Source organism: Diadema antillarum, unplaced genomic scaffold (genome assembly GCF_040938485.1).
Source record: "Diadema antillarum isolate AM-2024a unplaced genomic scaffold, OU_Dant_1.0 seq00000080_RagTag, whole genome shotgun sequence".
Taxonomy (NCBI): Eukaryota; Metazoa; Echinodermata; class Echinoidea; order Diadematoida; family Diadematidae; genus Diadema; species Diadema antillarum.
The window spans coordinates 1-117,067 of record NW_027271173.1 but is presented as its reverse complement, the minus strand read 5'-3'; the positions used below and the strand labels follow the sequence as shown (position 1 = coordinate 117,067).

Below are 117,067 nucleotides of genomic sequence, written 5' to 3'. Positions count from 1 at the left end.
AAAAAACTTGGTCCTATGAAAATAGTAGCCCATCTGGGCCAAGTATCAAGACAGAAAATCCACTACAGGGTGTTCAATAAATCATATTTAGTAAAATTGAAGAGTACAGATACAATACATGTAGATAGGTAGACAGGGAAACTGAAAACAATGCTGCCTCAAGCATCGTCTGGAGGTGTAGATATGAAATGAAAAAATAAAGAAAAGAAAAGGAAATTGAATATACCACAAAGAAAGTAGACAGCACAGCAAATGACATGTTCATATTTCAGCCACAGCAATACACGTATGTTATATCAGTTTACAATGTATGATACACTGTATATTCATACTCCCACTGCTCTATGGGTGCGAGTATTGCACAATGCGGTAGGGTAAAGTAAAGACCTACCAGTGCAGTTTCTTCCATCTCCAGCGAGCATATAACCTGCTACACATGAGCAGTTGAATGATCCAATGGTGTTGGCGCAGATTCCGGTCAACTCGTCGCAGGTGTCAATGTTCTCTTCACACTCATTGATGTCTACCAAGCAGAGGGTTCAGAAAATTGGTGCAAACATTTCTTCATGTGAGTTTCACATTTATTTGCTGTGTATTCAACCCGTGTAATTTCACAAGAAATAGGGGAAAGTAAGAACCAAACTATTGGTTGAAATACCAATAAGTTGTATGCTTAATACTCAAGCAGATAATAGCAAGATATGCACTATTTTCCTTTTTCAATACTCTGGCTGTTTTTGTTCTCTTGTTTTATTATTAATCAAAAGAAAAAAAGACTGAAGCAACGCTGTATGATTCAGGGACGGGGATGACAGAAGGGGTTACATTAAGTAATCCTGCACTATGCTCTCGTGCGGGTACCCTGACGGTAACCATGTGCAGATTAATTCTCTGATGAGGCCCATACATCCATTGGAGTTTTAAGCCCCATGTCTTGATTTAAGTACTTCTTCGCAGACTCCTTTGATTTCTGTACACATGGAGATATTTCTGATAACCAATACCCAGATCAAGCACACATAGAGCTGTATCTCTGTTAAACCCCATCCATGTACCACAAAAAAAGTAACACATCAACAGACAAAATAACAAATGTTCTTTAAAGAACCAGGACAACAACACGCCAAAACTGTCTCACAAGACATACCAACACAGTCGCTGGCGTCTCCCATGTTTGGCTCATATCCAGCGTAGCACGTACAGTTGAAACCTCCATCTGTATTGGTGCAGTCGCCATTTTGGCTATCGCAGGGGTAATTGTTGCCTCCACTTCCATCAAAGTCACACTCATTGACGTCTAGGTTTCATTTCAGACCAAAATAAAATCATACATTATGTATCGATGGAAAAATATGCAGAGGCAAGGCTAGAGTAGCAGCGAGCAACAAGTTTGGTCCAACTGGAACACCTACAGTGTACATGTACACACCTGCCTGACATGCTGTATGCGTATTCCAAAACATGAAAGGCATGAGTCATAGATTATTTCAGGAAGAAGTGTTGGGAATTACACTGTCATTACCTGAATTCTGCACCTATTTGTGAGAAACCATTAATTTGATGGCACATATGGTACATATGGTACATACAGTATTGTGTGTACCATGTGCAACCACAACATGCACAGGAGCATCATTAAATGCAGGTCCATTGTTGCCTACAAAAGCAAATAAAAAAAACAACAAAACAAAACAAAAAAATGCTTGAAATCAACATGGCCGGATGTGAGGATAGCTACCACTGATGACGGCATATGACCGTGTAAACATGGCTGTCATCCTATAAGGCACATCCTTTACTTCTTGTTCTGGATGGGGGGGGGGGGGGGGGGGGGGGACTTGTGCCGTATATGTGAGATTTTATGGTATATTGCTGCAGGAGGTAATCAGAGGATTTTTATTAAATATTCTTGTCACACTGACTGCTGGATTTCACTTGCTGCACATGAGATGAACCTAGTGAATGGATGGAGTAAAGGAAAAGTTTAAAGAAGTGGCAGATACGACAATCTGGATAAAATGCATTGTACATGATGTACTTGGCTGTAGAAATATACCTGTCTAGTCAGGTATAATGACATACAACAATAACATGAGGGAAGAACAAGATATTGATACAAAAATGAGCAGAACAAGTCCACCAAAATTTCTCAAGATATAAAAGGTATACAAGTGGTGACAACAACAATTCATTTTTTTTTTCAAGCAGACAAAAGTACCAGCAAACTGAGCAAATCAAAGTGGTTCAATCACATTTCTCATCATAGAGGCTGCTTGCTACAAATGTCTGAATACCTGTTTGATGATCCGAGAGATGGATGAAAAAGATTATGGGATAAATATTTTCATTCATACTTGCATATTAATCTTATTTCCATTGCAGGGCGTAATAACATTTACATAAATTCAAAATGCAATTGTCATGCTTCATGTTGCAATGATGGGATCATCAGAAGCATGCAGGAGGCTTGTTGGAAATGGTCCCCTTCAAATGATCGTTAGTATCTCAACAAAGGCAATCACCACACAAATTCACATGATGAAACAAACATGCCATTTAACCCTTCGATTATGGAGCTGAATTTGCCATAACACACATTTTCCATAGACACCTGCCAGGGTATACTCGGGACTAGTCTTCAACAGGTTTAATAGGTTCTGACTGTCCCAAGATGGAAGCACATCCTTCACGTTCATGGGAGTCCACTTAGAATGACGACAGCTGCATTCAGGTCAGTTCAATTTTTTTTTTTGGATTAAGGTCGTAGTCACTGAGTGAGAAGGTACATACTTGTACGTGTATGTGTAGGTGTATCCTATTACCAAACGATTGTTATTTTAATTTCTCCAAACGGGTAACAGTATGCATTAATTCACCTAAAGATCTCCGGGTAGATAATTGACGTGCTGATGAGTTTAGCTGTAACGGTATTACTTGAAAACTAAGCCACGCACTAAACAAAATCCGTATTTCATATTACCCATCCACAAAAGTCGTCTCTTTTAACCAACTGAAAATGTATTACAAAATATGTATTACCGATCACACGATCTCTGTATGGGGAAATTTATGTATTGTATCTTTAGTCATTAATGTTATTAGTGCAGAGTAAAGAACATCGAAATTTTAGTGATTATGACTAAAATTTGAGGTAAATTTGTACTTTTTGATGCAGTTTAGCAATTTTCTGCACTGGCTTCCCTTGTGAGATAACAGCGCATAGTGCAATGAATGCGTATACGAGTCGTTTTATGGGGTTCCACTGACAATGTATGCATTCAGTAATAGGATACTGTTTGGTAATAGGATACCTGACTACACATTGGTAGTCCCATTCAGCCGTATGCTGAGTCAGTAGCAAGATTTTGCATTATTCTGCTGGTATCTGGAGACATTAGTCACATGTTTATTTCCCTCCATTTGACTTTGGATAATGACATTTGTAGTCTAAGGTCAGTGACCCTTAAACCTGACCTTTGACCTTTCACTTCTATCACTTTATGCAAATGACTGGTCTTCATCAAGTAGCCTCTCTGGGCCCAGCATCAAGAAAAGATATTCACTATTAAAAGGGATTTCAATAAATCACATTAGTAAAATTGAAGAGTATATTTATTAGATAGATGGGTAGGCAGACAAAGTGAAAACAAAGCTGCCTCAAGCATCATCTTGGGGCAAAGACATAACATTTAAAAGAAAAAAGGGAGGGGGGAATTGAATATATCACAAAATAAGCAGAAAGCACAGCGGATGAGATGTTATTACGAGGCCAGGGGAATTCATTACACATGCATGATGCTTGTACAGCCATGACTCAAAGCGCGCATGCTGCACCTTTAACCGGCAGTGCACATAAACACCTACCACCGCAGCTCATCTGATCTGCGCGCAGGGTGTAACCTGGTATGCAAGAGCAGACGAATGATCCGTTGGTATTGGTGCAGACTCCGTTCTCCCAGCCGCACATGTCCCGGTCCTCACACTCATCAACGTCTACCCAGTAGAGGAAGGTTCAGAAAATTGGGGCAAATATTTCTCAATGTAAGTTTCACAGTTGCCGTGAATTCAACCCTTTAAAATCTTGCAAGAAAGACCAAAAAAATATATCAATCTATTGGTAAAATTGCTTATGCTCACTCAAGCAGTAAGGTCAGTACTAGCAAAATATACATTTTTCCCTTTTTTCCATACTCTGGCTGTTTTTGTTTGTTTTCTTGCTTTTATTACAAGGACTGAATAATGCTGTTCATTTCAGTAAATAGTTCAAGAGTGGGGATTTCGGAAGGAGGGCTGGAAGAGGGACGGTGGTTTAAAGAAGATAGGGCCGAGATTAAGTAATCCTGCAATATATGTATGCTCCTGTGCTGGTACCCTGATGGTAACCATGCAAAATCTTTGAGGCCTAAAGCATGAAAATGGCACCGACATCCAATGTTGTATATTTGCCAAGGTGAAAAGATGGTTACCGGTAAGCACCATTTACATGTCTCTTTTTCATTCACATCAATTAATTTTTGGATCAGGTTGTAATTATCGCCATCCCCTCCCCCCCCCCAAAAAAAAAAAAAAAAAAAATAAAAAAAAAAAAATAAAATAAAAACAACTCAACGGAAGAATTCATTAATTTCAATAAATATGCAGTAGCTGCTGCATACTACACTGATTAAAACCATCACTGGCTGTCGGGCAGAAGCTCGGTGGTCCAGTGGATGCTAACGCTTTTCTGGTGATCAAAGGACTGTAGGTTCAAATCCTGCCCGTGTATGTATGCCCATGATTGTTTTATCATGGCTACTACTAAAACACTGATTAATTCAGTGCAAATTTACGTCGATGTATATGTGCAATTTGTCAATCCAGGGAATAATTTTCCTGGTAATGGTATTGCATCGCAATTTGCTTTGCATTTTACATATGACTGCTACACAATTTTTCTTGTGTGTAGCAGGCTGCTTACACAGGACTGTACAGAACTTTGTTGAGAATATTTTCCCATTGATCAAAAAGTGCTAGCCAAACTTGAGAAGTGAAATTACTCCCGGCCTACGAATCAGTTGCAATGCCTTTGTTCAGTTCCTCACATCAGAGGCCCTACAATTTCTTTATCCTATGACATATATGTGGACATTCATGTTACTTCAATCAAGCGTATGTATCTCTCTTATAGATATCACATCCACATACCATTAGAGAAAGCAAACCTGTGTGCAAATCAGGGGCGGTTCCAGGAATTTCGTAAAGGGGGGGGGGGGTGCAAAGAATTTTTTGGTGCTACTTCCGGGTGTCATCTCATTTTTTAAAGATTTCTTTTGTCTAAACAAAAAGATAAAGAGGGGGTGCACACCCGGTGCGTCCCCCACCCCCCCCCCCCCCCCCCCCCCCCCCCACCCACCCCGATCCGCCACTGCAAATGAAAAAGACGAAAAAAAGAAGACAAAAACACACCCATCTTGTCTGGCAACACATACCAATACAAATACTAGTGCCTGCCATGTTTGTTTCATATCCAGCGTTGCAGTCGCAGATGTAACCTCCATCTGAGTAGGTGCAGATGCCCCGTCCGCTATCGCAGGAGTTATCACCGCTGTTAATTCTGTCAAACCCACACTCACTGATGTCTAGGTTTCCATTTCAGATCAAAATAAAATCATACATCATGTATTGAGGAGAAATATGAATAAGTACAGGTGTAGTTTAAATAGCAGTAAACAGTAAATGGTCCAACTGGGACATGTACACACCTCCTTGTCATGCTGCATGTGTATAGAAAGACATAATGTACCATAAAGAAGGAGTCACAAATCATTCCAAGGGGGGAGTGTTGGGTGTTTCATTTTCCTCACCTCAATCCTACATCTACTTAAGTTATAAGAAGCCATTCCTTTGTCATCATCCTTGTATCATATTATTGTTGACAAATACAGTCAAACCTGTCATAGCAACCACCTGTCTATGACAGCCATCTGCTGTATAGGACTACTGAAAGCAATTCTCTCCAAGAAAAAAAAAAGCATGTCAAAGAACTTGTCTATAGTGGCCACTGTCTGTAATGGCCACTTTTTTCATCTCCGTCGGGTGGCCGCTATAGACAGGTTTGACTGTATCAATATGTTTATTACATCATGTACATGTACACATTTCATTCATTATATCCTAGATGTTGAACTGTATATGGGTATCCCACACACATATACATACACTCACACATACAATGTACATAATACTTTAAACACAAATATTAAAAACACCAAGATATAAATGTTTTGACTCTACATCTGGGCAGAATTCTGGTTGCTGAAATCATGGCATCAGAGGAAAAGTCTGATGGAGTGTGTGGTAGTACTAACAAAACCACACATGGGGGTGGGGCATCACCAAATGGAGGTCCCCTTTAAACCCTTCAAAGACAACGACAGCAACAACAACAACAACAACAACAACAACAACAACAACAACAACAACAACAACAACAACAACAACAACAACAACAACAACAACAAAAGTTTGAAGTCAACATGGCGGGACGTGAGGATTGCTACCATTGATGACAGCGTGACCGTGTGAACGCGGCTGTCACACTATGAGGGCACAGTTCCCTCACTTCTTGTCTCCGCTAGATTTCTGGTTCCGGAAAAAAAAAAACTTGTGCTGTAAACGCAAGATTTTATTACGTTATACCGCTGCAGGAGGTAACCAGAGGGTTCCTAATAAATATTCTTGTCGCACAAACTGCTGGATTTGACCTGCTGCACATGAGATGATTATGATGAATAATGGAAGGAGTGGAGGAAAAGGTAAAGAAGCAAATAACTACTGACAGAACTGACAGACTCGGTAAAATACTTGGCTGTAGAAATATACCTATCGGGCATAATGACATACATCACAAATATAAAGATATGGAGATCACAAGGGAAGAACAGGTATTGATACAAAGATCAACTGAATAAATCAACAAAAATTTCTCAAGACGTACAAGTCATACAATTTGTGACAAACAATTTCACACAGACAAAACTAAACTGAGCAAGCAATAGTCACAATAGTTCATTTACATTTCCGATCATAGAGGCTGCTTCCTGAAAATGTGAATGTATCTTTTTGATGACATGCGAGGTGGGAACAAAACAAAACAAAAACATTACAGCAAAAAATGCATGCCACTCAACCCTCTGAGGATGAGGTGATTTTATTGCAACATGCATTTCCCACAGACAACTTCCTTAAATAGTATATTCTGGAATAATCTTTCATGGGTTGATAGGTGATGACTGTCCCAAGATGGAAGCCTGTCCTTAACGTCCACAAGAATCGTACTTGCACAACGACAACTACATTCAAACGATGTCTGTAATGTGGTATTTTTGGATAAACGTCGGAGGCAGTGCCAGATAAACAGAACTGATCTGTTTATCTGGCACAGACAAACCCTTCAGACTCAAACAAAAGTAAATGAATCCTCAAGGGACTGATAAATTTCCAACTTGCAATGATGTCCTGTCTCTTAAACTTTACCTGATGTGCAATTGGTCCCCTCCCAGGTGTCTGGACAGTCACAACTGTAGTAGGGTGAAGTGTTGTGGTCGTTACTGCAGGTCCCTCCGTTTTCGCACACCCCTTGGTTAAATTCGCAGTATTCTGTAAGAAATACAGTGCAATACACGCAAAAAGGCATAAAACCAGGATGTCTTAAAAAGAATAGGGCTTAACAGCACCCAGCTGCCCATGCACCTTCAACTGATTCAGCTGCAGCGCATAATAAAACTAGAAATGTCGCTATGGCGACTGGTACGCCTCCGCCATAATGCATGATTCTCATAATAGGTCTATAGTACATATGGACAACGTGTGATTACATTTTCACAAAATTGGCAAAATATCAAAATGACAAGTTTGTCACAAATGTGTAGAATGTTCACCTTTCTTGACCTAGGTTTAATTGGATGAGTAGGAGAGCATGTATTTGGGGATTTAAGGACTTCAACTTGACTTTGACCCGTTCATAAGTTCATGCATTGTGTACTTTTCAAGGTATGGTATAGAGAAAAAGTGCAATTTCTGTATTGAATAGTAAATTGTTACCATTTTCATCTGGCCTTTGACCCTAAAATTCATAAGATAATCACTGTAAGGCAGAACATGCATAAATATGTAGTAAGTTTCAAGATAACTTGAGCCACTTCGTGGCGGAGGCATAAAAATTGAACTAGAGAAAGACACAAACATTAATTGAGTGCCAATGCTGAATAATTAAAGGAGTGTTCAACACATCATGAGTGGGCGCATACAAGTGTAGTAGGAGGGCTGAATTTTCGTTTGTAGATAGGCTTTTCAGCTCTTCCACATGGGGACAACATTTAAGAGATTTTGCAACTGATTGACAAATTGCCCCACATTGACGTAATTAAGCACTGAATTGATCAGTGTTTTTTGGTAGTAGCCATGATGATAAAAAATCATGGGCGTAGATGCATAAACTTCTCTATGAACTTACTTATATAAGCAGAAGCTTTGTTAGTGACCCAAAAAGGACAAAGTGAGTGAATTTTCTCCTTGCAGTTTGTGTTTTACGAATATGTTGGTGTCATTGCAGTGTTTGCTTTTGTTTGATTTATTCTTCCAATGGAGAGGTACCTCAGTCTCATTACATATACTGCATAAGTCCCACATCATATGAACCCATTACACTTATCGTTGCTGGGGTGACAAGACCTTGTATCTGCAATTTTGGTGAAAATGACTTTTTTGGATGAATAGTCAAATAATGGATTAAGTGATGTCCTGTCCAAATCCCAACTGTCTTACTCCAAAAATGAAGCCACCACAGCATGTCAAAGGAAAGGCTATCCCATTTGCTATAGTGCTTTGGCCTCCATGTTTTTTGGCTCTCCAGAACATTTGACATTTTGTAGATACGAGGTCTTGTTGCCCCAGCGACATTATGCAAATATCTGCTGATTTCAGACTAAATGCACAGGTAACTGATCAAAATAACTGAACAGTATTTTTGATTGACCCCAGCAGAAATCAATAGATTATATATCAAGAACATTCTCTTCACACAGAGCACTCAGCATTCTATAATGAGAATGTTCTATAATAAAGGAATGGTATTTTTTGCAAGTAATGGTAAAACAAGTAATGATAATAAACAGCTTCATCACCATCATCTTCATGATCATCACAACTTACAATGTCTCTGATCCATGGAAAATAAATACATGTATTCCTCTTGCTGCTAGGTGCTTCATTAAAGGGAACCCAAATCCAAAGAGCAATGGGGATTGAGCGAAAGCAGCAACTTTAGTAGAACACGTCAGTGAAAGTTGGAGGAAAATCTGACAATCGATGCAAAAGTTATGAATTTAAAAAGTTTTGGTGTTGAAAGCGGTGGATGAGAAGACTACTAGAAGTTATGATGCATGTGAGTGGACAACAAAATAAAAAAATATAAAGAAAATACAAAGAAAAATTCACTTCTAATTCACTAGCAATTGACTAGCCGCTTTCAGAAAGCAGGGGGAACAATAGCTACCCATAACATACATATGAAGTTGATGGAATTTGCAATTTTCATAAAAAATGAATATTTGTGGTGTTTTCTTTATATTGTCGTCCACTCATACGTCATAACCTCAAGTAGTCACCTCATCCTGCGATTCCAACACCAAATCTTTAAAAATTCATAACTCTTGCATCAATTGTCCGATTTTCCTCAAATTCCCACTCATTTGTTCTACTATTAAATGTTGCTGCTTTCACTCAATCCACATTTCTCTTTGGGTTTGAGTTCCCTTTAACAGTGCAATGGCCTTTGTGACAGTTAATAATGACAAGAATTTTGAAAGGGTATGACCACTCTCGTAGCAGTAGGGTCTCATTATCCCACCTTCAGTGCAGTTCGTGCCGTACCAGCCGTTCACACACGTACAAATTCCTTCACTACACGTTCCCTCATTCTGGCAATTAACACTATCGCAGGGATCTGTCGAAGACGGAGAAAGGAACCAAAAACAGAGCAATGTTAAATCAGGACTGCTTCTCATTAAAAAAAAGAGCAAATAAAATTGGATTGAAACTTCACATTCTTCAAGCAAAATTATGGCTTATCTATGATTAAAGCAAGGGGGCAGGCTGGGAAACAGGAAAGGATAGGTCGGGGATGGAATATAAACTTTGTCAAGGTTCTTCTTACTTCTACAAGGCTGCTTCATCTACACTGTATATGATTTTGCATACAGTAATCTTTTCACAAATTCATGTTTATGGTGCTTGTTTGCATCTGCCTGTACCTTTGTAGTACTGTGCCATATTTCCTTTTTCATTAAATGTTTACAAAGAAAAAAAATATAATAATAGTACCAGTAGTGGAAGTACAATGTAAAAGTAGTATTTAATGATAGTAACAATGATGGTAACAATTATAACATTACTAACAATAATACCTGGTAATAGTAATGCACTGCTTGTAATGCATATTATATGAATATCTCTATGTATGGTGAATACATCTTGCAATGCATATCAAGTAACAAAAAACTCAAATGGCCTGAAATCTCTTTATTTTTTTTTATTTTGGTTAAATTACAGCCATATCATGGATGTTACAGCCTGTCTGATTATGTACAAATTTATTTCAAAAATATGTATATACTTTTTCAGGTTTTTCTTCAAGATATTTTCAGATAGGGCTTCATTAAAGTGGCAGTTAAAAAGCAGTTTCAGTGAATGCAAAGACACTTGTCAGACACTCAAGAGAAAATTTAAGGAAAATCCAAACAGATGATCTGTTTGGAAGTTATACCATCTCAAAAATATCAGTTTAATTCAATGTGCTGCCCTCTTTCGATAGAAAACTCTACAATCCGTAACGGGAGCAGCTCATAATAATCAGACGAATGAGCTTGAATGAGCTTGTCAAACAAAAGTGATATTACAATGCCTTATCTACATTTGCACATATACTACTATCAAAGGTAGTAATGTACCTCTTAAATTTTTCATTGGTTTGTGACAAGAAATGACTTAAAAAATCATATGTTTGATATTAAAGTAGAGTGTTATTGACCAACTGCAACCTATACCTCGAAAACTAAACAGTTTATAATTTCTTTGTGTGTCCATTTCTCCCTCCCTCCCCCCCCCCCAAAAAAAAATATATATAGATATATATTCACCGAGTTTACAGGCTTCTGTGCTATTTCTGATTTCATACAAAGTCACAAAATATCAGGATGAACTTTCCCCTTTTTAACATTATTCCCTAACTTTCTTCTTTAAAGTCATGAGTCAAAGTGATGAACCATCCACTGTTTTGTTTGTCTGATTTCCCTAATAAAACTGACTGCCGCCAACTCCAACGTGGCGTTGAATCGCACTTTGAGACTTGGTCTACCCATCTCATTCCTCACAATTTGTCAGTCACGGTGAGAGTGAGCTGAACGACAATATTGTTTTTCCGACACACAATTAGCCGGAGGACTTGGAACTTGTACCCTCTGAGAATGGCCAGTGCGTACATAATGCCCCAGAGTGGTTTCGCTTATAGAAGGCTATGTATTGCTCAACAGAAACTAAAGAATATTGAGTACCCTAGTTTTCATCAATATAGATCTTTCACGTTTGCGCGTAAATAGCTCTGAAAAAAAAAAAGAACGAAGAATGACAGAGAAGTTTATTTGTCATCCCAGTTTCGGTTTTGATCTCATTGTCAAAAATTTAGTACATAACCAAATGCTTCAAATTAAAATTGAGTTTCTCTATCTGTGAAAACACATACAGACTACATATACTCTCACAGTTTGATAGACTGATGAAGTTATGTTTGAGTCGAGAATTTTCTGGTATGATGTTAAAAATATCAGGCCAGAAAAATTAAGATACAATGTTCTTCTTCACCTTCAACAAACATGTACATAAATCTACACATAAACGGTAGAAATTAATGTTAAAACCGATGAATCTTTTAAACTCAAAGGTAAGCATAATTTAACTCTTGTAGCAAAAAGAGGATTAGGTTGACATAGAAATTTGAAGGTACATGTACACATACATTGCAGAAGAAAAGTATGCATGGCTGCATTGTTTCTTTTGAAAGCACATTCTAAGCAAATTCTATATTAAAAAAAAAATCAAATACTTCTGGAGGCACGCAAAGTTGGTTCACATCCTGTATGAACCGCAAACTTGATAATAACACATCCACACATACACACACTCACACACATACACAGAGAACACTTCACAGCAATTTCATAACATAAAAAGGAAACAAAATTAAATTGAGATTAAAAAGGGTGAATTTCATCAAGAATCCTAATTTACCTCTGTCACATTGTACAAAGGATACATCACAAGAAACATTTCAGCGAAAAACAAGGAATCTTTACATGCATTAGCCAACAAAACTCAATGTCTTGACAAGCATGCCATGGAAACTCTGTGATTCCAATGAAGAAATACAGGCACTATAAACATCACATTTGATTGACATTTGTGTTGCATCATGCATATACCTTGAAAATGCCATACCTGTAGTTCACTTGCAAATGAACAAAGACACTTACATTGCATACTTGTATGACAAAAGCAATCTGCATTATAAAACTCCACAAACACATATACTTTCAATTCATTGTAAGAAATTTCAATGAGCAGCATGTAAGAAAGTATTTTTCTTTTTAATCTCTCAGCATTATGGCTTCATGAAGGATGATTAATTTTTCTTTTCTTGTTTTATGCAAGAGCTTCACGATTGCAAGTATCTTCCGAGCAAAGCAAACATGAATTGGCACAGCATTGCTTGAAGTTATTAGTAGTAGTACACCTTTTTACTTGGAAGTGAAATGCATGTATTTCCAAGTCAATTCCATTTCCAAGTTCATTTGCATGTTATACCACTTTAGTTGCATAGCTTTGCAAAGCTCCTCTGCACACACCATCATCTGGTAATATCTGGCTAGCAAGAAAACAACGCTTTGCATGTCGTCATCCGTGCATCTTGGATTTTAACTCGGGCAGAGAATGTAAAATGTGGTGGGAATGAACTCCTTCAATGCAACCTCAAATTACCCTCCAAACACACACACACGCACACACACACACACCCTCACATACATACATACATACATATATACATACATACATATATACATACATACATATATACATACATACATGTACATTGTACATACATAAATACATACAAAAAAGAGGAGGGAAATATCGCTTACTACAGTAACTGTAGAAACTGTTAAAAGTTGCCAATTGCTTTATAGTAATTTTTTCTTTGAAAACAAAGAAGCCAGAGGCTAAGCTCTGTGCATCATAACTTTTATGCAATTAAAAAAAGAAGAAATAATTGTACATTGTTGCTTTCAGTCAGTATCAAAGCGCTTATGCTTAAATAATAAGAACTATAAGTAAGCCTATGCTTCCAGATGCTGCATAGTAAACGCATTTAGTATTAGTAAAGCAGTTAACGTTCAGCAAGAACAGATTTCTATATACTGGAAGCAACACTGTCACAATTGATCTTTACAAATTGTCACTCTAAGAGGGTCACAGAAAATAATTTTTTTTTTAATGCACATGACGTGATTGAGTGTAGAAAGTGAGACTTTCAAAACTTTGCGGAAGTGGCAACTCATAAAATGAACTTGCAAACATGAGCTAAGTGTTTGAAGGTTAGCACATTGAGATAAAGTGATCTGTCTAGTTCGTTGTACATCAAAATATCACTATTTTACTTATAAAGAGTACTGTAAAAGTGGATATTTTCATGCATTTCGCGCAACCAGATACAAGCGCGAAAATGAAAACATGCATATATTTTTGCTTGCCATGTGTTCCAGTAGTAGACGTCTTGATTTCGCGGAATTAAAAACACACGAAACTCTTCTTACCCGGCCGAGTGCAAAAAAGTCAGTCGTGTGAAAATATCCACTTTTACAGTAGTAGTGGCAAAGGGTGGTCATAATCTCTTGCAAAGCAGTCCCACTTTGTACCAGCTGCAGTCCACTCAATGTAATTGGCATCAACAACAGCAAGACAACATTTGCTTTAGCCCAGCTTTTGACTACCAATACTCCAATCATACGCAGTGGCAATGTTCCTTGACTACCCATGTGTTCTTTTGAACACCTTTGGCAAATTCAAACAATAGTAACAGATGAATCAATGGAATTTGTGAACAAAATATCAAAAATCTGGTCCTTCTTAATAGAACAGCCGTGCCCTGTTTACTTCTAGAATCTTTTTTTGAAGGGTTAATAAAAATAGGATGACATTTTTTATTTGGCACTTGAAGATTTGTATCACAGCATGTTTGATGTTCAATTGTTTATTAGGTTGGAAGCAAAGGGGCATTGAGTTAACTGGTCTCATCTGGAGATGACAAGAATTTGCTTTTATAAAGTCTATATACATTGACAGAAATCTTACCATTTTTATTTCTTTAAAAAGTTAGTGACCTCCCCTTGATGAACCCCATGCCCTCATAGCTTTCATGTTAACCCCTAGTGCAGGTTGTACACCACTTTATCACTGCAAATTATCAGGGTTTATCGCTAGGACTGAATGTATGTATTCCTTCAAATTCTGCGGTTTAATCATTTAGTGGGGCTCTCCTCCAAAATAACTAATTTTAAAGATAGGGTGTCATGTGGATGCATGTCATACTTTGGCAGTTTCAAACTACCAGCTGCTCACAAAAGTCTGAAACTTTGAAGATTACAAACGTCATGTGAATAGAACTATAGAGTATTATCTAGGGTGATGGACAAAAATCAACTCACAATTGATTGATGACCTTGGACTATTTACAAATCAAATTAAATGATGAAAAAAAATGTGAGGGGATTAAATGGGGTGGGTACAGGGAGGGGAGGGGTCTTGTAGTGTGGGGATGGAATAAAGCATTTTGTTAACCTTTTTTTTTCTCGCCATGTCAAAATGTCATTGACTTCGTGTACAAACAGCTTACCAAATAGTAATGGTAAAATTAATCAAGGCACCTACCCACCACAGGAACCGTCTCGGTAGCAATTTCTGTCACCATGTCTGTTACAATTTCCGTCACGCTGTGTGACGGGGGGTCTGTCACAACTACGGTAGGGGTAGACATAGTCTCTTGGGGGTCAGAAGCTACTGCACCATGCAATGGGGAAAAAATTAAATCATGCTCAAGTTTGCAAGCAACAAGCATTATTTTTTTGATTTGTTATGTAAACAGCACATGAAATCATTCAAGCTACAATGAATTAGATGGAAAGCAAATTCAAAGCACAATGAAAAATTAGACAGCTTATATCTCTAAGTAAAGGGTATATGAATGTTAGATGTGTAGCATAAAGGTGTGTGGAATTGTTATATGCATGCAAAATATGGATCTGCATTGATGCAGGAAAAAAATGTTGCATAAGATAGTGCAAGCAGTGACAGTGTTATGAGGGACATTTATGACAGCACAAAGTCGACTTCATCATCAATCATCAACAGAAACATTTACTGTACAGAGACATATATGTATATTTGAAGAAAAACAAAGTAATTAATCAATTGATTAATTAATTAATTACTACAAAATGTGATGGCAGCAAATAGGCTTCACACTGTCCACGTCATCAGAGCTGGCACATATTTTTAGTCTGAAGCTTTCAACTATTTGCTCAAGGAGGCAGCTTCTAGTTTCATTAAAATAACCTCAAAAATGTCAGCAAACACATATCAGTCAAAAGTCACACCTTTTCTTTACCCACAATGCACCACCTCTCATGGCAGAGCATGTATGTACGCAAAAACAAAACAAAACAAAACAAAATAAAACAAAACAAAACAATTATACACAAACAAGCTTGACAACACAGTAAGAGGGAAACAGACATCCAATCATTTAACACGTGTTGTTGAAGCGAACCCATAGCAAACTAAATCAAAAATAAGAAAAATGTACTCAGGTGGAGCCATATTGCTTCAAACATGTATCCACCATAGCCAAGTTTGAATTCATATTTTGATTTGATTCCATCATATCACATTCATACACAGGAACACATAATGCCACATTATGTCATAACTTCAGCATTCAACAAATCAAAGAGCATTTTTTTTTTTTTTTTTTTGCTGTAACAAGAGACTTTGTTCCCAGCAGTTTGAGGAGGAAAATACAAAATGAATGTAAACACATTATATTATCATAAGCTGTATACAATATGTGTGCACAGAACTCTCCAGGTTAACAAATAAGCATATACAAACAAACAAAATACATACTGAATGCAATAAATGCAATTGTTTGTTTCGTATATCACACATGGAAGATTCATACGGGTATGTGACATGTTACTCTGTCTTACCTAAAAAGTGTATTGCATCACACAATTTCAGCCATGCAACATATTTTCCAAATCAGAAAGACTTTGCTCCTCAAGAAAAAAAGCAAAACATTCAAATTGCATTTATACACTACTAAAGTTATTTCAGTCATTTTCAAAGGAGTATATTATCCATGGATTGAGAAGACCTCATATCTCAATTGGTATATTTGAATAAAAATGAGAGTCAGTATTTTTACAATACATTATCATTACTGCAGTCCAACATGATGTTTCTCCATTGTATTTGAAGTCAAAACTGATTTTAGTTTTTTTTTCTATGTTGCAGAAATGAACAAGGTTTGTTTTTGTTTTTTGTTTTTTGTTTGCTTGCTTGTTTGTTTGTTTGTTTGTTTTTTTGCTTGTAAGAAAATTCATGGTTGCTGAGATATGAGGTCTTTTCAGCCCAGGGACAATATTATAACAAAGAGAGATTCCAGACAGGTTTCCCTCTTGCACAGAGCACGGATCCACACATACTCTAGGCCATACACACAATCCCCTTTTTTCTTGAAGTCATTTCAGGGAATATCATAGACAAGATCTTATGTCAAATCCTTCCCAAATATGAATCTTAAATTAACTCATGCATATACAGTGTATATACAGTTGTATGTATGAAATGGACTGGGCAGCTGTTGCCTGTTCCAGTAATCACAAGATATGAATATGTATGACAGCCTTGATATAGAAATTGATTTGATGCAGGATAATGATTAACTTTGTCAATGTATGTGAAAGCTTTGATGTAGTGATGAGATGTACTGCTGTTGATGTATGCTGTTACATATATATTCACATATATACATGTACATATATTTGTTGAAAAAGGAGCACATTTCTCATATTAATGCCATGTTGCCAGGCAACAACATCAATTATGAAAGTAATATGGGAAAGTGGGATCAGCAATAGACGAACAATTTTTATCTGTTCTGTGATATTTCACATCATTAATATTCTTTCTGTTTTCACCATTAAAAAAAAAAATCATCTGATAATGGAGCTTCTTTTAATACTGGAATAAAATACCCTGAAAGTTGTTTTTAAACTTTAAAATCCAAACATTATGCCATATCATCTGCATATATGTAATGGGGGTCTTTGGTATCTTTTTTTTTTTTTTGATAACATTTTACCAAAATCTCCATAGTATATATAAGATTTTCATGTGTGTATTGTTTCCTAGAAAAAAAAGTGAAGATGTTTTACCTCAGACATTTTCACCTCTGACATAAATACCTCTGACATTTTTACCTCTGACATATTCACTCATGACATTTTTACCTCTGACATTTTTTACCTCTGACAATTTTTACTTCTGAAATTTTTACCTCTGTCCTTTTTACCTCTGACATTTTTACCTCTGACACTTTTACCTCTGACATTTTTACCTCTGACATTTTTACTTCTGACTTTTTTACCTCTGACATTATTACACCAAACCATCTCATCAGCTGGTAACAAATCATTGTGTAACAAATGTTTAATGAAAAGATTGCATAATAGCAGAGAATGGGGAAAGCTATTTTACACACAAAAATCACAGCACTCTCTCATTGTGTTTTGAAAGCAAGCAGTAATTAACGTAATTTATCCTTCTTCTGGAAAAAAAAAATCATCAAAAGGTCAATGCACTTTGGCCCGTTCATCGACCATTGGGGAAGAGTGGACAATGTGCAGGAAAACATATTTAACTCTCCAAGAATTAAATTTATTATTTAAACAGAAATGGAAGCATAATGAAAAATAATGAAATAAAAATTGCTGTAGCCTGCATTGTGATTTTCACAGCCTAGTACCGTACTTCTCACACACTATGTCATCAAATACAATAATAATGACAATAACAATAATGTAATAATATATAATGACATCATTATAAACATATTCAAATTGCAGCATTGAGAACTGAAACAAATAAAGCAAAATGCTTATTCTCACTGAAGCAGCAGAAGGTCATAAGTCTCCACAGATTTTCTTTCCAACATACAAAAAATGGTGACAAAATTGACCTGTCAACAGCAGGTTAGATACACTTTGCACCTAATTCAATTCATGCATTCTATGCCTGAATATATCTTATTACAAAATTTTTCATCAGTTGCAGCATTGAAAACTGAAACAAAGGGACAACAGAATGCTCACTGTCACTTCAGCAGCAGAAGGTCATATAAGGCTCCATGGATTATTTTTTTTTAACATTTACTGACACCCATACCACTCTCAACAGACAGTAATCAAGTTAATGTATTCTCTTATATACACCATACTGTCATACTGTGACAGTGGCAATGCAAAAAAAAAAAAACAACAACAAAAAACAAAAAAACAAACAAAAGATATAGTACATAGGAGCAAGAAACAGAATAAAGATTGCATTATTACCCCCATCACTGGCGGTTTCCAATATCAAAGTCGTAAGTATCTCTGTGATATAAGAAGTGTCTGGATAAAAGAGTGGTATTATACAGTTTGGGGTGGCAAAAGGGGAAAAATTGTCTTGCACAATTTAAAGAGTAAGTGAAAAGGACAATGGGCATGCATGACTCTGTGAAAAGTGGAAAAGGGAACATTCCATTTTGGGCTTGAAATGATGCATGGAAAGGTAAGGCATGGAAAGTACGATATGCGAGGATCGTTTGTTATAAAAGAGCTGGGAGCCAGCAGTGACATCTACCAAAAAAAAACCACACAAATAAAAAACCCTGTATGAAAGTTGTCATCACCTTGGCAACAGCCAATCAGTTTTCAGGATTTCTGGCTGTTCCTTAAAATATACCATGGCATTCCATCTTTTTTTTTTTAGTAGCCCTTGTCAGTATAATTTGTTCATGCAAATAGATGGAGTCATGGCACTGCCACTGGAAAGGTATGCATGTGTCTGCATCACAGACACTTTTGGAAGCCAAAATTCACAAAGATAGTTTTTGTCACATTATAATGGTTTAAATTTAGTCCACAGTCAAAAAACAAACAAACAAAAAACAGACAACAACAACAACTAGCATGATATACATGGGAGCATCAGTAGTCCCTATTAAAGAGGAAATCCAGTCCAAATGTAAGTTAGTCTGATTAAAAAGAGTAAAATTTTACAACTTCAATGGTAAGGCTCAGCATTTGACTGAAATTGGATAAAAAAATAAGGAACTTCTGACATTTTGAAGTTTTGCATATTTCTGCAAAAACAGTTCTTGTATACAGTGGATATGAATATGCAAATGAATGAGCCAACCATGACAAATAAGTAAGCACACAATTTTCCATTGATCATGTACAAAGAAAATGAAGAAAATTCAATATTTCTGTCATTGAAGTCTAAAACACAATGTTATTCCTGGTTGAATAACTTCAGAATAGTGATCAAATACCAGGATTTAAGCCTCAGGCATAATTGCATTTGGATGAAAAATGGGAAATTTCACAATTTCATCTACAAACTATACGGCAAGTTGTGAGGGGATGACATATTCACTTTGCCATTTGCATATTCATATTGACCATTTAACAACTGTTTCCTGAAAAATTAGCAAAACTGCAAAATGTAAAAACTTCCTTATTTTTCATCCGCATTGTTACGCCCTACCGTTGAACTTGTACGATTTTACTCTTTCTTATCAGACTAACTCATATTTGGACTGGATTTCCCCTTATAAAGTTACCACTAGATGTCTTTTGGCTTGCATGACAGGTCTGATGTCACAAACACTTATGAAATTTGAAGTTCAATGATCCATGGAGTAGATTAAAATACCTTTGTGAATTGTGACCAAGAGTGTGTAGACACTCTTAAAATGTGTGTGAGTATAGGGTGTGCTACATAACATTCATCCATTCCTAACTAACAATCTATACATTCAAATCCCAGCTAACCACGTGGCTCATATAGTTCAGATGAACTCAACATCATGGTCTGCAAAAAGATGTGAACATTTCTGTGATGTTGATATTGCTTTTCCCACAGCACAACAATGCAGAAATGAATGCCAAATCCTTTGCATGTGAGCAATTATTTTCATATGGAAAAAAAAAATACAGAAAGCATTGATTCTGTGACCACACCCACAATGTGAGGTGAAAAGAAGCACAAAAGTAAAAACTGCCTACCAGGCGTCGTCATCACAGTTGTCTGTAGAGTGGTAGCCACCTCGGTAGTGTCTACTACAAAACAAGTCATGAGAGTGATAGAATTACTACAAGAACTCTATACCCATACATGTAAGCCTATTAGTGGGACTAATGGGAAAGATGTGACAACAAACATAGAGACTACTTGTAACACCATTTCATTGACAGCAGTGAACATAGAAAGGACACAGAGTCATTCATTTAATTAATTCTTTTCATATGTCAGCCTTAACTGATCTCTGCTAGAGTGAAAACTCTTGAGTTTGTATACTGATGAAATAAGCCAGTTCAGGGTTCCAGTTTGAGCATGAGCAGAAAAAGGTCATTCGTTCCAAGAGACAGGTTGGTTTTTGATTTCACTGAGATAAGCATCTGTAATGCTATGATTATTCACGGAATCCTTATAAATGGTGCCTGCCAGTACATCCACCTGACAGCAAGCCTGGTATTTGGCAAAGTTAAAAGAAAAAGTTTTTTAATGTATTCAAAACAGCAAACTGAAATAGATGCTTCCAAAAGTGTTGACTGACGAACCATTATGGTCATTTCATTTACACAGGTTCATTCTTTGTAAAGAACATGAGTTCCATAAATTGCTATGTTGGGCAAGCTGCTGCATTATGTCGCTTTGAATTGAGTGAAGTGCCTTACCAACGGAGAAAAAGGAAAGGTCATTTGCACCCATGTGCACATGAGCTATCTCCGAACTAGCTTATTATGCCGTCTGATCTTTAATGAGTAATTAGGACATATACTATAGTTGCTTATTAATGCATGCTTACTCTGAGATTTAATTTCCCACAAAATCTTGGCTGGCGTAAAAAGAGCAAAACCTGTAAAACCAGAAATATTCGCGGCATGAAATTTTTCGCAAATTGGAACTGAGGGCCCTTTTTGGGGGATGAAATTTTGTGAATTGGCACAGGCATTCAATGCATTCACAGTGCAGGCAAGATCTTTCTCATGCATTAAAACTTTGTGAATCTTGACTACCACGATATTTGTAAAATTAAAATGCATGTGAACATTTCTGGTTTTACAGTAATCATATTCATATGATGCACTTTTGAAACAGTATATTTTGATATAGATATTGTGTGTATAATCATGAAGACATATAACACCATTACTCGTCATGACATATTTTTACTGTCAATATTAACCTTCTGATGACTGTTATTTTACAGTACAACAGAAATTGCAGGCACAACAGTCACATCTGGCAAGGACAGGCTTAACGGTACAGGTGGCAAATGGGCATGGACAGGGGCATGTAAGGAGTACTGTATACACCATATATTTTAATAGCGAGTCCAAATTTTTGTGAATCAGGACTTCCCGACGTTTTCACGAGTGGTTAAATTCGCAATCATGAAGTACAGTTCTGAATGGAGAACTGTATGCGTGCACATCACATTCATTCCATGATCAGAGTCAATATTTTTGTGTGTCTTTAAATTTGCGAATTGCACCTGACTCGCCAAATTTGCAAAAATATAAACCTCACAAAAATATTTGGCGTATACAGTACTTTACAGATGCATGGAGTATGTGATTATGCAATTTAGCAGTCATTTCATGTGATTTCACACATTAATTTCATGGAAAACAGACATGGAAATGATAATTTGAATTGAATGTTTGAACTTTGTACAGCATTCGCCAGCAATAAGGTTTCAGTGCTGTATAAGGTGCATCCCGATTTTGGCAAAGACAAACAAACAAACTGACACGCAGTAGGATTTTATTCCGATGTAAACTTTCATCATTTTTGCGAATTTTGATATTAAAGAAACTTCTTTTGAATTTCTCTATGTTTCTGCATGTTGATAAATATTCTTTGTGTTTGCTTCATTTTGCCTTTTACAGATCAGCAAAGCTCTATATTGTGATTTTGAAGATTGAGTGTGTGTGCCCAAATGTTTATGTATCAAATTTGAGAATAACCTTGTGTGGGAAAAAAATGCATGCGAACATATCACTGCTATGCCAACTTACTGGTTCTCGCTATGCTTTGCATTTAAGATTTTGTTTAATCTCCTCAAAATCGATATGATAACAACAGCAATTAACAGCTGCTGACAGCAGTTATGTTGTCATCTCATTGTGGAGTGTAGCATTGTCTGTATTAACCCATAGAAGACTAATCGTGAATATACTCGGACTGGTGTCTCGGGGAAATGTGTGTTATAGCAAAATCAGCTTGTCCTCAACAGGTGAAGATTAATCTGATAATTCATTAGAGTTTCTCATTGGCATGTTGCATAGTCCCATAAATGGTTATGTGTGTTAGATAAGTTGGTTGGAAAGACTCCTGTGATTTAATTGGTTGTGGTGCTGCACAGACAATAGACTGCATCCCCAATTTACTGCTGTATTTCTGTTAAAAACAGTGCACCCTACTATCGCCAGTGAATACAGTAGTTTTTATGGTGTGTCTTGGATTCACAAAGTTTAAAATCTCCTAAATGCAAAAAAAAAAGAAAAGAAATGAAGTGCTAAACCTGTCCAAAACTTTGAGCCTCGAGTAAGAGTGTATGACTCAGTTCCATTCAGAAAGCATGATAACTGAACAGTCCATATTCAGATTCCTGCATTACATAAACTTCACCCATTCATAACCAAGTAATCTCAAATCAAAATAGAAGAAGATTATTCAACTTTTACTTTTCACTGATCCTCTACCTTGTGTCATGCTGAAATCACTTTTTTTCTCCAGATTTACAAAGTTCTCTAACTTTATTCTCAGGGCGTGTGAGATTTGTTTGATTTAATCATAACTTTCTGATCAAAATTAATTTTTCTTTGTCGTAAATTCTCTTTCATCATTCTCTTGGAATGCAATTAAAAGAAAATGAATAAGTCTTTCTTGTTGAATGGTCAACAAACATACATAAGTATTTGTCACACATGAAATCATGAATTTGAATGTTTGATTATGAAGTAAATGGTACTGATGCTGAGTTCAGATTTATCAAATAGTAAATGCAAATTCCCAAACCTACCAAAACAACTGAAAGAGTTGCCTGTATCAAACCAGATACATGCAACCCATTATTATAAGTTTCTCAGTAAATGCCAGACAGTATGCATGACAGGGTTGTATGCTGTGTGGGAAAAGGGGTGCACAAAACCATTGTAAAAACCATTGCCTACCATCTGTTGTGCCGTCTGTCTCCATCGTTACCATGGTAAAAGAGCCATCGGTAGAGATTGCGTCAAGTCCTGCTACGAGATATTTTTTTTGTGGAGGTGGTAGGTGACAGATGGGTATGCCAAAGCATTGTTTTTAACATGTTTAGCGTTCGATGTTACATTGCATCAGTTGATTTGGAAAAGTAGACAATACAACACAGACATTACATAACACAACAGCACGGCATCACCCACTGCATGATGGGTAATATCTTTATGCCATGTCAGCACGGAATCTTGAATTTGTATGAAGTCAGAACCAGCTGAATGTTGGTACGGCATTAAAGTCATCACATGCTGCTAACTGAGCACCTAGAAAAAAGGACAGTTGCCTTGACCATGTGACTTTATAGGGATGGTATAGTATGGGTTGAGGTAAGGATTCAGCTTTGAACTTTTTCCAACACACTTAGAAACCACTTCATGAAATGTTAAAGAGCATACACTCCTATTAAAAGAGGCATTCAAAGTTTATTTGATGAAAATGGGCTATGAAATGGCTGAGATATCACAAAACAAAGTAAAACAAAGAGATCTTCATAAAAGGTGGGTCCCACCTTTTATTAGGATTGCTCTGTTTTGAATATCTCAGCCATTTCAAAATCAATTTTTATCAAATAAACTTTGAATTCCTCTTTAGAATTGTATACCCTCTTTCATCATCTTTTTTTTTTTCATTATCTCAAATATCATCATCAAAAAAATGTTGGAAACCTACAGCCCCATCTCAACCGAAACTGTACTATCCCTTTAATGTCACCCATGAGATCCTCATCTTCTGCATAGACAGCTCTTTATATCGCATCATGAAAGACCTTCCCGTCCCCCCCCCCCCATGACTCTTCTTGAAATTACAATTAAACAATGAAGACATACAAAGTTGACTCCTTCTGCTACTTAGTACTCATGCATACCGTCGCATCAAAAATACATCATAGACTATCTCCAAACAAAACACAAAAAAAAAAGACCTAAAATTATGCATGTGCGACGAGATAGTCACATGACCAATAAAGAATGGCAGATGAAATGTACAGCAATCACCTGCTCTATGTGATGTGTACTGTATCTCTTCTTCAAGTGTTGCATTTGAAAAGTTTGTTCGCAAAAACCGATAAGTCCATATTTGCCAAATGGAGATATTTGTGATTAAAGGTCAAGAAAGATAAAGAGAATAATAAGAAAATTTTTACTTCTTTTGACCATAACTTCAAAAATGTACCTTAATATGTAGTGACCAATATATCATTTAAAGGGTATTATTTTGTACTTTATGACAGAGACTGTACTTCAAAATCTTCAAAAATGGACTTATCGGTTTTTGCGAACAAACTCTTCATTTGAACTGTCACTTATCTGTTTATACCTTGGATTTTATCACTAGCATCCAGATCAACTTTGCCCTTGGTCTTAATCTCTCATCTTTTTTTTTCTTTTTTTTGGGCATTATGGCCTGTTTTTAATACAAATTGATCTTAAGATTGATCAGAAGATATTGCATAAAAGTTATACTCAATCTGAAAAAAAAAACTGCTAAAAATCAAGCGTAAGTACCTTTAGGAAACAGACTTATGATCAATCTCAATCTTAAGCTCTAGTCACTGAGTTACACAATTGTTAACTCTGTGGTCTTAATCTCTCATCTACAGTATTTGGCATTGCTAGAGCAGTGATTCAGTCATTCCTTACATTGATCTCAGAATAAAAATCAATATTTATACTCATATTGAGATCTTCTTTCTAATTCTGACTAAATCTTTAAAAAAGAAGAATAAAAGTGATGTTCTTCGATATTGCCGTTTTTGTCCTTCTGTGGGATCATCATGAATTTTGCCTCAAGTCACCTCAATATTCTGCTATGCAAATAAGCTGCAAACACTTTGCAACAAATTCAGCCAATGCTCAATAAAACTGACATCACTTTTACGATCCAAGATAATCACTTTTAATCACTTTTATAGTCACTTTCATAATCCATGCTTACCATGAATAGATATGGTTTTGCAAAGTGTAAGCAACTATGGCTCATCCGTTGAGTTGTCTCTTTGGAAATGATTATTATTACCACCGTAATTAACTCGCTTCGTTAATATGGATGGATGTATTGTGAGGACGAGAATGAAACATGCTTCAATCTTAGAGTTACTCAGCCAAGGAATTCGATTTTGCAAGTGTATATGTGACAGACAAAATGGCAGTCAACACTCAGGATTCAATGCTACAGACAGCATTCACACACATGAATGGCATATTTTGACTCGACTGCAATGAACCCTGTCAAATAATTGCATAAAGAATTCAAATTAAGATATATTTCACGAGACACTACAAGATATATATCTTGTGTGTGAAACACTAAAATTTGAAGAAGAAAAAAACCACATACACACACACACACACACACACACACATACACACACATTTTTGGCAGCATTTACATTGATTGTCTCAAAAACTTGCCGAGTAGTTCATACCATACCACAAATACAACATTGTATGAAATGGCAATGGTAGATAACATTAGAAGTTACCATATTTTTTAAAAAACATTCTAAAAATACAGATAAGTAGATTTTTTTTAAAACTAATGTAGCATCATGATATCTTTAAATAGAACAAAGAATTGCAAAATCGTAACGCACAGTTTGGGGGAAAAAAGACAGCTGCTAAGAATGACAAAAGACTCAAGTCAGAATTGTACAACAAAAGACACAGTATGGGGACAGACTAGTGGATAGAGGGCAGGAACTAGGTTTGTAGTATGCAGAAAATTGCGAAAGAAGAAATGGTAGAGAATCTAAAACATTAACAATTTTACACACACCTAAAATCAACAAGGTGCACAATGCAGGACCAGTCACACTTTGCACTCAATCATCAGATAGAAAAACAAGCAAACACAAACGAACACCCGAGGGCTACATCTACATAAGAAGATGGGAGATGGTTTAAGTCATTGTCTTCATGTCACATGCAACACTAACAACAACAAAAAAACGAGCATCTTGTTGTCATGGGAACAGAAACAATATTTGGATGAATGCATGACTTGAAGGAGTCAGGAAAACGTAAGTTTGTGATCTCTCTAACCTGGAGTTGTTGTTGGTGGCTGGGTTGTCACAGCTGTCGTCACCATGGTGGTAGCTGAAGAACCACAAGATTGGATAACAATGAGAGAACAACTCACATTATCAAAGAAGACTACTGTGAAACGAGGAATGTTCACGTGCATTTTAATTTTGCGAATTTCACGAGAGCCAAGATTCGCGAAATTAAAATGCACGCGTAGGCTCTTGTCTACACTATGTGCATTGAATGCCAGAGGCATTTTGTGAAAATTTGATGCCATGAAAAAGGCTATCCGCTCCAATTCGCCAAAATTTCATGTCACTAAAATATCATGCTTTACGGTATAATCTATTCATATAATTTTTAAGAATAAAATCAATTATAAAGTCACCACTATGTGCATTGAATGCCAGAAGCACTTAGTGAAAATTTTATGCCATGAAAAAGGCCATCGGCTCCAATTCGCGAAAATTTCATGTCACTAAAATATCATGCTTCATGGCATAATCTATTCATATAATTTTTTAATTTCAAAAATAAAACCAAATATAAAGTCACCACTTTCCACTGGTGGCAGAGAAACAGCACTGACTAGGCAACTATGCTTACAGTTATACATATATATATACATATATACACACTTGGTGATTCTATCCTTCTATGAAGAGTACTTGATATCCTCAAAGGAAGAGCTTTAGACAGAAGTATTGGAACAAGTTCACTCGGTTGACTGCAGGTTCATCAGTATTTATTGCAACTCTGAGTTTCATGCAACCTCCATGAGGTGCAATCATCAGGCAATGATTAAATACATCCCAGTAATGCATATGGATTGAATTAACGCATTTTTAGCGCGTGATACCGAAACAAAAACAAAACAAAACAAACTATACGCGCCTGACTATAGTGACCAGTGCGTTAAAAATGCGTTAATTCAATCCAAATGCATTTCTGGGATGTATTTAATCATTGCCTGATGATTGCCCCTCATGGAGGTGGCATGAAACTCTGAGTAGCAATAAAATACGGATGAACCTGCTGTCAACCGAGTGAACTTGTTCCAATACTTATATATATATATATATATATATATATATATATATATATAGATATAGATATATATATTGGGGTTTTTTTTTTTTGGGGGGGGGTATCTGTTTTCCAAGCTACATGCAATAAAAAAACACATTTGTTATCAATATGACCATGTGTGTGAGGTCCATTTTAACTTGTTATCTGTCAACATTTTTGATGGCAACAAATTCAAAACTATATACCCCCTTCAAACTTTGTTTGGCGGGGGTATAATTAAGGAAAATTAAACATGATTTCACTTTTCTGGCATAATGAAAAAGCACTTGAAGAACCGCATTCAGAAAGCACGGGGAATAATTACTACCCTTTACATATTATGTTAGCATCAAGTTGATGGAATGTGTAATTTTCATGAAAAATGAATTCTTGTGGAATTCCTTCTATATCTTCTTTATATTGTTGTCCACACATGACGTCATGAACCCTAGTAGTCTCCTCATCCAGCGGTTCCAACACCAAATCTTCATAACTTTTACATAAATTGTCCAATTTTCCTCAAACTTTCACTGATGTGTTCTATGTTGCTGCTTTCACTCAATCCACATTTCTTGTTGGGTTTTGGTTTCCTTTAATAAAAAATTAAACAATGTTTTTTTGCTTTTGTTTGTTTGTTGTTGTTCTTTTAAGGAAAACAGACTGGAGGGTGTTGAGTGATAATTTTCAGGACAAATGAATGGGATATTTGTGAGGCGATATGTGGGTGTGGTTGCAAATATCGAATTGCTAGGAAAAACATGTGAAACTTTAGAATTCTGTGATGCCATATTCTAATATCTGATTTTGATGAAACCATAACCACTTGTTGAATGGCTCTTTCAGGATAATTAGTTCGCTAGTTTCTTACCTGTTGTTGGTCCATCTGTCACTGTGTTATGATGCAATTGAAGAACAAAATAAACACAAGAGAAAGATAAATGCAAGTGAAAGAAGCAAAAGCAAAGCTATAAGCATGAAGAATCTGAATGACACATTGATGTGCATTTGTGTTTGTTTCACTGATAATAAGAGAACTGCAAGCAGACACTGATGTAACTATATGTCATATACTTTTGACTGCAATTTAATGTCAATGACTACAATTTAAAGTTAGTATTGATGAATATTCAAGTTGAGCAGAATGAAAATAATCTTATCAAAATATGACATTGGAAAGATTTTGAATTCTAAAGCTTTCCATCTGGTCATAAAGCAGTGTTATAACTAGTCATCACATATACATATATATGCAACATAAAGGGCATAATAATGACACTATCCACTTACAAATCTCCCAATGAATCAAATATATTAAGTTATTTAAATAAAATAATCAGTTCTTGATATCATTCATAGGTTCTATCTTTTGCATCTGATCACTGTAGTCTTGAAAAACCTTGCAACAATATTTCTTCTTTCTTTTTTTCCTTTTTTTTTTGGGGGGGGGGGGGGGGAAGAGAAGTTGTCACTGCTAAGTTGTTGATTTTTATTTTTAAAGTTATTTGATAGATGATTTTCAGCAGAGAATTCAGATTGATGGGATAGTTGTGAGATCATAATGTGTTTGCAGTTGCAAATATCGGCAGCCAGGAAAAATATGTGAAACTTTAAAACTCTGGTATTCAACATTCAAATTATTTGATTTTGGGGAAAAAAACGTAACCATTCTATCCAAGGATACAAGGTACTTTAATGTCTGTTAACATGAATACAGAAATTTGCCCTCCACTACCATAACAAAAAAAAAAAGAAGAAAAGAACAAAAATTGTACATGTAATAATGTAAAATATAACTGACAAAAACATTGTGCAAATGTTCATGATCTTCCTCTATGTAACAAAGTCCATTTGGACAGAATGTGAAATGGCACTTTTCAGAATAATTAGTTGACTAGTTTCTTACCTGTTGTCTGTCCCGCTGTTACTATGTCACAATGAGTGGAGAAATGAATATAAACAAAAGAGAAATACAAGTTACAAGCAGGAAATAAAAAAAAAAAATAAGCTGTACACAATAAAACTTGAAATATATATATATATATCAGACATATCTCTGGTATATATACTCTTCTCGCAGGAAAACTGAAATAGGGCGGGGGGAGGAGGGAAGCTGCATTTTAATGAGAGAAACAAATGCCACAGTTTACTGAAAATTTGTGGGGAAGATTTTAAAGTTACGACCAATAAGATGCAACCAAACTCCTGGCATGGCAGCCATGGACCCTACTAATTAGCTGTCTCTTTGATGGCTGTTTCACTCTGAAGTAGTTCTTGTAATGTGTAACGCTCAGGACGTGTCACTCAATGAGGCCGTTTGCCATGATTCTGCTCAGTAGTACGCCAATACACTGTCCTCCGAGGAGAGGTACACTGTATCATCAAATTAATATCTTTATATGACCTGCAAGTTCTTTGCTTTTGGTAGTAAAGCAAATGACATCATGTATCATGCCAGAGGTGTTGCAGCCAAAAATGGACAAATCGGTCACCCTACGGAGCAACCAAAGAAAATTTCTCAATCACAATGCCTACTTGTATCATATTGACCTAAGATTTGCCAGCCATTGTCCAATGACATCCACTCAAATCTTCACTAATCTGGTGCTTGTTCGTCAGCTTTGCTATTCTTAACATTCTTCTCTTTAGCTTTTAACATGTAATTCCGAGAGCACAATATCTTAAAAGCAACTTTACGTATATACTTTAAAAAAAGAAAGAAAATCTAATTGAGCTGTAACTGCAAGTGACCGGATCAAAGTCTATCATACATGGAAACCCGCCCACAAGCATATCAGGGCAATTACCTCCCGCACTAAATACTGGTTAGTGATAAGGTTAGAGTAAAGATTAGGGTTAGGGTTAGGGTTAGGGTTAGGGTTAGGGTTAGGGTTAGGGTTAGGGTTAGGGTTAGGGTTAGGGTTAGGGTCAGGGTTAGGGTTAGGATTAGGTTCAGGATTAGGGTTAGGGTAAGGGGAAGGGTCAGGAATAATTGCCTAGGGGGTAATTGCCCTATAGACCCCCACAAGAAGTATCTTGAAATCAAGCTCTACGTCAGAATCTACTGTAGCTATGACATGATTCTAAACAGGCTTCTTCTGTGCATCCTCAATATTGTGTAATTTGTACACTAGGGGGACATTTCATCCCTTTCCCATAGTTGTGACAGCAAAACAACAACAATGAAACAAAAGCATGTCTTGGCACTTGTTATATTATATATTTGCAGAGCTGTATCATTGCTTCCACATATTTCTGTAAGCTCTGTATAATATACTGTATCTATATACTGTAAAACGAGAAATTTTCGCGTGCATTTTAATTTCGCGAATTTCGCGAGCGCCAAAATTCGCGAAATTAAAATGCACGCGAAAGTTTTTGTCTACACTACATGCATTGAACACCAGTGGCAATTCGCGAAAATTTCATGCCACGAAAAGGGCTGTCGGCTCCAATTCGCGAAAATTTCATGCCGCGAATATATCATGTTTTACAGTAATGCACAAGAAATGTTTTTAGCGTGTCAGGACAATTACTCCCGGCCAAATACTGGTTAGTGAAAAAGTTAAAAGTAAAGATAGTAAAGTTTGGGGTTACGGTTAGGTTTAGGGTTAGAGTTTGGGGTTAGGGTTAGGATTAGGTTCAGGATTAGGGTTTATAGGGTCAGGGGAAGGGACGGGGTAATTGTCCAAGGAGTAATCGCCCTAGAAACGTCTTTAGAGGGCAGCATACTGTTACTGAGTTCACCATGACATGTGTGATCCATTGAACTGTGCACACGGTTCAACTATATGGTTCAATGCTGTGATTTCCCTCTTGGGCTTGTGAAATCAAGCAGTAGTCTGCACTATTGTATGATCACTATCTTTACTGGAGGTGGAGATATAATCTAGTCATATGATCCCAGCCACAAGGGCAAAACTATGCATTGATTTGCTGCTCAGAAATCATCTGAAAAGTATTTTATTCATCCATTTCTGTCGTATGCTAGGTGCGAGATTTAGCAGCATTGGGGATGAACACAGTCCTTCTCATGTGTTTTTGTGTAAGTTTTTTTTCTTTCTTTTTTTGACTGAGGCTGTAAGAGAGTGAGCCATTCAACATTCAGGGGCCTGATTTGAAGTGAAAAGTTACTTGCCATTCCTAAAATGTGTGGGTTTTTAAAATCATTTTATCTATCACCAAACATGCTCCAAATCACAACTTGTTGCATTCCTGCTACCGAAACATCCTATCAGGCTGGTCTCCTGCACACAAGGACTGTTTTCTGAGCACAAATTCTGCAGTTACTTCACAGCTACTGTCTGTTCATCACTGCACAGTGAACAAGACACAAGTTTCCCTTCAGGTGCATAGGCCACCATGTGGTCGGCTATACAGCATCATTCCCCTTGCCTTTAATGAAAATGATAAATTATGGCAATTTACGGTACGACTGCACGGCTTGCACGCTTGAAGTACAAAGTTGTAACACTCTATGTCCCCAGTGCAAAGTGGACACAATACATCGAAAGTGAAACTCAATGGCTGCTTCCCCTTCTTCTGTGCATATCCATAACAGCAGTAACTCTTCCTGCTAGTGTATTTATAGTGAAAACTCAGACCTACAATGTCTTCTCATCTTTCAGACATACCTGGATATTCAAAATACTATGCTCTATTGTACTCGAGTTGTAACCCATATCATTCTGTCTTCTTCACGATCTTTTTTTTATTATTCAGCATGTCTGTTCTCGGTTCTTTTTCTCACATATTTCTTGCGTCTTGTGTTTATAGGATTATTGTATTCTTCTTCCTAGAGTTAGCAATTATGACACAGTAATTGCTCAAGATGGCAGTTTCCTGCATTCTTTCATTGAAATCACTGTAATTTATAAAAATCAGGAAAAATCTCCCAAAACATGAATCAGCACCAAATTCTTTCCTTGTTGATAATGGCACATTTATATGTGTTCTGATGCGCTGATGTTCTGATGAAGATGCTAATGCAAAAATTAAATCATATCATACCAAACCAAGGTAAACAGAAAGAATATATCATACATGCAGATTTCATTTGGTACACGCATTATTTTGGAAGAAAAGCATGCAGATCAAATCAAAACAGTAGAAGTTGTAGTCAACTGCAAGCCCAGTTGATATACTGTAGGCCTAAATAACCTCACAAATTATGGACAAAGTTCACCGTGCAAGGCAAGATCCAAACTTATCCATCGCAAAGAGATCACTAACAAAACTGAATTCTCAAGGAGCCCTAACAATCATAGTATCTAGAGCTAAACTATATAAACACTTTCATGTTCTGGTACTACATACATACAAGCAAGCATGGCGTAAGTGCAATACCAACTACGAAGAGAAGTACACGATCTTTGTTATCCTTTCAGCTTCTTTTTTAAAACTTTTTTTCTTCTCCTTCTTCTCTGAAAAACTGTTTTGCTTCCATAGATCTCAAGTATACATGCAGTTTCAGGAAATTTCCAGAAAGTGGTGTTATATATTGCCTTCCTTTCATGACCCAGTTAAAATCATTATATATAGCTTGAACAATGTAAACTTTTTTGTCTCCAGAAATTCATCACACACAAATAATTGTGTCATCACAACAAGTCTGGTCATTTTCTAAAACAAAAGCAACAACACAAAGAGTTCTATTTAGTAGTCCCAAATACCCGAGTCCCTGCAGGCATCATTCTGCTCATGCAGTGTATAGACAACTCTGGGGAATTCGGCTGCCATTACTATACATGTAGGTTTGAAACAGATTTCAATTTTGATGCCTCTCACTCCTACGGTATGTGAGAAAATTTGTAGAATGGAGCAAATTACGACAAAACCACACCAATTCCCCGACGAATTGATTTTTTCATTTTAAATACAAAACACTGTTCTGCCTCTTTGGGTAGAAAAGGCACGGTAAGAATTTTCCAATCAAACTACAGTAGCCAAGGCAAGATGCCATGCAAAATAATAATAATGATAATAATAATAGTAATGATAATAACCAAATATACTCATGATCATAATTATGATAGTGACTACTAACTTTCAAAAAAAGAAAAGAAATCATAGACACTCCAGTCTTGCAGCAAATAACCTACTTTCACTTTTAAAGACGCTGTCACTCTTTCTCTGCGGCACCTCAAACCTGCTGGTATGTAGAGGATTAAAACTTGGCTAATTCTTTCTCTTATCTTTCTCTCTGAATTCCATAGCATACTGCTTTATATGCACATAAAGGACAAAGGACATATGAACTCTATAGCCCACTATCACTAGCTATCATAGGATGCTTCCCACATTCCCTTCAACCAGTTTTCTGAAGACCTTCCTTGAAGATTCTAATAATACTACCTCAAAGAATCCAGAAATGTTGCATGTTTTCTTTTCCATGAATGGAATCATATCCGCTTGATTCTGTATTCCATAAGCCTCCTATGGCATCACATCTATGTATTAGTGGATTATGTGAAATTTCATGAGATATTGAATATTACAAAGGTACATGTATAGTTCATTATTGTGAGTGCATGGTGTTCCATCTTTATGGCTGTGGTAATGATTGCACTGTGTTCTTTCTTCCTACTATGGCGCCCTCTAGAGTTTCTGGAAAGCACAGTGCAGACAATTTTGGACTGTCTATACTGCAGCATCTTGCAACAAACCAAAAATACAACGTTAAAACATAAACTTATAAAGGTAATGTTTACCTTTGGGAACAGTAATTTAAAAAAATTCTGAGTTATCACAGTTGATGCATATGTGTGTAGGTCACTTGTATCACAAAGCATCCTGCCATATAAAAAAATTCTGCCATATAAAAAAATTCTGCAGTGAAGTCTAAAATATAAGGAGATATAATTTTTCTCATTGAACCACAACTATGGACGGTTTAGTCTAGAGACGATCTTATTATAGCTATCGTTCACAGTTTGTATATTTAAAAATACTTAACATAGATTATACTGATTATTCAAACTTTTCACACTGGTTGTTTCTATCTTTAACTCAACATTTAAGAACTATTTTGAAGCACTAAAGCTGAGTTTTTGTTTCATCTGCAAATGGTAAATAATGCCTTTAAGTAGACAAATTCATCAAATCATTTCCTACTATTCATAACTTTTGCAAGCCACACATAAATGGTATATTCTCCCGTGGTCCATTCTATTTTCATATCCCATCCCTTCTAAGATTCTTAAATCCCCATTAGTGAATGGCTTTAATACCTGTTTCTCAATCACCACTTATCTCAAATGCAAATTGAAGTCCTCTGTACAATATTTCTAAGAGAAAGAAGATTCATATTTACCAACCAATAAAAATCAGCATTATTTTTAGTCCACAGGATACACAATTATGATCACAACCAATCACAAAAAAAAGTTCTCTAAATGACAAATAAGTGATGTGATATCCAGTTTGCCATCTGCAGTACAAATCCAACCCATTGTGTTCCCTGCCATCTAAAGCGAAGCTGACATAAAGAATCATCAACTCCACTCTTTGTTGTCAATTTATAAAGAAAAAAAAAAACAGGAACACATCCTCTTTCAATCTGTCAATGGTAACTCGCTTCCTGAGTGGAGTGGAGTAGGGTCGACGTCAGACAGTTGCGGGATGCTGTGATGCCCTCAATCACATTTCCATATGTGAGCATCATAAAGGAAAAACATATCTTTATACACTGAATACGTGTGTTTCTCTTCCCATGGGAATTAAGTGCATTGTACCCCGGCAACAGGGGACAACTTCTTCTGAAGGTGCCACACCTGCACTAAGGACTTGTAGCTGATATTTCTCATACAAATCTAAGTATGCATGAAAGGATGCATGTATGTAATTTACATAAATGTAGTGTACATAAATGAGCATCATACAAGTGTACATGTATATGATGTGTTGTATACTTGTTTATACATACATCTAAATCCATTTATGTACTAAACATGTTGATTATATTAGACTATCTATAAATCTAATATGTATGCATATGAATAAACAATGTATCATACATACATACACATACACATAAATGCATTCATTCATACATACATACATACATATTTTGGTATTTAACTGTACTATGAGAACATCAGATTAAAGGGACATTCCACACGATTTTCATAATTTTACATCATGTAGTACATAAATCGACAACTCCATTTATAGATTTGCGGAATTTATTGTGGTTCTTGAGCAGAGAAACAATACTTTGAAAAACCGTAAACAAATTACACTGAACAAGGATGATGACATAGAAGGTTCACATATTTCAGAAATGTAGCAGCGTAATTCCATTACAATACCGCTTGCTTGCAGGTTCACCTGTGTATAATCTATGCATGCCTTCTTCTTTTGTTCTGCTTCCTTGAGCCCCTACTCATGCATTCTTATGGTGACTCTGCCATGTCCTCATCCTTGTTCATTGCAATTTGTTCTAAATGTTGAAAGTATTCTTATTCTTCATCCCAATTATCACAAATTCTGAAACTCTGTCCTCAGTATAACTAATTTATAGTTGTTCAAATGTAAAAATTTAAAAATCATCCGGAGGTCTCCTTTAACTTAGGAGCTCAGACATACAATACTGCATCTACATCACTTCATGACCAAACAATCTCATCACATACCTGCTAATGTCGCTGCTAGGAGCAGAAGAACTGCACGCAGCTGAGGGTGTTGCCTGATCTGGCCCATTGTATGCGCTCCCGTGTCCCTCTCTGGTGGAAAAAAAAAAGACAAAGCGACTTGAAAAGAAAATTAACACTTACTTTCAATGAATTTATTTCCACCTTGATTTGATTTGATATTCGATTTGATTTATTGGTTTCTGCATTATCATTGTACATGTACATATTGTTGGGAGTGTATTATATACAGTCAACTTTGCTTACGTTGACCTCACATAAGTCAAATAAAACCCCATTAAAGTTGAATATCTTATCCAACTCCTCCTCTCTTCGTATTCTATTGATTTCAATCCCACAAAAGTCAAATTTTCTCTAAGTCGAGCTATTTCTTCACTCCAATTAAGTTTGACTAACATGCGAGGTTGACTGCACATATAGCCGTACATACGTTGTTTACTATGTTGTGTACATATGAAATAATACAGAAGGGCTAAAGCTCAAACGTAGCCTCATTTGCTTGCAGTCCGTATACATGATACATAATATATGCAAAGAAACAAAATAGTGAGAAATTGTGACGTGTGAATGTAATACGTGGTATATAGAACATAAGATAGGGAAGGCATAAAGGACACCTTTGCTCTTGTTTAGCTGCAAAAATGAACCACCTGTACTAGAACAATCACATTTGTTGCATTGATCTTCCCTTTTTTCATTTGAGAAATATGAACACGATATAGAATGAAAAGAAAATGAATTATTGACATGATAGTACTTTGGGGGAAAACAGGGAAAGCATAGTTCATCATGACTTTGCTTGCTTGATGAAAGTTATAGGAAACTACACTGCAAAAAGTCCGGTGTTAAATAGTGAACACCGAGCTGGTGTTAAATTTTCGGTGCTCATTTATGGTGTTAAATTAACACCTCCGGGTGTCATTTCCAAATTTTAAACTGTTTTTTGAAGAGTTTCTTAGTAACTGCACTTCTTGTTGATTTTTAATTTAAACAGGACGATCAAGAATTTTACATTAAAATACTAGATTTTTGAAAAAAATTTGAAAATAAATTTACACCAAAGTAACACCAGCTGGTGTGGTCTCTTATTGAAGCTGGACAGGTGTTAAACCATTGATATTAACACCAACAAATATCAAATCAACACCATGTGGTGTCATTTTTGAATTAACACCAGTACAGTATCAAAATAACACCAGGTACAGTGTCAAATTAACACCACGAAGTGTCAGGTGAACACTTTTCAACACCATCACGGTGCATTTTTAACACCTGTGGGTGTGGTCCTTTATTGAAGTTTGATCGGTGTTAGATTTAATACCCGTGGTGTTAAATCTAACATCGATGTTTTTACAGTGTAGCTCATATATTGAGATGATATTATTGAACATTATTATGACCATTGATGCAAGAGGCAAGATGAAAGAAGTAGAACTTTAAAGGTTTCGGTTAAGTTCAGATTTTCAGAATGGGATAAGAGATCAAGAGTCAAGAGTGGGGGGGGGGGGCATGGAAATTTAAAAAAGTTGTGTGTCCGGTTGATACGGAGAGAACAAAAGTTCACATTTTTAGTTTGGAAATGACATCTCCTGAACCACAAACCGTTCCCATATAAGCTTAATTCAATGTTAATCGACGTTTGGTTTTGAAATAAGTGTACCTGATGATTCACGCTTGCCTAAAATATAAACCGTAACATCATTTGGATTGAAATACAAACACATGCACGCCCACACAATCACTCAATTACACAAACACACACACACATAATGCACACAGGCATGTACATCTAATGAGCTATTTCCCACATCACTTTGGCCACACATTACTATGATACTCATTTTACACTGTGCACATACATTCTCGAACATTATACAGTGTAGGTATTTCAACTGCAATACAGTAGGTTATGAATTCTATCCAAAGGCTTACAATTTATATTCTCTCTCTCTCTCTCTCTCTCCCTCCCTTCAATTTTTCTTTCTTTCTCTCTCTCTCTACTTAAATCTAACTTTCTCTTCCTCCTCCTCATTTTCTTATCTTCATGCCAAAAAGAAATATAAAATGATACAGACCTTTTTTCCCCCCATTATGGCTGCTCACGATAAACAAGTTATATAAAGTGGAGTGTGGTATAAAATAGCACATATTTCACCAAACAGTTGTATAAACTATCAAGCACATTGGAGGGTACTTTAAAATAAAAGTGTCATACTTGAGATTGCAAGAGATAGGACTGAAATGGAAGTGCGAGTTTGCATGCTCCATGCGAGTAGAGTTTTTAATGACTTTGTAGCCGAGTGCGGGATTAACCCATTGAGGACGAGTCCCGAGTATACTCGGGCAAGCGTCTATGGGAATGTGTGTAGTAGCAAAATCAAACCATCCTCAATGGATTACGAAGCACCTTGGGCGGATCATATACCATGTCATTAGTAAACTTAGTTTCACATACTCTGGTTGTGTCACAAAACCCCTCATGAGCACAGCAATAATAAGGACGAGGCAAGAATATGGAGTACTTGCACTTTCAGCATAAAACTCCCCTTGAAAATTTCACTTTCTTGTTGAATGTGAGAGAGAGTGACACAGTATTATAGTACTGTATACGCCGAATATTTGGCGAGGTTTTTATTTTCGCGAATTTCGCGAGTCAGTTGCTATTCGCGAAATTAAAGACACGCGAAAATATTGACTCTGATCCCGATGTGAATGTGACGTATGCCTGTACACTTCTCCGTTCAGTACAGACTCCACAATCGCGAATTTAACCACTCGCGAAATCGTCGGGAATTCGCGATTCGCGAAAATTTAGACTCGCGAAATATATGGCGTATACAGTAATTACTCCTTTTGTGAGCCTCACGGGTACATATAGCAGTTACAAGAACATGCTACGGATAATAATTATAAGAGTTGTTTGAAATTCACCATATACTCATTTGGAACCTACATTTGCATGATATATATTCATTTGAACTCCACTGGAGCCTCAGTATCAGTAGAGGTAAAGTACATAGTACTGTATAAGCTGTTATTTTCGCGAGGGTTTAATTTTTGCGAATTTCGCGAATCACAGTTGGATCGCGAATTTAACAACATGCGAAAATGGCTCCATGCGCTGTGTTAATAGAGCATTAACATAAGCGTCGGCGTCGATTTGCGAAAACAACATCTCGCGAAAATGTCTATGACCTCGTCATTCGCAAAAATATCTGTACGCGAAAATAACAGCTTATACAGTACTACTTGTATACAACACCTAAACAGATTCTTGGTACCCGATTGGTCGATTGCTCATCACGTGACACTGGCTGAAAAGCACCTTCCCCATTACCAATACTTTCGTTGTTGAGCAAGCAATGTTTCTCGAGCAGTTTTGGATAGCGCACACTGATGTTATCCCTATTGTACAGAAAGTCCCATGATAGTCTGTTTAACCCGCTGAGAACTAGTCCCGAGTATACTTGGGCAGGTGTCTATGGGAAATGCGTGTTGTAGCAAAATCAGTCTGTCCTCAATGGGTTAATCAAACTTTTTGAATCATCATACTCATCTGGCGTAACTTTATGGATACTTAAAGCACTCGACCAAGTACTACATTAATAATTTCAATTGATCTCTTCCTCATACAACTGTACCATTCACCTTTTCTGAGAAATGAATGCCATCATTGTGCTGGTTTTATAAAACAAATAGCCAATGGTCTTAACATAATGCAACAAAACACAGATTTTGCATTCTGTGAAAGGGGACAAGTTTTATTCATCTTGGCCTCGCCTCATTGAATATAGAACATTTCACTTTTGTCTCAAGTGAAATCTTGTACCATGGCACTCGTGGCCATTCACTATTTGTTGTATAACTTCAAAATCGTCTTATTACAGTATTTTTTATCCCTATAGCAACTCTAGTGTCACAGTCCATAGGGTGCCACAATCAGCACCACTGGTATCCACAGAACTACGGCTGCGTTTATCTTAAAACTTTCTGAGGCAGAATCACGATCTTAAATGCCTTTGAGGCATTTTTTTTTTTGGGGGGGGTTAGATGAACGCAACTGTGTTTTCAAATGCATTTAGAAACGCCGATTTGAAAAGCCATTCAAAGGGCAGTTTGAAATGCTATTGAGACCACGATCGCCTTTCTGCAAGTAGATAAATGCAATGCCGTTTTGAAATGCGTTTATATCTCAAGGTAAACTCCCAGCTGCTTCCGGTTGTGTTTTCTACCCATTATTTGTGTGTGAATGATGAGGCATGTTTGGTGGTACACAGTTGACCTTTACTTCCCAGGTCGAATGGTGCAAAGCAGCTGTGCAGTGATCACAGTGGAATTGCGATGGTATTATGGTTAGATATTAAATGCTGTGCCCAGAGAATCACGTTTCAAACCATGTTCGCAAACACCATTCTAAACGCATTTTGAAACGTGATTCTCACTCTCAAGTTATATAAATGCAGCCTAAAACTCACTGTTGGACAGGCTATAAATTGGTATTTGCCTGTCCTGTCTGTAATTTGGACAAGGGGGGGGGGGGGGGAATGATATATATATATATATATATATATATATATATATATATATACACACACATGTATATGCATATATATATACATATACATATACATTCATGCCCTACAGTACATAATATAAACGAGGTGGGCAAGGAAGAGACTTTTTGTTTGTGTCTGAAACAAATTTTTTCATGTTTAGCTTGGCACGGGGATGTGAATGTCGAGACATGCCACTCCTCAACAGGATTTTCCTGAAAGAAAACTGTCAATGACTTTCTTATCTAAACTTTTTTAGGCATCACATGCTTGCAAACTCCTCTTGTTCTAAAGCTTGCAAAATTCCCACTACTGGTACCTAATAAAGATGATGATTCAATTTTTTCTTCTAATGTCATATACACAACTGTGTATGAAACATCTGAGATTACTATGCTCACATTCATATAAAACATTCAGGATATTTTTTTTTTATACAAGTCAACGTAATCGCACATTGAAGTGGAGTTTCGCTGTATGAACAGTAGTGTGTAATGAATGCAAATGAACAGTATACAAAGGTGTACATGTGTCATTATTACAAAAAAAAAAAGCTTTCACTGATCTGTTTCCCCAATTTAATCTTTACATCAAAGTTATCATTAACATAGTGTAGACAGTTCTTAAAAGGAGTCAGTTGTTAGATATCAAGGTTCTTTGATTAAGGGCAAGTCCAAGATAACGCGCACGTTACGTATGGGACATTCAGAGACTTTTATGACCTGAAAAATAGTGTTAATGGCCTTTGATCATATTGAACTTCATCATGGTGATTGATATCTAGAAGAAGTATAATCATGTAAAAAATTGAGAAAAATGACCTTGACAATTATATTCTAGAAGAGAAAATATGTGCCGTTACGTATGGGACCAGAAAAATTTTGTTTTTTGGAACATTTTTTTCAACCTCAAAACTCTCTGAAAGTATATCATTCTACAACTTGTAACTCACTGTGATGAAAGTCACAACACTCAAGATTATCACAGGTAAGTTTCATGTCATTAGGCAAAAAGCTCTAATTACAGGTTCTAATTAAAGACAGACATGACGTGTTACGTATGGGACAGTTACGTATGGGACAGTTTGTCCCCCATTCATGTAGTGTGTGAAGAACCATGTTTATGGATAATTTGCATAATTATTGAAGTAAAATCAGTTGAAACTATTCAAATACTGATCCAGATTGTCAAGGAAACAATATTCCCCAAATATTCACTATCATAATCATATTCAATCATATTTTAATATTTTTATGACCAACCTGGGTATGCATGCCCTTTGTCCCCCATTCGTTTAGTGTGTGGAGAACCATGTTTATGGGTATTTTGCAAAATAATTTTGCAAAATACCCATTTAAACAAATTTTTGCATAATTATTGAGGTGGAATCAGTTGAAATTACTCAAATACTGATCCAGATTGACAAGGGAACAATATTCCTCAGATATTTACCATCATAATCACATTCAATCATATATTTTTTATGACCAACCTGAGTATGTATACCCTATTTTTATCAAGATAGTTACTACTGAAAAATTGAATAGTTTAAAGTGTTTACTTGCACTGATGAAGGGCAGTTTGCCATTTAGTTTCAATAAAAAACAACTTGACACAAGAAATATTAAGTTTAATAAATAAGCAATACCTGCTGCGTGGAACCCCTGTGATCGAGTAGATATATGATGTCTGCCTAGCAGTCAGGTCATTGATTCGAGTCACACCTCAGTATGTATACCCATGAATTTTGTTGTGGCTACTACTGAAAACTGAATAAGGACAATTTGTGTATCACTTGCAATATAAAAAAAGATCATTTTACTTTATTTTTCTTCTATATATATATCACAACCATTTCAAATTGGATCTCCATCACATAAACTTTGAATTCCTCTAGTCTTAGGAATTTATGCTCTTAAGTACTGTTATTCATATAATTGGTTTCCAATCATCTCTTTAAATGTTGAAAATTGAATCCCCATTTCTACAAAAAACTATACCATCCCTTTAATGTTGATTTTTCATTGTGTATTTTGCCATTTTCCCCTCCCCCTTTCTGAAAATTGTTCAGTCAAGTTCATGTATTGTTTCAAGTGTCTATAACTCAAAAAGTAGCTACAATGTTGGGATGCTTTCTTCAGGATGATTGACCATTTGTGTACTGAGAGACCTTCCCAGCTAGCTACATGCATTCACATGCAATATGTATGAGGATGTCCCATACGTAACGCATTTATCCCATACGTAACATTATTTCAATGCCTAATAAAAAATATTTCTTTTACTTTTTTTTCCTTTTTTCTCTGGTATTTAATTTCTTTAAACAATAAATTAGAACTTTCCAAAAGGGCATTAAAATAACCTAAGCAATTTCAGAACAAACCTAAAAAAATGACCTCATTTTGTTACGTATGGGACATCCCATGATAGGACACGAGCTAATTTGCATAATCACTTGCATAATCCCTAAATTTTCATACCAAGTTTAACTATGTGATGAACTTCTTATGTCCACATATTAATCAAATATTATTTGCTTTCCTTTGAATTAATATGAATTTTTATAAATGTCCCATACGTAACGCTGTGTTTCACATTTATGCAAATGAAGCCCTTGAAATTTGCATAAATTTACATAATATCATTATTTCCTTCACGGAAATCAAAACTTCAACTCATAAGCTTCAAAATGATACCAAACATGTCAATATTGAGCAAAGATGAAATTTTGCCTTCTGAGGGGACCTTATCTTGGACTTGCCCTTAAATCAATCTAGGTTCGCTGCCTACCGTGGTACATTCTAAAACCACGACTAGTACAGGCCAGCTACATCCAGAATAGAATTGCCCGTCAGCGAAAATGTACACCGAAGCGTATGCTCATCCGTAACGGTCAACCCTAGTTGAGTGTAATTCTACCATGTGTTACGGGGATTACGAGTCAAGTGCAATAACACATGATTGATGTGTACAATGTACATACAATGCTTAGGATTCAGCTGAGCAAACTCCACACAAGGTTTGGGCGGTCGGAAACTGACAGTAAGTTATTTTTAGTGAAAATAGCAAAAAAAAAAGCTATTGAAAAGTGCTTATCCAATAATGGCAAGTCAATGGAGTAAAATGGAGTCAAAAGGGGCCTGAGCTTTCGATCCTAGCAGACTCTTCATCAGAGTCAGAGGAATTTTGCCTCTGACGAAGATTCTGCTAGGATCGAAAGCTCAGGCCCCTTTTCATTCTAAATTATTTTTAATGAGATTTGCAAGGATATGAACTCAAATGTCCTACTAAGTGCAGACAAACGAACAAGTAGTCCACATACAAAACATCAACCATTGATAACCTGTAACCAACGCTGCACACTGGAACTAGTCCGACGGTCCCTGACCAGTAAAAATCACTGTCGGACCAGTAACTTTTTCAAGGAATGGATAAGTAAAATATGGAAAAACTGGGTACCTACTGGTCCAACGGACAGGTCAGACCAGTAGAAAAAATGGGTTAGTGTGCAGCCCTGCTGTGACCCATTGAAAACTAGTCCGAAGTACAACATATATACTCAGGCAGGTGTCTATGGGAAATCTGTGTTACAGCAAAGCATGCAAACTCTGCATATTACATTGAAAAAGAAATCGTAATAGTCAAAAGCACACCTCATTGGAACCCCCTTTTCGATTTAATTCAGTTCAGTTCAATTCAATTTAATTCATCTCGTGCATATCAAAGGCCCTTGGAATTATACATCCGTGTATAAAATATTTTTCAGCGAGGAGTCTTCCTGGTTTGTGTGAAAGAAGCAAAAAGCACCTGATTGGACAGAAGCATGTAACGTGTGGGTGAACAGAGGGTGAGAAATTCAGTCTGCATTCATTCTCATACCACACTTGAAAATGAAACATTCCGAGACACTACGTTACCTTATGTTACAAAGACTCATCATTCAATATGCTGTTTCTTGCTTTCTAAACCAAACTGAAACAGCTGCAACTGAATGTCACGTCCGAAAAGAGACAGCACAAAAGTTGAAACACAAAGAGGGAATGTCCCAGAAATTTTACTTGAGCCTGTCAGTAAGATTGATAGATTTCTTACAAGCCAACACAATCTAGAACGAAAGGAAATGTCGTTGTCATTTGCCATGGATAACATACTAATACTTAAACTCTCTCGAAATAGTATTTCACTCTAGCGTGATACTGACATCGGACATTGCAAATGACCCTTTTCAGTGTCATGTAGGTGCATACTGTAGCAGTGACAGAAAGCACTCACTATCATATACTGTATACGCTGAATATTTCACAAGGTTTTTATTTTTGCAAATTTCCTTAGTCGAGTGCTATTCACGGATTTATAAACACATGAAAATATGAACTCTGACATCGACATGAATGCGACGTGATTGCATACATTCTTCCGTTTGGTACATACTCCACAATCGCGAATTTAACCACTCATGAAATTGTCAGGAAGTCCCGATTCGCAAAATATTTGACTCATATATGGCGTATTCAGCATTGGCCCTTTGTCCCGAATTCATGAAGGTGGTACAATTTTGTCCATGGTTTAAACCAAGGACAAAAACTGTAGTTTTATATGGGGCGCCAAATGTCGCATGGCCTATTTCGAAACGAAATCAGTCACGTTGTTGATGAAATGACCATTTCATTATTGAAATGATCATTTCATCGACGAAATGTTGACAAAATTACTGATTTCGTAACGAAATAGGCCATGCGACACTTGGCACCCCATACGTTTGTCCATGGTTTAAACCATGGACAAACATTGTACCACCTTCGTGAATTCGGGCCTTCGCGTGCTACAGATTTTGGACAGTGTGTATAGCACTAAGGGGTTTTATGCGCCATCCGGTACTCAAGGCTTGCAATGGGTTAAAGCATGAGTGGAACCAGGAAGTGAATACTACTAATGCACAAAATTCCTTCCAGTCTGGGTGGAGTCACTAGAAAATTGCTGTCCTAAGAAACTTAATTTACCTATGACCCCTCTCTGCTTTATATACTTGATCCTATCTACTTTTCCTTTCATTTACTTAAGTGTGTGTGTGTGTGTGTGTTGTGTGTGTGTGTGCATCATAATGTGTTGTGTAGTATGTATGCTGTATGTGCATAATGTGTTGGATTTGTGTGTGCATGTGTAGTGTATGTATGTGTGTTGTGTCTGTGTGTATGTGTGCCTATGTTAAGTATGATGTGTAAATTTTGTCCAAGCTGTGTATGTGTAACATTTTTTGACCCACACACACACACACACACACATTGTACACACACAAGCACACAAAAGGAAGCACACACGTGCGGTACATGTGGAGGTGTGTGCATGCTATAGTTCGAGTGAGTATCCGCATGCATTTGTAGAATTCACTCAACCAGAGAAATAGACCCTAATACCCTTTATAATACCAAGTTTGTACATAAACTTCTGTCCTTCTCCCATTCCCCTAACAATGGTAATTCTGATCACGTCACTCTTTCCACTGTCTCTGGATGTCCTAGCGTCTTGAGATGTGACTGACTTAAAGAGAAACATTCCTCGATCGCCCATATCTATGGATTCAGCAAACGCAGAAAAAAAAAATGGAGAACACAAATAATCTAGAGTTAGAGGTACATTTGACAATCTTTTGAAAAGTTATCAATTTTTGAAGCATTTTGGTTGACTCCTTGCACTGCCCTCTCAGGCTGAGTGAGCTGTATGACAATTCTGTGATGTCACTGTGATGTCACAATGATAGAAGAGGGGGGGGGGGGAAGAAAACATGACAGAGTTTCAAAGAAAGTCTTTCATTTTTTTTTTCTCTGGAAACGCCAAGAGCATTGCATCCAGCTGTCCACAAGGGCACAGAAGTTTTTGTCATATCATGTTTTAATAACAGCTCGAGTGATTGTGTACTTCTTTATCAAAACTAAAAATTTGCAAAATTCTTTTCATGATATCTGCACGCACAATTTTTTTTTGCAATATCTTTTCTACCAATCTATGCTTATACATCATACTGTAAATGCCTAAATTTGGGGGAACATCAATCTGTGTATTTCGCACTACTTTTGATAAGGTATTCACACTTTTATCTGCAGATTTGAATGGGTTGAAAATTGCACAGCGTCAATTCAAGAACCCGCGCATATGTTTTTGAGTCAATATGTCTATTTTTGAGCCAATCAATTGTGCAAAAATATCAATATGTGTACAGTAATGGATAATCTTCTGATGATTGTTGGCCGCTGGGAGCGATGACATTCATAAAAATTTTTGATTAAATCATTTCCTCCTGGAACAGTAATCAAACAGTGGGAAATGTCTTTACATTGATGTGCTCTTCTAACTGACGAAAGAAAATACAGTTCATGAGTTCCTGCATGGAGCAACAACCGGATATACAACACTTCTTTGAAAAAATCCTCAAATGGTACTACAGGTCGTGTGAATGAATAACTTCAATTGCTGACACAAACAATCCTTTAAAAAAAGCTGAAGGACAGACAAATACATCCCCCCCCCCCATTGTTGAAAGGAAGGAAAAACGTAACTTCCCTTTTGCAGAAGCAGCTAACACATGTTTCTGCTTCCTATGTCTACTGTTGCTGAGGGTGGGGTGGGGGCGGTATCACGCAGGCATCGAAAAATAGCAAATGTGCGCTTTGTATTATGTGGTAAAGAGAGGAACATGCCAAGCTAGACTGGTATGGCTTTGGCAGATAACATGCGTTTTTTTTTCTCTCTCTCTTCTGACGGACGAGTCTTATACAGACATGAGCTGACTAACACTAAAGGGGTAGTGATGTCATTACTCCTTAGACTAGTATTAACACAAGTCTATTAGCAAAACCAAATGTACACTAGAAGAAAAAGTGCTTGAAATTCTGTATGTCATATTTTTTTAATGGCATCATTATCTTGGCAATTCAACTATGTCACGATACCATGATGTCATTTCATTATGCTCGATAAAATTGTTGAATACATGACGTGAATGGTGTACAGTCTTTCAGAATACCATTCGTTTTTTTCTTTTCCGTGTAAGCTAAACCAATGACCTTCCACAACAGGAAAACTTCAATTTCTCATATTTAAGTCTAGAAAAAAAAAAATATATATATCATATTTTGAGGTGCTTTAAACAGAATTGGAGGAAGATAACTTGATAAAGTTGTTTTCACAAGATGCTACATGTAAGGGTATAGTAGAGGAAATTATATATTGTTTTGTGCAAAGCTAAGTCTGACTTTAATATTCAGAATAGTGTGTCAGTTATAGCTGTACCCGTAATTCTCATACAAGTTGTATGTTTCAATAGTAACCAAGTTTGATTTGATTTGATTTGATTTGATTTGATTTGATTTAGTCACAAAATGCATATACATACACGACATAAAGACATAATACACAAATATACAAATAGTTCGTGCATGAAATATATGTCATGCAGTTTGTGTGGATCGTCATAAGCTATCAAAAGCTTGACTGGGATGTCCAGTAGATATAACTCACACAAACATATGTACAGAAATAGTAGACAAAAAAAAAAATGTATTAGCCATGCTTGTGGTGATATACTGAATTTGAACATTTCCTTTAATCTCTGTCTACATGTCAGTGAATGTTCGCCTGTTCTTGCACTGAATCCATAGTGTGACAAACTGCCTCATAAAATCCACATAATGAGCAAACATTGAATGGGTCCGAATGTGGACTTGTCCATAAAATTTTATTCTACTTGTGATTGAGGTGGGAACTTCAAAAGATCTGGCCATTAAGATTTCACATATCTATACCCCACCCTAAAAATTTGCTGAACCATTAAGGAATATCTGCATTGGTACTTTTTTTTAGATTTCACCTTCAAATGCTCTTAATTTTTTAATACTGAACCTGCATTCATCTCTATCTCACTTAACCACCATAAACTTCACTGAATGAGAAAATGAATGCATCATTAGAAGCCCTTCAGTAACTTAAAACTGCTGATGATCTATCAACTTCCCTGGAAGATCAGAATGGCTAAAATTTCATCAAAACCAACACCAAATGGAAAATTTGAGAAATGCTGAAGTCTCAAGAGTGTTTACAACCACACAATGCAAACTAGATGAGAGGATGGGGCCATCACCTAGCAACTTTTATGCTGATCTGGACATAAAATTGAAATCAAAAGTAAGTCTCTGGTTGATGGTATGAAACTAAAACTCCTTTCCACTTTTTAACTCATCTTTGTCAATCAGGAAGTTATTACAACTCTAGAACAATTTGATGCATAGGATATTATCCATTCCTTTTATTTACTCAAATGAATCGAAAGCCTCTGATGATGATGATGTACAAGTCCAAATCAATGGGACATTTGTGAGGTGGTGGAGTCGACACTTCATCTATTATGATGATTACGTTTTTTTGTTTTTTTTTCACACAATGCATATTGACAATTATTTCACTTTTGTTACTTTATCAACAATTGTGTAATGTATTCTTACTGTAAGTTTTTAATAATTGCTTTCTTTGCATGAATCTATATACATCATTGTTGTCACTGAAGAAAGTGAGATTTATGTTTATATATTATTTCATTGTGAAAAAAACGAAATAAATTTGAACTGAACTGAACTGAATATACACACATGATTGTGATGAATATCACTGTTTTATATGACCAAAGATTTTTTGTATGACCCAAAAAGACTTGAAATTCAGAAAAAAAATTCCAGTTTTATATCCAACTTTTATTAAATTTCTACTATGGTGTTTGTTTGATTTTATGCCATTTATTAACCTGTCCAGGACTAGTTCCGAGTATACTTGGGCAGGCGTCCATGGGAAACGTGTGTCATGGCAAAATCAGCTCGTCCTCAATGGGTTGAAGTCGCTTTGCACCGAAGGTGGTGTTGCACTTTCTTTATAGAGATCTCTTCAGCCCCAGGCAACTAACAATAGGCCAGTTTGGAGTTGGCACATTGGTCGGAATTACCTTTCTTTTTTCTCAGTCGGTTAGGCTGCGTTCACATAGAAGTATACTATTCGGGTATTCGGGGCTCGTTTTCGAGGGCACGCGAATAGCTTGAATCGAACGATAGGATTTCCTCACACCGGTTCACATAGGAGGGCACTATTCGAAAGTACCGAATAGCTGCGAATAGTATAGCAAAGTGGGAATCGAGCTTGTTCGATTTTCTTACAGCGTATACCGTGTCTCGTTTATGAAATAACGACAATTTTGGTCTGGATTTGCCCTTTCGCAAAAATAAGCATGTAGACTGACATTCTGATGCAGTTTAGAAATTGTTAATAAGATTTGCTGGGATGTAGGAGGAAGAAATCCTCACTGCATGGGATGGTGAGTTGACGGTGCGGATGATGGTGTACTCGGTGCCCGAATAGCGAATAGCGAATAGCGAATGCCGAATACCGAATACTTCTATGTGAACGCAGCCTTAAGGGCACTTCACTCGTTTTAGAGCGACATAATGCTTAAGCTTGCCATTACAATTTATGGAATTCATTGATCCTGTTCAAACAAAGAATGAACTTGCGTAGATCAGATGACCAGAATGATCCCTCAATTAACACTTGGGAAAACATCCATTTCAAATATTTTGCATTGAATGTATTTTGACAATCTCTTTCTATTGATATTGCCAAATACCACTTTTGCTGTCCGGTGGATGTGCTGGCAAGCAGCATTTATAAGGATTACATTAATAATCTTTACATCACAGCTGCTTATCCAAGTGAATTCAAAAACCAACATGCCTGTTCTTCTTTTGACCTTTCTTCTGCTCATGCACAAAGTGGAACTGTGAACTGGCTTACGTTCAGCAAATATCAACCGGGCACATTGTGCCAGAAAAAGAAGAAAAATGAGAAGAAAAATGAGAAGAAGAATGAGAAGAAAAAGTATAAAAGAAGAAGTCTCCAAGTCCAACAATGCACCTACCTCAATGAACTTTCACCATCTGCGGGCAGATGTTGACTCTACAGCTGGCCACGTCCAAAGATATTTTCTTCTTGTCTTGCCTTGGAAAGCCTGCCACCATTCATGAGAAATAATGATAAAAAAAGAAAATACAACAAATGAAATTTTGAGTCAGTGTCTCAACAGAATATTTTGAACTAAGACTGCAGTACAAAATACACATCCAGGTTATAGCAAAGTTCAGCAGGTTGATAATCATGTCTGGACCACATTATTCAGTTTATGCATGAATTACTTGTTTCATAACAGGTACACAATAAACATCCAGGAACATGCCAGACATTATTACTCCTGGTAGTCATTGCACACAATAAAAACCAACAAGTCTACAAACAAACAAACAAAAAACAACACCAACAAACACTAATATAGCACTGGAAACAATTCCTGTGAACTGGCACCTGAAAGATTTTTTTTTGATGAATTCCAGAATACCCTTTGATTACAAATCTGTCCCACGACTGAGTAAGGGGAATACCCAATACATGTACATATTGACATTCGCATAGAATATGGGATGTTCTTCCTTTTTCACTGAAAGGGATATATTTACATCATCAGAAACCTACACACACACAAACACACAAGCATACACACACAAACTGATGAAGTCTCTACAAAGAAAGGAGAGAGAGAGAAAAAAAATCAGTCAAGAATACTATTCTGACTCTGCCCATTGCTGTTTTGCCTTTGGGGTTCCCAAAGAAGGGTTCTCTTTACATACTTTAGGACTGATGCAGAGGGCCTACATGAAATCTGTTAAACACGAATGAGTAAAACCTGCTGAGAATCTGACACACAGATTTCTCATGCATTCTCTTTAACCCACTGAGGACGGACTGATTTTGCTGTAACACACATTTCCCATAGACACCTGCCTGAGTATACTCGGGACTAGTCTTCAACGGGTTAAAAACAAGAGCAATAGTAGAGATAAAGCCACTTGTGAAATACATCTTGTGAGGGCTTGCAGGACGGGAGCTCACTTGACAGTTCTTATAAAATATGATTATTCCATACTTTCCTCCTGTGTTTGTTTAAACCAAACTTTCTGGCCTACATGTATTTTCTTACAATTTACTCTTGATCTATTCTGAAATAGTAAAGGGAAAATGCGAGACAATGTCTAAATCCACCAAAATATTAAAGTGTATTTGTACACCAAAAAATTCAATTACTCCAAACTTTCCTCAAACAGCTTGAGGAGAGACATAATTTGTTGTTGTTGTGTTTTTTTTTAAGTGACAGTTTCACTCCCACAGTTTCAGAAAAATTGTAAGTGACCGCCCAGCTCAAAATCCACACAGAAGCCGGCCGGAATGAAGTTTCACTTTTCTATGCAGTTTCCAAGAAGAAGCTCTATTAAGCTTTCAAAAGATACATAATTTCTTAAAATTGGACCCTCCTAACCCATTCAAAAACTGATTGAAATAAGTGAGAGTTGAAAGGGATAATCTCATTCCTAGAAAAAGGGGGGAAAAAAAGGATTTAAAAATTGGGGTTACTCATGCATACTGTGAATGAACAAAATGAATGAAAAAAAAACATGGTCCAGAAAAAAATGCTAATATCTTGATTTGGTTTTATTCTAAGCCTCCTAATTTGGACAGTAGGAAGAAAAAAAGATTAGTCTGTCAGGTTAAAATCATAAAATTTGAGCTGGTCAACCCAAATGACATATTTTGGTCCATTACAGAGAATGCTGAATTGCAAGTTTTTGTGGGTCTTGAGGTGGGCGGCCACATATTGACCGATTCTGTGAGGCGGTTTGTGTATTATCGGCATGGGCAGCGCCATTACTGCGGTGTCCCGGCCGACCCCCCCTCCCTCTCCCCCACCCCTCTCACGTGCAAGGAATGAAAAACTGATGCATGGTTGTTTACATAGCCAATAGGCGTCTCATACTGAGTGAGCGAACGCTTGCTTAATGCGCGAACCTTTGTTACAAGTGCGCGTACTCCTGCTACTAAGTGCGCGATAAACATGTTGCCCCGGGGTGGGGGAAAGGAGGGGGGGTCGGCTGGGACACCGCAATTTGAGCTAATGGCTGCGCCCAGTGCCACAAATTGTCTACTGCCCTCAACGAACCCGAATCAGTCAAAACCCCTTTCAAACTGGCAAAAGAGAATGAAAGGGGTGTACGATGAGTCTTCATGTCACTGTCATAATGCTTGTGTTGTCAGACATAATGCTGCTTTTGGCATTTTCACTGAAACAGACAGAAATTACGTCATGCACATCTAGAGTATGATCTGCTTGATCAGAATCTGAGCTCAAAAGTAGGGAAAAGCTGAAAAGCTCATTGACTGCACTATCCCACTGTCAAGAAAATGCACCTATAATATATACATAATGCATTTCTTGTTCAAAAAAAGCTACGGATGGTAACTATGAACTTTGACCTCTGACACTTGTGTGTGAAGCAGAGCAGAGTAAAAGCTCGATTTTGTTCTTCCAAAACACCTTTCAAGAAAGGCAAGGCAGTCACAGACTTCAGACGTTGACAGCACTTAGTTTGAAGTCCAGTTCACCTCAAAGTATACTATTAACATTTGGTTCACTTGAGAGCATCAGACTCGAAATTCAAGGGCCCAGTATATATTGCGTGGAATTGTATTGTACTGCCCAGTGTTGTACAGAGCTCTGAAACAGAAACCGCTTTGTCTTTTACTGCATCAAAAGCAAGCATCCCAGGGCAGTACATTACTGGTCATTGTGTAAAACTTCCGCTGGGAAAAAAACACCCAAAAACACATCCATTTTCATATCTCCAGGCACCTTGGTGATGATGCTTATATCAGTCAAAAGTACAAAATAACTAGAGAAGCACTCTGAGAGCGCAAACCTCTGCAAATTAAAGCAGCTCATTTCCACCACTGATCTTGTTCTTCCATATGAGAGATCAGTGATTTCCACCCATATATATGTGTGCTGAAAGTCCCCTGATTTCCCAATATAGAAGCCTTTTGTTATGTCTTCAACTTCCAGCTGCGCAGCGCGCCTCACCTTAGCAGAAACTAGAGCACGCACTCTAGTGCGCGTATGAAAACCTCAAAAATGCACAGCTTGAACTCCAAAGTTCATTGACCCTACCTGCCAAAATATTGAAAATCCTTCATAAAATCCACAAAAATTGCCAGATCAAATTTAATCATCTGTTACTTGTGTCATTCTCAACCTTTCCTATAAGTTTCATCCTAATCCGTTCAGAACTTTTTGAGTTATTTAGCACACAGACAAACAGACAAACAAATAAACAAACGCCGAAGAAAACATAACCTCTTCCCTTGGCGGAGGTAAAAATGATAAAAGGGGAAGATGAGAGGGAATCACTGCATGCTTTCTTTATAGATGGTTACCAAGAATTGGTGAAATAGTGTGAAAGACAAGATTTCTAAATAATGCCATCGTGCTGATGAAAAATGGAGTCAGTTGGCTGAAATTAGTAAATGTCTCGGACGTATCGCTTCACACTTTTGTTTCCTCTTTTTCCTGTTGTGTCCATACTTAAATGCCACAAAAAGACACTAGAATTACCCCTCAGCTGTGTCACAAACACTACGTGGATTTTGCGCATGATTTGTTTGATAAAGTATTCCGAAAGCTAGCAGGGGCATCACATTTTAGATTCCCATCGCATTCTCAGAATCACAGCAGGAAGCGTGGAGAGCCCGGGACTTGCTTTGAGAAAACATGAACACAAACAAACATTTCCCTTTTTTTCAAAAATGATATGGATAAATGGACCAGATTACCCAAGTACTTCTAAGTGGGATATATTTGGTTTGGTTCTCTTGGGAATAAGTGGTATCGGCCATGTTTTTTTTTTCTTTGTCTAATATTCATGATATGTAATTCACTGAACCATGTTAACAAGAACAGAAATAGTAATAGGATTTGAACCAAGCCACTCAATACAAATCACAGCCATTTTCAAAGGAAATATGTTTTTGTTGTGTTTTTTTTTCACAAAAAATGGTGAATGCAAAAAGAGTCAAACGATGTAACCCCTACTAGTTCCCTCATCCCATCTCATCCATTTATTATTATTATCTTCTTCTTTTTTTTTTGGGGGGGGGGGGAAGGGGTGAAACATGAAAACAGTTGTGGACTTTTCTGTCAGCTTCTTGAGTAAATGCATAAGAGCTCATTCCTGACAAACATATGATTATGATGGTAAAGTGTTCAAAAAGGGATTGAACATCCAATGTATGTACAAGTGGTAGTCATGCCAGGAGATCCTCAAGATTTTTATTTAAAAAAAAAAGAGAAATGCCTGTAGATGGTATTCAATATTCAAATTAGCCTTACGTATTGGACAAATTAGTGAAATATCAGTTATTACATTCTACAGCTAAGAACATCATAAAATTCTTACTCCGGTTTACGCCAAACTTTCTACACAAGTCTTTCAGTGGCTGCAATATTAAAAAAAAAAGCATTTTTGCATACACATTTTTGTTATAACACACACTGCATAGTTTGATGGGTCGCCTTGATAAATTGATATTTCAAGCTAAAATGAGCCTGTTTCTAGCTTAGCCTTCAAAATAACTTAATGATTGGCTGATACTTTATAGAACCCTTTCACAACTATTTACCCAAAATAGCCTAACACAAAAGCTCATCAAATATCATGGCACAAGACAGAAAATGTTATCGATCTTGCTGAAAACAAATACATGGCAATATGAACAGCAGCAAGGACCTTTTAACACATCATGACGTAGGTTTCAAAGTGGCACAAAACATGAGCTTGTACCAGTAGCAATTTACTCTCACTTACGGCAGGCTTTGCTGGAGAGAAAGAAAAAATGACTTCATATAAAAGTTTATTGAAAGTACAAGACTTACTACCTTGCACGCTGTTATGTTCTCGTCAGTATTTCATTGTGCAATCACCAGCAGTCCGAAGCCAATGTCCCATCCACGGACATATATGCAGAAAATGCCTCAATCATGAGCAGCGAGTATCGTCTGCCGTCCAGTAAAAGTGTTGAGACTCTACAAGGCTCCCCCAACATCTATATTGCCCATATGACCTTCTGTCAATTTCCTAACAGTTTATCCTTGTTGACATTTTCGATACCCTTGGTTTTGTTTTTCTTTCTTTTCTTTAAAGCGACATGCATGTGATGTCAAGGGATGCGTGCATAATTCAATGTGCTGTTTGACTTCCCTGTCTGACCAAGGAGGCTCTATGTTTGTGCGGGCCTTTGCTTATCAGATGGTGAGTAAACTCATGATGCAAGTGTCAATTGGATTCAATGACATAAAAAGACATAAATCTGGTGGCAGGGGAATTCCCTGAAATGGCCCACCTGATCTGTGCACAATACAATATATATGCGTGAAGTTGAATAATAGACAGAATTGGAGAAAAAAAAATGTGACGTGGTATTCAAACTCAAAGGGGTATTGTACTCCCCTTTTGGGTTAAATAGCTTGTGAGATGCACATGGAATTTGTACAGTGGGATTTTTTTAAAGATTAACTCCCAACCCCCACCCCTCAAATACAAGGGGGAGGGGGTTAAAAACAGTTCATTCTTCCAAACGCATTCTTCGTCTAGCAAGCTCTGTGCATTGTGACATATTGAGTAGGAAGAATTTGTCTTCTTTCTTTCTTTCTTTCTTTTGGTCTCTGAAGAAGGCACCTCAACCTTGCAGATTGTCTGCTCAATAGTGCACAACCATGCAGCAATTTAAGTGGATCAAGGTCCTCACTATATCAACAAATTCATTGTCACACACACACAGAAGAAAGACATATTTTACCACATTAATACCATGTTCCATCCCCCATGGGTAGTTCCACCTTTTTCGATATCATGTTAACTGCAGGCACTTTGTTACAGGAGCAGCTGGGGCACCCACGTTCTCTGTGCACTACCAAATCTAGCAGGTTCACACCCCTCCAAGGGGCCACACACCACAATTCTTTTTGTGTGGGTAAACAATGTGGCATTCCTCTACCCAACCCCTGAATGTCTGCATCCTTCTAATGAATCATCTATTCATTATCTCTATTTTTTTCAAAAACTTTGATAGCATCATAACTTACCTACCTGTATCCTGCCAAGGTCAGTTGCCCCCTTAAAGATATTTCACATTTTAAAGCATTTTTTATGGGACATACACTGCACGCTGTTAGAAATGATAATATACACAATGTGAGAAAAATAGTATCAAAGTCAAACATGAACTGATTTCATTTCACATTTAAGACATCAATTGAACTGCAAGTTAACATAGATCATACATGCTCTAAATATGACAATTACAATCATAACTCAAAACTCATTCCCTATAATTATACTCTATAAAAAAAGAAACCAAAAATACATCAATGTTGGGAGTTTTTTCTTCAAACAGGGCTAAAACGTGTAAAATTAGCTTTCACCAATGTCATTTTTTCAGCAGACCAGCGACTTCTGACCACCGCCTATAAGATTTATGTAGATTTGAAATGCACAAGATTTGATGGTGTCAAAAGTATGTCACATTTCAATCATGATACAAATATTCATATGTCAACAATGGGCGAAGGCAACTGGTGAGTGAAAAGTTGTACAACCCTCAGCTGTAAAAACTGCGAGAAATGGTCACTTATACAGTAGAAATACCCTATTGTGTACAATGTGGACACTTCCACTGTCCTCTAGGGGAAAATGAGTGTAATGTAGCCTGTAAACCACTTTTTATTTGTAGTTCCACTGTCTGGCGGTCTGCCGACATCCTGCGTCCAACAAATGAATTCTGCTCCGCTCTGACGATGCTCAAGAGAACAAAGCAGTGTGCTGACCTTCATATCTAACAGCACGATTTCATCTGTATCAGATGCAGGCATCCCCATTTATTATTTCTATTCTTTCCATCAAGCAAATGAGCTGGGAACTATTGAGAATAAATATTTCACAGCATCAGCAGAATCAGTTGGAAATCCAATACTTTTACTGACAACCACTATGATACTGTCTAGCTTGGTTTGGGACATTATGTATACATATATGTCCTTCATGTTTATAACACAAAATTATCAACCATGTACTGTTCTATCGAGAGTTCCATCATACATTGATCTACAAGGGATAAATCTCTATTGTGAGTTCTCCTTGGAAATTTTTACACCTAGCAATATAGTGTGTACTTCACCTCCTTTCATTTATTTCCATTTCCAACAATCGGTTTCACACGATCATTAACACAGCATAATTGCACGAACACAAATTATTTCAAACATTCACATAAACTTGTGAATTGTTATGTAATAGGGCAACAAACTTTAGACAGAGTCATAAAAAAACAAATTAATGCTGTATCAAATAATGGATAATCTAACAGGCATTTGGAAACGGGGGGGGGGGGGGGGGGGGGGGGACTGCTACAAAGCACAGATGGTTACAGTACCCCTCAGAAAAAAAAAAAGATAGAACACAAATAACAGCAACCTTCGCTGCTCATGGAGAAAAAAAAAAGAATATATAACCCTGTCTGTGTATGGTGTGGGATAGTCAGACTGAAGACAAGAGAGAGAAAAAAAAAAGGTCACCAATATCAAACTGACAAGAAACCTTTCTTGCAAACATACACAAGTACAGCTCCATGGATTCAGGAAAAATTGACTGTCTGGAATACAAATGAGCCACGCCGTATGTACCTGTACATGTAGTGGCGATTGAGGACTAACGTCCCATGCGCATTGCTCATCGCCAGCAAATTAGCATCTCAAACAGTAATCACCTGAAACAGATGCAGATAATGCTGCACTTGGCCAATTCAGGCTTTAGAGCCTGTTTCAAAAGCTTGCAGTACATCACATTTATATCCATGCACCATAACAAACTCAAATAATGATTATGTAATTATATATACTGCAATCATTTTATGTCAAATAAATTGTAATGATTGTATTATATTTGATACTGAATCAAAATCCAGAAATTAATTCAATCAAAATCAAACTGAATCATCAGATTCCAAAAAATTGTCTTCTTTACATATTGCACAACAATTGCAAAGGTCATTACTACCACAGGAACTTGAAAACATGATATTATTTCCATATCTTTTCCACTCGAGTTCACGTGAATTAGAAATTAAATAGACAACATTATCACGCTAGCAACTGTCAGTTGTCAAAACTTCTTTGATCAACAAATAGACAGGGATGAGTATCATTCGTTGATAAGAGTTGTTATCATCTTTGTAGTATTGTCATCAAAGTGGGTGATTATTTACATTACCCTATCTATTGCTGATAAACATATTATATATAAATTTATGCATATAATACATATACATACAAGTATATATTTCTGAATATATGAATTATGAATATACACATGTATATTTCGGGATACAAGACAAACACACACACACACACACACACACACACACATATCTACATACATTTATCTGTAATAGATATGCTTATGTAAATAATAGTCCACTTTGGCGACATAATATAGATAACAACCCTTGTCAACAAATTGGTCATTGAATCAAATACCGCCTGCAAACTTTTGTACCGGTCTTATACTACTTGGCTACATCATTCAAGAAAGAGTCAGTGACTTCACCTGTATATTTACCCTGGACGATGTTACTGTGTACAGAGTCAATGATATTTGAAATTGGTGACTCCATCTGACAGGGTTAAGGCAGCATAATGTATGTCTCCCAAGTGTCTCTGCCCAACATGTTCATGGGTCCAGGGCAATCAAAACTCATATGTGGCAACTACAATTATGTGGGCATTAGTCAACTAAATGACCATGGTACAATGGTAAGAGAGAGTGCAGTGATTTGTATGTCCCTTGCCTTGAATCTTCAATCCATCAACACATGTACTGTGAGCAAAGTGTTGCCGCAGCACTGCCAGATACTGTAAACAAGAATTACAGCAAAAACAGAAAAGAACAAACTTTAAAAAATGAGTAAAAAAGAGAAATATTCAAGATGTACAAGACTGCTCACTTAAATTTCAGGGGCATTGCTCATTACCATTATGTTTGACAAGTTCAGAAAAAAAAACGACAAAAATATATGTACTCTCTTACTCTGAATGAAGAAATTATATATCTCACATATGGTAGAAACATGCAAATGAATTGCTCTGCAAATGGCAGGACCAAATCCACTTCAGTACTCGGAAAGGACCATCACATCATAGCTGCATGTGACTTTGGAGCTAACTTCCATCCTAAGGCATTTAATGAGCATCATGCACAGTGTTAGTTACTGGTGCATGTTCCCTAGGCTACAATTTGCCTCAAAACACAGAGGATGAAAACAAGGAAGTAGATGAGGTATGTTCAAGGTCAGTGGTTACGTTTACACCTTGGCATGGAATATGTCGTCCGCTGACAAGCAAAGAAATTGCGCCAACTTTCCCGGACACTGCCCGTGAAACATCTCACGCACAGTTCTCGGAAATGTTCTATGGAATAGATTCCACACTGATTATCATATTCAAGGCATGGCCAATATTTATGTCCAAAACTTTTATTTAGGAATACTTGTTGAGTCAATGATTTTTTTCCCCCTCACTGACATACAGACACAAATATGTTGGGGTAAGACCTCTGTACTCAATATCAAAGGTAATGTTTACCTTTGGGAGCAGTGATTTCAAAAATGTTCAAGATATCACTTTTGATGCATTTGTGTAGGTCAGCTGTATAACAAAACATCCTACCGTATAAAAATTTTGCAATAAAACCTAAAGGAGATATCACTTTTTTTCTCAATAAACCATAACTGTAGACGGTTTAGACAAGAAACGTTTTTATTTTACCTTTTGTTCGCATTTCTATATTTAACAATACTTAACATTGACTAAACTGATTCCAATTTTTACATTGGTTGTTTCTATCCCTAACTCACATTTTAGAACTATTTTGAAGCACTAAAGCTGGGCGTTTGTTTCATCTGCAAATGGTAAATAACGCCTTTAAGCAAAGTAAATCAATGTGAGGGCCCAATCCCCCATCCTGCAACCATTACCTTTACACCAAAACAAAAAAAAGAAGAAATTAAATCACCTTATTAATGGTCATGGGGAATTTAACAATCTGACTCATAGCATGTAGTTTTCATTACTAATAAAACCCTACATCATTTCCAATAGATACCCCTAAATGATTGCCTGTAATAGGAAATAGCACCTATATGTGCTTACGAATTCCCTTTCCTGGTACAAGTGTATATATATATGGCTATCAATGATAAGTATAAAAAAGTTATGAAAGTGTTAAAAAAAATCTCAACACCAAAGTGAAACTGGTGTAAGGATTAGCATTGGTCGTTCCTAAAGCTCTGCTCCAATTGTAAAGGTGTATTCTTGGCTGTCCTTTCCATTTCTCATGTGGCAAGCAGACAAACAAGTCTGTTAAGCATCATACATCACTTTCCCTCCAAACCCGACTAGCAATATGTATAGTATATGCCATACAACTAATACCCACAGCATGACCAGGAACTCACAAGGAAATAAAAGCACACAATTTTTTTTGCTTGTTATATGTACCACTCCGTAATGTCTTGATTCCACAGAATTTAAAACATGTGAACTTTGTGTTACTCAGCAGAGCGTGAAAAAGTACATGCGCAAAAATATCAACCTTTACAGCACATACTTTGCATTAACATGTGACTGGCATTTACATTTGTAGCATAAGCTGCGACAAATACCGCACAGTAATTAGTTTTACTGCACAAAGTCAGCGACAGTGACAGATACAAGGCTTTGCCCCATTAACCAGAGTGCCTGGTTAAGAGGTAACAAATTATTTTGTCTTCCTTGAAAATATTTACTCAGATCCCACCCATTTCACGGGAATAACCCATCACCTGACACCCAATTACATTATGAGTGGTAATTTCTCGGTGATTGCCGTCATTTGAGCACTCTTTTATACTCTCACAGCTCAAATTATATAAGCTTGTGCAGACTCTAAAAAAATATAATAATGATGATCAAATGAAACCTTGAACCTATCAGGGTTTTTTCCCCCCCTCTTTCTGTCTCTCTTCCCAGGATTGATGCTTGTTAGTATTGACATTCACTCTGCAGAGGTCACAAGACTGATAACAAACACTTTTTTTCACATTTTTGATCAATCACAATTAGATGTGTTAGTGATTCAGGAAGTTCTTGGCATAAAATCCAAGTTGCATTGATAGGACTGATCGATGAGCAGACAAAAAAAAGAAAGAAAAAAAGATGGGGTACTGGTACAAAGTGTTATGATACAGCCATGATGAACCTTTAAGTTAGGGCTAAACCATTGGAATTATTTGATTAAATTGCTGAATGATTAAAACTATGACAGTTCTGTCAATTCTTGATGAAGTAGATCAGAAACATCAAAACAAATTTACAAATGCTTTCTTGGGAATTATCATTATCACCATTATCACTCTCATTACTATCTTATTATCATCATGATTATTATCATTATCAGTAGTAGCAGTAGTAGTAGCAGTACAACTAGTAATAATAGTTGTAACTTAAGATACACTTGCTTTGTGGTTCACCATGTAATGATACACAATACAAGTTGCAACTTGTATTGTGTCAAATCAGTCAAATGAAATACTCCAAGTGCACAACTTTTTTTTTTATTCTGATCTATTATTATATTTTATTTCTATCACTAATAACACTTTTGTCTTAGACTTGAATGTGATTCAAATATTTATGATGATCCAAGTATTTTTTTTTTAGATATGGCTTGATCAAAATGGATCTGCATGATGATTATATCATTTCTTTTGTTTTTTTCACCAAAAGCTACTTATGTAGAAGACTTATTCAAAACCTCTATCAATGAGTTTGTCTGATGTGACTCCCTACAATAAAGTCTACCTGTAAAATGGTATGGAAACGACATTAAACTTTTCAAGCAACTGTCGTTTTAAACAATCCCTATAAATAAGCATTGCACATTTTCCTTTGTGAAAAGAAAATGTGTACAGTGCAGAACTGTACCTTCAGATTGAACACTGACTACAGTAGCTGAAGGGAATACACTCGGGAATTCAAGAGTGAGAATCTCACCTCTGAGGTGTTGTCCCACCTACCTGCTTCTATGTTGTTCAAGTAAATGTGTGTCATAGATTCTTTACAGATTTCCATGTTATTTGGTGAATTCTTTATCTAGAAGAAGATTGAGGATATTTCAGCACACCTACAGCTGTAACTCTTAAGGGTTTGGCTGGGGTTCCCCTCCCCCCCCCCCAAAAAAATGCATTTTACTTTCCGATCTAACTCCATTAACATCAACATATATATAGCCGTGCATTTACACTTTTCTAATTTTAAGGGGACATTTACCCTAAACATAAATGTGGATTCAGAAATAGCACAAATGTTAAATGAATACATCAGTGAAGTTTGAAAAAAGTAGACAATCTGTTCAAAAGTTGTGATTTTTTTTCCCAAGTTTTGGATAAATGCATATATACAGTTATTACTGGATAAAAAAGCTACAGCAGTCCATGATGTCACAGTAGGGGTTCCATGCAAAGAAAATATAAAGTTAATTCCACAAAATGTCATTTTTCATGAAAAGTACATATTCCCTTGATGTATTACTGACTAACTGTATGTTCAGGTCAACACTATTCCCTTGCCTATTTATACTGAAGGAGGAAATCACAAGCTCTTTTATTGTGCTAGAAAAATGAAAACATATCAAATTCCTAATATCTTTCCCCTACTGTGACATCACACATTTTTGTAACCTTCATACCAAGCGATGACAGGATACAGATTTAACCAAGGGTTTTTTTAAAATAATTATTATCACTACTTTTGAACACAATGTCCAAATTTCACTGACGGGTTCCACTAATATTTCAGCATTCACTGCACCAACATATATTTGTGGTGATTTCCCCTCTAAGGTTTGGTCTTATACAATTTTATTTGTATAACTCTACAGTATATGGAGACTATGGAACTTCAAACATTTGCTTTTAAACAATACGAATTATTCGGACTCTGTTTCTTGACCTTTATGTAAAGAAACTGTTCTCTCTGACTTCATAAAAGCATTATTGCTAGTTGTTCACTTTCCATATTTCCTTCTTCTCGTTCAGATTCAAAATTTGATTAAAAGGCTTTGCTTAAAATGAAAGTGAACCACATTCAGCAATGTTTTTTGATGACCTGCATACATAGATATAAGAAAATATTTGTTTTCATTTTCTGTTTTCTGATTACTTTCTTCTCAAGCTCTTCAGAATGTTAAAGTAGATTTAAGCAGCAAACAACTGCTCTTTTCCCATGAATCTGGAACAATATCACCTGAAAGTAAAATTTGTCCTGAGCACTCAAACAACCATGTCACCTTACCAGCATGCCAAAGATATTGATGAAAATAAATCCAGATTGTTTGAGCCGAGGTTGAGTTGAGGGTAGTGTGGATATAACATGGGAGACATATCAACGAAGGCATAGATGACCAATATTTTGCAATTGCCTGGTATTTCATGTCACTGCAAATAAAATTTATATCTATGACACAAGTCCTTACCTAATGTTTTCGGAATCTCTCAAGAGAAGTGATGAATGTTTATGAGAAAATATTTTAGAAAAATGTTTAACCTTCAAAACAAAACTTCACACGGTAAATATGGATACCATGTCAGTTTGCACATAGTGTTTTTTTTCCAATCAGCTTTTATGATATACCACAAGGTATTCCATAATTTGATTTCTCTGTGCATTCTTTTCAAGATGTACCAAATTTAAAGGCAAATGAAACTGAAATGTGGCTTTAGGGAGCTCAGTAGTATTAGTAGAACCATGCGCCATAGAACCATGGTAGAACAGATCAATTAAGTTTGAAGAAAATTGGATAATCCATTCAAACGTTATGAAGTTTTATTTAAGTTCAGTGCTGCCATTGCTGGATGAGATGACTACAATAGTTTATGACATCACTGCATGACATCACTGCACGACAACAATACAAAGAAAATTCAACATATTATTACTTTTCTAGCATAATGGCAGGGAACTTGACTTTACCTTTTTCAGAAAGCATGGAGAATAATACTACCCTCACCATATGTCAGTAACATGTAAAGGAAACATGCTCTTTTCATTTTTAAAAAAAGAAGAAGTTTTGTAGAATTCTCTTTATATTTTCTTTGATACATCATTGTCCTGCCATGACATCATGAACTATTGCAGTCTTCTCATCCAGTGGTGGCAGCACTGACATTTTGAATGTTCATAACTTTTGAATGAAATGTGTATATACCTCAAACTTCACTGACATGTTCTAATAATATTGCAGTATTCACTCAATTCACATATTACTTCATATTTGGGTATCATTCCTCTTTAAAGTTTAAATTTCCCATGATAGCAACATCAAAAGAATGAACATGCACAATTTATGGCAAATGAACAATTAGCAATTCATTCCTTCTTCTTTATATATATTACTTCATAAGTATGCGACACTTGGCGCTCCATACGAATTGTCCATAGTCTAAACCATGGTTTCAATTGTACCACCTTCATGAATTCGGGCCATTATCCTCTGCCATTATCTCATCTTTTTTTTTAGCATTGTCAAGATAGCATGTATTTTGGGCATTATCACTGTGCTAGCAAAATGCTGGCACAAGTTTCGATTGCACTGTTTTCTCATTCAAAAGACATTATAACTATGGATTGTATTTGCTTAGGTTGCTAAATATATAGGGCAGGGACTTTATCACACCCTCTGAGATCAGTGGGCATCAAACACTTGCATTATGAAGAACACTTGATAAAGATCTCATATAGGTGCATTATCAATGCTTACTAAGCATGACATCTAGACTTAATGGCCCAAATTTACAAAGGTGGTACAATTGAAACCATGGTTTAAACCACGGACAATTTGTATGGAGCGCCAAGTGTCGCATGGCCTATTTCATTACGTGTCATTTCGTAACGAAATTACAACATTTCGCTGACGAAATGATTATTTTGTTTACAAACGAAATGGTCATTTTGTCGACGAAATGATTGATTTCAAAATTAAATAGGCCATGCGACACTTGGCGCTCCACACAAATTGTCCATAGTCTAAACCATGGTTTCAATTGTACCACCTTCGTGAATTCGGGCCATTGTCTTGTAATGATTGCATGCCATCAAAACTGACAACTCCTTCCATTGTGAATGCAGCCAATCCGTGGTGGGAGGTAACCGCCACCAGCTAAACCAGTATTCGGAGGGTTAACCTCCCATATGGCTCCAGCATGGTGTACATGTATGCCATGCACGTATTGTTCTAACATGCTGAGGCAGTCACACAACGTTGGCCGCATTGGTTTACTCTAATGTAGCAGCGTGCTAACGATACTCGTTCCCTCCTCTGCGTGTATGTAATTTCACCAAAAATTGAAAGGTAACAAGCGAGAGAAGCTCTTGGCACTTTAAGGCCACAGTAAGACCTGAGCAGATAATTGTTTGAACTGAATGTAAGACTGATGCCCCAATGAGAACAAGGATAACTTGGAATGGAAGATTGCACCACGGCTTACTGGCAATTTACAGAATACTGTCAGATTTACTGTGAAAAAAGTGTGTCTTTTTTTCCTTTCAAGTTGTTTACGCATTAGTGATTATGAATATGTAGGTAAGACCAGCTACCTCAAAGATAGAACAGAAAACTTGTACTATAGTAAAATATGATAAATCAAACTACATGAATGGATATGGCTTTGTAAATATGAATTTGTAATGAGGTTTGGTGAACCAACAAAGCATACAATTTGTATCACTAGATTAATTATTATCCTTGAAGCAAATGCTTGGGTGACATTTTCCTTCCATAAACATACTTCTCTCCCTTAGTTGAATTAATGGATACAAAACAAAGGTGCAATAATATTGGATAAGCTTTGTAAGTCTTATACATGGACCCCATCACATTGAGCAGTCCTCGTCATGGTAACTACCACATAATTATTGTAACCATGGTAACAAATGAAAAAGCTCCAAGTTGATCGGCCATTGCCATGGTATACATCAAAACTCATTACAAATTGTGATGTCCATTTTCGTGACATAATGGGGTTATGGTTTCTAATGAGTAAAAGAATGTGTGCCCCACTTATACATAGAAAGAAAAAAAAAATCTGTCATCCTCCACTTCCATAAACATGCTACACTGTAACCACACAATGACCAACACAGTTTTTACTTCTTCTTGCTTTCATAGAAGCAAAAACAAAAACAAAACAAAACGCAGACATGTAAATGTATGTTTGTGGCAAATTTATACTTTCATGATAGGCACAGAAATGAATGCAGGCTCTACACAAAAGCATCCACAATTGCACAGCAAACCAGGAAGTCGTGTTATTAACAGATTTTGCAACTTGTGACATTGCCGGCATTTCCGTATGGAGATCAATAGAGTCTGAATAGTTTGCGACTGGGTAGCATCCAACAAGGGAAGCTGACATTGAAGCAGAGTAAATTATTGGTTGCCTAGCAATGGTATCACAACGACATTTCCAAACTTTGCCCTGAATGAGGAGTTGCTCTAAATGCTGCCAAATTTTTAAGCATTGTTTTCATACAATGATGAAAGAAAAAAAGAGAGATGAGAGTGAATTGATTCAGACAGAAAATGTCACTTTGAAAGTTGATAACATATTGTATAAATATCTAAAAGCCTAAAAGACCACACTTACGTTGTATAAAAGCGGGAACACATATGACAGCAGCATAACTGTATTTAAAAATGTATCTATTCATGAAAACATGCATTTATTTCATATGTTTCTGCAAGCATTTGATTGTGAAGGACATGTTTCATTTTACAGGAATGCCTGTGATTTAGACATGTAAAATTGAATGAAAACGGCCATAAACTTGTTGTTGCTTGTGTTCTGTTGGACTTCCCCCAATTTGGCCAGGGGTAACTGAAATTGGCTAATCGTACAAGCACATGAAAGAGTACATTTCATGTGGGGACTTTAAAGGATAAAAATTCAGTGCTTGGTTTCTATAATAAAAGTGTTCTAATGTGAGTGTGCTGAGGCATGAGGTATGCCCTTAGCAGTGGAAGTATTGTTGTTATAAAATTGCCATAATAAAATCGTTCACAACTCTTGCATTCACTTCACTGTGATATGGCATGAAGATTGCCCACTCAACTACAAAGCAATGAATGTATTTCTCCCATGTGTGTCAACAAACATACTTTTAATACACTGCTACTTCCTCATTGGTGCAGCCTGTATACTGTCAGTGCACACAAAGTGTTCAAGCCATTTCGTAAATGTGCACATTTCGAAAAATGACTTTATAACTTTTTTTCTCAGCTAGTTTTAGGCACTTCACTCATTTTCAATGCGACACAAAGAATAAGCTTGCCTGATGCAACAATTTTGGAATTCATGTTCAAACAAAGAATGAACTCGCATAGACCAGGTCACCAGAAAGGTCCATCAATTTAATAACACCTTTGGGATTTCACAGCTTTGCACTGAATGCATCAACAAACTTTTTTTTTTTCTCTCACTATCGCCAAATATCATGCATCTACGAATTCTTCGTTACTGGCAGGTGGGATGTGCTTGCAAGCATTATACACAAGGATTTTATAAATACTCATTATATCAAAGATGCTTATATCTCAGTGAATTAAAAAGAGTACCAAGTCTGTTAAAATTGCACATAACCTTTTTCTGTTCATGCCCCAAGGTAAAACTACAAGAAGGTCATACCATCCCTCCCTCCCAACCCTCCCCCTTCCATTTCTAGAATATTTCACCTCATATGTCTGATTAATATCAGAAATAAATGTTTTATTAATGCACAGAGAGAACACAAACTCCGCCAAGACGAAACCACGGTCATCATTGTCATAGATTGAAACTGAGATGTTTGACAGATCGTGTGAAACTGGTGTTGAAGTGTAATCATTCGTTTTTGCATTGTGTCTTATTTTACTGTAAGTTGTACAAGTAGCATGAAAAAGTCCCCCAAAATGCCCCAATCATACAATTAGCACATAATCTTCAAAGTAAACAGGAAATCCTTGATATGGATTATGATCTCAATTCACCATTAAAAGCCCATTTCCTCTTCCTCTTGCTTATCCAGAAACAACTTCATCAAAATCTCTTTATGACTTTTTGAGTACTGGTAATACTGCTCACAGACAAACAAACAAACAAACAAACAAATGCTAGTAAGCACAGACCTTCCTTGGCAGATATATCAAATGCCAAAGGGTAGCAGACGGTCCTATTGCATTTTTATTGAAGCATCCATAAAAGAAGGAAAAACTACCTTTTTCATTTTCTCTTTTAATACTTACACAATACACATGTAGGCCACTTTCTCAGTTGTATGTGGGTTAAGGGCAGCTTTGGATATGATCCTTTATCAAGTTTGTTTATAAATATTTGTCCTATAAACATAATAGCCCGAATTCACGAAGGTGGTACAAATGAAACCATGGTTTAAACCATGGACAAAAACCATGGAGTGCCAAGTGTCGCATGGAATATTTCGTTACGAAATCAGTCATTTCGTCGATGAAAATAATGATTATTTTGTAACGAAATGGCAACATTTTGTAACTAAATGAACATTTCGTCCACGAAATGATAATTTCGTTAACGAAACGGTCATTTTGTTGACGAAATGACCAATTTCGTAACAAAATATTCCGTGCGACACTTGGCGCTCCATGGTTTTTGTCCATGGTTTAAACTATGGTTTCATTTGTACCACCTTCGTGAATTCGGGCCAAAGAGGCAATGGATACAGCATGTGAATAGACGTGTGACTCTGGATGTCTTTCTCAATATCTATTCATGTAGCTCTATTATATATATGTAACTGAATGCCATGTCCAGCAATAAATCTTTTATGTTACTGTTGAACACTCCTAGTTGTTTTTACATCAAAAGCTGCGAGGTTATTCAATATATATAGCCTTCATTCATTTATTTTTACTGCAAACCTATTGAATGTTTTTCCATCTGTATGATAAATTTTCTGCAGAGTTCGAAGTTCAAATCTATTTTCATTTCCAAAAAATTTCTAGAAAATTCTATAACTATTTAATTAGAATAATGTACAAGCAGAACATAATTGTAATAATTGCAAAAATGTAAATTGACAAAATGCAAGTGATAATGAGTAACAAAATGAAGAAAACATAATTGCATTTTTTAATCATATAAATATATGCATAGTAAAATTAAAATAAGGATGGAAATGGAAATCGAGGGTCCCGCTAAAAAGCAACGCTTGTTCGATATGGGACCCTCACTATTACCTATAGTTTCTATAGAAAATACTCACTAGTTTCTATTGTATACAAATTTCTGGTTTAAACAACAACAAAAAAATGAGTCAGTTTAACCGATGTCTCATCCCAAAATATCAGTATGCACGTACAATGTACTGTCATAGAAGTCCCAAGTATACGTATTCATATACAGTCAAACCTGCCTTGGCAACAGGTCTTAAACAACTATCTGCTCACCGCAACCACATAGAATTCCCCGCCAATGGAAACATACAGTATAGAACCTGTCCACAATGACCGTCTGTCTAATGTGACCACAGATCACTGATATCATATTCCATGGGGAAGACCGACAACCATGTAAAACGACCGTCCAGCAGCATGCAATGACCAGCACAGTGACTGGCTAGCTATAGTGAACTGATACTGTTGAAACTTGTCTATTGCAAGGCAACGAGTGATCGTTTAAAGAGGCATAGTCCCGGTAGTGTAGAGGGCGCTGTTGATGATACTGCCAATCACCGTTAGCAATGATACGAAGATTACCGAAGTTGAGCTGTCATCAAGAGTAAAGTGTGTAGCTGTTGCTAAGTAACGTTGTCTTCTTTGTCTTCTCTGCGCATCGCGCAGTCTGTAGTAATGCCAGGGTGCATGCATATGTGCTTGTTATTATGACATCACAAAAGAAATTTGCTAAAGTTGTCATCCCCCTCAGCCGAATCATGAGTCGAATTGTGATCCGACAACTGACTACAGTGAATCGGACTTCTTCGGACTCGGGGAAGTGGGCCAAAGCGTAAGCGCTAAAGAGGAGTCGATAGCGCAGGTCTATATAGGAAACTTGCGCCGTGCGCCCGTGTACGCATTTGACTAAAACATGGGGACCATGCACCTTTAAAGTCTAGGGCAAGTACCCCCTGGACAATTATCCCAGTAGACCCTTCCCCTGATCACCCTAACCCTAACCCAAACTCTAACCCTCAACCTAACTCTAATCTATACTCTAACCTTAATTTTAATATACTGTACTATAGGAGCGGGGGGGGGGGGGGGGGGGGTTATTTTTGCGAATTTTGCAAGTCAGGTGCTATTCGCGAAATTAAAGACACGAGAAAATATTGACTCTGATCAAGGGGTTGTAGAATAATTGGGGGGGGGGTTGGAGGAGTTGAAGAATAATTGGGGGGGGGGGGATTGGAGGGGTTGTCAAATAATTGGGGGGGGGGGGGGTAATTGCCTGATATGGTCCAGTATGTACCTCCATACTATTTACATATGCACCAGGTATATGGAGTAGTGTAAAGCAGTATGGTATCATACAACTGCGCCGTATATACTGTACGTAATACATACAAAATATATGTTACCATAGCTACCTGTCTGCAACTACTGTATACGCCGGATATTTCGCAAGGTTTTTCGGTTTTTATTTTTGCAAATTTCACTGGTCAGGTGCTATTTCGTGAAATTAAAGACACAAGAAAATATTGACTCTGATCAAGGGGTTGTAGAATAATTTTTTTGGGGGGGGGGGTTGGAGGGGTTGTAGAATAATTGGGGGGGGGTTGGAGGGGTTGCAGGGTTCGAAATTGGCAATGGTCCGCTGGCCATTGGCCACCCAAAATCACGTCGAACTAGCTAAAAATCATAAAATTCTGAAGTAACTAGTCCGTCTGGCTAGCCAAAATATTGCTTCAGTGTCAAAATTGATTCTAAGTAGTCCGTTTGGCTAGTCAAAAAAAAAGTTAAATGCGACCCCTGGGTTGTAGAATAATTGGGGGGGGGGGGGGGTTTGGAGGGGTTGTCAAATAATTTGGGGGGGGGGGGGTAATTGCCTGATATGGTCCAGTATGTACCTCCATACTAGTTACATATGCACCAGGTATACGGAGTAGTGTAAAGCAGTATGGTATCATACAACTGCACCGTATATACTGTATGTGATACATACAAAATATATGTTACCATAGCTACCTGTCTGCAACTACTGTATACGCCGGATATTTCGAAAGGTTTTTTGGTTTTTATTTTTGCGAATTTTGCAAGTCAGGTGCTATTCGTGAAATTAAAGACACGAGAAAATATTGACTCTGATCAAGGGGTTGTAGAATAATTGGGGGGGGGGGTTGGAGGAGTTGAAGAATAATTGGGGGGGGGGGATTGGAGGGGTTGTCAAATAATTGGGGGGGGGGGGGTAATTGCCTGATATGGTCCAGTATGTACCTCCATACTAGTTACATATGCACCAGGTATATGGAGTAGTGTAAAGCAGTATGGTATCATACAACTGCGCCGTATATACTGTACGTAATACATACAAAATATACGTTACCATAGCTACCTGTCTGCAACTACTGTATATGCCGAATATTTCACGAGGTTTTTAAGTTTTTATTTTCGTGAATTTTGCGAGTCAGGTGCTATTCGCGAAATTAATGACACAAGAAAATATTGACTCTGATCCCGATGTGCATGTGACATATATGCGTGTACACTTCTCTGTTCAGTACAGGACTCCACGATCGCGAATTTAACCACTTGCGAAATCGTCAGGAAGTCCCGATTCGTGAAAATTTTGACTCACGAAATATATGGCGTTATACAGTACCTCATTTTGTGTGTTCCTGGAGTGGCCACTATACACAGGTTTGACTATACATATATAATGCGTGAAATGGTATCATGTATTGTTGATTTTGGATAGATTTTAATTTGATACCTTTATAAAAACAATTTTAATTAATACACATTTTTTATTTCCGTAACTGTATTTTCTTTAGGCTCCTCCATTTTCCTCGCTTTAATTATTGCAAAAGTTAAAAAAATAAAAAAGGAGAATATACTCTGAGGATGCAATTAGGAAAAAAAAAAAAAAAAGGAAGAAACTCAGAGGTTATGAGAGGAAAAAAAGCTCAGATTTCTCCTCCCTGGGAAACACTTCAACGAAACCTGTTGAAGTGTTGTGATAGGAAATATCGAATTGCGACTGCAACCCCCGCCCAATCTCCAATACGGGGAAAGAGAATGAATTTTAACAGCATGTTAAGTACAGTGTACACAGAGAGAATTTGTACAACAGCTCCACTTATAAGTCTTTTGTTTTAAGAAGGAAATTGGGATCCCATGACAACATTCCTGTTTACAATTCCCCATCACCAGACTATCATACACAGACACACACACATCTGTAGACTTACAGGAACTATAGGGCAAGATCAGGAGTATTTCAACTGCAGCCTGACTGTGGCACGCAACCATGTATGCAATGCCTCCGCTTTCCCACGCGACCACTTTATCCAGCAAAAAAGCGTGGCTATTCCCCATCAATTATAACAAGTTAAATTGTATTACCTTGAGCTTTAATCTCGAGACATGACCCAACTGCAAATCTGTATCATGTTGAGGTTAACTTTAAAGGGGAATCTACCCCAAATAGAAACCGGTAATAAAATGATTTACAATGAATGCAGAAACATTACACGTAGTAGTGCATGTTAGTAAAGTTTGAGAAAAATCAGAAAATCTTTTAAAAAGTTGTGAATTTGCAAAATTTAGTTAACTCCAATGCTGGATTCCTGAATAGGAAAAGACTATAAACATAATGTGCAGTAGGGCAATGATTTAAAGAAAATATAAAGAAAACTATATATTTTCATTTTTCTAACATACTGAAAGAGCACTTGACTTTACAGTAATTGTCTTGGAAGGCAGGGGGAATCATATCACTCTAAGTTATATTATATCTAAGTAATTTAAAACACAGGAATGTGCACTTTTCATAAAATATCAAATTTTCTGAAATTCTCCTTGTATTTGGTTGATACTGAACATTGCATAATTGTGACATCACTATCTGCTGTAACCTTTTAATTCAGCCTTGACATTCATCATTGTAACTTTCATTTAATGCTAAATTTTAATGCTAAATTTTAAGAACATTGATTCTCTTTTTAAGTTTCTGATGTTATAAAAATGTCCACCTTGTTTAATTGTTTCTCTTTGATTATAGCCTATCACTGTACGGTAACTTGATCATGGTTTGAAATGCACTTTACAATGTATAGCATGCCACGTCCCAGAAACAAGATGAACTACCTTTCTTCCACACATTCTGTAGGCCTTACCGTGACCTTCACGGTAAGCAACAGCAACACCACAAAGTATACATTGCACTGAAAAAAAAATAAATTCAGGATAAGCTTGAAAGGAGACTATGTCTGCTTGTATCAGTATCCATCATTTCCTTAAATATACCTTCAAGGAAGCTGATTCAGTAATCTTTTACCCAGAAACGATTAAATAATATAATCATGACATATATATTTCTAAAATACCCTTCCATAGGGAAGTTATGATTTTAAAAACAACTTTATGCAACGCTGAGTTACGTATTACACAAATTCAAGATTTTTCCATGTACCACTCAAAAAGCAGAAGAATGGGAGAAGACCAACGATATTGCACTATAAATAGTGACTGACTTGAGGAAGACTATTAAAGCAACATATTGTAGACATGTACAGCAACAACAACAAAAACAAGCTCTTGAAATGAGCTTATTCTTGTGTGTTACATATCATTATTCCTAAAATTTGATTTTCATTCAAAATCTACATTTTATCAATACCTTCAATTGGTAAATCTACTGGGGAAAAACTGAAGCTTTAATGATCTAGGAAGTACAAACCATGTCAACTACACCCAAGCAAAGTCCATCTGTGTAATAAATTTGCTCATCTTGTTTTATCTTCAAAGTTCTGAGGTACTATCACCATTCCTAATGTGTTTGAGGCATTTTCCTTCCGTAGATAAAAAATGCAACAGTGTTTTCATTAATGGTTAGAATTCCTGATTCAAATCGTCAATTAAAAAAAGGGCAGTTTGAAACACGTTTGAGCCATAAAAGGCTTTCTGTGAAGTAGATAAATGCAAAGCCATTTGGAAACGTGTTTATACGACCAGGCTTCACAGGCCAACTTCCGACCAGGTCAAAGAGCATAGAGCAGCTATGCAGTGACAACTCCCAAAGTGCAGTTTGGATTTTTACATAATATGCAGCATCGCGGGAAACACGTTTTAAAGTCATGCTCTTACATGCCTTTGAAACATCTTTTGAAACGTGGTTCCATCTTTCAAGTTAGAAAACGTGGTTCTATCTTTCAAGATCGATAAACACACTCTATTCGATCATGATGGCTCTTGTTGAGCGATAAAAAAATCACTGGGAATTGCATGAACATGATCTGAAACCTAGGATACAGCACATTATACCCTGTGCATGCCACATGGAGCACACACCACATAGGAGAAATGACAAAAAGCCAAAGACAGCCACTTCATTATCAAGGCAATACGACACCCGGGGGTTTGTCTTGAAAACATCTAGAATTACAAACCAAATCTTCGGGCAGCCGCATTCATGAGAGCACTTTGCGTCTTACTTCCTTGTTGCTCAAGTCATTACATAATCTTTAGCTGGTGATAAAGCAATGCTAATGCAAAGGAAGGCTTTAATAGATCTATGCTTATTCCAGAAAGTCAAATGATATCAGAGTACAAAGTGTGGTAAAAGGGGTAAAGTCCTTGATTAGTATACAGCTATGTCTACATGTATATTATATTTCTATATATAATACAAACAACGCCACAATTAAATAGTCTGGAGAGGTCCGAGGGCGCTATAAAAGTCATTTATGGAGTGCTGTGGCGATGATCACACCCCGTCATCTATTCACTTTGAAATGTTGCTCGACGGTATTAAAGGGAAGAAGAATCCACAGAATAAAACAAAGTGAAATTCCCCTTTGCAAGTCCATAATCACGGAATATGTTCATTTTTTTGTGTCTTTTTCTTTTCTTTTCTTTTTTTTTTGTTGAGGGAGAAGATTTATGATGGCAGTTGAAATATATCACACAGCAGTCAGATAATATACTTAGTATGTACAACTTTTTCATATGGAGTAAGATGAAGGAGTTTAAAGGCACATAGACCCGGTAGTTGCGGGGGCACTGTTGGATGATACTGCCGGTCACCGATAGCATTGATACGAAGATTGCTGAAGTTGAGAGTAAAGCGCGTAGATGTTGCTAGGTAACATTGCCTTAGTTGTCTTCTATGCATCACGCAGTCTGTAGTGATGCCAGAGTATGTGCTTCTTGTATGATGTCACAGACGAAGTTTGCGAAAGCTGTCATCATCAGCCGAATCATGAACCGAAGTCTGATCGGACCACTGACTACAGTGGATCGGACTTGTTCGGACTCGTGGAAGTGGGTCACAGCATAAGCGCTAAAGAGGAGTCTATAGCATACATGTAGGTCTCTGAAGGAAACTTGCGCCGTGCGCCCGTGTACGCATTCGACTAAACCACCGGATCTATGTGCCTTTAAGAAGGAGCAGATGGAGGAAGAGGAAGGTGAAAGAAAGAGGAGATCTTAAGGACCTGGTAGCGTGGGGATACATGGTGGCACAATTCATTCGCTGTCCTCTGGAGTACATTTGAAAACAACTGGTAATAGCACCAGGCAGCGAATATGTGCATCGAAGCGTACGCTTATCGGTATAAAACAGTCAAAGACCCCAGTCAAGATTCTTCAGATTTGTGTGTTCTTACATAGAGACTGGTGATAAACCTGGGGGGTGTTTCATCAGCGAGGTGAGACAAAACCACCTCCCTGGTTTCATAAAGCTGTTCGTAAAGTTACGAATGACTTACGAGCGACTGGTGATCAGTTCTTGTGCTGAATTATGGAAATTCTGATAAGTATAGCACATCAGAACTGATCACCAGTTGCTCGTAAGTTGTTCGTAACTTTACGAATAGCTTTATGAAACAGGGCCCTGTACACAATTTGTGACGAGTATTTGTCTCATATATATCCTGGGTTGGGCCATCCTTTCCACTCCATGGGTATTCCCATGCTACCAGGCTGTTAATACTAGTTCCAAAGACCAGTTAGACGGTACTCAATCCACCTACCTAAAATGATTCTGGCAACCGTGATGAAAACTTTACAACCTCAGTATTTGTTGGTGAGCGTTTTTTTTTTTCTCTCTCTCTCTCCACAGAAACCTGCAGTTAGATAAAACAAACAAAAACATAAAAAATGGAGGGGTATGAAGGACGCACACGGGAGGATCATTTTGAGCCATGAAACATAATGAAGGGCTTGAACAGGGAGAAGCATGCAAAGTGAGAAAACTTAGGTATTCCGCTGTCAAAGACACTGGAGTTATCATGAACATTAAAGCTCAGACAAAGTTCTCACAAGGGTTCAAAGTTCATCTTTCACTATTTGGCATTTGCTTACAATGTATTAAAAGGCTCTACCAAGAAACTTGTCTGACTAATGTGATTTGCCAGGATAATGAGGTGTTTTGGAGTATTTTTAGATTTAAAAGAAAGGTGTGAAATAATAACTGTCGGTGTACTTGACTTTTATCCCTGAAGCGCCCTCATTGATCAGTAGTGGACAGGAAGAATGCTACCAATAAGTGATAAGTGAAACATGCCCTAGCAGTACCAGTAGTATTGAATCCCATGCTGTGCATACGATTTACTCTTACATGATTGATACTGCTTAACAGCCCGATACCATGTAATCAGTGTAATCGATTACAAAACATCACGCAGCAACCACAATCAGGAATGCCCCGAGCTTGTAATACTTCCGGCTTGCCTTTTGGGCAATAGTTCATATTTTTGTCATTACTCAACAGAAATTGTGTTATTACAGAATCATTTCACACATTTCTTATGTTTATATCTCCATTTTAGAGCAAAAATTGGCAGTTGCTCTGTCATATGGAAACTATATTTTACCTCTTAGAGTTTCTCTGTCACATGTAATGCCCTGCCTGGGTAAGAAGGAAGCAAGTGACTCGTCATCAAGTTACTACATGAGTTTTATGCTACTGTAAAAGTGGATATTTTTACGTGAGTAATTTTTCGCACTCGGCCCGGTAAGATGGATTTCACATGTTTTTAACTCCGCGGAGTGAGGACATTAACTACTTGAACATATGGCATGCAAAAATATTCACGTGCTTTTATTTTCGCGCTAGCGTCTGGTTGCGTGAAATGTGCAAAAATTTCCACTCCATGAAAATTTCCACTTTTACTGTATACTCTTTTTAGATTGGAATTAGGACACATTCTCCACAGGTACAACAGTTAAAACAACATCACATTGCACTGATGTCAATGTACACGTGTATGATGGTCAATTAAATTGGTTACAGTTCGTTATTCCGAAGGTTCGTTATTCCGAAAGCTCTTTATTCCTAACATTCGTTATTCCGAAGGTTCATTGTTCCGAATTTCATTTTCGGATCAACCAATCTTCAGAATTACGAACCTTTGGAATAACGCCACAAATTTTCGGATTAACGAACCCTTTTTCATTTTCGGATTAACGAACCTCTAGGTATAGGGAATTTGCGTGTTTCGGATTAACGACCCTTCGGAATAACGAACCTTCGGAATAGCGAACCTTCGGAATAACGAACAGCACCCATTAAATTTGCTCACTCACTTGTTTGTTTGTGTTTTTGGCCAAATGATGATCATGCAAGTGTGGCATCACCGTTTCAATGGGTGAATACAATGTGTATATGGTGTACATAGCTTTGGTGCTGCTGATCATTCAGATGTATACAGCAACCAAACAATGAGGATTACAATGAGTACGGTTTCGTAATATTTTCTAACTTTAAATATAAAAAAAACAAAGAAACAAACAGGAGGATAGTATTTGCTGACAATGTAGACACAGCTTTTCCAATGGAGAAAATAGCTTTGACGGATCTGAAACTGCAGTTACCTTTGTAGGAAATATGTGAATCTAAACCAATTAGCAATATGTTGTCATAATCGATCATATTTCTCGCACCCACATCATATTGCTTTCTCAACTCCCCTGAATAGTAAGGTGATACTTAAAACAGCATCCCATCATCCAAACTCTATTTAGCCATTAATCAGCAACAATAACTGTCTCAGGAATAAAAAAAACAGTTAACAGGTGATAAATGATAGTATGTATGGCAGAGTTAAACAGTGGCATGAAAATAATCTTAGTAAGGAAGAGCTAACAGTTTTTTAAAGGCATCAATTAAAGGACAAGTTCACCTTTATAGACGTGTGGGTTGAGTGAATACAGTAATAGAACAGATCAGTGAGAGTTTACAGAAAATTGGACAATCCATTAAAAAATAATGGATTTTTGAAGTTTCTGCTCAGTCACGGCTGGATGAGAAGACTACTATAGCTTGTGATGTCACATGTGTACAACAATATAAAGAAAGAATAAAGAAAATTCAACATATTTCCATTTTTCTCGTATAACGAAAGAACACTTGACGTCTCTCTTTCCGAAGGCAGGGGAAATAATATTACCATTAACATATGTCAGTAACGAGTCAAAGAAATGTGCACTTCATTCAAAAAGTAAATTTTTGTGAAATTCTCTTTTTATTTTCCTTGTATTGTTGTACGCATGCGACATCACACATGGTAGTAGTCTTCTCATCCGGCAGTGACTGCGCAGATATTTTAAGAATTCATAACTTTTGAACGGATTGTCCGATTTCCCCCAAACTTTCACTGATGTGTTCTACTATTCATATTCTTGCCTTCACTCAATCCACATGTATATGAAGGTGGACTTGTCCTTTAAACATCTCTCGTGATAGATATGTCATATCATACAGCTACTTTCATTAGCTGACTGTCCTACTACATGACAGTTGATACTATACTGTCTGACAGACTTTGTTTCCAAATTTCCCACATACCGTGTGCGATATTAATAAAAATAAAGCGATCATATTCTGTTTTGTTGTCGGTCTATACATGTATTCTGACACTCAGGGACACACAGGTTTGAAGGCAACTCTCACTTTCTCTTCTAGAATGCCTTTGAATTTGTCCCACAAACGAAACAAGACACTTTTCTCTCTGCACTAAACTTGAAGTTTCTCCCTGGAAGATTCTTTGTACGTGTGTGTGTGTGTGTGTGTGGGGGGGGGGGGGGGTGATTGCACGCCTCATCTTTAAATGTTTATGTATTATGGCACGCAATATTAATGCATGAATTATTGATACATATTGCAGTCATAATCATTATGTCTTGGCTTTACCAAGTTGATTACGAAAGGAATGCCTTAAATCATGCTAGCTCATATTTATAACTTCACCGTACCACACACTAAACATTAAAGGGACGCAGTCCTGAGATTTTCACTGTACTGATAATTAAGAAGAGTAAAAAATATAAACTTTCACCAATTTATGCGCTTGGACATCAAAAATTGTCTCCGTACGCGATTTTTGAAAAATAATTCCTGCAAGCGATCGTGTAAGAGCCGGCAAAAAGATGCTACGTAGTGCATGCCCTACTCACCAAGTTGACAGCCGTGCCTCTAAAAACCAATTTAAGTGTTCAAATGATTAGTTGCAATTTTATCATATAATGTGAAAGTTTGTGGTTTTATAATTTCAAACAAAATATTTCAAGCTTAGATATATATAATTCACGAAAAATTAATATTGTTAACATAAATTTATATGTATTTTTAAACCAAATATACCATGAACTTGACATCAAATAGGCACGGTCCTTTTCTAGCTTCCGTCCGTGTTGCATACTTCTCAGCGTAGAAACCACTCTCGCGCGCAAATCCTTACCATACCAATGTATACACAGTACACTCGACTCCGTCCAGTCGATTTTGGCATTCAAACCGAAGATAACCTGTGCATGAGAGAGTCGAATTCTTCAAAGAAAATATTGTTTGTATCTCAATATTTCTGTAAGTAGTCAGATAATCGCCTTTCCTCGAAAAAAAAAAAATATGACGTGAGCCGGGAAGGGTAAACACAGGGGGTCGTAGGGATATGATTTCGCTCCACTTTGCCGTGCATGTCCAGTCGGCACTGGCAGCAGCTAGCTCAGTGGCACTGTACTGCAGTCCAACCCCGGCTGCAGGCCCACGGTAAATTAAACATAGCTAGCCACTTTCCTTACCTCTCTAGACTTCTTTCCCTCGGTTCTCTTCGAAGTCGATGCTCGAGGTGTTTCTGTTTTATAACTCATATGAGCAAATGGTCGGGATTGCATCTGGTTTCAGGAGTTTTCTCGGTTTATAACCGAGGGCCACAGCCTGCCGGTCCACGTAAAAACATCGCTTCTCAAATTGTCCACGCACAGGTAGGTCACAACACGATTTCGAGATTTTGTAGGCCCTAAGTTTCTTATGTTCGGTATCATTGTACCGATATTTCCCAGCCATACAGCTCACCTTTCACGATACTTTTGCGGGTCTGGGACGGAAAAAAGGATTTTCCTGGGAAATTTTCTGCACGATTCGAGCAAAACTACTGATGTAAGATAGCCTGACCAGACGACGCTGAATGCGGTCACCCCTATAGTGTACTAGCAGCAGGCCTGTGTAGAATCGTTTCTACCTACAAATATGTACACTCTGTACGTACTATAGAACATGCATGAGCGGCGACAGGGCTGCAGCTGCGCTTGAGACTGGAAAAGTGCAAAGGGCAAACCGCGTACGGGGTGCGTACGCGTATCTACCGTAGATCTATCATCTAGTTGTACCGTCCACACGTGCGAATATAATACACAATACATTCACACACACACAAACACACACACACACACAACGTAGAAACAATGTCAAATACGAGTCGGAGTAGCCACCGACGTCTTCATGCATCCGGGTAAACTAGGGAGCGTACGGATAACGAGCAGAACACGGCTGGGAAGAGTTGTGAATCTGTAGATTATAGAACTAACAAACAATCCAGATTACCTCACAATCTATTGAAAAAAAAAAGTAATGAAATGAAAAAAAAAATCATGGATTGCTTAAAGAATCCTTAAAACAACAACTACTAAATGGCTGACAGATAGTGAAAGTAGTGCTGTCACTATTCACACTTCAAAACCAGGAAGGTTCCAAGCAACTTTCAGGGAATTGTGACAAGGACTGGGTTAAGTTCTGACTTATAGCATCCCAATCAGTCCTATTGATTCGCAAATGAGGGAGGCTTTCTGTATTCTTTTCAAAGTACAAGTACACTATGAAATGCACACCAGTTCATTTTTCAGAGAGCCTCCTGTAAGAACCATGGAGATTTTGCAGGTATGCAATACATACACATTGTAGATGCTACATCCAAACCTTCATAACCATAAATCATATCCCATTCAATAATTACATTGTGGCATACTGGGTTTATACTTACGAGGTATCTGGACTTAATGGCATATATATACAGTATCTTGACAAGGAACAATGACAATCACAAAAATCTTCAAGGAAGTCAAACAAAACCTAAAATTCACACAACATACCTATTAGGGAGCAGTGTTATGAACATAATTGCTGTCACAGATGAATAAGAACCTATATATGAGAATTCGAAATGAAAGCATTAATGCATGAGTAACTTGCAATCAGAGCAATTAAATTCTCCTTTCGGTTAAAGACGTCTGATTGATTACTGTCTATCAAAACTCCTCGGGGTAGTGTCATGAACACAATTTTGGCACTGTCATTGGTCACGTGTGGTTAAAAAGCAGCTGATTGAAATGCTTGCTGAATCTATGGGAAAAGTGACTGCACACACCCCACTACGCTGCTACCTCTGCAGGAAATGGATGTACTGCTATCTCAAGCTGTATGTGAATGGGATGTCTAAACAAATGACCCTCGTCTGGTGTAATTCAACAGGAACCACAAAAGGAAGTGTGTTTGAGCACAAATACCTTCTGTTGGATGCACGCCTCGGGATGGCACTCACACACTAGTCCTGTTTCAAGTCTTCTTATTTTCATTTTTTTATGCTTGTTCTTTTTTCTACTTATTGACATCAATTTACGCACAGATTCTCACAATACAATTCATAAGACACTGGGGTATAATGAATGAAATTCTGGAAGGAATTCTTTCTTTTTATAGTGGGGAAGAGCTCTTTAGAATATACTGGACAGAAATAATGCAGAGTATATTGTTCTGATATATCTATATATAAAAGTATTACACATTAACTTGCATGTGAGTGGTCATGAAATGGATTGAACAGCATGTGAATATAACACTACCTAACATAGATCTATAAACCATATATTGTATTGATCAATGCTAAACAACATTTATTACATAATGTACCCAACATATTATGTCATAACATCACCACACACACACACACACACACACACACACATACACATACACAAAATTGCTGAGTGTTAAAACAGCCACCTCAGTATTCAAAATGAGCAATTTTAGTCCTGACTTTAAACTAAAAAATACAGAATATAATTAATTTCCTTGCAGCTAGACTAACTGGCACACTTCAGTATATTCTCTTTGACAGCATAACGAGGTATGTCAAACAAATGGATGTAATGGATGGATTCACAACACACACAAAGAGATATGTACAAATGGTTGCATATGAGAGTGTAACACATGAATACAATATTTTCTTTGCAGAGAAAACTAGAAAAGCACTCTGAGAGCGCAGACCTCCGCCAGCATGCAAATCGTTTTCACCACTGATCTTGTTCTTCCGTAGAGATATCAGTGATTTCCACCCATACGTACTGAATTGTGTGCTGAAAGTTGCCAGATTTCCCAATATAGAAGCCTTTGTTACGTCATAAACCCTCATCTGCACGGCGCGCCTCACCCCAGCATAAACTAGAGCATGCACTTTAGTGCGCGCAGGCAAACCTCAAATATGCGCAGCCTGAACTCCAAGTTCATTGACCCTACCTGCTAAAATATCAAAAATCCTTCATAAGTTCCCAAAAAATTCTCGGATCACTACCAAAAGTTAATCGTTTGGTACTTGTGTCATCCTCAACCTTTCCTGCAAGTTTCATCCCAATCCGTCGACTACTTTTTGAGTTATTTTGCGCACGGACAAACTAATAAACCAAAGGTAACGAAAACATAACCTCCTCCCTTGGCGGAGGTAAATATGTGCAAACTTGTGCACAAACATATTATCACACGACAGAGCCGCCCTTTGGCAACTATGTCGTATAGGAAGAGTATCTCCACCTGTTCAAAGCTCAAGTACAGACTATGTGACACCGACATAGATATTAGGATAAAAGCTATGCCTGCCCTATAATAAAAGCATGAAGTATGAAAGAAGACCTCACAAAGCTCATCTGGGCGGATACTGTAAAGGGTTGGATGTGAAAACTGCATAATATGAGGATACGATAGCTAGAGAGCTGGTTAAAGGTGCCGCATGCAAAGACAAAAGCGACATTAATTGTCATGAATGTAACAACACATGTATAGGTCAAAGTGATTCTTTTCAAACTATCTTAAGATTGGGGAAATTTCATTCCACGTCATAGTTGACTCACACCAAACAAAAAAAGAAAGAAAGAAAGAGAAAGTTATGAATGCTTAAAATTACTGAAGTTTAACAAATGTATGTATTCTTTTTTTTTTTTCTGAAACAGTGCAAGCGATCAAAGCTCTATGACGCAAATTACACAAGGTGACAAAGGTTGCGTTTACCAACTTTCCCATGTTTGAAAGGCATTTCAATACCAACTCTCAAAACATGTTTGCAAATGGCTTTAAGATCACAGTGATGTGTTTTGATATCAACTCTGTCGTGAGTCGATTGGGAGGCCTCGTCACTGCACAGATCCATTGCGCAGCTTGACCTGAGGAGCAGAAATGTGTAGTTGGCAGTGGTTGGCATGGGCAGATCTGAGCTATAAATGCGTTTCAAAACAACTTTGCATTTATCAACTCTACAGAAACACGTTTCTGGCTAATATGCATTTATGATCATAATGTGTTTCAGAAGCTCGGTATCTAACCCCGTAATCAAAACAGCTTTGCATTTATCAACTGCCCAAAACTCCCTGAAAGCTGTTAGGAAATGTTACTTCTGCACCAGAAGTGAATTGATTTGCTATAAACGCACCCTTCGTCATCACCTACATTGTACACATCATCAAACCTGGTCTGAACAAAGTATACAGTGGTACACACTTACATGTATCTATTTCTGTCAAAATTATTAGAATCTCTAACCACTCCATTTAAAGACGTCATTGATGCTATTTGCGCCAATTTTAAAACAATTTGATGTGAAGGATGTAATTATTCCCTTTTACATTGTTTATTCATACCGTTGAAATAAGGGGGGTCTTTAGTGAGGATTTGATTACGAGCATATGTCACAGTAGCAAGATTACAACAGCAGTCTTTCAAAACAGCATGCATGATTTTGTAAAGGTTCCACCCAAAACAATTAACCCATGAAGAAGAAGGCGGCTTTGAGACCTCGAAATATTCAACCTCATTCACTCAACAGAAGAAACATATTATTGACAGTAATTTCTTCAAGTGTGCAATCGGAATTGCGGAGCTGAAAACTAATATTATGCATTGCTTGGCACCGGTTAGACGGCACATAGTCACTATACTGTACCCGGTATATTTTATTACAATAACATGCATTTCACACTCTCCAGAGGAGAAATTTTAAGATTAAAGCAGTGCAATGTTCGACATTATGTTTGCGAAATCATACTCACCAGGTTCATGAAAAACAGGTGTTTTAAGTTTGAATAATCTACTTACACAATGAAGCAGAGACCTTGTATCTATGTACACAAGTTGTATGCGAACATCTTTATGGTACCAGCAAAATTTTCACTGAACATGACCCTGACATAAAACAGGAGCCTATTTCATGACACAAGGAAGTTTGCCATACGAATATCATATCATATCATGTCTTTTGTACACATCTTGACCTTCCATATCACACTAATTATGGATAATGTCAAACAAAGGCCTTGAATCAAAATACAGGATACTTTATCCCAACTGTGAAACCATTTGCTATTTAAATATAGAATTCATGTCATCTGGTCAGAGTAAATATGTTCCCTTCTCTTGACATAATGAGGAAATTGCCTTGAACATGTGGGAATACCACTGTGAAAGATGATATAAAGAAAATATAATAAGGCTTCCAGACAGAAAAATTTCTTCAACTTGTTACTAAAATGTATGTTTAAGGTAATATATCATTCCACCTGCCTTTTGAAAGAGGTAAGCCAAGTGCTATTTCATTATGCTTAAAAAAAGAAAATGTGCTGAATTCTCTTCATGTATTCTTTAGATTGCTGCCTTAATGTAACAACAAGAATATAATTATGTAGTCTTTATATTATCCAGTGATCCAGCACATAATATGGATTAAAACAAAAGTTTACAAACCTGTATAACTTAGAATGGATTATCCAGTTTTCCTTTGAACTTTACTGACATGACTAATACACATGTATATCTGTACAAACTAACTCCACATATTTTGGATGAAAAAAAAAAATCCCATAGCATATGCTTTCCTGGGTGTCATTTAATCCTCTTTTAAAAAGCCTCCAGCTCTTCATCAGAAATTTGATAGCACGCATCAAATGTCCTCTTGAACTACACTGTTGTTTTACAGGTTAGGCAGCGAGGGAAAAAAAAAATCTTTAATTTTCTCTTGCTGAAAGAAGAATTTCATCCAACTAGAAGCTCTTCTGAACAAGTAATGTGGAACAACAACAACAAAAGAGTGACAATTGCTTGCAAAGCCAAAAACATTGAAAATCACAAAAGGATTGTTTTCTTTTCCCTATATGGAGCATGCAAAACATGAAAGGAAGATCCTGTTGAAACCAAAACTAAATACTGTTTTAACACTCTCTATCAAATGAATAGCTTCGAAAAATGAAAGCTGCGTTAACAACTAATTGTTAGAACCGCACAACATCCTACTCAGAAGCTTTCATTTTACAAATCTGGATATTGTTCTGCTTGTTTTTGTTGTTGCTCAACCTGATCCATCTCAAGCGAAGGATACAGTTAAACAATGGTTGCTACGTTCTGAAAGCCTGCCTTCATAAAAATGATTGTTTCTGTTTCTACACGATAATAAATGTTTTAGAACTTGAGCGAAGTCAGCCATTAGCTCAAATAGAAAACAAAAATGATTAAAACAAAAATCTAAATTTAAGAATTTGATGCAGTGAAAGCATCACCTCTGCAGTTGATTTTTTTTTCATGTCCCCCTTCCATCATCCCCCAGAAGTTGGAGTGAGTAAAGTCATCCACCAAAAACATAATTTAAAATATTAGAATACATGATTATACCAAAGGCAGAGTTGTAAGGTGATTATTTAATTGCCTCTTCCACTCTGCTGGTATTTCATGAAAACATGTAAAACTAAAAAAAAAAAAAAATCATAGCTTCCTTATTTAATGCTTGACTTTGATAAAACTGTATTATTTCTCAAATCTATTTTTTTTTCACATACAGTATATTCTAGTACACTTGAGCATGGTGGAGAATTTCATTATAGGTGGTAATTCTCATTCATTCTTCATTTTTTTTTGGTTTATAGTCATAGGGTATAAACAGAAGTCATGAATGTTCATAATGACAGCTCCCTGTCCTAATCTCAAAAATACCTTTCAATCGACATTACATTTGCCACCACAAATTTCTTTAAAGTGTACCCAACTACAGAGTGTGGAACTGACTTTCCATGACTTGGAACCATGCAAGCATGCATGTAGAAAGTTAATACAATAGAAATAACTGGGGGTTCTTATCTAGTATAGTTTGAGCTTAAGTTTTGTGTTTGTAATCCATACAAATATGCAGACTGCTTTAATACTGTAATATCAAACTAGAAAAGTACTCTGAGAGCGCAGACCTCCGCCAAGCATGCAAATCATTTTCACCACTGATCTTGTTCTTCCGTAGAGATATCAGTGATTTCCACCCATATGCATTGTGTGCTCAAAGTTGCCAGATTTCCCAATATAGAAGCCTTTATACGTCATAAACCCTCAGCTGCACGGCGCGCCTCACCCAAGCAAAAACTAGAGCACGCACTTTAGTGCGCACAGGCAAACCTCAAATACACGCGCAGCCTGAACTCCCAAGTTCATTGACCCTGCCTGCCAAAATGTCAAAAATCCTTAATAAATTCCCCAAAAATTCTCAAACCACTGCCAAAAGTTAATCGTTTGGTACTTATGTCATTCTCAACCTTTCCTGCAAGTTTCATCCCAATCCGTTAACTACTTTTTGAGTTATTTTGCACACAGACAAAGGAACAAACGAACAAACCAACGGTAACGAAAACATAACCTCCTCCCTTGGCGGAGGTAATTATCTTTGTTCACAGACACACACTTTGCTTCACAATAAGAGGGCAACAAAAAAAAGTAGATAGAGAGTTGGAACCTTTAAATGGGGAACTGTTATTTCCTGGTTAGATCATCTCACAGACACTAGATTTTAGGATGTAATCATACCGGCCAGAATAGATCTACACGCTGTTCTACAGTCATCCAACCTTGCAGTATATTCTACCTTAGCACAGAACATCCGGTCCACTTAATGTGGATACTCTTTGTACCACAGAATTATACAGGATTGGAACAGCTTACACTGTCACGTAGGTGTTTCAGATCAAATGTGACCCTGCACCTCAAAACAAACAAAAAGTCGCCAGACATGAATTTTTAGTTAAGACCATATTCTGAAAGAGCAGACTTTAAGCTTTAAAATGATGTATAACTCAAACCAAATGGACTCTCTTAACCTATCTAAATATTGGAAAGAAAGCACAAACTCAGGAAAAGTGTGAACTGAGAAAAGAGGCTCTGAAGTACAGTGTCTATTCAAGCGCTTAATCTTTATCAAACCGTGCTGGCTGTGCGATGAATGGGACAAAAAACAGGAAGTAAACCACCAGAGTAACAACAATCAAGGGATTATCAGATTAAAATGAAATTAGGCATGCCTCATTAACACATTCTGTCCATAATTAGTGCCAACTTTCCAAGTAGTAGCACTATCCTCTCAAAAGTTATTAGAGTTGAAAGTGAAGAGTATGGACAAGGTTTTCCAGAGATGAAAAAGGGATTCTAAAGACACACCTAATCACACTATTCTACCAAAAATGTTCGAGATAAACTGCTAAAAAAACACACTTTCCTGCCCGTTTTATGATACCAAATTTGAGCATAATGTAAAAGAAGACCCGCTCTTTCAGAAAATATGAAAAAGTCAAGTTCGGCTAGGTTGACCCATTTCACTTATTTTCAGTCCTCACGCAAAATCAGTGTGTGCGACTTTATGTTCGTTTTGAGGTGCACTGTCACAAATAGTATCCATCTTGTTCATACTGTGATTTATATCTTTACTCAAAACTTTTCCTTCTTCTAGTATATCTCTGCTATACATTGATTTGTACACTCTTTAAATGGTTCTAAGCTAGCCACCTTTAATGGTGCGTGCAAAATATACACATTTGTATATATGTGGGCAAGTCCAAGATAAGGTCCCCTCAGAAGGCAAAATTTCATCCTTGCTCAATATTGACATGTTTGGTATCATTTTGAAGCTTATGAGTTGAAGTTTTGATTTCCATGGAAGAAAAAATGATATTATGTAAGTTTATGCAAATTTCAAGGGCTTCATTTGCATAAATGTGAAACACAGCGTTACGTATGGGACATTTATAAAAATTCATATTAATTCAAAAGAAAACAAATGATATTTGATTAATATGTGGACATAAGAAGTTCATCAAATAGTTTAACTTGGTATAAAAATTTAGGGATTATGCAAATTATTATGCAAATTAGCTCGTGTCCTATCATGAGATGTCCCATACGTAACAAATTGAGGTCATTTTTTTAGGTTTTTTCTGAAATTGCTAAGGATATTTTAATGCCCTTTTGGAAAGTTCTAATTTATTGTTTAGAGAAATTAAATACCATAGAAAAAAGAAAAAAAAGTAAAAGAAATATGTTCTATTGGGCATTGAAATAATGTTACGTATGGGACAAATGTGTTACGTATGGGACATCCTCATACATATTGCATGTGAATGCATGTAGCTAGCTGGGAAGGTCTCTCAGAACACAAATGGTACATGTATTCATCCTGAAGAAATCATCCCAACATTGTAGCTATTTTTTGAGTTTTAGACACTTGAAACAATGTACTTGACTGAACAATTTTCAGAAAGGGGGAGGGGAAAATGGCAAAATACAAAGTGAAAAATCAGCATTAAAGGGATGGTATAGTTTTTGTAGAAATGGGGATTCAATTTTCAACATTTAATGAGATGATTGGAAACCAATTATATGAATTACTAAAGAGCATACAATCCTAAGACTAGAGGAATTCAAAGTTTATGTGACGGAGATCCAATTTGAAATGGTTGTGATATATACAAAAAAATATATAAAGTAAAATGATTCCTTTTTATTGCAAGTGATACACAAATTGTCCTTATTCAGTTTCAATAGTAGCCATGACAAAATTCATGGGTATACATACTGAGGTGTGACTCGAATCAATGACCTGACCGCTAGACAGACATCATATATCTACTCGATCACTGGGGTTCCACGCAGCAGGTATTGCTTATTTATTAAGATTAATATTTCTTGTGTCAAGTCATTTTTTATTGAAACTAAATGGCAAACTGCCCTTCATCAATGGAAGTAAACACTTTAAACTATTCAATGTTTCAGTAGTAACTATCCTGATAAAAATAGGGCATACATACTCAGGTTGGTCATAAAAAATATAGAATATTGTAATGAAATGAGGTGAGAGCACTGAAGTTGGTGTCTCTGGTACGTCTGGTTAGGACGTAGGGGGCGTGCGGTGACCCCATGACCGTATGAGTTTCGATGGGGGTCACGGGTCGCACGTGGTTATACTCTCGCTCGGGTAGAAGGAGCGAGGAGTGGTGAGCTGACGCTCGTCGGGGGCGGACGTGTCCGCAGAGTCCCCCCGTGGTTTTGTAGTGTATTGTACACTAAAGTCTTGTAACGCTGTGTGTATCGGCCATTCGTGCGGCGATACAGTGGTGCATCGTGTCAGGCGACTGGTCCTGACGGGTAGCCGGATTGGCGAGTACGGTAATAAAGTTCTTCTTCGCACGCACTTCGATTGTCTTCTCGGTGAATTATTGATGCTTTCTCTACGTGATGATGCGATATGATGTGATCGTTGTGAGTCCGAGTGAGGTGTCCGCGAACATACCCAATAAAGATCCCACAGTAACTGGAGAAATCCGGTTATATTACATTGGTGGCAGCGTCGGGATGGGTTTCGTGGACCAGGTGACTGCTAAATCATGTTAATGTAAAATTGTTTTGCATTAATAAATTAGAGGAGAGAGGATTTATCCTGCAGTGCTATAGTAGTGCCCTCGTTACGAATGCCTACTATACTTTTCATTGCCTGCAGGGTGAGGCTGGATCAGTAAATACATCTTACGTATATTTCGTCCTGCAGGTGAAAGACGCCTGCAGGTGAAAGACGCCTGCAGTTGAAGTTGAAGGGCTCCTGCAGGGGAAAGGCGCCTGCAGGGGAGGGCGCCTGCAGTGAAGGACGCCTGCAGGCGGAGGCGCCTAGCGCCTGCAGGGGAAAGGCGCCTGTGAGCGAAGGCGCCTGCAGGGGAAAAGCGCCTGCGAGCGAAGGCGCCTGCAGGGGAAAGGCGCTTGCCGGCGAAGGCGCCTGTATTGTTTTAGACTTTACGCAGCCTGGAGAAGATAAAGAGAGAATAGCGCCTGTCAAGAGGACCCCTTTAGCGCATGCAGTGTCAGCGGTGCCTTCAAATTGAATGCCCGGTATGCCTGCAAGTTCATCTTTCAATACCGACATCATGAAGTTGAAGTCGTATGAGAGGCAGAAGTCTGCGCCGGAAGAAAATACAGTAGGACCCTACTCGTCAAGAAGAAATAGTAGCGCCTGTAGTGCCAGCGGTGCCTTCACATTGAATGCCTGCTATGCCTGCAGTGTCGTTAGTAGTGCCTTCAAATCGAATGCCTGCTATGCGTGCACATGCATGTTTTCACGATCAGACCGAAACTCTGTTCCTGGTGCATTTTAATGCAATTCTGCGTTGCTACACATCATGACAACGGAAATGACAAGGTCCGTTCCTGGTTGTAGGAAGGTTGTCGGACGTGACCTGCCGAACACAAGAGAAAACATCGGAAAGAAAAGCTTTATGCACCTGGCTCGAATGAAACAGTGCTTTGGTGAGCCGTTGTTACAGTCTTTGATCGAGGTTGGTGGAGGTATTGATGCTCCTTTGCAGGAGCTGGATCGTCATGCCCTCCTGGCACCATGCATCTCGGAAGTTCCTCAACGAAGCTGGAGACGTTCGACCAGAGTCTGACCCTATCGATTTGCACACCGGCAAAGATGAATCCATTTCTCCGACGTTTTCCATACTGATCTCCGGCGCAATCAACCAAGGAAGCGAAACTCTCCTCAGCGATGCGATGACTCGTATCAGGGATGCTGGGTAGAGCGCCAGGTGATTGTAGTGACTCGTGTACAGCCGCAACTTAATGTATATAATGCAGGAAACTGCGGGATACCTGCAATATGTGCACCATACCTGCAACGCCATGTGCTACCTCGACAGGTTGAACCAGCAGTGACGTATTGTCATATCTGTCATGTGGTCTGCGAGATGACTTACGATAAGGATACACCAAGTGGGACGGCGCAAGGAATTTTCCGGAGACGCTATGGTTGGAGTGCAGGACGGGAACCCCTAGCGGAAGGCGCAACGACTTATGACGCTACAGTGTTCTATTTGTCTTTAAAATGTGGACTGCTATTAAGAGAGCTTTGTTTATTTTGTGTGTGTGTGTAAATACGTGTAAATACAATGTAAACTATCGGAAAAGCTATACTTTTGAAAGGTAACTTCTGCGTTCGTTGTTTAAGCAAGGCGGGAGACAATGATGCGTAGTGATGAACGCCTCGCTTGTTTAGTAATGATGCGGTTTTCACATCTTTTTGTGTGTGTTTATTAAGTTATGTAAATACATGTAAATGCAAAGTTGCGAGACAGTGTTTCGCGTATGTTTGTCATACACTTGGTTGTTTTAGCGTGTAAGAATAGGTAAATGTGCTTACGCTAATCTGTGAAGTTTACGTAAAAATGTTGTTCTAGCGTTTATTGTTTATGTTTCTGTTTGTGTGGGATACGGGATTGTAGTATCCGGTTTCGGTCATTTCATTATTTATGTAAAGCCCGAGTTGCCCTAGTCAAGGGACTGACTAGTCTTAGGGAGGGGCTGTGTAATGAAATGAGGTGAGAGCACTGAAGTTGGTGTCTCTGGTACGTCTGGTTAGGACGTAGGGGGCGTGCGGTGACCCCATGACCGTATGAGTTTCGATGGGGGTCACGGGTCGCACGTGGTTATACTCTCGCTCGGGTAGAAGGAGCGAGGAGTGGTGAGCTGACGCTCGTCGGGGGCGGACGTGTCCGCAGAGTCCCCCCGTGGTTTTGTAGTGTATTGTACACTAAAGTCTTGTAACGCTGTGTGTATCGGCCATTCGTGCGGCGATACAGTGGTGCATCGTGTCAGGCGACTGGTCCTGACGGGTAGCCGGATTGGCGAGTACGGTAATAAAGTTCTTCTTCGCACGCACTTCGATTGTCTTCTCGGTGAATTATTGATGCTTTCTCTACGTGATGATGCGATATGATGTGATCGTTGTGAGTCCGAGTGAGGTGTCCGCGAACATACCCAATAAAGATCCCACAGTAACTGGAGAAATCCGGTTATATTACAATATGATTAAATATGATTATGATGGTAAATATATGGGGAATATTGTTCCCTTGTCAATCTGGAATAGCATTTGAGTAATTTCAACTGATTCTACCTCAATGATTATACAAAAATTTGTTTATGGGTATTTTGCAAAATAATTTTGCAAAATACCCATATAAACTTGGTTCTCCACACACTAAACGAATGGGGGACAAAGGGCATGCATACTCAGGTTGGTCATAAGAATACAAAAATATGATTGAATATTATTATGATGGTGAATATTCGGGGAATAATGTTTCCTTGACAATCTGTATCAGTATTTGAGTAGTTTCAACTGATTTTACTACAAAAATTATGCAAAATACCCATAAACATGGTTCTTCACACACTAAATGAATGGGGGACAAACTGTCCCATACGTAACTGTCCCATACGTAACACGTCATGTCTGTCTTTAATTAGAACCTGTAATTAGAGCTTTTTGCCTAATGACATGAAACTTACCTGTGATAATCTTGAGTGTTGTGACTTTCATCACAGTGAGTTACAAGTTGTAGAATGAAATACTTTCAGAGAGTTTTGAGGTTGAAAAAAATGTTAAAAAAAAACAAAAAGTTTTCTGGTCCCATACGTAACGGCACATATTTTCTCTTCTAGAATATAATTGTCAAGGTCATTTTTCTCAATTTTTTACATGTTTATACTTCTCCTAGATATCAATCACCATGATGAAGTTCAATATGATCAAAGGCCATTAACACTATTTTTCAGGTCATAAAAGTCTCTGAATGTCCCATACGTAACGTGCGCATTATCTTGGACTTGCCCATAATCAAGCTTGAATACAATGTGTATATTTACAGTGTGCAGTTTTGAGAGTGCTCAGGTTAATTGTTAACTGTGTACAAGTAAGAGTAATTGCCAGTTCGCACGTACACACTGCAGGCCTAAAATGATTTTACTATAAATATCCTACAGGTAAATCATGTACAGTTGTGTATTTGAACTTGTAGCAGCAACAATACAAAATGTATAATCAAACACCATTACTACTACTACACAAATAATCACCAGTAGCTACAATTACTGACATGAATGTTTGAATTCATATACATATATACATGTAGTTTAATATACCTGTTACAAATTCCAGAAAGTCCTACGAGCTACATTTTTTTGTACATACGGATACCTTCATTTGGAAAGTTTTGGTGTCAGTTGGTAACAACACCCCCCCCCCCCCTCAAAAAAAAAGATACCAAGTGGTTTGATTATATTCTTTTTTAACAGGCTCTCACATTTTAAAAGTAAACATGACAACATCTGACTGATTCTAGATGCCATTCTCCACCCCCCCCCCCCCCAAAAAAAAAGGAGAAAATCATCTGGTCTGAGAACTCTCAAATAAAAGACAAATATGTACATTTTTAGTCATTAATTCTAAAGTAGTCAGGTTCTAAATTAGTGTTTAACTCTGTCACTGCCGAAGATGATGTGTTTGTGCAAAATGTCAACTTGGCATTTGGAGACAGCAGTCTTAAAGAAGTTAAAGACAAGTATCACTAGGACTGTTTTAAATCTAGATTTCAATTAACCAGGTCACAGGAAACACAACATTTCTATGGATTGGTGTAACTGTTGTAACTTGTAATCATGATCTTTTAGCATTCATTCTTGGTGTTTCCAAGGGTAGTATGAAATATTCATTCATTGCATTTGTACCATACTGTGGTCATAAGTTATGCCACTGTTTATAAAGTATGTACTGTACAGTATGTTTTGTTTAGGCTACAGAATTATTAAAGGACCCTAAATCCCTCTTTTTACATGATCCCTAAATTGCATGCACAAGTTTAAAGATCTTTAACTTTTTTATAACATTTCTCTATCCAACTGGTAAATTTCTATATATTTCTTCTGAATTTGTGAAGATTTTAATGAATTTGAACAGTTCAATTGAATCTCTTTCCAACATAAAACACACAATCAATTCAGAGTTGCCAAATTAAAATGAGAACAAGGTGGCAATTCCTGCAGCAATATTACATTATGATCAGGACCTGAATACCCTGGTAGATTCACGAAATGTAATCACATTCAGCATCAATTTCAATTGTTAACACAAATAAAAAGGGTAAAATAAAAACCATAGACTTTCTTGTTTCAGCAAACAATTTTCTCAATGGCTTTGAATTTCATTAGTTCTTCTATATTGTACAAAGTACATGTAATTATACATGTGTGTATCAGTAAATACATAAATGTTGGTATTTCATACACATTGTATTCCCACCTACTACATGAATATTCCATGAGGATGAGTTAATGTAACTATACAATCCATCGAACCCTGTGACTATATCATGTAGCATTTTGTACTTGCTTCCTGTACATTGGCAGCAGGACTAAGAGCAGCTCTTCTAAACCTGTGTGTACACTGTACTCTCGCTGCAACACAGCCCTTGAATAATGTATGAATTGTGAGTTACTTCCTTTCTCAAACACTAACAATATGCAACTAACCCATTTGAAGATTTATCCCCCATATGATAGTAATAATGCTTGACATTGATAAATAATGATTTTACAAGACATCAGATATGCACTTATTAGAAGACGAGTTACAGAGAGGAATTTGTTGTCACATCTAGTCCCGGCAAAGCACATAAAACATTAAATCAAATGATCAATTACAAAGAACATAGTCTGCTCTGCCTCTTTGTTCAAGAGACTGATTATGTTATTACAGGGGGTCATTCAATAGTAATGACAATACATATAGACTATGGTCTAATAAAACACAGCATGTATTGTAGAAAATGGAAATTGTTCAGACTGATGTGAAGTGGATACAAACTCTATTTATCTAGAAAATGACTTGGTTGGTGACCAAAGCATGACCTGAATGTCAATTTGCTGCTACACGTTACAACCAAGCTTTGTTGCAAGAAAGATTGCAACTTGCAACTGATTGTCACTGGCCAATCAGAATCATTGTTGCATGCATGTCTTCTTCAAAGGGCAGACTCTGAGCCAATCAGAATGGTTGTTTCAAAATTAGCAATTATTTGCAATTGATTGCAACTTTCTTGCAACACCCCCATTATTCAAGGTACCAAATTGCAGGTTATGCAAAGAAGGAGACCGATACATACAATGTATATTTACATTTCAAGCATACTGCCTGTATATAATCACTTTTTCTGCAGTTACATTACAAAAGATAACAATTAGGAAATGTACAGTATGACATGTTCATACTAATTCGCAGACTTTATCAAAGGGTATTCTTTTAAAATTGTTTGAGTGTGGATTACTGATTTATAGCTACAGTACAGCTTATGTGCAAGTTCTTGGGCTCTAGTTTCTGTATTAAAAAAAAAATGACTACACAAGATTTCCAGAATTCAGTTTAAATAGAACTTTCTGCCCATACAAAGTCTCATTTGGAGCCTGATATCAAAATCTACAATCAATTGTAGGTGGAATAAAAGTACACAACACAGTTTTCAAAACCCTCACTAACAACCTAAATGAAAAGTCCTGTGCCGATTTAATTGCATAAATTGGGGTGCAGTGGGTGGGTTTATTATTGGCCCTCTCACTGAGCCAGCCATTGCAATGGCAATTATTTTTTTTTCATCATTTTTTGAACCATTTGCACATCCACAGATATATTCCCACAACAACCTGCAGAAAGAAATTGCATTTTTTTTTAAAGGGGGGGGGGGGGGGGGACTGCATACTTGATAGTAATATTTCTAAATATTTTCTTTTTAATCCCAATGATTTCTTCCACATACCACACTAAAGATAAGAGTTTCAAATACAGTTCTTCAATATCAGTCATGACCCTCCATATGGTTGTGTTGACTTAAGAAGCCATCTATAGGCATATTGCATATAGGCCTACCTAAAGAAACTGTGACTGTACATGTACAACATATGATTGAAAACACAGAGACTCAGGGTAATTAGAATAATTATACCTGTTTGTGAGTCCCACTGGCACTGTTTTAGTCTAGAAAGTAGAATGAATGATTGATAGTGGGAGTTACTCGCATACGATCGCAAATGTCATGGGAAGTGAGGAGAGTACTCCTTGGAACTGATTGGGCCTTTTCATCAACGAATGAAATGACCCCTGCCACAAATAAATAGGCACCCTGTCGCAAACAGGGATGACGACTCTACATCTAGTCTTGAAGTATATCTCAGTGTCGTTTACCTCTAACGTTTACGTATGATAGGATACAACTTAACAATTTACAGAAAGTTACACCAAAATAGTCTGAATTGTTGATTTAGACCACTCTATTAACTAGTCTATCTAAACTTTATACACATTTGCTTTTCGAGTGGATAATTCGTTTTGCTACTGTACCAATTAAAAAGTTAATTTATTTCATGTAACCAGACTCTTTTCTACCTTAATACACAGACAAGTATCGCCTCCAACATAGGGTAACCTACCGCTTAAAAAATCTCAATCTGCTCGATGTCATATAATAGTCCCATGCGTTGAAATATATGTTACTTCCATCACGTCACTTACCTCCCATAGAAATACACGAAGCGAAATATGAGAGATGTCACTCCATTGTCGTAATTCCACGTATCCAAGGCAATATTACTATGGTCAGGATGTCCAAGCAGATAGAGGACTTTTGATCCTTGATACGTTAAATATCGCTCTTCGAAAAGTCCATACGTTTACGACATTTTCATTACCCGGAAGTTAGCACAGAATACTCGCCCCGCATATCGTGCTACTACTAGCATCTGTGACTGTAGTGTTAGAAATGAGGAACTAACTATTGTGTTTATAATGTGCCATTGCACTCTGTGGAGCTATCAGACGCGCACCATAAGGACACCCGGTGCCGTGCGGTACCCATGCACCTACGCACTACTACGTGATGATACGGCCCCAGTAGTTTCCTCAACGTAGGCTTCTGAATTTGCCCAGCCTTGCGTGTAAGCTTCAGCGTTGCATCAATGCATACGATGCTCGGTGGGAATGAATATTACAGATGAGCAAAGGCACACGCGACAGTGTTTATCCGCGCTCAACCAACCAAAATCCACTGACAACCAAGTTTCAGTCTTTTGTAATACTAGTACTAGTACAACTACTTCAAGTATACGCGAAAGTGAAGGGAGAAAAGTTTCGATATGGGTGGGGCAACTATATTCACGCACAGTTATAGACAAACAAACAATGAACCCCTTTTCATGTAACCATGTTCGTTCATGCGTGACAACCCTGAAATTTATGACATGACTTGGCGTCACCTAGATCTGCCCTTGATATATATACTTTTTTATTGAAGTAAATTTGTGTCTTCAATATGTAATCAGAAATGATATAATCAAAATATTCAAAGAAAGCCTTAGGTTTGAATATGTACCTAGGTGTTTGAGAATTCAGTCATTCTACAGTAAGCAACTGCGTATTATAATCACCCACACTCTCGCCTAGTTGATGACGCGCAGAACAAATGCAGACCTATTTGTTGTACTTGATGTAAGCGATGAACCACGTCTAATCTAGTGAAAGCGGGATAAACAAACCAATTAAACAAGATTATGTATTGCAAATCTGGTTCAATAACAATACCTTCATTTTTTCTTTTAAAGAGAGAGAGAGAGAAGAAGAAGAAGAAGAAAACGAAGAAGAAGAAGAAGAAGAAGAAGGAGGAGGAGGAGGAGGAGAAGAAATTGTGAAGTTGATACATTATCAAAAATGAAAAATCCCGATCATAAATAAACTCATGAGATTACACTGAACAAATGAAAAGCAATCAGATGAAACACTTTGCTGCTAACAATTCTTTTTACAGAGAGAACTTAACATTGTAGTGATCATGTTTATTAGTACCCAGATGTTTCATGATCACACACTTGCGCTTCAGTTGAAAAGGAAATAGACTGCAACTATATAGAGAAATCAACTTCAATTCAATTCAATGTTTTATTTCATTTTTCGACAAAAAAGATATGAACATCACTTTTTTGATAACAGAAATTAAGGTGCGTAAAGTATAACATGAAAGAATGTATATACAATGATTGTACCACCTTATAATAATTTTTAACTATCATATAACTCAAGTGACTAGAAACTTAGAAACTTAAAAAGGTTCTCAAGATATACGCCGATTGTGAATTATGTAACTCACTTGCGTAAAAAGCACAAACTCGCACGCACACCCAAGCAAGCAAGCAAATAAACAAACACAATATCACGTTAAAGGGTGTGTACAGTTCTGGTCGAGGTGAGGATTTAGCGTTTAACGTTTTGCGAGATATTCAGAAACCACTCTATGAGATGTCAAAGAGCATGCAATTTAAGGGGTATCAAAAGTTTATTTGATGAAAATCGGTTTTGAAATGGCTGAGATATTAAAAAAACAAGGTGAAACAAAGAGAAGGCGTGGCCTGCCACCTTCTATTATTATCACTGTTTTGGATATCTCAGGCATTTGAAAACCAATTTTCATCAAATAGACGTTGAATCCTTCTTAAAATTACATGCTCTTTCATATTTCATATAGGAGATTTCTCATGATCTCACTTAGGAATGTTCAAAACCTGAATCCCCACCTCAACCAGTACTGTACAGTCCCTCAAGCATTTACTGTTCCTCCCGTTTGTCTCATGGATTATTCCTGGGAGGTTTTATGAAACCTCCTTGATTATTCAAAGTTTACGTTTTCAACTCCGCGGGCAAAAACAAAGGCGTTGATCATTGGAGCACCTATACGGGCTGTGATTCATCTCATGCACTATTTTTTTGTTGATTTGTTTGTTTGCTTGCTTGCTTTTTATAGTATACTTGAAAGAATTTGTTTTGTTTCTGTTTGTTTATGGGAGGCGTGCGTCATTTAACCGATGTTCCCGATTATCAGGTGCCCGATTATGCGGTGAATACTGCACTTTTTTTTTTCTTTTCTAATCGCTGATGTACTCATGTCGCGCTCTGCTTGGTCGCGTTTACATCAACCTGTATGCGCAGTACAGTCACTACGTCATGATAACTTTCGACCAATCAGAACGAAATCCTTTGTATTTATGATAAGATCACGCGTTTTGAGTACGTCGGCATCCGAGAACGTGAGATCGGCCAAAGTGACGCGTCGTTTGTGAGGTCCGGTTGCCTTGACCATAAATAGCCATGAGCTAGCTGAGCGCATATCACGCCTCGTATCCTAAGAAAAATACGGGGGGGGGGGGGGGTGAGAGAGATAGAGAGGGGGAAGTAAGCTGCTTTTGACGCTGGTGAATTGAAAGGGTAATGAGAAAACGCTGGCAGTAATTACACATTACATCCACTATCTCTGAAGTTTACATAGAGGTCAGTGATTACCTCCCTATATTGTACGAAGACACACAGGCACCGTGTTGCTCTCTTTGCCTTGACGTAGTGGGCGTACCAACCAATTTGCGTACTGCAGATACACGATAATGATTTGAAAGTTGTATGAAAACATTTGTTTTTCATACACTTTATCTTGAGTCGGATTAATCATTTCGATGATTACGTAACGTTCGTAAAATCAGGTCTATCGTTATTCCATTCACTGTTAAGGGATAATTATTATCATTGTGACTTTCATTGAAACCATATAACTCTACGAGCACCCTTATTTCTATTGCCAGTCTATTTCATTTCGAAAGTCACAAATAACCACTCGAAATGACGATGAAGGAAGCCGGAAAAATTACTGCTTTCCAGAGATTTCATCCTAAAGTCATAAAGCATTTTGATCATCATGGAGTGGTAACCATTATTTATGTAATGTTTGTATGTTAATCACAAGTATGTTCCGTAGGCCCTGTGGTTATAATTATTCAAAATCGGGGAAGTACACATCCTCAAACAACAAACAAACACTAAAATCCATATCAGGATTTCCGCTTCAATGTCACTTTTTTAAAAACATCTACCTGGGTTGTTGTTTTCCTCTTCTAACACTTGGAACACTTTAGGGTCTCATACCTATGAATGCTAATGGAATGGACCACCCAGAACTTATAGACGTTGTCTTGCAGACATTGACATATCCTGGAGTATAAGATGAGAAAATAAAATCATGTTGAATAAGAATTCTTGAAAGATTAATGAGAGCTAGCTAGATCTCGTTAAAGATGGCACTTTACTCTACGAAATTTATTCCATTTGCAAGTTGCACAACGATTCCTCATCTTTCTCATATATTTTGGAAACAATTTTCATGTTAGAGTGCAGTATTGACCTCCCTTGCATGGTAAAATAGAAAAGAAGAACAAACAAGTATTAAAAGCAAATCATTCGATACGAGTTCACATCTATTTAGCCTAGACTTAACATTAAAAAATAAATTTATCAAGAGATATTTAAGTCAATATCAAAGTAGATGATAATCCAAAACAATCTACTAATTTGAAGAAATAATACTTTTTGCATAAAACGTATAAATTATGGTTGTACGTGATGGCTTCCGTGTGATATAATCCGTGTGGAAGACACAGAGCTGCAGCTATACGTAATGTCACTATCTACAGCTGGCGCACTAGCAGCTCATGCGTATAGACAAACCTGACATTTTTTTTAATCAATGTTGGGATCCCCGTCAATAAGATCATAGAGGGAAAACACATCGTGAACACTACTTTTATGACATAATTAGGACTGATGCCGCTACATAATCACTTTGTACTGTCTTATCTTCTGCTTGGAATTATGTTCTTGTGTTTTAATTGACTTACCTGAACATGAGAGCATGAATCCTCATCCACAATAATATCACTAAACGCTGCTAAAGTTGTCTCCTCCTAAAAAAAAAGGTGAAATGAATTCGTTTTAATAAGCGTAATTGTTATAAGACTTTTTTAAAAAAAATTTTTCCCCTTCCACAGGATTCCTTTATTAAATGATATCATACACACAAATATATACAAAAAGAGATATGTATGTACATGTAGATTTAACACATGATATTCTTGGCCATTCTAAATACAATAAGAACAGCAAACAGTTACAAAAATCAGTTATAAATTGCAAATTCTTTTCAAAGTGTCAGAAAATTACCTGACAAATCATTTCATAAGAAAACACAATGTTATAAGACTTAGTCTGTTTTATATAACACACATTGATATGATGACATCTGCGGCAAATATTGTGATTAAAGAGGAGGAACTTATAATGTATTTTATACAAAGGAATCAAATTTACTCTTTATCAACTTTTCTGATATAGCAATGTTTGCGGTTTACCCATCGTTTTTCATTATCTAAATCATCTAAAATGATTTAATACATTAAGTGGTTGCATCACTAACCGCAGATATATAGATATCTTACGGCGGTGCGTAAGGAAGATTTCAATCTACATCTCTTATAAAGTGAATGTAACTGAGAATGACGGAAATACTGCTAATTCATTTTGACATTTTTTTTCCGTTATAAACACGTAACAATACGGCGACTTGAAGTGGTCTACTATGACATTACAATTATTTGGAAGCTATTATCAATATTGTGGATTACGAATTCTTACATTTTCGTTTTCCGGATGACGAGAGGTTGGATAAACACGAAATGATTCTCATTAAAAATGAATCAAGGGCTGCGGAACCAGCAGGACTGGGCTAGCTGCTGCTGCATCCCCTCAACTCAGGACGAGCCCCTTGACGAGCATTTCACTGACAGCCACCCTCCCCCCCCCCCCACACACACACAGACGCACACACACACACACACACACACACACACACACACACACACACACACACACACACACCTTTCAAAAAGGAAAAGATAATAAAGAAGAAAAGCAAAAATGTTCCACAGCCCCTGGAAAACTGTCTCACATCTCCCTACTTTGCAGCTGAAATGCACATTTACCGAACGGGTAGCGTTCGACTTTTTCGGTCGACGGCGTACTCTTTGTAAAGAGCGCCACCTCATGATCAAGTCTGCATACTAATCGCCCTTTTCACCAGAGTTTTAGAATACAATGAATGATGAATTATAATTGTGATCAGTTTTGAATATTTGTGTTACGCTTGCCCCGTATCCGTTTCGTGTTTGTGTTATCATATACTTATGTGTGTGTGAGTGTTCTGTTTGTTGTGTTTGTGTGTGTGTGTGAAGGAAGTTATGTTAAAAAGAAGGAAGTTATGTTTAAACTAGAAATGTCGCTATGGCGACGGGTATGCCTCCGCCATAATGCATGATTCTCCTAACAGGTCTAGATAGTACATGTGGACAATGTGTGATTACATTTTCACAAAACTGGCAAAATATTGAAATGACAAGTTTGTCACAAATGTGTTGAATGTTCACCTTCCTTGACCTTGGTTTAATTGGATGAATAGGAGAGCATGTATTTGGGGATTTAAGGACTTCAACTTGACTTTGACCCATTCATACATTTATGCATTGAGTAATTTTCATGGTACCGGTATGGAGAAAAAGTGCAATTTCTGTACTGAATAGTAAATTGTTACCATGTTCATCTGGCCTTTGACCCTAAAATTCATAAGATAATCACTTTCAGGTAGAACATGCATAAATATGCAGTAAGTTTCACGATAAATTGAGCCACTTCCGAGATATGGAGGAAAAAGTTAGTTCAGCACTTTCACTTGACCTTTTGACCTTTGAGGCAAAAAAAAAAGAAAAAGAAAAGAAAAACTCTCCAGAGAATTTCTATTAGGTTACACATGCATACACAAAGTGTTTAAAAAAATAATCCTGCTGGCATTGCATGAACATGAGGGAAATAGTAAAATTTTGAAGTGTTGCACTTGACCTTTGACCCCTGACCTTTGACCCCATGAACCCTACATTCTCTAGATAATCATTGCCAGTCAGTACATGTATATACTATGTTCCATGAAGATACCTTGAACAATTATCCAATTTACAGAGAAAAAAAGAAGTTTTAATACTTTTACTCGACCTTTTGACCTTTGACCTTTGACCTCACGACCAAACTTTCACCAGAGAATCTAAATTGGGTAATAAATGTATACACTAAGTTTCAAGAAAATATCTTCTGGCATTGCATAGATATGGTGGAAATAGTGAAATTTTATGTATTTGACCTTGACCTTTTGACCTTTGACCTTGATCACGTGCACCCAAAAGTTGATAGGCACAACTTCACCCCCTAATACACATACATGCCAAGTTTCATTAGGATACCTCAACAGGTTTTGATAGTTACCTTGTCCACAAAATTCATTACGGACGGACGGAAGGACGGACGGACGGACAGACGGACAACCCGAAAACATAATGCCTCCGGCACCACTTCGTGGCGGAGGCATAAAAAAGATAAGTGATTTAGTAGCACATTTTGGGGTGTGAGTGTAATAAGGCACATTTGGATTGGCTTGATAAGGCTGATCAAAATATCTTTTTCTGAGACTTATGCACAATTTCATGTCATTTTTTCTATAAAAACATGTTATGATTTGGAAAAAAACCCAAATATATTGTATTGTATGCTTGAAAAATGATTCAGCAGCACAAGAAAGAAGATTGCAGCTGCTTTTTTGTTGTTGGTAATATCAATTTTATTGTTAGTATGGATTTGCTATTGAATGAAACTCAAATAAAGAATATCATAAAACAAAAAAAAAGTGTGTCAGAGAGAGAGAGAGAGAGAGTGTGTGTGTGTGTGTGTGTGTGTGTGTGTGTATGCGTGTATTTCTGGTGATAATACACTTGTAAACACACTCTGTTTTGAAGGCGCAGAGATATTATAATCATAACATTATTACTAAGAAATCAAGTCCATAACAGTATTTATATGTAGAGTATAATTATGGCTTTATTCAAGCTGTCACAAATTAATATCACTAATACACTGCAAAGTCTCAGAGAGTGTAATATGCAGAGAGCAAGGCGTACACTACGAGAGAGCATTTCTCTAATATCACTAAAGATCTTACATTTTAATTGTTGGCAGTATTTTGACACCTCTATTACATATCTATGACCTTTCACTCTCAACTGACATATTTCCAAACCCATCGCAAATATTGTTTCATTTTCTCCCTCCGCCTCCCCCAATAACAACAACAACAAATTATGACTATCTCTATTCTTCTTAGTCTTTCTTAAGTAATAGAAATATTTCTCTATAATGCACTGTATGATTTTTTTTTTCTCCTTCAGACGAGAAATTATTCATTGAACCACGATCAATATGGTTTCAAGAAATTCCATTCCACGGATATGGCATTAACCCAGTTGTATGATGGAATGCTGCATGCCTCAGCTGAGCGAAAAACACGTCATCATTGACGTGTTCATGGACCCAAGCAAGGAATTCGACACTTGACCACTCTATCCTTGTACACATATTGCATGCAGTTCTATATTACAATTCAGGGCATTCCGGGGGATGGCTTATATTCTCCAAGATTTACACTTTGTTAATCGCTTAGGACGAGGGAAAGCAAATCCCTTATTCGCAGTATTTACTCAACGTAAATAACATTCATAATACATTTCTTTAACAACATTCACTCGTATGGTCCGTTCATGTAACATCCAGTTGTCATCCCCTTTCTTCTCCTGATTTCAGCTGAACAGACACACAATCCTATCCTAGAAAGCAATCTGAAAAATTCGATCTACATAATCCAAAGCAATGGTGACTCAGAAATCAATAACACACGCCAGTCCCGATAATTGGAATTCTCTTCCTTGTGATATACCGAATATAAATCCATAATATTCTTTTAAAGGGGAAATCGAGTCCAGAAATAACTTAGTCTGATAAAAAAAAGAGTAAAATCTTACAAATTCAATAGTACAAATTTGACTGAAATCGGATAAAAAATAAGGAAGTTGCGAAATTTTGAAGGTTTTTTTTTTTTTTTTTGCAAAACAGTTCTTGTATAGTGGATATGAATATGCAAATGAGTGAGTTGACCATGTCATAACCTCACAATTTTCCATTGATCGTCTACTAAACATGTTGAAAACATGATAAATAACTATGTTGAATAACTGCAGAATAGTGATCAGTTAGATATATCAGCATTTGAGCCTCTGGTATAATTGCTTTTGAATGAAAAACTGGACATTCCAAAATGTAATGTACAAACTATATGGCAAGTTGTGAGGGTAAGACATGCCTACTTTGCTATTTGCATATATTTATATCGACGAACTGTTTCCTGAAAATTAGCGAAACTTCAAAATATCATAACTTCCTTACCTTTTCACCCGATTTTGATCAAATATTTAGCGTTGAACTCGTGATATTTTACTCTTTCTTATCAGACTGACTTATATTTGGACTGGATTTCCCCTAAGAAAGCTGTAAAAAAACCAATGGTGCTCTCCATTCAATATCAATGATCCGTTGATACGTTGACGCATATGTTCTGTACACAAACGAACTTCCTTCTTGTAAAACATATGGTCGCATTTGATTGCTTACGTAACCATGGTGACCGACCAAGACATGGCATACAAAATTGTCCATTTGCACGTGAGTGGGAAAAAACCCAAATATGCAGACGGTATGCTGACCAGTAATCTAGGCGACACCTTGTGTGAGTAAAAAAGGTAAACCTTTTATGAAAGCAGTCAAACCTCTCCATTTCGTTTTTTTTTCTATCCTATATCTACATGTACGCTGTTTACTCCTCCCCTCTATCTTCCCCCTTTTCTCTCTTTGTATAAATATGCATTATGTATTATGTACAAAGGCTGCAAACAAATCAAACCACGTTTATGCAGTAGCCCTTCTGTTATTTACCGGGTTATACACTTTTTGTTATACAACATTGTAAATCCAATAAAGATGAAATTACTTTGTAAACAACGCGTAAAGTGCCTTCATTTACAGTGATAACGCAGAAACCAATGAATCAAGTCAAACACCTATACGAGCACACAATTCAATAACTATGTATACACTCTTGATGATAATGTTGAAACAGTCATAAACACGAGAATCACATCTGTTAGCTATCATACAAGTACATCGGCATCACTGTAAATATATTTATTAAAAAATGAACAATACTATAGCACATGCAGTGTGCTTGTAAAGGTTTTCAGCAAAATGTGTGGTGCTTGCATTTTATAATGAAACGGAATGAATCAAAGTGGCCCAACTGAAATATTAAAGTTCCTTGTTCAATCTCCAAGAGTATACATTTTGTTGATGGCTTAAACATGCCAATTCAACATTCGCTGAACAGCGTGTGTTCCTAATCTGACGTCTACTGGAGTATTCAATGTGTTACTACTTGCGTCTATGCACTCGTGATTATAAATTCAAAATTTGGAGGGTGCATTTCAGTGGTGTTATGTTTGCTTTAAGAGCTGCACGTCTCCTATATGAATACATTGCTTGACAGAAAATTGCTTTAACTTGGATGAAACACAATGAAGCCGTATATGTCATAAACGTTTATTATACAATACCGATTTTCGTCTTCCGCTACATGCGGCCCGTTAACGATCGCCCCGTTACTGTACAGGCATGCTAACATGGAAACATTAAACTGCACATTACTTGAATATGAGACCATTCTGAAGCAAATATTTTTTCACACAACAATACATATATAATGTACTCTTAAATGAATCCCACAAGGACTGGAACAATCATCCCCAGCATTCCCACTGATTCCCACTGATCAGTTACTAGCCATCCCCTTTAAACTCTTATAGGAAAATGCTGAAAATCCTGTTCTTACACATCGTCTCCTTATACAATGCTAAGCCACGCGCATTGCAGATGCAACACGAACGCATATCAATAAAACGTTCTAATAAAAATGATTTTTCATGGGCATATTTTGTTATATTTTGTTGCAATTCATCGGATCATTTCCTTACAATTCTAAGCCTCGAGTATTGCTGATGCTACACAAACGCTTATCAATGAAGTGTTCTAATAATAATGATTTTTCACAGGTATATTTTGTTGTATTTTCTTGCAATTCATCGGATCATCTCCTTATCCACTGTTATTTCTGCTGTAAAGAAAATTATGCCCATTCTACCCCATGACCTGCAAGCTGAATATCAAATGCGTGGAAAAAAAATGTATTTGGATTCATAGAAGTTCAATTAAACTACGTCAATACGACATATGGAAATATCCTTAATTATTTATGTGTACATTTCTTCTAATTCTTACGACAAAAATATCTCACTTGTTAGAGCAAGATGTCGGAGGCATCTCAAAAAAGAAACAACATTACGTAAATCACAGACGTCGTGGTTGCCATTCACAAGAGATCACGCTTTTTGAAAAAAGAAAGAAAGAAAGAAAGAAATATTAAGTAAAAAGTCCTCTCAAGAATATTGTAACATTTATGAACGTTACGGTAATAAATAAACGTTATCAAAATGGCACGTTTGTAAATTTAATTGGATCAAAAAATAAAAACCAATTAAGACATTGCAAAAATGATTCTAATTCGCTTTGACAGATAAATAATGAATCATTTGATCAAAACAAGTAAGCACTGCAATTTAAGATAGCGATGATCAATCTACTGGAGGACCACATCAAAAAAAAAAATGCAGATGCCTTCAAAATTTATTTTCTAAATATCTGTTCAAAACTGGCTTCGGTTTAATATCGGGTATCGGTTTAACCAGCCATATTAGGATTTCTTGAGAAGATCTTGCATTTTCGTCTCTATAACAACCATGATATCATATTTGCATGGTTTGGGGAAAATTCCATTCAACGAATCAAGGTATAAATTTACATTTATGATAAATTCATGTGGTCTGTTATGCATTACAAGAAAAGGTGACTGGTATATTATTATTGATACCACAGGTCATTATACGATTCATTTAATTCCGTCATTGCAGAGTGCAATGTAATGCTATTGTATGGTTCGTGGATTATGTGAATAATAGGCAACAAAGTGATCATTTTAAAACTGCCGGAACTCACAACGACTAAAAATTAAATATGGTGTCAGACAAACTTCCATCTTGAGACCATTTTGTTTTCATGTACAAGGACAGTGGCGGATCGGGGATTTGGGAGCACGCCCCCTCCATTCTTTTTTAAACAAAAGAAATAAAAAGTAAACCCCCCCCCCCCAAAAAAAAAAACAACAACAACAAAAAAAAAAACAAAAACAAAAACAAAAACACGTAAATGGGCACATGCGCCCCCTCCTATTTAATTTGTTCAACAACAAAAAAATAAAAAATCCGGCAGTGACACAAGATTTTTTCCCCTCCCCCTTTTTAACGAATTCCTGGCTCCGCCCCTGCGAGGAGTTATATTTCATACTTTTAGCGGAACATACAAATATCAGAAAAAAAAAATCACAAAAATGTTTATGCCCATATAACGACTTTTATATTTGAATCATCAAAAATGTATTCATAGTTCATCTTGCATGCATCTTGTAGATGTAATTAAATGCATTCAAGTTCTCAATCTGATGAATGCAACATTTGTAAAGATGGCATATGGCTGACTAAAATAATGTCTGCCAATTTGTGGAGTAACTTTGAATGATAAATTCACTTGGCATGATCATAAATCATACAATAACGAGTACTATATCCAGAAAGATTGGCATATTGTACATGAAATGCAATATAGTGTCCTAAATAACTTTCTCATAATAATAAGAATACAAAATGAAATTATCGGGTCAATTGTAATAGGACGCAAGTAAACTCGTTGCTTACATTGCAAATGAAAAAAGAAAAAGTATTAAGAATATGTTGACGCTCTGCGTATATCTAGCACATGTTGCCCCAGCATTCAAGCAGCTAATTGTATTTAAAACTGCTGATATACATGTACAATTGTGCTGCGTCAGACCTTTCAAACCTTCTTCGATTTTGATACAAACTTTCAATAGTAATCTACAAAACACTCAACAGATTTTCACTATAACACAATTCAAAAACCTTCACAACACACCGGCAAGTCAGGCCTGACATACCAGACATAGGAAATGTCTTACCCGACTCCCTAAAACACAACATTGCTGTTTTGTTTTGTTTGTTTGTTTGTTTGTTTGTTGTTGTTATAGAGTTGTCGTTGTTACAGCTATAGAGCAAGAAGTACATTCTAACGCGATACACTCAATTTATATATAACCCTGTTTAGATGCTGGCGTCATCCCTTCAGGATTATCGTAGGTACATTCAATTGACGAAATGATGATATAGTACATAGGCCAAGCACAAACATTAAATTCACATACTACAAAATGTGCAGTATGTGTGCACACACAGTACTACCAGACATCTTTCTGCTGCTATGCAATACTATTGTAAAATTCTTCTTTTCGTGAGGAGCAAACTTGAGCTTATCAAATATCCCCGTAAAGCCGTCAGCCAAGTCAAGCCATGCTTATGCAGGTCTGCTTAATCAAATATACATCATTTCATGATTTAGACGCCTACAAATGTGCTATGATTAATATGCTGTAGTATTATACATGAGATTGTACGTTTGTTTGTCTTTTCGTTCTCCCCCTTGTTATTTCGTTTTATTTAGTGTGACTCTGTACAACAATGTAATTTCATTTTGTGTTGACTTGAGAAGCAGAATAAATACAAACAAACAAGGAAATACCATACCACAGAGATGTTCAGCCGATATCCTCTGTCAAATGTAGAGAACTGTTGTACATATGTTCGATCGTGTCAATTAATTGAACATTTTGAACTTTAAATCATAAAATTCAGTGTTGTTCGTAACTTTGACTATCAAAACACACACATAATTACACTTTGACTATCATTATCATTCCTTATGGACGTTTTAAGGTGCCGTAGCATGACGACAACGCGGAATTACATGGGGTCATCATTAGCGATGGTCATTCTCCACAGAGAAAGAGTGCCACTATTACCTCCGAGTTCAGCAGGTGTTATGGGATGTAGCACGGAAGTCGGACTGTGCGAAGCGTAGTCTCTGGTGACTACCACACCGTCCTCCCTCAGCCAGTACACTGTGTCGTTTAATATGCTCACATCTATAAGGCGGCTGTCGCTGGCTGCACTTTGTATGTCAAGTCCTGCTATCTTAGTCTGACCTGGGCTCCCTGGAGGCAGGTTAGTGTAGTAGGCTGTGTCCATTCCTCCATAGTCGGAATAGAGCAGTCGGCCAGCTGTGAGACAAAACACAGGTTTGCGAAAATAGGAGCAGTGTTTCATAGGCGTTTAACAGATAAACTGTCATAATGTAACTCGAGAATGAACGTGCCGAACATTCTGGAGACCTTGTGGAGCCGGGAAATGTGCAAACGCCGGGAAATGTGCAAACGCCGGGAATTGTGCAAACGTCTCGCCGGGAAATGTGCAAACGCCGGGAAATGTGCAAACGTCTTGCCAGGAAATGTGCAAACGCCGGGAAATGTGCAAACGTCTCGCCGGGAAATGTGCAAATTTCATCAACGGGAAATGTGCAAACATGACGCCGGGAAATGTGCAAAAGTTCAATTTTGCCGGGAAATGTGCAAAAAATTCGCCGGGAAATGTGCAAATTATATACTTTAGCGATATTTTGTATAAAGATAGTAGATAAACTCCATATCAAAACTGCCCATGAACTTCCACCATTTATATTTTCTTGATGAAATCCTTGACGGATTTTCAACAAAAGTGGCAGGTAGCACGATTATGGCAATGGGATCTCGATTTGTTTATAGTACCCACCCCCCTCCCGAAAAAAAGGGGAGGGGGGCCTCAAAGTCCCAGAACTACGGTTTTATCGAAATTCTTCTTATATTCTCTAACCAAATGAGAATGAGCTAGGTTGGTTCTATAACGACATTGATGACAGTAGTTCAAGTTTAATGGCAGATCCAGGGATGCAGGGCACAAGTAGGGAGGAGGCTTCAAATTGAAGCCTCAGAGTCCCTAAACTAGTGCTATGAAGACATTAATGACTGAAATTGCATGTTTGATTATGACGGATTCAGGGGTGCCCGGATCGCAGGGGGGGGGGGGGGTGTTGGGGGTGATGGGGAGGAGAGGGATTTTCTACATTTTCAGTATCTTCTTGAAAAGTCTACGAAAGATTTTCACCAAACTTGTCAGATAGCCTCATTACGGTGATATGATCTTTATAAGTTGAAATTAGCCCCCAAGTAACCCCCCCCCCCCCCCCCCGGTCGAAGGGGTGGGGGGTTGAAGCCTCAGAGTCCCTAAACTCTGGATTTTTAAATCTTCTTCTGTCGAACAAAAAAGATAAAGTTCCTTAAAATTAGTGCCTTGAAGACATTAATGACTGAAATCTCATGTTCGATTATGGCGGATCCAGGGGTGCCCCGATTTTGAGGGGGGGGGGAAGTGATGGAGAGGAGGGGTATTGTCCACATTTACTGCATCTTCTTGATAAATCTTAACAAGGATTTTCACCAAACTTGGCAGATAGCATCTTTACGGTGATATGATCTTTATTACATTTTGTTAAATTTTGTTAAAATGAGCCCCAGGAGGAGTTGAAGCTTCAGGTCCCTAGACTCTGGAATTTGTAATCTTCTGTCGAACCGAAGAATATAGAACTATGTTATGAAGATACTAGTTACCAAAATTTCAGGTTTGATTATGACTGGTCCAGAGTGCCCTGACAATGGGTGTGAGGGGGAGGAGGGGGATTTTCCACATTTTCTGCAGTCTTGTAAAATCTATGACGGATTTCAACCAAACTTGGCAGATAGTATATTTATGGTGATTCGATCTTAATTTGTAAAAATGACCCCCCCCCCCACCGACGAAAGGGGGGGGGGGGGGTGGGTTGAAGCCTCAGAGTCCCTATACTCTTGATTGCTTTTTTTTTTAACTTCTGTCGAACCGAAAAAGTTCGTGCGATAAAGACATTAATGACAGAAATATCATGTTTGATTATGGCGGGTCCAGGGGTGCTCTGATCGGGGGGAAGGTGGGGGTGAGGGGGAGAAGGGGGATTTTCAAAATGTTCTCCATCTTCTTGAAAACTTCTATGACGAATTTTTCACCAAACTTGGCAGATCCGAAGATTGAGGTGGGGGATAAAGGGGGGGGGGGAGGGGAGTTGAAGTCTCCCATTCGCTAAACTCTGGATTTTTCTGATCTGCCGAACCGACAAAAAGAAGATAGAGCTAAGTTAGTGTTGTGGAGACTTTTATGCCTAATTATACCGGATCCAGGGGTGCCCTGATGGGGGGGGGGGGGGGGGATAAAGGGTGTTGCGGGATGGATGATGAAGAATGTATTTTCAGCATCTCCTTATGACAGATTTTCAGCAAACGTGGGAGGTAGCATCACTAGTGTAATAGAATCTCATTAAGGGGCAACGAACCGGGGGGGGGGGGGGGGGACGGGCGTGGTTAGGATGAGACGAAGGCTCAAACCTAAGGGATTATATGAATATCTCTCTCACCATACGTAAGAGAGATATAAAGATAGTACCGCGCTTTTTTAGTAAGTATATACAGTTAATGCATGATGGAGTAGGTTCACTAAGGGATGCCCAAAAAGGGAGGGGTATTAAGGAGGCTTAATTTTCACATTTTTGTCTTTTTCTTTAAAACTCAAGACGCATCCCTCGGGTAATAAATTCCATTTCAGCTTTAAAAAAAAGCCTCCTTTACAAAAGACGTTAGTGATGGAGCTAATAGAGTGCTGTTATAGTAAATTCATGAATTAATTTCAAGGGCGGGGGAGGCGGATTTTTCACATATTCAGCTTCTTCTTGAAACCCTTATATATCAGATATTCGCCAAGCTTGGCACGTAGCGTAGCGTATTTATCTGGTGATATGACCTCAATTTGTTTAAATGAGCACTGCCCCAACCAATAAGAAGGGAGGAGATGGAGCCCCCCCCCCCCCCCCACCATCTCCGCAGACGAGGGGAGTGGGGTCGTTCGCGTGGAATTCTGAATTTTCTGGAAAATCCTACATAATTATATGAAAATAGGAATATTATACTTGAAGAAATTTTCTTTACAACCAAGAGTATTGAACACAATTTTATCACATTTTTAGAAGGTAGACCTTGATGAAATTTCACGTCTGCTTATGACGTGGGGGATACCTTGTTCTTATCCCCCGCTTTTGGGAAGGGTAACAAAGTGGACTTGTTGCCCCTTCGAACAAAGTGGGATTCTATTACCCTAGCGATGCTACCTCCCACGTTTGGTGAAAATCCGTCAAAGATTTCTCAAGAGGATGCAGAATAATATGTGAAAATCCCCCCTCCCCCTCACTCACCCCCCCCCCCCCCTTATAGGCACACCCCACTATTCGCCACAATCAAACGTGAAATAAAATGTCATGGCATTAATGTCTTCATAGCACTAACTAGGCTCTATCTTTTCCGGTTTGACAGAAGAAGATAAAAATTCCAGAGTCTAGGGACTCTGAGGCTTCAACCCCCCCCCCCTTCGGCGGTGTGTGTGTGTGTGTGTGTGTGTGTGTGTGTGTGTGTGTATGGGAGGGGGCTCATTTTAACAAATTAAGAGCATATCACCATAAAGATGCAATTTGCCAAGTTTGGTGAAAATCCGTCGTAGATATTTCAAGAAGATGCTGAAAATGTGGAAAATTCCTCTCCTTGCCCTTACCCCCCCCCCCCCCACTCGATCTGGAGACCCCTTGATCCGCCATAACCAAACATGAAATTTCATTCATTAACGCTGTGTCTTCATAGCACTAACTTAGCTCTATCTTTTTCGATTTGACCAGAGAAGATGAAAGAAATATCAGAGTTTAGGGACGCTGAAGCTTCAAACCCCCCCCCCCCCCCCCTTCGGCGGTGTTGGGGGGGGGGCTCATTTGAACAAATTAAGATCATAATTATTACCATAAACATGCTATCTGTAAAGTTTGGTGAAAATCCCTCGTAGCTATTTCAGGGAGATGCTAAAAATGTGGAATATCCCCTCCCCTCCCCCCCCCCCCCCCCCTGGGCACCCCTTGATCCGCCATAATGAAACATGAAATCTCATTCATAAATGCATTCATTGCACTAACTTAGCTCTATCTTTTTCGGTTTGACAAAAGAAGATTAAAAAAAAAATCAGGATTTTAGGGACATTGAGGCTTTAGCGCCCCCCCCCCCCTTCGGCGATGATAAAGGGGGGGGGGGGCTCATTCTAACAAATCATGATCATGTCATTACCATAAATGTGACTGTATCTGCCAAGTTGGGTGAAAATCCTGCCTTGATTTTTCGAGAATATGCTGAAAATGTGGAAAATCCCCTCCCCCTCACCCCCCCCCCCCCCCGATCAGGGTAGCCCTGGGTCCGCCATAATCAAACATGAAATTTCAGTCATTTATGTCTTCATAGCACTAACTTAAAAAAAAGATGGTCGCTAAGACAGGTGGTAAAGATGATAATGGTTCATGCGCACCTTTGATTGAGACTGGTTTCTCTTTCATCTACGAGTATACATAATATAGGTAAAATGAATGGTTTGCACATTTCCCGGCGGCTTTTGCACATTTCCCGGCAAAACTGAACATTTGCACATTTCCCGGCGTCATGTTTGCACATTTCCCGTTGATGAAATTTAGAGATTTGCACATTTCCCGGCAAGACGTTTGCACATTTCCCGGCGTTTGCACATTTCCCGGCGAGACGTTTGCACATTTCCCGGCGTTTGCACATTTCCCGGCTGCACAGACCTTCAGGTATTTTCAGAAATGATGTTGGCATTTATCAAAATTCATTGTGAAATGTTGAGTTATTGTTTTCATGTCAACTCCTAGTAACAATAACCTTTACAGCAGCATTCTATTGTCCGTTATGTACCCTTGGGTTTTTGTTTTTTTATACAAGACGATCATCAAGTCTATATGTTTGACAGCTTGATGTACCGTTTTTATCCAACGCTACGTGTATTATGTTTGTTCTCAATGATCGGGGCTAATCATTTTTTTTTTCTGTTTGATTAATCATTATATTAGCATTCAGTTAAATTATTTCACTTGAAACACCTCTATTTTAAGCATTGTGAATAGAGTAAGCTAATTTATTTGTTTCAGTTTGGCAGTACTTTCTTCCTTTCTTTAGAGCTGAAAGTTACCATTTTCTCAAAATCCAAACAAGAGATGGCA

The 117,067-nt window shown here is 37.3% G+C and overlaps 2 long non-coding RNA genes across 2 annotated transcripts; both read right to left on the bottom strand.

The window, feature by feature from the left end:
- Positions 1-9,939: 9,939 nt before the first annotated feature.
- Positions 9,940-24,286, bottom strand: LOC139726183 (uncharacterized). The gene is made up of 4 exons (XR_011710590.1): positions 23,661-24,286; positions 20,484-20,537; positions 18,762-18,821; positions 9,940-9,985 (listed from the first exon to the last, which is right to left on the bottom strand). It is a non-coding gene; the product is annotated as an uncharacterized lncRNA (long non-coding RNA).
- A 1,832-nt stretch (positions 24,287-26,118) lies between these two features.
- LOC139726182 (uncharacterized) lies at positions 26,119-98,994 on the bottom strand. Its single transcript, XR_011710589.1, has 7 exons — positions 98,555-98,994; positions 77,300-77,392; positions 50,993-51,082; positions 36,470-36,559; positions 29,743-29,763; positions 28,708-28,728; positions 26,119-26,843 (listed from the first exon to the last, which is right to left on the bottom strand). It is a non-coding gene; the product is annotated as an uncharacterized lncRNA (long non-coding RNA).
- Positions 98,995-117,067: the final 18,073 nt, after the last annotated feature.